This window comes from Odocoileus virginianus, chromosome 13 (genome assembly GCF_023699985.2).
Source record: "Odocoileus virginianus isolate 20LAN1187 ecotype Illinois chromosome 13, Ovbor_1.2, whole genome shotgun sequence".
NCBI classification, from domain to species: Eukaryota; Metazoa; Chordata; class Mammalia; order Artiodactyla; family Cervidae; genus Odocoileus; species Odocoileus virginianus.
Genome location: NC_069686.1, coordinates 22436793 through 22580971, shown reverse-complemented (window position 1 = coordinate 22580971; position 144179 = coordinate 22436793). Strand labels below are relative to the sequence as shown.

The 144179-nt window shown below is 37.4% G+C and overlaps 1 protein-coding gene across 2 annotated transcripts; it reads left to right on the top strand.

Annotated features, from left to right (window-relative positions):
• Positions 1-34846: 34846 nt before the first annotated feature.
• XIRP2 (xin actin binding repeat containing 2) lies at positions 34847-108907 on the top strand. 2 transcript variants are annotated; one of them, XM_070476104.1, is made up of 9 exons: positions 34847-34999; positions 61435-61595; positions 67047-67184; positions 88523-88633; positions 89013-89085; positions 90023-90153; positions 90815-100133; positions 102239-102372; positions 106997-107085. In XM_070476104.1, exons 2-8 carry the CDS (start codon positions 61539-61541, stop codon positions 102331-102333), a joined length of 9924 nt encoding a protein of 3307 aa, XP_070332205.1. In that variant the 5' UTR covers positions 34847-34999; positions 61435-61538; the 3' UTR covers positions 102334-102372; positions 106997-107085. The 2 variants fall into 2 exon arrangements, with proteins under 2 accessions (XP_070332205.1, XP_020750542.2); XM_020894883.2 differs by lacking the exons at positions 34847-34999; positions 90815-100133 and having other exon boundaries at positions 61439-61595; positions 106997-108907.
• Positions 108908-144179: the final 35272 nt, after the last annotated feature.

The window sequence follows — 144179 nt, the reverse complement described above, 5'->3', positions numbered from 1 at the left end:
TCCCTCCCGGGTGGTGGTTAATTGCCCTCACCACCCCTGCTTAGGTTTGCTAAGATTTCCTCACGGATGTATTGGTGTCAAATAGCACATAGTGCTGTGTGTACATGTTAATGCATAATGTTCATATTTTCTGTGCAATGTACTCTAGTAGTTAGTTGTTCCAATGCTTCTAGGAAAACTTGGCTCATTTGAAATTAAATGTCAAGCATGACAAATCCATAATTTGACAAATTTGGGTGATATGATAAGTGTGAGAAAAAACAAATTCATATAAATGGTTTTTGATTGAAGTGTGGTAGTGTTATTAAAAATCTGATTTACGGAATTTCCTTCAGAAATTTAAAAACCACTAAGTTGGAAAGTAAACAATGAGGGTCTTAGATACTGATTACATGGTTTGATTTACTTCAGTTTGATCCACATATACATAGTGTACTTTTTCTGCTGAAAATTTCTGGACCAAGAGATGCTTAAGATATCCAGGTGATTGGGTAACGTTCATAAATTTTAAATTAATTGGGATTTTTTTTATACAACAGTTGCCTGCTTTTCACTTTTATTCTCTAAACCATCATTTTAACATTGATTTTTTAAATCATCAACATGTAAAATGCTAACAGATAAAATATATGTTTGAAGTTACTCTTTCAAGGCTTTTGTGATAAGCCTTGATATTACCTGGTATCTTTTTATTATGCCAAATTAAAGCTAAATTTATTTTTATTCTCATAATGGCCATTGGTCTTCCCTGATAGAGTTTACAAACAAACTGAGGGTTGTTTGTTCCAATCTTCTACTACTCTGTAAGTGGTGGGATCCTTTCAGCTATTAATGTTTCTACAATATTGATACATGTGCACTGCATATACTTGTGTGTGATTATTACGCATATCTCATTTGTTCTTTAGAATTAGATGTTTTAATATTTTTTAATTTATTTTAATTGTAGGCTAATTACTTTGCAATATTGTGGTGGTTTTTGCCATATATTGACATGAATCAGCAACAGGTATACATGTGTGTCCCTCCCCCGTCCTGAACCCCCCTCCCACACCCCTCCCCATCCCATCCCTCTGGGTTGTCCCAGCGTACTGGCTTTGAATACCCTGTTTCAAGCGTCAAACTTGGACTGGTCATCTATTTCACATATGGTAATATACATGTTTCAATACTATTCTCTCAAATTATCCCACCCTCGCCTTCTCCCACAGAGTCCAAAAGTCTGTTCTTTATATCTGCATCTCTTTTTTGCTGTTTTACAGATAGGGTTGTCACTGCCATCTTTCTAAATTCTGTATATATGTGTTAATATACTATATTGGTGTTTTTCTTTCTGACTTACTTCACTCTGTATAATAGGCTCTAGTTTCATCCACTTCATTAGAACTGATTCAAATGTGTTCTTCTTTATAGCTGAGTAATATTCCATTGTGTATATGAAACACAACTTTCTTATCCGTTCATCTGCCAATGGACATCTAGGTTGCTTCCATGTCCTAACTATTGTAAACAGTGGTGCAATGAACATTTGGGTACATGTATCTCTTATAAGTGTTCCACATATGTATGCTTCAATGTGGTAACACCAGTAGCAAATAACCACTGATAACAATTAAGCACTTCAAAAGAACCTGCTGATATTGAGCAACTTGTGAATTTTACTGAATTTTAATTAATTTAAATGCAAATAGTTACTGTTTTGGACATTACAGTTTTAGTAGATGTCATTTCTTCAAGAAACTCCTCATCCACCTTTCTCATAGGAAGGGATCCAGATGATAGTTATTTACTTTAACTTACCCTTTCTCTGAAAATTTATCCTTCTTAAAATATAGGTAGATAAGTATAAAGAAAGTCTATTTCAGCAAAATAAACAAGTAAGTAGCAACAGCCCACATAATAAAAAGATTGTTTACAAGGTTTAGTAACTGTCTCTCTGTGCAGTATTTCCTGGTGACAAAATTAAGAGAAACATATTTTCACCTGTGTCCCCTTCTCAATGCACTATAAAACAATGGTATTATTATAGGAACAGACATTTCTGCTGTGAGGCTCTGCGATTTTCCTATAATATCTTTTTTAGAGCTTAATTGTCTTAGGAATGTGAATCCGCTCAGGTCAGGAAGCAAACCGTTCTCTAAATACCTAAGGTCAACAAAGTTAAATGAAATACAGTAACAGGATGCCTTAAAACTAACAGAACCATTCCTTTAATAAAAAAGGGCTTCATTTGGAAGCTCATAAATAAATTAGATATTTAGTCACAGAGCAGTTCCAGTGACAGCCATCAGCACCATTTGTTCTGCTCTGACTGATGTGTTCTCTCTAATGAAACTCAAAACACAGGCTTTTAGACCTAGTCTCTGGGCACACCATGGTGAACCCAAGAATCTCAACACCAGCTTCTACTCCCAGACCTGCTTCCTTACCTGCCTGTACCTTCTTTCATGCCCCCAGATAATCTCCTGTAAAATAGCCATGTTATTTTAATTCACACAGGAGACATGTCATCAGTAAAAATATTGTCAGTGAATCACCATTTAAAATAATCTCACGGTGACGTCCTTTACAAAGTGAAGACTCCTTTTGTCATATCAAAAGGATTTGCTATGTTTGATCTCTTTACTCAGTCTGAGGTTGGTCTTTTTCTTTCTTAAAGCGGGTTTCACCTGCAGTTTTTCAGTGACTCCCATATGTTCCTTTTAGTCCCTTTTATAGTCAGTGAGTCAAAACAAAGTTAAGTTAAATCATGGACTCTGCTGGAAAGGGAAGCTGGGGGGTTGCTATTCTGAAGAAATTGTAGTGAAGGGTCTATTCATGAGGTCTTTCACATGGTAGCTATAAATCAGCACCTTGGAATGCTGGAAAATTTTCCATTGATTAATAATCAAAATCCCAGGAAATCATTTTGAGCTGGGACATGGTCATACTTAATTTTAAAACATGATGCCATCAAAGAAAGAGAACAACAAATATAAATATCCCACTTGAGAACCATTCATTCATCTTGTGTATTGGAAGAACTAAATATTATTTTTTTAGCATTGTGATTGTAGAATAAGAAATGTATATCTATTCCTGGAGGATATTTTTGATGCACTGTTTTCATTTGTCCATTCATTCATTCATTCATCAAATTTTTTTGATTATTTATTTGTGCCAGGTACTAGTCTACGTGCTTAGGAACATCCATGAATAAAACAGACTAAGATGAGGGAAAAGAAAAAAAAATCTGCCTTTGTGCAGCTTGTATTCTAACAGGAAGAAACATACAATGCACAATAAAAATAGTTAAGTAAATTATATATCAGAAGGCAATAAGTACTATAGAAGATATAGATCAAGATAAAATGGATAGTGTACTGTGAAGGTTTGCAGTTTTAATTAGGATTGTCAGGATGAGGCATAACAAAAAGATGACATTTAAGCAAAGACTCAAATAAAAGATTCTTTCTCTTTTTTCATCCCTGCTGCTGCTGCTGAGTCGCTTCAGACGTGTCCAACTCTGTGCGACCCCATAGACGGCAGCCCACCAGGCTCCCCCGTCCCTGGGATTCTCCAGGCAAGAACACTGGAGTGGGTTGCCATTTCCTTCTCCATTCTTCATCCCTAGGAGTATACAAAGTTATAGTTTCTAATGTGGTTAAAACAGATATATCCAGGAAGGTTTGAAGCAGAATCGTCCTTGAGAGATGACAGGCCCCATGATCTGAGTTGACTGTATTGTTGGTATTTAAGCACCTACTTGAAGCAAAGTAACACGGCAGTAAAACCCTCATGGGGTTTCACAAATGGAGCTAGTGGTAAAGAATCCGCCTGCCAATGCCCAAGATGCAAAAGACATGGGTTTGATCCCTGGGTCAGGAAGATCCCCTGGAGAAGGGAATGGCAACCTACTCCAGTATTCTTGCCTGGAAAATTCCATGGACAGAGGAGCCTGGTGGGCTACAGTTCCTGGGACCACAGAGTCAGACTTTACTGAGCAATTAGGCACACAGAAGCCTTTCACCTTACCACTGTCCCCAACCAGAGTGTGGGACTATTCCTCCCTTCGTTCCTCAGGACACATCTCATACATCTGGCATATCTGTTGCTCACTTTTGGTCTCCAGAAGACAGGCTAAGATAAGAGGCAAATGATTCAGGTAGAATCACAGGACTGGTTACAGGCTTGGAGCTCACACGTGGGACCTGAACCAAGAAGTGGTTATTCTAGGGAAAGGGACATGAGAATTGTGTTACCTAATAGGTTTGGAATTAGAATGTCAGTACAAAGGTGAAACTCAAGAACCCCACATCTTAACCTGACTTCATGTTCTCTCCAGGTTGGCACAGCTCATATGGCTGTCAGTGTTTCAAAATAAAGGCAACGTAGAGGTTCACGAATGTGGTAGGTCCATACTGGACAAGTTGGATGACAGATGTTGAAACTGCAATCATAGCTGGGTTTAAGCACAAAGCTAGTCACAAAGGATTAATGCATGACTAAGGAAACACATTACTTTGAGGCAGTGATTTTTGAGGGAAAAGAAGGAGAGAACGAAGAAAAGAGGAGAGAGAGAGAAAGTGACAGAAACAGAAGTAGGAATAGAGGGGGAAAGGCAGGAAAAGGCATGGTGGAAAAACAGTTCTAAAACAGTTTTTGAGACATATCTAGAATCCAGTTACTAAATAACTGATGTCAGAGACAAACACAGAAGGAGAGCAATAGCAGCATCCATAAATTCAGCAAATGTTTACTGAACATGTACTATGGACTTGCTCCTGTATTTGGTATCGGGGAGTCGGGTATATGAAGACATATTCTGTCCCTGAGCCACTTTTAAGAAAGGAAGTATGTCCACAAACAAAAATTGTCTTTAAAGGATGAATAGTTGTATAATAGAAGGACATACAGAAAGTCATGTGTCCCTGGACCCAAGATGCTTTGTAGAAGTGCTGATTTTCTTTTTCTCTAAGTCTTTTTGCAGAGAGGAATGGTGTTGATTGTGAAATATGATTGCGATTTGTAAAGAAGATATTTTTTTCAAAGCTGTTTGAAAGGGGAGAATATGAGGAAGGGGGAAAATTCCAGGTAGATCAATTGAAAGTAAGGAATTTGGGGGGAATAGGAAATCTTTCATCTATTTTATACTTAGTAGTTCATGTCTATGAATGTCTTTATACGCAGTGAGGTGGTGCCAGAGTAAGATCTCAATTCCAAAATGAAACAATTTAGGTTGAGGTTAATATGACTCAGTTGCCAGGTTAAGAAAGTCACTTTGAATGAAAAAGGAAGACACTTTTTATGTATTCAGGGTTGATTAAAATGTTGATTGACATGTTTTAACAATAGTTACAAAATTTAAGGAGTGGAGTATTTATCCATTTTTTACCACAATAAAAAACTAACTTTCTAGGGACAATCCTAAGCTCTAGAATCCTAGATATGAGGAATGGGGAAAAAAGCTGCCAAGTACATTAGCTAATTAGCAGTTCTTTAAAAATTCAGTTTTCAAAGTACATAAGCTTTTTATGTATTTGTATTTTCAGATTTTGAGCCAAATATTTTTGTTACAAATGTGTATTTTTTCTATACAATCTAACATAAGAAATATCTCATTTATTTGAAATCAAAATTAATTAGAAACATTTTTGCTTTTAAAGATAATATCTTATTATTTCTGCTTAATGCAGCTTTATATGCTCTTTAAAAATATTTAGTGTCCATGGTGAATTAGAAGAATAATAACTTATCAATAAGGAATATGAAAATAAGTAATACTAGCACATGAATATGAAGTTACATTTATGAAGAGTTGCATGTTTCTATATTTGGCTTTTTTTGCACATCTATAAATATGAGGATTGAGCTAAAATAATGTTCTATGAATAAATTTTGCACGTCATGGTTATGATTCTTTATTTACAACTTCCAAAGTGATGAAATACTATATGGGGCCTCAGTTAGAAGAGTACAAAAAGTCCCAGCCAGAGGGTCTCAGGAATTCTTGAAGAATAACACATAACTTTGTATTGCCTAATATGAAAGGCCCGTTGTTTTTTGAAGATCATCTATTTAAAAAAAATAATCAGTTCTTGCCAAACACAATAGGAAGCATCCTGTTTAATAGTTTACTAGGTCTACTATTTCAGCATGTAACATTCTAGGTAGCTCCAGATTTATTAGGGGATGTGTAATCATTCTCTAGTGACTTGTTAAGATCATTGCCTTTCAAAAACATCAGGGAAGAATTAGATAACCAGCTCCAAACCTGTTTTATATCATCATGTAACAATACCTTTGACTCATTGCTTAAGTATCTTCAATCTCTATCCCTAGTGATGATGAACTGCTCTGTGGGATGATGATGTCAGAGCATGGAGCCCATTACTTTTAGTTATATTATGGATAGGAAACTATTAAGGAATTTTAATATCAATTTTTAATGGATCCAGGTTAGTAAACAGCTGGTAGAACAAAATATAAATCCTCTCTGGCAGAATGTACTTAGTTGACTAAGGCCTCAATAAAGTCCAGGGTTAGAGTTCCAATGAACATGAGCTCACAATCAAAAATCACAATATAGGCAAGAAACAACACTATGTAAGAGTCAACATGTATAACAAAATAGAACTATACCTACACAGACATCAGATGTGAATTAGAGGTTTTAGAAAGGGAGCTCTGTATAAAATTATATTAATATAAGTACATATTTATGACTTGAGAGGGGAAAATATGAAACCCAATATCATAAAAATATTTAAACTTCTGTTGACTGAAAACAATGCACCACCTAAGAGGTGAGAATTATGTTTTAGTTGGGGCATTATTGAAGACTTATCCGGAATACACAATACTAAGCCGAGAATATAGCCTCTTAGATATCTCTGAGAGTCTAAAGAGGTAAGGGAAGAACTAGGACATTGGAATTTTTGCAAAACAAAAAACAAACAAACAAAAAAGAGTTGAACATGAAAAGGTTACTGCTAAATAAAGTAAAAGCAAGCATCCTAAGTTAATGAATTTAGCACTTTTCTCTGTATTAGAAGATGCGGGTCTGGGTTTTTTTTTGTTGTTGGGGGGTCGAGTGTCATGCTGCTAGGCCTGAGGGATCTTAGTTCCCCAACCAAGAATCAAACCTGTATCCCTGCTTTGGAAGTGCAGAGTCTTAACCACAGGACCATCAGGGAAGTCTCCTCTTTTTTTTTAATCTGAGCTTAATGAAATTATTCCTTTGATATGCTTCTTAACTAAATAGGGCCAGTGTCCTGTTTTTCTCCATCCTGAATCCCCCTAGAGTGTATCATCATCGAGGGTGGCCTCAGTGGCTGATAGCTTGATAGCCCCAATGTCCTTTGGTTACTGATATGGCAGGTGACATTTTTTGTCTATGGTTCTGAAAACAATATATTAACTAAATAAGAGAATAGAAAAATAGCAAATATTACAGCACATATAACCAACAAAACATTAATATCGAGAATATATTGGAGGCATCTATCAAAGAGACAACCAAATTTAAAATTGGGCGAAGTATCAGTTTCAGTTCAATTCAGTCACTCAGTTGTGTCCGACTCTTTGCGACCCCATGGACTGCAGCATGCCAGGCCTCCCTGTTCATCACCAACTCCCAGAGTCCACCCAAACCCATGTCCATTGAGTCAGTAATGCCATCCAACCATCTCATCCTCTGTTGTCTCTTCTCCTCCTGCCCTCAATCTTTCCCAGCTTCAGGGTCTTTTCAAATGAGTCAGCTCTTCGCATCAGGTGGCCAAAGTATTGGAGTTTCAGCTTCAGCATCAGTCCTTCCAATGAACACTCAGGACTGATTTCCTTTAGGATGGACTGGTTGGATCTCCTTGCAGTCCAAGGGACTCTCAAGAGTCTTCTCCAACACCACAGTTCAAAAGCATCAATTCTTCGGTGCTCAGCTTTCTTTATAGTCCAACTCTCACATCCATACTTGACTACTGGAAAAACCATAGCCTTGACTAGATAGACCTTTGCTGGCAATGTAATGTCTCTGCTTTTTAATATGCTATCTATATTGGTCATAACTTTCCTTCCAAGGAGTAAGCATAGGAACCAAAATAAAGCTATAATTTATAATAATCATATGAAAATGTGAACTGCACTATTAATTATTGATAAAATTGACATAATAATTAGGCATAATATTTTCCATCAGACCATCAGAATGTAAAAACTTTGTGTGACAACTTTCCTTTGTGAAAAAGTGAAAGTTAGTCGCACAGTTGTGTCCAACTCTTTGCAATTCCATGGACTGCAGCCTGTCCCACTCCTTTGTCCATGGAATTTTCCAGGCAAGAGTACTGGAGTGGGTTGCCACTTTCTTCTCCAGGGGATCTTCCCCACCAGGGATAGAACCCAGGTCTCCTGCATTGCAGGCAGATTCTTTACCAGCTGAGCCACAAGGGAAGCCCCTCCATTTGTAGGATGTATTAAGTAATGAAAGTGTGTTAGCTACTCAGTCATGTCCAGCTCTTTGTGACCAGGGACTGTAGCCAGGCTCCTCTATTCATGGAATTCTCCAGGCAAGAATACTGAAGTGGGTTGCCATTTCATTTTCCAGGGGATCTTCCTGACCCAGGAAATGAACTTGGGTCTCCTGCTTTGCAGGCAGATCCTTTACTGTCTAAGCCACCAGGGAAGCTATATAAAGAAATAGACCCTCTCATATGTTGTGGTGGTGAAAAAAAAAAGTATGATCTCTTGAAGAGACAACTTAACAATGTTAATTAAATTCAAGATTTCAATCAAAAAAATCATTACCAACTTTTATCTATTTTTCTAAAAGAAACACTAGAAGTAAGTACATTCATCAATGTTCGAGGATATATATTGCAGTATTGATTTTACTAGAGAAAAATTTTTGATTAAGATACTAAAATCTTTATAATGTTGAATTTTTTAATTTTGTTAAAATATTGTTAAAATCTTTACAGTATTGTATCATAAGTTTCTCTTAACAAAATTCAGGCTTAAACAAAGAAAGTGGGGAAAACCACTAGGCCAGCCAGGTACAACTTAAATAAATCCCCTATGAATGTACAGTGGAGATGATGAATAGATTCAGGGGATTAGCTCTAGTAAACAGAGTGCCTGAAGAACTATGGACAGAGGTCTATAATATCAGGAGACAGCAAACAAAGTCATCCCAAAGGAAATGAAAAGCAAGAAGGCAAAGGGGTTGTCTGAGGAGGCTTTACAAATAACTGAAGTGAAGTGAAAGGCAAGGGAGAAAGGAAAAGATACACCCAAATAAATGCAGAATTCCAGAGAATACCAAGGAGAGACAAGAAGGCCTTCTTCAATGAACAATGCAAAAATAAATAAATAAAGGAAGGAAGACAACAGAAGGGGAAAGACTAGAGATTTCTTCCAGAAAATTGAAAATATCAAAGATGGAAAATTGGAAATACCAAAGGTGAGCACAATAAAGGACAGAAATGGTAAAGACGTAACAGAAGAGGTCAGAAGAGATGGAAAGAATACACAGAAGAACTGTACAAAAAGGGATCTTAATCACCTGGATGACCACAATGGTGTGGTCACTTACCCAGAACCAGACCTTCTGAAGTGTGAAGTCTACTAGGTCTTAGGAAGCACTGCTGTCAGTAAAGCTAGTGGAGGTGATGGAATTCCGGCAGAGCTATTTTAAAATCCTGAAAGGTGACACTATCAAAGTGCTGCACTCAATATGTCAGCAAATGTGGAAAACCCAGCAGTGGCCACAGGACTGAAAAAGGTCAATCCTCATCCCAGTTCCCAAGAAGAGCCGTACTAAAGAATGTTCATACCACTGGACAATTGCACTCCTCTCCCATGCTAGTAAGGTTAGGCTCAAGATCCTCCATGCTAGGCTTCAGCATCATGTGAGCCAAGAATTTACAGATGTCTATGCTGGGTTTAGAAAAGGCAGAGAAACCAGAGATCAACCAGAAAAACATCTACCTCTGTTTCATTGACTACACTAAAGCCTTTGTCTGTGTAGATCATAACAAGCTGTGGAAAACTCTTGAAGACATAGGAATACCAGACCATCGTAACAGTCTCTTGAGAAATCTGTATACTGGTCAAGAAGCAACATTTAGAACCTTGTATGGAATAACTGACTGGTTCACAATTGAGAAAGGAGTATGACAAGGCTGTTTATTGTCACAATGTTTATTTAACTTACATGTACATCATGGTAAAATGCTGGGCTGGATGAGTTATAAGCTGGAATCAAGATTGTCAGGAGAAATACCAAGAACCTCAGAAATGCAGACGATACCATTCTAAGAGCAGAAAGAGAAGAGGAACTAAAGAACCTCTTGATGAGGGTAAAGGAGGAGAGTGAAAAGGTTAGCTTTAAACTAAATATTAAAAAAATTAAGATCATGACATCTGGTCCCATCACTTCATGACAAATAGAAGGGGAAAAGGTGGAAGCAAAGACAGATTTCCTTTTCTTGGGCTCTAAAATCACTGTGGATGTTGATTGCATTCATGAAATTAGAAGACAATTACTTCTTGGCAAGAAAGTTATGACAAACCTATATAGTATGTTAAAAAGCAAAGACATAACTTTGTGGACAAAGTTCTGTATAATCAAGACTATGGTCTTTCCAGTAGTCATCTACAGTTGTGAGAGCTGGACCATAAAGAAGGCAGAGCACCAAAGAATTGATGCTTTCAAACTGTGGTGCTGGAGAAGACTCTTGAGAGTCCCTTGGACTGCAAGGAGATCAAAATAGTCCATCCTAAAGGAGATCAGTCCTGAATGTTCACTGGAAGGACTGATGCTGAAGCTCCAATACTTTGGCCACCTCATGCAAAGAGTCAGCTCATTGCAAAAGACCTCGACTGGGCAAGATTGAGGGCAGGGAAAGAAGGGGGTGACAGAGGATGAGATGGTTGGAAGACATCACCGAGGCAATGGGCATGAACTTGGGCAAACTCCAGAAGATGGTGGGGGACAGGGAGGCCTGGTGTACTGCAGTCCATGGGGTCACAAAGCGTCAATGCAACAGGATGACTGAACAACAATAACACTGGTTGATCCCAAGGATACATACCACATTGTTATGTATATCCCTGCTGCATCACGGCACTGTTTCCCGACAATCTTTCCTTTGTTTCTGCATTCCCTCATTCTTCTAATTAGCAACAGTTTGAATCTGCCCTTTAGAACTCTGGGAATGTCTAGAAGGTTGAAATCTTTTTCCTACAAACAAGAAACAGTGGACATGGAAATCTTTTGTATCTGGGAGGGCCCCATAGGGTCCTGCTTGTTTCAGTACCATGAGTGGCATGTCTATATGCTTAGGAGTTGTAAAAAGCTGAGGGGCCATAGCAGCAGGCCCACCCCCCCAGAGTGTTACAGCCGTCCCCCCCCCCGCAACTGGCAGCAGCAAAAAGAATTGTAAAAAGCTGTAAAGAGTTAGGTTTAAGTTTTATAATAGCAATGTAAATAAAAAACTATTATATTAAAATATGGCTGTTTAGACAATGGAACTGGCCTTTTGTTGTTATTTGATTCCACATTTTGTAAAAGACTACTGTTATTTCAATTTCTACTTTGGTGGAAGTTTTTTAGAGATTTGCAAGTTTAACACATATTAGTGAATAAAGTATTTTAGAAGAGGTTAATGTAGAATCCTGTAACTTTAAATAAAATCCTTTTTTAGGACACAACTCAGTCTATGACAGAGCATTGTGTGAAGTACAAGGTCTAGATTTCTTCTACAGGTTTACAGAAGAATGAATTCAGTGTTCATCATTTATCACCAAGCAATCTGGATTGGGTCCCAGTGGCTATGGGATGTTGTTTGCATTTCAACTTGCTCTTAGTAAACAACTCAGTTATCTTAAGTGATATTGGAAATTGTTAATGGCATAGAGAAGGTTCTCATTAAATATAAACCAATAGGCTAAATTCCTATTGAGACTAGGCCATAACATAGGATAAGAAGTGATAGGAAATGAATTCTGGGGCAGAAAAAAGGTTAACAAAAGAAGACAGATCATGAATAAAACAGATTGTCTAGGAAGCATAGGCATCTACATTTTGAGGAAGGATGTTAATACCAATTATGTGTCAGACACAGGCACTGACGAAGAAAGGATGCATAAAACATCCTCTCTAAACTCTCATCTTAAAATTTAAGTTTCTCAAATCACCCTGCTAGCGTGATTATTAAAATGCCGATTTCTCAGTGCAACCTACAGCTTACAGTAAAATGTAGCTTACCTCTTTGATTTAAACTCTGAATATCCATGCATTTTAATAAACTTCCCAAGTGATTTCTTTGCACTCTGATCTAGTTTGGTAAACAGTATTATCTTGGATTTTTGTTTGCTAAGGGAAATAGCACTGAATTCTAGCAGCTCATCAGTACTAAGATTGATCCTGTATTTGGAGAGAGGCAGGAGTTGGGCTGGAGTGGGATCAAAGTTTGAGTTTTGGGTACAGGCCAATCAATGTGGAAATAACTAACTATAAAGCACAAGAATGAAAATTAAAAGTTCCATAAATTTTAGATTAGCAAAAATTCTCTTTAGACAGAAGGAAACAGGGAAATAAATTCTCAAACAGATCCTGGGATCTTACCTCTCTCCCCATTATAGTCATTCAAGGAAATATGTTGTAGTTGTTTGTGTGAGCGGAACAGTTTTGCAACATCTGGGTTGAGTTAATTTATTTAGCAAATTATGGTTGAGCATCTCTTATAGACTAGGCTCAGAAGACACAAATATGAATTAAGACTATAATCTTGCTCTCAAGGAGCTCAGAATTTAGAGAAGATGGATATAGATACAAATGCAACCCCTTTTGGGACTAGCCCACCAGGCTTCTCTGCCCATGGAATATTCCAGGCAAGAATATTAAAGTGAGTAGCCATCCCCTTCTCCAGGGGATCTTCCCAACCCAGGTCTCCCACACTGCAGGCAGATTCTTTACCATCTGAGCTACCAGGGAAGCCCAGTAGAGCTATAGAAGTCATTATTAATTTATTCAAGCAACACATTAATAAAATGACTACTGAATACCAGGCACCAGATATACCATGATGAACAAAAAAATGTGGTTCCTGCCCATATGGATCTTTTCTGCTGGTGAATAAAGTAGACAATAAGTATATAAAGTGATAACAAAATAAATAAAGACAAATTGAGAGTAAAGGAAGAAAATTGGGGGGTATGAGGTGGCTGTAGAATTACTGGGGACAAAGGAACCATTTACACATAATCTTTAAAGTTGAATTTCTCTCTAGATTTCAGAAGAATTAGCCAAGTCTGACAAGTTACTTTCTATTTATGTGTCAGTAGGCTGTCAAATGATTGTATTAATAGAGGTGATATCAACTCTTTTTTCCTGTTGTATTTTTAAATTAACTTAGTCCTAAAGTAAGCACCGGAGGCTGACCGTTCTGTGAGAGAAATGTTTTGACCATGTACTTTCATTTCATTTAGGTTAAGCTTACTTTTTTTTAGACCAGCTGGTTATTATTGCTTATGTTGTTAGTCTTATACATAATCATTTATGTTCTCATAGCAATGAATTTGATATGTCTTCATGCCCAACACAACCTGGGCCTGAAAAGCAAGAGGACAAGTGAAATCATACTTAATTAAAGCTAGAAAAGCAAGATAACAGAAATCTCAGCTCTAGATAAGGTGAATAGCTATTTAATTAAGAATGAATGGGCCGGGGCTTCCCTGGTGGCTCAGTTGTAAAGAATCTGCTTGTCAGTGCCAGAGATGCAGGTTCAATCCCTGATCTGGGAAGTTCCCACATGCCACAGAGAAACTAAACCCACATGCCACAGCTATTGAGCCTGTGTTCTCGAGCCCAGGTGCAGCAGCTACCGAAGCCTACACACCCTGCAACCAGAAGCCCTTGGGCCACAAATAGAGAGCATCCCCTGCTTGCCGCAACTGGAGAAAAGTCCAAGCAACAACAAAGACTTAGCACAGCCAAAAATAAATAAAATTATTTTTAAAATAAATGGGTCCATAGAGAATTGTTTGCCACGTTGATGCCCCTCCCCCATGTAATCACTTTGAGAAGTACGACATTCTACAAAATAGAAAGTACCTAGACAGCCTAGAGAGAAGTTGGTATTCTGAGCCACTGGCATCAGAATAACAGATAAAATGATCCCAGGATGTTTTCTTCAGAGGATCCCTCAGATGCAACCCCTTCCTAATTGCACACAACCTTTACGAGTATCTATATGATGATTCTACACTGTGTTATGATTTATTTGTCTGTGTTATTCACAAGTACATGGCAATATATGCCCAGTATGGACTATATGCTCAAAATACTTGTTGAATGAATAAATTAATTTTTAAATACCAAGAATCATTGAACATAGTTATAACTGTGAGCATATGAGAATATGCTGTTTCATATATGGACTCATGATAAAGTAGTTGAACATGCTGATTTGGTGATGGGTAAGTTTGGGTTAAATCCTATTTGGGTCACTTACAAATTGTGCATCCTTGCAAAAGTTACTTAACTGCTCTAAGCTCTAGTTTCCTACTCTTTAAAATAGTAAAGTTAGTAATATGTATCTCTTAGGCATGCTGTTGGTATTGCCTAAAATATTACAGGAAAATAATCTATTACTCTGCATAGCACTCAAAATGGCACAGAAATAGTTTGCCAGCTAGGGAAAGTGCAGTCCATAAAACTTCTATAAGATATATTTATAATTAGAGTGAATTATTTTAAAACATCTCTCTAAGATGTTTCCAAGTTCTTTGCATCAATAAACAATTAGAAGTTCATCAATGCAAGACAAGTTGTATTCGCATACTCAGTGCTTCATAGATGTTCAGGGAATGTTGTTTGTATGAATATGATTTTCCAGTTTTTGACAAGGTGGCTGGCTATGGATTGCACATCTAAGGCATAAATTTAACTGATATGTTTTGAAAAAAATTTTGTATCAAATAAAGTCTGCTATATTCATGTTTTATGACATGTCAATAGGAAAAAAGATTTTTTTAATAACAAAGTCTTGAAGAGTAAGAGAAACCGACCTATCAACCTGAAATGACATCTGAAGCAAAGCATAAATGGCTTTTTGGTTAGTCAATAAAAATAGATGAATGTCTAAAACTTCAAAGAATGAAAGTGACTGTTCATGATTTTCCTCTTCCAAGCTCCACTGAATATTCTTTTAGATTTTTATTTTCATCTTGCTTATTTTTTTTTCAATTCACAGTCTAAAAATGCACATGCTAAATCATCTTTACACATTCTCCCAATTCCCAATATAAACAAATCAAATGTTGCTTAGAAATGTTTACTATGCTTTGTTATTTACAACAACAACAAAGTGCATCGAGGGCAATAAAGACACGGAGACAAGCATTCTCAACAGACACACAAAGCAGTCTATGACACCCAAATGGCATGCATGAAAAAAATGTTAGATTCACGAGAAAGCCCAGCGATCCTAGTTTTTATTGCTAAATTCTTCCATCAAATATTCTCAGCTTTGATTCATTAATTCATTCCTTTACTTATCTATTTATTCTGTGTGTCATAAAACAAGCAGATGTTTTCAGTGTACTTTAGACTTAATTCATTATCTTTGGGGGGCGTCCCAAGTGATACAGTGGTGAGGAATCCACCTGCCAATGCGGGAGAAATAAGAGAAGCAGGTTTGATCCCTGGGTCAGGAAGATCCCCTGGAGTAGGAAATGGCAACCTACTCCAGTATTCATGCCTGGAAAATTCCAGGGACAGAGGAGACTGGCTGACTACAGTCCATTGGGTCACAAAGAGTCGTACGTGGCTGAGCACACATACACGTATTTGGGATAACGTGTGATCCTACTGTGTTCAGTGGGATGTTCCTATGCGAAAAAGTCAGTATCTACTTTATATGGACATTGCTCTTCATTTATTTACTGGAAGCAAAGGAAAGAAGCTTACACATATGCTGTATACAGTATACATGTATATGTATATTAACTCAGTAACTATCCTTTGTCTTCATTTTTTTTTTGAAACACCAAACACACAGAGAAGGAAGTCCACCAAAAAATAAGTGATTTTCATTACTTTAACAAAAAATTTTGAGAATCCAGAATTTTTACCTGTCTTTCCCCATCCACCCCTGTGATAAAAGCAGCTTGTGAAGTGTTACTAATTCTATACTCTTAGAAAAAAAAGCGACAAACTTCCTTGACAAGGCAGCTGAAGATCATTATGAAAAGTGTTGCAATAGGAAGAACAAACAGCATACGTGTATACAAGCCCATTGATGGATGTAAGAAGAAAAAAATCATAGAGCTTCATCTTGGCCATAGTGACATATTTTAACTCGGTATATGTCTAGTCTTTTGGGTGCAAATATTGCAGGAGAGACTATTGAAGAGTGGGAAAAAAATCTATGAAAGCTGTTTCTTTTCTCCCTGAAAATAAAGGGCATCAAGTGTGAAGTTATTTATCCACATAATAAATGCCTTAAAACAGTGTTCCAGTTGTGCTGGAACATAAACAGTTTGGCATCAGGACCTGTAATTTGCTTAAAGATAAGAAAAGAAGACTCATAGACAGTTATATGTTTTCAGTCAGTTCAGTCTCTAAGTCGTGTCTGACTCTTTTAATCCGTGGACTTCAGCATACCGGGCTTCCCTGTCCTTCACTATCTCCCACAGTTTGCTCAAATTCATGTTCATTGAGTCGGTGATGCCATCCAGCCATCTCATCCTCTGTCATCCCCTTCTCCTCCTGCCCTCAATCTTTCCCAGCCTCAGGGTCTTTCCAAATGAGTCAGCTCTTCGCATCAGGTGGCCAAAGCAGATTACAAACACTAACTGTTCTTACAAAATACACCTGAAAACCATTAATTAAACAATACATCACAGTTTTATCTCTGGGGCTATATAGGTTTTTTTCCCATATTTTCTATCTCTTTTATAACTACAAATATGTTTGAGGCAAGAGTCGAGAAGATTTTGAGATGCTGTTGAAGGACGCAAAGTAAATTTTTATTGTATAATATTTACCTTTTGCTCGATGTCTTTATCTGACATTTTTAAAATTCAGCTCAAATGGACTTAAATGTGAAATGGAGTGATGGAGATGTGTTCATGCATCTGTTCACTAAACCAGCATTTATGGAGCACCCACAGTATACCAGGCCCTGTGAAAGGCACTGGGTATCCTGTAACAGCAGGGCAGAATGGGCCTGTCCTCATAGTGTTTACCATGTAGTAATATAACTTACATTTCTATTGTGCTTTCACAATATCTAAGGCATTTTTACATTTTTTTTATCTACTTTTTATCCTTTGAGATAAGTGTTATCATTCCCAACATGTAAACGAGATAATTGAAACTGGAACACTTTAAGGCTGGGAGGTTCAGAGATAACTACATACATGTACAGAGGATATTCAATCTCAAAAAATAGACATTTATATATTTTTTAAAATTTTTTATTGGCATATGATTGCCTTACAATATTGTATTAATTTCTACTGCAAAGCAAAGTGAATAAGCTGTACATACCCATGTATCCCCTCTGTTTTAAATTTCCTCCCCATTGAGTTCACCACACAGCGTTGAGTAGAGTTCCCTGTGCGATACAGCAGTTCTCAGTGGTATCAATGGTGTTCATACGTCAATCCCAATCTTCCAATTCATCCCAGCCCCCCTTCTCCCTTGGTATCCATGTTTATTGTGCATAATGCTGCAGTGAACATTGGAGGGCATGTTTCTTTTTAAATTGTGGTTTTACCCAGGTATATGTCCAGTAGTGGGATTGCTAGGTCACATGGTAGTTCTGTTTTTAGTTTTCTTAAGGAACCTCCAGGCTATTCTACCTTGTGTCTGGACGGCCACATGTAAAAGAATGAAATTAGGACATTCCCTAATATCATGCACAAACATAAAATCAGAATGGATTAAAGACCTAAATGTAGGGCTAGATACTATAATACTCTTAGAGGAAAACACAGGTAGGACACTCTTCACATAAAGCACAGCAAGATCTTTTTGGACACCCCTCCTGGAATAGTGAAAATAAAAACAAAAATAAACAAATGGGACCTGATTAAACTTAAAACTTTTGAATAGCAGAGGAAACCATAAACAAGACAGAGAAAGCAACCCTCAGAATGGGAGAAAATATTTGCAAATGAAGCATCTGACAAGGGACTAATCTACAAAATGTACAAGCAGCTCATGCATCTCAATATCAAAAAAAGAAACAACCCAATAAAAAAAATGAGTAGAAGACCTGAATAGTCGTTACTCCAAAGAAGACATACAGATGGCCAACAAATGCTTGAAAAGATGCTCAACACCACTTATTACTATAGACATGCAAATCAAAACTACAATGAGGTATCCCCTTACACTTGTCAGAATGGCCATCATCACAAAATCTACAAACAATAAATGCTGGAAAGGATGTAGAGAAAAGGGAATCCTCTCACACTGTTGAGAATGTAAATTGATACATCCACTTAATGGTTTTTCCAGTCAGATTTCAATTGGGAGATAAGAAACATACAGTAATTTTAATAGGGAAAGTTTAAAATAGGGGATCATTAACTATAACAGGAGATAGGAGCAAAAGAGAATTGTACTAGAGGTAACACAGATCACCCAAGAAACTAACAATATAGAGAGGGTCCTCTGCTCTGTAAGGCTGGGACCCAGACCTCCCTGGAGAGCGCACTTCTGAGGCCCACTGGATGGCAGAGAAGTTCAAAGAGGGGCTGCATTGGGAAACTGGGAAATCACCTTCTGGGCCTCTGAGGGAGGTACCATGGAGAGGTACCATATGCCCTGGCCACAGAGCATTATAGGAACCTGCCACGAGAAAGGATGCACAGAAACCAGCAGCTGTTTCTCTTCCAGGATCCCTCCAGGGTTCTCTACTGATGAAGCTTACCTCCTTGCCAACTGGCAAGAGAAAAATGTTCCAGCATTGCAAGCAGAGCCACTGAGGGTAAATTTGGAGCTTGGAGGAATAAAATGATAAATGACACATTGGTATATCAAGAACATTTAGATGAATTACATAATATCATTTATTTGTCACAGTTCACTAAAGGGATACATATTTTATTCTTCTCTGATGGATTAAATCATTTTTAAAATATATTTCATATATTTATTTCTAAAAGATAAAAAATTTGGTAATTACTTTGCCCATTATTATAAACAATAAGACTTACAACCTGGTAATCAAAAGCATTGAATTGGGCACCAGACTGTTTGGATCCAATTTCTGACTGCTAGACTTTGAGCAAAATATGTTGGGAAAAGTATTTAACCTCTCTCTGTATTTTGGTTTGTTTGCTTTAAAAAAAGCAGAACTTACTACATATATTTCTTATGAAGATATGTTAGATGATGTTTGCAATATAGAATGCAACTGGTACATACATGCTCACTTGCTGTTACTGTAATTAGTATTATTGTTATTATTTGCTGCTATTATTTTCACATATTATTGTTTCTTCCATTACAAAGCTTAAATATATGGGATAAAAGATAAAAAGTCTTAAAAGCATCCTGAGAAGAAAACCAGTCATATACAAAGTAACACTGTCAAGCTGCACTGAATTCTTCTCCAACCTATGCTCTGCTAGAAAACAGTAGAATGATATATGCAGGTTTGAGGGGAAGAGATTATTAATAAATAATTCAATAAACAATCTAGTTGTTTCTAACATCTTGACTATATAGGCAATAGAATCCTAGTGGTCCAGTGGTTAAGACTCCATGTTCCCAAAGCAGGGGGCACAGGTTGAGTCCCTTGTCAGGGAAGATCCCACGTGCCAAATGATGCATCACACACACACACACAGAAAAAAAACAAAAAATTCCAGCTACAAAAGTTCTTCCACTTCTATATTTTCAATGGCAAATGACAGCATGTTTATTTGAACAACATTAATGGGGCTTATTGTTTTGTTTTCATTATAAATATAATATGTGATTTCCCATTGTGAGATAAAGCTAAAAAAAATAAAAATTACTGATATTCCTACCATGGAGAATCTGATGTATTTCCTCTTAGTTTTTTCTCAATGGATGTACATGTGAAATAACATGTAGAAATATACATTTTTAAAAATTCGTGTTCTACTAGCTGTGTAGTGGTATTCCATGTTCTACTAGATGTGTGGTGGTATTTGGGTTTGCTTTTATTAGTTATAGTAATTTTTGAAGACTTTTAAGTATATAGTAATGCTATTTGAATAGTGATTGGTTTACTTCTTCCTAATCACTTGTCTCATATTTATTTTTCCTACCTTATTACACTGGCAAACACTCCAGCATGATGCCAAGTGAAAAGGACAAGAGCAGACATCCTCATCACAATCTTAATAAAGACAAAACATTCACTTTCCATCATTAAGTGTGATGTAGACTATAGAATTTTATGTACATGCTGTTTATGAACTTTAAAAAATTTTTTTATTCTTAGTTTATCAAAAGTTTTTAATTATGAATAGGTATTGAATGTTGTCAAATATGGTTCTTTGGTTACTGGAATAATAAATTACTTAAAATATTTTTAATCTACAATTATGGTGACTGACTTTATTTACTTTGGAGACAGAAATGGATTTGCCTCATTTTTCACAAAAAAATAAGGCAAATATAAACCACTGGGTATAAAATTATCCCATGTTTTATAAAAAGGAGGATATGGAGATATATAAATATACACATATAGATATGTGTTTGTGCATGTATTATCAGTCACATAATGTGTCTTTTTACGTACAAAAAACATTTCAGGATACACGAAAAACTTGACAACAATGTGTTGCCCACATAAAAACGGTCTGGGTGTCTAGGCTGCAGAAAGATTTAATTTTATTCTTACTCTCTTGCGTGAAATGTTGACTATATATGACTTTGAAAAAATACTTGTCTCTATTTCTTATGGTTGTTTGTTGCATTTAGGCTTAAGTATTTTATTAGCTTAGAATATATATTTGAAATATAAGGTGTAACTTTGAAATGTTCTTTTTTTTCTTTTTTCCAGTTATTTAGTTGAGTTCCTATGCTCTGGAAAACTAATTTCATTTTGTATGCTTGATTCAGAATAATTATTTTTATTTCACTAAAAGGATATTGATTTCAATGCCAATTTCACTATATTTGAGTTAATGTAGCTTTGTAAATTGTAATTTTTGTTGGGGCTAGTGTGTCATATTGGTTTGTCATGTTTTTTAACTCACTCTTTTTCTTTAATTTTTGTATTTATTTTCCGGATAATATTTGAAATTTGGTCACTACCTTAAGGTGTGTTCCTTGACCACTCAACCCAAAGTGTTTTCTTCCTCAAACCGCTGATTTCTTCTCCTTCATCAACTTATCCCACTATATAGTATATCTATTTGTGTATTTACTAGGGCCCATGGATGTTTTGCTCAACCCCTAAACACTTTATCTATCACAGTGCTTGATATAGCTGCTCTATAAATATTTGATGACTGACCTACTCAGTGAATGAATGTATGAGTGAGTGATTTGAATAAATTCATCAAATTCCAAAAAAATACACACTCGACTTTATTTCCCCTGCTTTCTCTCCACTCTTGACATTTAATGTCACATAATTTATTTTCATCTGTGATTAGAACCCTGAATTATTATATTTTAAAATAAGATGTTATGAATACTAAAATGTTGTTTTCCATATATGCTTTCTCAAGGATTTGGGGGAAGTTTACATTCAATTTTTTTTTTTTTTTTTTTTTTTTGGCTGCACTGTGTGACATGTGGGATTTTAGTTTCCAGACCACGGGTCAAACCTGCCTTCTCCCCTACGGTGGAACAGATGAATCTTAAGTACTGGAGTACCAGGGAAGTCCTTACATTCAGTTTTATAACTGTGTTTACAATATTTGTCTGCTTTTAACTCAAATAATAAGGCTTTTATACAATAAATTTCTCATTCTTTAATTCTTGATTTGAATCATCTTTTGTAGGCTTACACATATATTTTAGCAGCTTCCCTACTGAAGATTTATTAACCACTTGCTTTGAGAAATTTTTTATTTATTGAAAAATATGTCTCTATGTGCCTAATACATAAATAATAGGTACTTATCTATAAAGAGAATTGTCCATTCAATCTATGTCCATCATAAAAACAAACAAGAGCAAAACCGCTCATACACAATATTCCACTCTATCATGGTACAAAATGTCTCAGTGAGAACTCTGAGACTAACTTGTCTTTTTCCTTAATCATTATTTTTTATCTTTAAAATTCAAAAAATTTTAAGGTATCCAGGTATCTTGATGAGCCTTTGGTTTTGTCTTCTCAGATCTTTCTTCAGCTTGAAACTTTTTCTTTTCTTTTAAATTTAATTATTTATGTCCTTGTTATTTTTTCTTTCTCCCCCAAAACAGTTATCTTTCTTTGATCATATCTCTGTCCTTCTTATCCATCATTATCTAGGCCATCATTTTCATCTTGTTGATTTCGCTCCTGCATTACAAAAAATTTATCAAATCTTTTCCCATTTCATTGATTGGATTCATTTTTTTCTTACATACTCTTTGCTATCTCAACTGTTACTTTAATTTTCTATTGAATTTTGCATTTTCTTGCAACCTGTTATAGCCTTCACTTTTCCCATTTTTTTATTTCATCCTATTCTCTCCTTAATAACACATATTATAGTTTTGTAGAGGCTTTTCTTCATGAATCTTCTTGAGCACATCAAGAATGTAAATGTTAAAGAATATAACTGTAAACTTTTCAGCTATTTTAAAAATAAACTAATTCTCAGAACTATGTTCTCAACCAGCCCCATCAAGTCAGCACATGTTTGCCTTCCTCCAGCAGTGCCTCTTTATGACATCCTGACTTATTTACTTTACTTGCACTGTGTTGAGATTGATTCAGGCTTGCCATTTCCTTCATATAGGGTAAGTGAATTTTTTCTTGTTTTTTCCATCATGGAACACTTGGATCTTCATTCTTACCATAATTTTCCCATTTTCTCTCTGAACTACATCTAAATTCTTTAATTTTTGTTCCTATCCAAATTTGCTGACTAGCGGTTGAAGCTTCTACCTTCTACCTTGCAGAATTAAACTGAGATTATCAGATACAATGTATAAACTTGCTTTTGCATGGTGCAAAGCATGACAGATTGTACAAAGTTCCTCCATCTACTGTCTAAAGTGCCCCTTTAGAACCTTAACAACCCACCCCACTTCTCCATTCTGTTCTGAGAGATGTAGTGTATGTACTGATGTATGGTAAGAGGGGTAGGAGTGGAGATGAGTTCAGGTTATAGTGCGGCTTGGTCCAGAAGGTATTCACATGATGTTGACAGAAGACCTCCTAGTTTTGGCCAGCGCGACATGAAGCTGCAGAGTGAGTCAGTCGTTCTCTCTTATTTGAGAGAATTATGTGTCGCCTTCTGATTCAGAGAGTTCTCTATGCAGGGTGTCATCCAAAACTGTGATTCATGCCTGTCACTCTGAGTGAAAACCGCTGTTGGAAATTCTATACAAACGTCAGCATATTTTCTCCTCTTCTTTCTTCTTTTCTCTCATTTTCTTCTTTGTCTTCATCTTCTCTCTTACACAAACGTAGCATCACTCTAGTATTCTAGCTCTCTCATTATTAGCAATCCATGATATTTTGGACTGCTTTATTCTTTTTTACTATTTTAATTGACAGTTAATAAGAGGCTTATTAGGAATACCTAGTAATCTGTCATTTTTTAACCAAATTGTACTATAATTTTAACTTTATCTGAATCAAATCTCAGAATCCCTATTTTTTAATTCATCTCCATCTTTGTTGTAGGGGACATGTTTTATCCAAATTATGTTTAAAGAGTAGAGATGATTCACATTCTGAAGTACCTAGTAAAGGACTTTTTTATATTGGGAGCCAGGTCACCACTCTCTTGCATGCAGACCCTCATGGTGAGTCAAGAGGGTCCACATTAGGCTTATTAGTCATGTCATTCCAGCATCCTGTTTGCCCTCGACTGTTACAGATTGTGCTTTTGTGTTATCATAATTATTTATAGTGTTCTGTTCACTCTCTAAAGCATTCTGGTTTGCATGATAAATTTCATGATCATCCTATATAACACTATGAGATACAATTTAAATGTCAGTCATATATCCTTGAAGGACTTATTCATGCTTCCTTAATATTGTGATGTAACTTTAATGGAATTAAACTTGAGCAGGTGAAAATTGCTCTTAATTAAATTCAGCTACAATTTTAGTTACTAATATCCTAATCCTGCTTGCATGAAACCTGAATGGGTCATGTCATCAACAATGTTCAGAGCAGATTGTTAAATGCTAATTGGTAGACTAGTACTTCATGTATGCTAGATAATAACATAGAATTTGGGCCTTTATATATTCAAGTTCTTTAATTCTACAGATTCTAGACATTTAGTTCTTTAATTCTATAACTCTTAGATTGGCCCCTTTGGTCCAGGGATTATCTATCAGGTGACTGAAGTGCAGATGTCCCAGCTGTAAAGTTCTCACTCATCCACTCTTTTTGTCTTTAGAGTGTCCACTGTTAGTTAACTTTGCTGCAATGCACAAAAAGGGCTTTCCAGGGTCTACCTATTTTGCAGGCAGTGATCAAGACCATCTCCAAGAAAAAGAAATGCAAAAAGGCAAAATGGTGGTCTGAGGAGGCCTTACAAATAGCTGAGAAAAGAAGAGAATCTAAAGGAAAAGGAGAAAAGGAAACATATACCCATTTGAATGCAGAGTTCCAAAGAATAGCAAGGAGAGATAAGAAAGCCTTCCTCAGTGATCAGTGCAAAGATAGAAAGGAAAACAACAGAATGGGAAAGACTAGAGATCTCTTCAAGAAAATTAGAGATACCAAGGGAACATTTCATGCAAAGATGGGCTCAATAAAGGGCAGAAATGGTAGGAACCTAAGAGAAGCAGAAGATATTAAGAAGAGGTGGCAAGAATACACAGAAGAACTGTACAAAAAAGATTTTCCTGACCCAGATAACCACAATGGTGTGGTCACTCACTTAGAGTCAGACATCCTGGAATGTGAAGTCAAGTGGGCCTTAGGAAGCATCACTATGAACAAAGCTAGTGGAGGTGGTGGAATTCCAGTTGAGCTATTTCAAATCCTAAAAGATGATGCTGTGAAAGTGCTGCACTCAAAATAACAGAAAATTTGCAAACTCAGCAGTAGCCACAGGACTGGAAAAGGTCAGTTTCCATTCCAATCCCAAAAAAAAAAGGCAATGCCAAAGGATGTTGAAACTACTACACAATTGCATTCATCTCACATGCTAGTAAAGTAATGCTCAAAATTCTCCAAGCCAGACTTCAGCAATACGTGAACCGTGAACTTCCAGATGTTTAAGCTGGTTTTAGAAAAAGAAGAGGAACCAGAGATCAAATTACCAACATCCACTGGATCATTGAAAAAGCCAGAGAGTTCCAGAAAAACATCTACTTCTACTTTATTGACTATGCCAAAGCCTTTGACTGTGTGGATCATAACAAATTCCCATCAAGAGATGGGAATACCAGACCACTTTACCTGCCTCCTGAGAAATCTGTATGCAGGTCAAGAAGCAACAGTTAGAACTGGACATGGAACAGCAGACGGGTTCCAAATCGGGAAAAGAATATGTCATGGCTCTATATTGTCACCTTGCTTACTTAAATTAGATGCAGAGTATATCATGCAAAATGATGGGCTGGATGAAGCGCAAGCTAGAATAAAGATTGCCAGGAGAAATAAAGATTGCCTCAGATATGCAGATGACACCACCCTTATGGCAGAAAGCAAAGAGGAACTGAGAAGCCACTTGATGAAAGGGAAAGAGGAGTGAAAAACTTGGCTTAAAACTCAGCATTCAGAAAACTAAGATCATGGCATCTGGTCCCATCACTTGATGGGAAATAGATCGGGAAACAGTGACAGACTTTATTTTCTTCAGTTCCAAAATCACAGCAGATGTTGACTGAAGCCATGAAATTAAAAGTCTCTTGCTTTTGGAAGAAAAGCTATGACCAACCTAGATAGCATATTAAAAAGCAGAGGTGTTACTTTACCAACAAAGGTCTTTCTAGTCAAAGCTAGTCATGTATGGATGTGAGAGTTGGACTATAAAGAAAGCTGAGTGCCAAAGAATTGATGCTTTTCAACTGTGGTGTTGGAGAAGACTCTTGAGAGTCCCTTGGGCTGCAAGGAGATCCAACCAGTCCATCCTAAAGGAGATCAGTCCTGGGTGTTCATTGGAAGGACTGATATTGAAGCTGAAACTCCAATACTTTGGCCACCTGATGTGAAGAACTGACTCATTGGAGAAGACCCTGAGGCTGGGAAAGGTTGAAGGTGGGGAGAGAAGGGAGTGACAGAGGATGAGATGGTTGGATGGCATCACCAACTCGATGGACATGAGTTTGAGTAATTCTGGGAGTTGGTGAAGGACAGGGAAGCCTGGTGTGCTGCAGTCCATGGGGTCCCAAAGAGTCGGACACAACTGCTGAGTGGCTGAACTGAACTGAACAAGGTGATCCCTCTCAAAGCATATCATCCAGCATACATAACAGTGATTAGATAGAATGTGTAGATTAAGGTCAGGATAAATAACATATCCCAAATGATCCAAACATATGAAATCAACAAAATTGAATCTAATTTCCAATACTGCTAATAATTAACTTTTGTCTTTGAAGGAGTTCCTTAACTTCACTGGCCCTCAGTTTCCTATAATGAAGTTGTGATAATATCAAAAATCTTGGTGTTGTTGTGACAATAAAAGAAAATATATGTAAATCACTCTGATACAATTCTTTTTCATAAAGTCTGTATTTATTAAGGGAAAATTAAAGAAAAAAAGATTCACTGCTTTTCTGGGAAATTTGTGCTACTAGCGAACAAGAAAAGAAAGTGAGCCAAATGAATTCCCAGAGAGTGTCTATACTTTTTGTCAAGGATGATAGTCTTCAACCAACAAATGGTGCCAGGAAAAGTAGAATAAGGGAATAAATTCAAGATAACTGATGACCTAGTAAAGAAGCACATAGCATTTTGAAATCTCCTAATTGATACATTTTATATCAAGTCACCAAGAACAAGACAATTGTGTATACATAAGTGAACCTAAGCTCATACATCAATCTCCCCTCAGAAGGAGGTCTTTAGCAGGAGTATGACTTTAAATATGTCAGTGGTTCTTTTCTGTTAAATATTCTTTATCACTCACTTAGATGAAACACATATTGCAGTTTGTGAAGAGAAAGCTATGGTAAATGGCAGAAGCATGCGGGACTAATGGGATGACGCCATTACCATTCACTTAGGCATAAATTTTAAAAAAATAAGAGAATGTGATGTGGCTTTTCAGTAACAAATGCAAAAAAAAAAAAGGCTTAAATTTTAATGAAAGGTAGTTATATGATTCAACAATAACATATGTCTACAGAAAATCTCATGAACACTTTTTGATGTTCAATATAAAATATCCAAACCAAACCTTTCTATTTTTTATTCACCTGTCTTCCAGATTATTAATCTTGTGTTTCACTGTCTCCCATCTGGTGTTAAACTATCCCTCAAGTTCTTAATTTCTGATATTGTATTTTCAACACTGGAATGTCCATTTCATTATTATTTTGCAATTTTAATTGTATTGTGATATTCTCCATATTTTTGTATACATCCTATGATATTTCCTATATTTTCTTAAATATATAAATGATGATTGTTTTAAAGTCCTTATCGTCTAATTAACCACCTATTAATATCTGCTTTTTTCCCCTCTGTATGTAGAGACAATGTTCTGTTAGTTGAAAGTCAAGCATTGTGTTTTCAAAAAACAAAGGTATACAAACCTCCAGATGATATACTTTCATCAGAGAGGTCAGCCTCTCCTCTGCTAGGCAGACAGAGCTGAGGAATTTGAGAGGCTGACTACTTCAAGTTTTTATTGAGAATCTGTCAGATCCTATCTCTGCTCTACTTTTCAGAGGTCTTCAGCTTAGATATGTAGTGACACACCCTGTGAAGCTTCTGAGTTTGGTAAACTGAGGAAGAGAGACTGGCTATTGTTGTCTATTCAAGTCATTAATTTTATCACCCTATGCCTAAACAGGTCCCTCCTTTGCTGTTTCATCTGTCTTCCATCTTCTAGGGGCTGAGACAGGATCCTCACTCAGCTCCAGTTCAGTCTGCACTATCAAGCACCCCCAGAGACAAAGCAGTTATTGAAGATCATTTAAAAGTCAATTCCCCTTTCCTCTGAAGACTTTGAGCTGTCTCCTGTCCTCCTGGTAGATCATGAAAATGTAGGCTATTCCACTTTTCTGTGTTTGTGCTTATGCCTAGAGCCTGCTGTCCTGTGAAATTTTGAAACTTAGCCAATATCTTGAGGTGCAAAATAAATCTGATGTCCTGCTCCTCTCCAGTTTTGCTATCCCAGTCCCATGCAACTGCCAAAACTCTTGTTCTTTTGAGCCCCAGCCTCAGTGCTCTTCCTGAGTTGAGCCTGAATTGTCAGCTTCATCTGCATCCAGAAATGAAAAATAACCTCCAAGGACAGCCTCAGATTCTTAGCTCACATTTGAAAAATCATATTTCTTGAAAGGTACTCCCTCTAGTCCTTATTGTTTGGCTGATCCTTGATGCCTTTAATATACATTTTTTGTAATTGATTCAACTTTTCTAATTGTTCTCAATGGGAACATTGCATGCTATCACTCAGTCATGTCGAACTCTTTGTGACCCTTACAGACTATAGCCCGCCAGGCTTCTCTGTCCATTGGATTTTGCAGGCATGAATACAGGAGTGGGTGGCCATTTCCATCTCCAGGGGATCTTCGCAACCTCCACTCAGCTATCACACAATCCCACAAAAGTGCTTTGCAAAAGAGCAGAGAAAAGAGATGAGATTCCATATATAGAAGTATTTATGCTATTGCATCAGGAGGAAAAGGAGTCAGAGGACTACCATATTATGGTATGGAGGTCGAAGAGAAAACCCAAAAGGGTACATAGACAAAGGAGCTTAAAAAAATTCAGGAGACAAAACAAAATCCAACTGAAGATCCATCAGAGTTTCTAGAAAGAATTTATCAAGCTTTTAGGTTCAGCTCAGCTTCAGTTCAGTTCAGTCGCTCAGTCATATCCAACTCTTTGTGACCCCATGCACTGCAGCATGCCAGTCTTCCCTGTCCATCACCAAATCCCAGAGCTTACTCAAACTCGTGTCCATTGAGTCGGTGATGCCATCCAACAATCTCATCCTCTGTCATCCCCTTCTCCTCCCACCTTCAATCTTTCCCACCATCGGGTTCTTTTCCAATGGGTCAGCTCTTCATATCAGGTAGCCAAAGTATTGGAGCTTCAGCTTCAGCATCAGTCCTTCCAATGAATGTTCAGGAATGAATTCCTTTAGGATGAATTGGTTGGATCTCCTTGCAGCCCAAGGGACTCTCAAGAGTCTTCTCCAGCACCACAGTTCAAAAGCATCAATTCTTCAGCCCTCAGCTTTGTTTATGGTCCTATTCTCACAACCATATGGAAGAACCATAGCCTTCACTAGACGGACATTTGTTGGCAAAGTAATGTCTCTGCTTTTTAATATGTTATCTAGGTTGATCATAACTTTTCTTCCAAGGGGTAAACATCTTTTAATTTCATGGCTACAGTCACCATCTGTAGTGATTTTGAAACCCAAGAAAATAAAGTCTGTCACTGTTTCCACTGCTTCCCCATCTATTTCCCATGAAGTGATGGGACCAGATGTCATGATCTTAGTCTTTTGAATGTTGAGTTTTAAGCCAACTTTTTCAATCTCCTCTTTCACTTTCATCAAGAGGCTCCTCAGTTCCTCTTTGCTTTCTGCCATAAGGGTGGTGTCATCTGCATATCTGAGGTTATTGGTATTTCTCCCAGCAATCTAGATTCTAACTTGTGATTCATCCAGCCTGGCATTTCACATGATATACTCTGCATATAAGTTAAATAAACAAGGTGACAATATACAATCTTGATGTTCTCCTTTCCCAACTTGGAACCAGTCCATTGTTCCATGTCCAGTTCTAACTGTTGCTTCTTGACTTGCATACAGATTTCTCAGGAGGCAGGTAAGGTGTTCTGGTATTTCCAACTCTTGAATAATTTTCCACAGTTCATTGTGATCCACAGCATGTTTATAGGTGCTACATGCAAACAGACCTGGATGTCCCTGAGAATGTAATGATGATAAATATGACTCTCATCAGGCAAAGTGCCCCAGAGATTTAAAAATTGTAGAAATCAGATTGTGTTGAAACAAATCCTCCTCAACTAGTAAGTGTTATTTCAAAAGTATTCAATAACAGGCAACAATGACAGAAGCAAGGAGATGCAAAACCAAATTCAGCTTTTCTGGTAGCCACATTGAAAGCAAGTAACCTAAAGGAAGGCTTCCCAGGTGAATCAGTGATGAAGAACCCACCTGCTAATGCAGATGATGCAGGTTTGATCTCTAAGTCAGGAAGATCCCCTAGAGAAGGCATATGGCAACCCACTCCAGCATTCTTGCCTGGAGAATCCCATGGACAGAGGAGCCTAGAGGGCCACAGTCCTTTGGATTGCAAAACTGTTGGGCATGACTTAGCAATTAAACAACAACAACAAACACTAGAAAATATGAAAAAAAAAATTTATTTGTGTATTTAAATCAAATATATTTCTTTCCTGGAAGGGCCAAAAGCTGGAAGTTTGAAGAAATATTATCTTGAATGAAACTTACAGAAACGAGTGAAGAAACCTATCACTACAATGGAATGAGAAAGCAGGCAGTTCTGAGTAAGAAGAGAAAATACAAAGCTACAAGTCCTGTCTTGGAGTAACTGACAATATTTTGAAAGACTAAAACCATGATAAGCATCATTAGCTTCTATATTCAAATTCCAAAGTAAAGATTACTACACTTACCTTGTAGGTCAAACTCCTCATGACTTAAATAAACTGTTGTGATTATAGATCTAGTGGCATTTTCTTAGCCATATAGGAAGATAAAGTCATAAGAATAATAATAATTTTTAAATAAATATTTTTCCTAGATTTAGACTTTCATGCGTCTTGTATATTGTTGTCATGTAGTTGCTAAGTTGTGTGCAACTGTTTTGCGACCCCGTGAACTGTAGCCCACCAGGCTCCTCTATCCATGGGATTTTCTATAAAAGAATACTGGATGGGTTGCCATTTCCTATTCCAGGGGATCTTCACAACCTAGGGGCTGGATCCGCATGTCCTGCATTGGTAGGCAAATTCTTTATCACTGAGCCATTAAGGAAGCTCCTGAGTATTATACACACACACACACACACACACACACACACAGTCGTTTCATCTTCACAACCACCATTTAAAGTAGGTAAACTGAGTTCCATTTAGTTATAGAGAAGTAAAGAGAAATTATTTGCCAAAGTCAGACTTATTGCAAAAATTCAGACTTAAACTGGAGAAAGTAGGGAAAACCTCTAGACCATTCAGGTATGACCTAAATCAAATCCCTTATGACTGACTATACAGTGGAAGTGAGAAATAGATTTAAGGGATTAGATCTGATAGACAGCCTGATGAACTATGGACGGAGGTTCGTGACATTGTACAGGAGACAGGGACCAAGACCATTCCCGTGGAAAAAAATGCAAGAAGGCAAAATGGTTGTCTGAGGAGGCCTTACAAATAGCTGAGAAAACAGAAGTGAAAAGCAAAGGAGAAAAGGAAAAATATTCCCATTTGAATACAGAGTTCCAAAGAATAGCCAGGAGAGATAAGAAAGCCTTCCTCAGTGATCAATGCAAAGAAATAGAGGAAAACAACAGAATGGAAAAGACTAGAGAGCTCTTCAAGAAAATTAGACGGGAACATTTCACGCAGAGATGGGCTCAATAAAGGACAGAAATGGTACGGACCTAACAGAAGCAGAAGATATTAAGAAGAGCTGGCAAGAATACACAGAAGAACTGTACAAAAAAGATCTTCATGACCCAGATAATCACAATGTTGTGATCACTCACCTAGAGCCAGATATCCTGGAATGTGAAGTCAAGGGGGCCTTGGAAAGCATCACTATGAACAAAGCTAGTGGAGGTGATGGAATTCCAGTTGAGCTATTTCAAATCCTGAAAGATGATGCTGTGAAAGTGCTGCACTCAATATGCCAGCAAATTTGGAAAACTCAGCAGTGGCCACAGGACTGGAAAAGATCAGTTTTCATTCCAATCCCTAAGAAAGGCAATCCCAAAGAATGCTCAAACTACCACACAATTGCATTCGTCTCACATACTAGTAAAGTAATCCTCAAAATTCTCCAATCCAGGTTTCAGCAATAAGTGAACCATGTACTTCCATATGTTCAAGCTGGTTTTAGAAAAGTCAGAGGAACCAGAGATCAAATTGCCAACATCTGCTAGATCATCGAAAAAGCAAGAGAGTTCCAGAAAAACATCTATTTCTGCTTTATTGACTATGCCAAAGCCTTTCACTGTGTGGATGACAATAAACTGTGGAAAACTCTGAAAGAGATGGGAATACCAGACCACCTCACTTGCCTCTTGAGAAATCTGTATGCAGGTCAGGAAGCAACAGTTAGAACTGGACATGGACCAACAGACTGGTTCCAAATAGGAAAAGGAGTACATCAAGGCTGTATATTGTCACCCTGCTTATTTAATTTATATGCAGAGTACATCATGAGAAATGCTGGGCTGGAATAAGCACAAGTTGGAACCAAGAATGCCGGGAGAAATATCAATAACCTCAGATATGCAGATGACACCACCCTTATGGCAGAAAGTGAAGAGGAACTGAAAAGTCTCTTGATGAAAGTGAAAGAGGATAGTGAAAAAGTTGACTTAAAGTTTAACACTCAGAAAACTAAGATCATGGCATCTGGTCCCATCATTTCATGGCAAATAGATGGGGAAACAGTGGAAACAGTGTCAGACTTTATTTTTGGGGGGCTCCAAAATCACTCTAGATGGTGATTGCAGCCATGAAATTAAAAGACGCTTACTCCTTGGAAGGAAAGTTATGACCAACCTAGATAGCATATTAAAAAGCAGAGACATTACTTTGCCAACAAAGGCCCATGTGATCAAGGCTATGGTTTCTCCAGTGGTCATGTATGGATGTGAGAGTTGGACTGTGAAGAAAGCTGAGGGCCGAAAAATTGATGCTTTTGAACTGTGGTGTTGGAGAAGACTCTTGAGAGTCCCTTGGACTGCAAGGAGATCCAACCAGTCCATCCTAAAGGAGATCAATCCTGTGTGTTCATTGGAAGGACTGATGCTGAAGCTGAAACTCTAGTACTTTGGCCACCTCGTGTGAAGAGTTGACTCATTGGAAAAGACCCTGATGCTGGGAGGGATTGGGGGCAGGAGGAGAAGGGGATGACAAAGGATGAGATGGTTGGATGGCATCACTGACTCGATGGACATGGGTTTGAGTAGACTCCGGGAGTTGGTGATGGACAGGGAGGCCTGGCGTGCTGCAGTCCATGGGGTCACAAGGAGTCTGACATGTCTGAGCGACTGAACTGAAACTGAAACTTTGAATGATCAACGTATGTCTAGGAGCTCCCACACTGCGCAGCACAACTCTAAAATAATTAGGTTGTAATTAGCCTCCAACTAATAAAAATAAATGAAAAAAAAAATTTTTTTAATAAAATAATTAGGTTGTATTGGCTCCTGGCCCTGAAAAATCTGTGGGGTGTACAAGAACACTGTCTCAAAAGCTTTTTCTTAATCAGTCGGAATATCACTCCTTGACCTATTTTTAATAGAAAGTACATGTTTGTGGAATGTTGTATATGGGAAAATGTAAAGTGTATACTAGTCTTTATTAGTAAATAATATGAATAGCTTACTTGTAAGCATTTGTATGAAATAAACAATATGTAAGTCAAATGATTTCTTTAAGTCAAAGGGTGATTTTTCTCTTTATTTGGGCTTCCTGTGAGGCCATTAGTGTACACAGTAAATCTATCAGAGGCAAATAATAGAGGAAAGATAGAAGATGCTGCTTGTTTTATGTTTATTTAGAAGGTATTAGATGTTTGCATTATGGAGCTAAATTGCAATTCTAGGCAAGTTCTCCTGCTTCCTTCCGGGTCAGGTCTCCAGGTTGTGCTGAGTAAGGAGAGTGGCAGCAAAGGACACTTAATATGATTCTTTCAGGAGTATGTGAGGTGACTCCTTTCCCTGGCCTGCTGTTCCTTCTGCCAAGTGCCCTTTATTCTCTCTAGAATGCCTTATCACTCCTTTCTCTCTCGCTTATTTAAACAAGAGAGCACTTCCTTACTTACAAATATACCACAGCAGTGTTTTGCTTTGCATGTGAATCCTCAAAGAGCAAACCAATATTTTCAATACCTAAGAGCTGTTTGTAAATAAAAACAGTGTCTCTGCTTCCTGAGAACCCAAATTCCATCATCATAAATTAGAACATTTCCTCTATGCTTTATTTTCAGATTCTTCACTCTTAAAACGTTGAAATTATTAAAATAAATGAAACTAATTCAAGGACTTTCAGTCCTTTTCCTCATTGGTGCTGGTTATTTTTTAGGCTTTGTTCGGAAGTGGAGAGTTGGCTTGATGGTCCTGGCTGCAGAAGGAGGTTTGATTGACTGCACATGTGTTAATACCATGCATACATTACTGAGGAACTACGAGGCAGAGTGCCCTCAGAGACACACTTCTGAAAAGAGTAGTTGACTCAGGCCCCACCTAGACAGAGCTCAGTTCCTAAAAATAGGTGCTAAGTTACATCCTTTAGACGCAGGGCTAAAATAAATTCAGCCGTCCCATCTACTTGCTTGATAGACCCTTCAGTGGAGCTGGCCTCCACTCCACGACTGCTTTCAGGGGACTGGGAAATTTGCTGTACAAAGGAGGAAACTAGTCTGTGAAGAACTGTAAAGATATATGATATTTCCACGAACTTGGGGTTAAGTCTAAATATTACAGAAGGTATGTGCTACGTCGTCATTGATAAACGTCTACTTCCACAGCTGTAATATGTTCTTAGTGATTGCTTAAGATTAATGAAGACCACAGGTCAGAGTGTACTTGTTAGCAGAGGAAATATTCAGTCAGATTTTGTTTTTATGACAATATTTAGCGTTACTTCAGATTATTACATTTAGGGCTTCATCTATTAATCTCTTTACAAATTAATAGTAAGCCCTTTTTTATGTTTAGTATTAAAGAATAATGAGTCAAATTTGATAAACAGACATGAGTGGAAGTTATACTTCAATTTATAGCTAAAAGGGAAAACTGAAAAAATTAGTTCATCTTTTATGAGCATAAATTGATAATCTATACAATGAATATGTTTAAAACTCTAAACTATATTTCTTAAAATTTGCTGAGGGAAAAAGAGAACTTAAAATATTCTCAACTGTTGCAGCTTACTCAGAGAGATGTATGAAAGGTATCCTTTATCCAGCATTAGTTTGATTTTGTACGTCTTGTCCCAGCCACAGTCTCTTCTCCTCTGGGAGTATTACTGGAGTAAGGATTAAAGAATCAGGTTCTTACATGTTTTCCAGAATTAAGAAAAGCACGGCCAGTCGGATCTGCCAGCCCTAATTATAGTAACTACAAACTTAAAGAGAGAAGACAGATTTTACTTTAAAAGTAGCATGCCCGATATACTGTTTCAAATGAATTTTTTCTGTCTTCAGTTGCCTGTGAACACCTTAATTTGGTCCTGTTGTGCCTTAAATGTTTAGAATGTTAGAGACTAAAGTGATTTGGAAGAGACATTATAACAGATTCTCTTAAATTAAGACACCAACTCAAAGCAAGGACACTTTAAGATTACATAATACAGAGTTTAAATTTAGCCAGCTGGTGCTGAACTGAAAGATATTTTATTTTTATCAGAGCTCTATTTGGTCACTGACAAGTTGGTGGTTGTTTGAATTATTTTAAAATTTTATGTACAGAGTGCCAAAGGACGAGTAAAATATTTACCTCAGCTACCGTCAGAGCCATGGATTTTAATATGAAAAAGCACCTGTTTTGAGTTTTAGACGCTATTACCACTGAGTCTTAGAAGCAAAAATACTAGATCAAAAATGGGAAAGTCTTGAACTCTATGCTTAAGTATTTCTCTAATTTCTCTGCCTAATCTTGGACTCTTTTACCTTTTTTACTGTTAATATATAAACAAACAACTAGACCTTTTTTTTTAAGTCAGTCAGCATTTCAAATGTCTACAATATGGCAAAGTACCAGCTGTGTGCGGAAAATGTAGTCTGGAGTTTGGCATGAATGTTTCTGCATGAAGTACTGGGCATCTTTGATAAAACTTCCTGCAACCACCTGAAAAATAAAAAGAGGCACTGTTTAATGATCACAGAGAGCATCACTTTAGAAAATGTCAGGCAGGCCTCAAGTCTTCAGTGATTACAGAGGGAGAGAGGGTTGGTTCTCTTTCTTCTAAGTTGACTTTTGGGTAAAAAGACCACAAAGTTCATATATAATTTACTGTTGTTTACCATGGATAGCTGTCTGCTAGTCAAACATTTTGCCTCTCACATTTACCACAATTGAAAAGCTTCTGCACATCAGTATTCTTTTTTATTTGTCTGGTAAAATATTATTTATGATGAGACAATTTGGAGTTGGACTCCTATGATAACCTTGGAACAGGGAATTGATACTTGGTTCTTCTCTCACTTTCTCTCCATCTCTCTACTCTCTTTCTTCCTCAGACACATACACAACTCTGGGCTAAGAGACCATTTTGTAACACTTATTTGTTAGCTCAAAGTCATGTCTAGATTCAGTAATTTATAGACCAGGGCAGCAACTTAATAAGTGCCTGGAAGTATAATTTCAAGACTTTTGATTGAACAATCTGTGGGGAACAGTACTTAATTGACAATACGTTGTCCTTTTTGTTTGTTTTCCACCTCCTCTTTTAAAAACATTCAAGTTACACTTTGAAATTTAATTAAATTGTAATTTGCTTTTTCCTGTTTCTGAAACCACTTGCTCATTCAAATTACAGTTTCATCCTTTGCACAGTGTGGTTAACTTCAGACTTTTCTGATTCAGGAATAACTATTTTAGAACATTGATTTATGCAATCTTTTTTTAAGATTTTTTTTTTAATGTGGGCCATTTTCTAAAGTCTTATTGAATTTGTTATAATATTGCTTCTGTTTTACGTTTTGTGTTTTTTGGCTGTGAGACATGTAGGATCTTACCTCCCGACCAGGGATCAAACCCACACCCCCTGCACTGGACCACCAGGGAATTCCCCTAGGTAAATGGTCTTTAGGTGACTGTGTAAGATATGATATTGTTGGTTTTCTTCCCTGCTACCAAATGACTGGTGTTTTCTAACACCAACCAGTTCTCCAATTCTCTGATAGTAACTGGGTGTACAACAATTCATTTCCATACTCATACTAACTTCCAGAGTTAGAGCAGAACCCATGGGCTACCCCCACTTTAGCCTCTAACTTGGGTTACAACTCAAGAACAGTCAAATGGAAGAGATTCATAGAGTAATGTGTGTGTGTGGAGATGGTGCACAGAACTCCCATGCCCTCTCTGGGCTCACCATCCATCAACACGTCCACCAGCCTGGAAGCGCACTAAATGCTGTTGTTTAGACTTGAGATTTCATTATGTGGGAGAAATTGGCTGAATCATGGCCATTGGTGATAGAATTCAGCATCTAATCCCTCTCCCCCTTTCTTAAAGCGGTAAGTACAGCTGAATATTCCAGCTCTCTTAATTACTCAGTTGGTTTTTCTGATGACAAACCCTGTCCTGACCCACAACCAACATGAAGCCAGGAGTTACCTCATTAGCTGACATACCAAAGACACCATCAAATTCCAAGAGTGTTAGGAGCTCTATGCCAGGAATCAGGGAAACTGGCCAAATTTTTTTTTTTTTAATTTCACATATGTCCCACAATATTACTCCTCTGTGAAATGCTACCTATGAATTCCAGAGTGAAATATTCATAGTATTTATTTTCCTAATCAGTGATATCTTTCTTTTGCAAATTTAACTATAACCTGAGTATTTTTCTATTTGTACAATATAGTCAAGAAAAGCACAAAGAACAGTGACAATCAGACAGTCAATGTAAAGAACAAAGATTTTGCTTTCTTTAAAGAGTTGAGAGTCAGCAAATTCAATGAGTTATTTGTGTCAGTTGGATACAACAAATGACAGCATAGCTATATTTAATGACTCCTGGGACTCCTTGGGCCTAAACGATGGCGTAAAAATAATCTGGCGGTGAGCAGTGCAATAGGTAATCCAAATTCCTGGTAGAGTGGCTGTACTTCTTAAAATGTCACAAAGGATAAAAGGAATTTGTCACATAGATAACACAAAGAATGCCACTGACTTATTTGACTTAACACTTTTAAGTTCTAGATAAGAAAACTGAGGCACAGAACATTAATTAGTAACTTACAAGATGTAGGCCAAGAGAACTAGAAACGCACTCTCTTGACTGTATTTTATTCAGCAAAGCTTCGTGCAATCATCACTCCAACCCCACTCCACCCCCATGACTTGGAATACATTTCAAAGTACAACTTGATGAAGTCTTTTTTCCCCAGGTTATTATTTTTATTTTTCATTTCATATTTCTCTCAAATTTAGGGTAACTTATGGAAAAGGAGACTTGATCCACATATTTATTGACAACTTAATAAATGGTGCTTGGTTTATTTTTTAACTTTACTAAGCATCTAAATTTGCTTGTCATCTGTGCTAGTTGAACCCTTACCCTCTTCCCCAGCACTTCTGCCCCATGGCCCCTGCCCTCCACCATCACCTCATCATTGGACATATCATTTTTCTCTGTTCTTTTTGGCAGACCTTTAAGTAGGTTTGTGTCTTCTGCATTTTTCTAATTGTATGCAGGACACATCCTGTTGCCTGGTGAGCTGAACACTTTAGATATGTCTGGCTGTTCAAAAGTAAATAATTTGCCAAATTGCTCCAGGCATACATATGACTTAGAATGAATATAATACTAAAATAATTTATTTTAGGAAATTTTTGTTTGTCAAAGACCCAATTCTCCCCAAATCTGAATATATCAGCATATGTGTTTCTAAATGCATTTACTTGGTAGTCAGCAACATAGAAAAGCTAAAAGAAGAAAAAATCATATCACTATTAATTTTAAAAGCTAAGTCCAGTGTTATAAATCATTTCAAAACATGTCAATGCTTTTCATGTAAACTTTCACAAACAGGAACTATAAATATAAAATAATGTTCAGATAATAATTACTTTATTTTCTTACTTAATTCATAAGAAGTTAATTGCACTGAAGTAAGATGTAGGCAGATCTCACTTTATAAAGTGGTGGGGTTTTTTTTAAAGCTATATATATGAAAGTTTGATGAGTAGAGTCACATTTCCACACTGAATTGCATTAAAATCCACAGGTGCTTTATCACTATTTCTGTTGTTGTTGACTGTTTTCACTCCACACAGTCATAACAACAATTCAGCTTTATCTTGTCTAACCACTAAGTTTTTTGTCAAGTAATTAGACTTCAAAAGTAACTACAGTAAATAAGTATTCCAGAGAAACAGGGAGAAATCTTTTTGTAAAGCTAAGGATCAGCTTATTTATTTGTCGTATCAGTTAGAGTTTTTGATTGTTGACACAAACGTCTTATTGTCAAGTTGGAAAATTCTGGAAAGAGACAAAAATAAAATGAGTTCATTCACAGTATTTAAGGGTGCTCAATTCCAGCTACAGACTTTGCTTAGATTCACTGCCTCTGCTTCCGTTGGATCCTGACCTAGGCTCCTGAGTATTGTACAGGATAAAAGTCTGCGGTGGCAACTAGGGTGAAGGCCAGCCCAGTTTCCAGTTGGAACACAGCGGCTAAAGCTAGAGGTGCCAGAGGAAGAGCTGTGAGTGGCGGTCAGACGCTTGGTCACTCCGTCTGTCCTCTCTGCCACCCCAGACCCTCAGAGTAAGAGCAGAACCCTGTTTTACAGCCCTGACTTCTTCAGCGGAAACTGTACTAGCCCTCTGGACCTCAGAGGACTTCAAAGTATTTATTTTGAGGAATATAACTGTATTATGCATGTGCACTTCAGTCACTGACTCATTCTGGAATGGGAATAATTTCAGGATTCATCATCCTTTCGTCATTCAGAGTTGGGCAACAACCACAAGTTTAACTCTAGAAAGTATCAGAGGAATGAAATTTGAAAGGAAGCCATGTGTTTGTATTTAAGTTGCAATCTTTTTTTTTTTTTTTCCTGTAAAGATCTATTTCAGTTATTTCAATTGTTGGCTCAAAACTACAATTTATAGTTTCTATAATAGTCCAAAAATAGTCCACCCTTTAACTAGAAGCAACAAATTACCTCAAATTTCAATTTTCACTGCTTTTCTTTTAAGTCATCATTTCAACCCAACTGGTCCCAGCTTCTCTACTATGTCATTTTGTCATGTCATGCTGTTACCATCTCTTTTAATTTGTGTTCCACTATGATCATGTATACATACATATACTCGTATGTGTATACATATGTATGTGTATGTATCTGTATGGGCCTCCCCAGTGCCGTAGTGGTCAAGAACTGGCCTGCTGGTGCAGGAGATGTGAGTTTGATCCCGGAGTCGCGAATATCCCCTGGATGAGGAAATGACAACCCACTCCAGAATTCTTGCCTGGAAAGTCCCATGGACAGAGAAGTCTGGTGGGCTACAGTCCATGAGGTTGCCAAGAGTCAGACATGACTGAGCAGCTGAGGACATGTATATGTATACATTATTATATACGAGGCACAGGGTTACCTACATCTCCATATTGTTTTCCCTTTATGTTCTCAAAGTCCATTTAGATGTTCTAAAAAACAAGAGTAGTCTTCGAACAATAACCAATAACCACAATATCATGTATAGTGACACTTGACCTTTTGTGTAACATTGCTTAAAAAACTTAACTGTTTTGTAAACATTTGTACGGATAAAGTACGAAGCTATATTTTTATAAAAACTATAACAATAATAAACATTTTCTATAAGATTATTCTCCCATAGATAGCTATATAAAAGGAGTTCTAGGAGTTGATATATAAAATTTCATTATTGATAATCATCTTTATACTTTGAAATTAGAAAGTTTTTTGAAAAGTTTTCAAAATTAGATTTCACAAATGATATGCATTGTTCTCTCTCTCTCTCCCTTTCTCCTTTCTTCTATTTCATTTCTCTTAAAGGCCTGTGGAATATATTACTTAACCCTAGCACTATCACTATCCTTAAGATTTATGGAGTGTCCTCAGTTTACCAAAATCACAAGAACATCACCTTCTAGAGCCAGGAGAGATCTCAAAGGAAACCCACATAACACTTTACTAGGAAACCAGAAAATGCTGTGTCACATAAACTCTAACTAGTTGAGTACAGACTTTGAAACAAGACAGTATGGGTTTGAATTCTGGCTCTTAAACCTAACCAGTTGGTTGATCCTGGGCCAATTACTTAATCCATCTCTGTGCCTATTTCCTCATCTGAAATGGAGATACTAATAGAATCTATCTCATAGATTACTGTTTTGAGGATTAAATAAATTCATATTTGTAAAATGACTAAAACAGTAGTGCCTGGTATACAGTGTTACATAAGTTTTTGGTATTATTATCATCATTATTACTGTCTAATATGTGGGGTTAATATAATAACATTTATATCTTTCCCAGAGAACAACTTAAGAATTTGATGTACCAAGTTATCCTAGATGCTGCAAATTCAAAATAACACCATACTAAATAAAAACTTTTTAAGAGAGAAAATTATCTACCTGATTTAATCGGTTGTTCTCTTGTTAAAGGCACCCTTCCTTTTCAAAGGTGCACTCTTGAGCTCAAATTAAATTTCTGTCCTCTTTGGAGTTGTAAAAAGCTATTAATTATCATTTTTCTATTATAATCATTCCAACACTTGAAACTAATAACTTTTGGTTATCTTCAGTGATGTCAATATCACATTACTTCAAGAAACTGAACTCTTCAACCACTTCAACCATAATGAGTCTGTGTCCTTTCTGATGGAGCTGCTCATAGCCACACATTGGACACCCTCATTACTTTGACTTAGTTCTTAACTCTCAAATACTCTTTTAGATCACAGTCTTTTTTCTTTCTAACCTTGACCCACAGCATAGTGTTCCCATCCTCAATACATCCTGCCCATCAGCCCCTCTGCTCTTTTGCCTCATCTCTCTGTATTTTGAATCCACTCACAGTGATGAGTGAAGATGGAGGGAGAACTCTTAGTTGGGAGGAAGGCACTGAAAGATGCAGCTGTGGGCACCTGTTCATTAGGAGAATCTAAAGCAGAAGAGACTGAGAGGAATCCAATAACGGAAGAGAAAGCAAAAGTTTATGAGCCAGTGAAGTGGTACAATGTATCAGGTTTGATGGATGAAGCTAAGCTATAAACAGAAAAATAAATACTAGGTCAGAAATAAGGAAAACTAAGAACAAGACAGGATGGAGCCTAGGATGGATTAGGGCACACATTTCAACTGAGGCCAAGAGCAGTTCAGGAGTGCTGGTGGCCTGGTGTTAAGCGCTCCTGATTCCAGGCTTCAGGCGTGGGTCTAAAGCTTAAAGGACCCGTGCCAGACCCAATGCCCACTCAGCCTGGGCCCACTGTCAGCTGCAAGATTAGAGGTTCCATTGATCTCCTATTTCATTTGTCCCCACATTCTTGAGCTAAATATACTTTATCAAAAGCCAACATTATCAAAAGTTCAACATTTTCCTCATCATCTGTTTGCCCCCATTCCCAGGTTGTGTGTGTGTATACATGTGTATATATATATATATATATATATTTAAAGGTTTGTGGTTTTGCATATATGCTAGTACCCAACAATCATTTTATTCCCTTTTAATTGACTGCATGTCACATTCACCATTTTTCCCGACAATCCCAGATGTTCTCCATTGTAATATACAACTGAGAAATTTGAAAATGAAAAGAAATTTGTGAGTAATATTTTTTTAAATTATATATATATATCTCATTTATTGAAATATAAAGATCTTCATTTACATGCTTTAAAACAAAAACAGTGAAACAGGGGCATTTGTAATACAATTGTATTGGTAGACCCTTCCTACCGAGTTAGTTCTTGAACATTCACCACACCACTGTTTTGGGAACATTTAGGTATTTTTCTCTTTATTATTTCTAAAATATAAATTTTGGACATTCAAAAGTGCAACAGTTAATGTGCCTGTGGGGAATATCACAGTTAAAAAAATATAAACAAAGGCAGTGATACAGCTTGTCATAAATGTTTTGGCAGTATTCTCCAATCTATATAGAAATACATATATACATATTGATGTATAACATCACTTTATCTCACATCCCTCTTCACAAAAATAGGACCATTTTGTACAGACTGGCAGACCACATTTTAAGGACATCATCAATCATTTTTTTAAAAAATCACAAATTGTGTTTCTCAGGCCAACTTTGATTGTCTTCATAAAAATAGAAAGCAGGAAGGATTCTTTTTAAAAGTCGCATTGAATTTTCAAAAGTATGGCAAGATTAAGATGAAGTCTTAAATAGTTACTGGAGATATACATTGATATAATATGGATGAAACTAAGAGCTAATAGAATGTGTGTGGTCAGACAAAAACAGAAGACTGGGGATGGAACCCTGAAAAATGGACATGACTGGATGTCAAGAATTGTGTGTGTGTGTGTGTGTGTGTGTGTGTGTGTGTGTGTTTCAGGAGACTGATCATGATAGATGAGTATTACGTCTGTCTGGTCTAAGCTACCCACCAACTCCACACTCAGTTTTAAGATTTGATAAAGCACAATGCAGAGAGTGGTGCAAAGCATCAACATTTTAAATTCCTTCTTCTGAGATACTTCCTGTAGTGGCAAGTGTTAGGCTCAGAGAGTTTCATGACGTTTTCCTCAGGTCTTACAGGGCTGGTGAATGGGGCCTGGGGATTTCTGCCCCATATGTTTTCCTTGGCAGGCTTCCAACTCAGCTGCACTGGGACAGTCTGAAAACCTCCTGAGGTCTTCCTCCATGATCTCTTAAAGCAAACAGGATACCACTTGTGATTAAATAGTCCCCCAAGGAAAAGTGTGTGTGTGTGTGTGTGTGTGTGTGTGTGTGTGTTCGTATTTTTATGTTCTATCTGCGGTACTTGCCCACTGGAATGAGGAAGCTAGTTATTTTCTTCTGGACCAAACTGTGATGGAGATATGAATATATCTGAAACTTTTTAGCTATAACACTTTTCTAATTTCCTTCTGCAGATATGTAATAACAAGACAGTTTCTGACAGAAATGAAACTGGGCAGAAAGCCCATAGTTGACTTGTTTCATTTTCCAAACACATGATTTTATGCAGTTTTAATTTTCACCTGCTCATGTGGTGTCTTGCTGAGCATTTTGGGAGATGAGCTGGATTTCATTGTGGGAGGCTCACAGGTTCACAGGCAAGAAGTTTATTTCTCCTCCCTTCTGGAAGCTCTAATCCCAAATTTCACATCACTGCTCTGGTTAAATAACTTCTGTTACAGAATTTGGAACTTATTTTCTACTCTTTAAAAAGAACTACAAAAGAGAAATTAAAATCTGTCAACAGGAACTCTAAAAAGATGTGCACTGAATTTTGCAGTATTGTTGCAAGGCAATTTCAATAAAGGCTTACTGGGCAAGTTATAATGTTATATGTTAAATACCTGTGAAGCTGGCCATATTCATCTCAACTGTCAATTTGCTTCTTGGCAATCTAGGAATTTTAGTTCCTGGTAATAATAAAAATTGCATATGACAGGTTCTTCCAAAAACAAAAAAATTTTAGGAGAGGCTCTGGCACTCATTGTTAGGAAAAGCACAAGATATCATTCTTACAAATGGATTGTATTTCTCCTATCCCCATATAAAGGACTATGAGCAGCATTTCTGGCCACTGTTTGATGACCAGACATTCACATTCACAGTGTGGGTATGACCATTTTGTAAACTGATGAGACTAAGAGATTCTTTGACTGAAATAATGGTAAGCGTGGTGATGTATGCTACTAGAAGACTTAAGAGATGAAGGCTGATGCTGAGTCCCTGGCTACTGATTGATAGTTCCCATCTGTAGTAGTTAAGTGTCTAGATTTTTAAATAATCTTTACAAATAAACAAGGAGATACTTAACTTTATAGTCCGAATTCCTTTTCAGGTAAGTTGTCTTCAAACAGTAGAAGGTTGCACTAAGTTGAAGTGATTTGTCCAGCTGCCTAAGATTTCTGGTGCCTAAAGGGAATAGTCTCAGAAAGTGATTCTGTTTGAAAGCCGTGAAAGCCTAGCTTCATGTGGAATCTTACCAAGAAGCACAGTATATAATTTTTAATTCCTTTTTAATTTTCCTTCCCGCCGCCCCCGCCACCAACTTTCCTCCCCTTACCTACCACCACACCTGAGTTTAAATATAATTGGTCTACCAAAACTTTTGTTTGCAAGTTTTAATTAAATTCATTGTTCACAGATGTTACTGTCTTATTGTACATAGAAAAGAGCAAGTTTCAATCCGAATAACATTTAGAGACTGATTTTTACGCTTCGCCCTTTAAAAACAGGAGTGAAATAAGCATGAAATAAGCAGAATAAACGGAACGCCACCACTTGTGGGGCCTGATAGGATTAGATTTTAAATCTGAGAGAAAAGATACCAATGCCAATGCCAAATTTTTAAAGATAGTAGCTATAAATAAATTAAGGGATGATGAGACTGACGGACTATGTGTCCCATGTGTATCTTAAGCAGGGAAGACTATTAAATTACTTCCACTCTTTGGACTGTTCTAGGCCAGGATATCATTAGGAAACTGACATCATCTCTTTCTTTTGAAATTACAGGCTGCGTTGATATGCAAAGGGTATTTAGGGCATGTTAATGGTGACAGGGAGAGTAATCCAGCACAGGGCTGATTCAAAGTTTTGACGTAATTAAAATTATTATAGTTTTACTTTATAAACATCTTGTCCTAAATTAAAAGACTGTTCAAAATGTATACAGTATTATCAAGTGTCCCTTGCAATTATGGGGGACAATAATCAGAAAGGAGTCATGCCACTGCAAAGATTTGACAAGTGCTGGTTACCTTTCATTTTATAGCATATTAGGAGAACCTAGAACTTTGGTAAGAAAAATGGCATCTTATATGCTGTGCTTAGTCGCTTAGTCCTGTCCGACTCTTTGCAACCCCACAGACAGGATGGATTCTTATTATTTCTGCTTAACATTCACAATTTTATTTTCCTACCCAGGAAACATTTAAATGATTAAAGATCATATTGTTTGGAATGTGTTTGTTTCTTTAGGTAGAATTTTTCTAGTATATCACTACTCTGAAAGAGTGAATTTACTTTTAGAGGAGTCTGTTATTTAGCAAGCAAAATGTTGCATTACTTAAGCATTTTCACTTTTCTCCTTGATTGCTTAGCCTTTCCAAATAATGTTCAGTAAGGAAACTGTGTGGAATTAGTGAGGTTTCCTTTCTTTGATGAAGTCTATTAGCCATTTAGTTCAAAAGAAAACCATATCAAAATATGCTGTTATTTGTGGACTTAGGCAGAGACAGCATTTTAAGCAAAGACTTACTTAAGTTCATTGAAAAGAGTTTGTGTAAATTCAAAGACTGAATTTCTCTAAGACAAAAGCAGACTGAATTAAATGCATTTTGTTTTTCAAAGGAAAAGTTTGGTTAGTAGGAGAGAAGCGGCCACAGCATCAATTATCTAAGTCAGTTGAGAATCAGAATTGAATGATTCAGGCTTTCTTTTAATGCCCTCTGTCAGAATAAATCTCAGATGCTAATCTTAATGGAGAGGGGAAAGTTAGAAAGAGGGTAAAGAATTGAGGAATTCCTAAAAATGGATCTGGAAATGTCTGGCTTTTCCAGATTGCAGCTAACATAGAACTGATTTTAGTAGTAAATAACTTTCTTACTCTGCCCAAGCTTGTTTTAAAGGTAGGCATACTGGGAAGATGTTTTTCAAAGCTGCAGATGATTAAAGGTTCATCTGCATTTTATTACTGTTGCTTATTTTTGATCTGTTGAGTGACAACAGCACACTTGGAACTAAATAAAGTAGTTCAGTACACACGAACTAGCTTTGCATGAAATTTTTCCAAGCCTGAGAAATAAAAATGGATTGTTTTAGGGAAGGAACAAATTCTAAGCTAGTATGCAGTAGGAATATAAAAGGAATATGTTAGGAAATAATGGGTGAGGAAAAGTTAAGTTACATCAAAGAGGAAATAAGTTAGGGAGAGGTGAATTATGCAGAAACATCAACTTTGGAGAGTTTCTAGAGCAAGACCTTAGGGGAAAAAGGGGGTGGAAATCAATTTAAGTAGATGGAATATACAGATGAAATGGAAAGAATACCTATATTCCAACTAACCAAATGTAAAAACCCCTCTTCCTTTAGCAGTTATCAAACATCTCAGTAAGGTACTTAGAAGAGATACTTAGCAGAGGTACCTAGAAATGTAGAGATACTTAGCAAAGATACCTAGCAATATAGAGGTACTTACCAGAGCAGCAATGGAATGGACCATTAAACATGGAATCCAGGATCCTTCTCTTTCTTTGCCTTTGGAAGGCAGCAACAAGGATGGCAGAGTCTTAAGGAGCAGCCCAGTCATCACTACCTAACTGGTCCAGGCCAGGGTTCATTGTACCAAGCCCACTGCTCAGAGACACCACAGGGAAATAAAACATGTGAATAACTTTGAGTGATGATTTCATGATTTTACCTGAAAAATAGAGGGCAGGGGGAAATGTGAGGAACCATTTGCAGGGGGAAAAGGAGTAGATCCATCCCCACAGTGTGATACACTAGAGTGATTTTCACACATTTCACATTTTTCTAGGGCACTGCCCTCTTGTTTCCTGGTGAAAAATTGATGGTTCATTGGCTAATGACAAAAACACAGACAGACTAATACTTTGGATATCACATACATTGACATTCTTCTCTTTTAAATACTTTCTCCATTCCTGTGGCCACGTGAACATGACTGTACACCTTCTTTGCCCCAATCTCTCCCAGTAATTATTTACTCTTTCATGATCTATTGTATTCTCCTTGTTTCAAGTAACATGACAGATACTTGGATTTAGAGAGGAATGGAATAGCCTTGAGATTCATATGGACCAGTCAAGTGCTATCCTTTCTACTTACTAGCTTTGAGATTTGGAGAACTTTGTAACTTTTATTATTCTCAGACTTGTATCATCTCAAATTATCTGGATAATAATACCTAGGATATATAACACCACCTAAGGAAACTGGAAGCTAGTGAACATACATTATTTATATGTGCAAGATACTATGTAAAACTCATCACTTTCATCAGATATTCCTCAGTCCTCACAGGCATTGAGGTTCTGATGTCATTCTCATGTTATAGGTAAGACGAAGGAGGCTTCCAGGGATTAAGAAATTTGCTTAAAGTCCAAAGTGTCAGAGACAGAATAAATATCAGGCTTTCTGGGTCCAGAGTAGATGGTTAGTCTCCCTTGGGTTTGCTTCATGCAGGATGAAACCCAGGCAGAAAGGGGTGTAAAATGGGTTTCAAAATGAGCTTAACCCAGCCCTGTGCTGGAGGAACTTGCGTATAGGTGGAAGGGGAGAGAAGTAGGGATGACAGAGAGATTCAACAATACAATAAAAAGTAACACATAATACAAACGGAAGTGTAATTTTCAAACATTGGGAGAGCACAGTAGAGAGAGCTACTCATTGCTTGGGTTAAGTGGGAAAAATCTGAAGAGAAATTAAGCCATTATGAGGATACATGTGAGGAACTTTTCAACCCCATCAATATGATTCGTCTTGATCTATTTTAATTCCGTTTCATCTCAGTATAAATGAATGTGGTTTAGGGGATAGGGATGTGGTGTGTTTGTCACCAAGTTCCTTTAGGATTCCCCACCTCAGGAGGACTCCATCTGCTGCATATTCACAAAAGCTGACTTCCTTGTCAGGGCCAGCCAGATGGGAACTTTTTATTCCTAAGTCAGCATGTGGAAATGATGCAAGCTGTTGTAGTTCTGTTTTTAGACACAAGGCCAGATCAACACTTAGAACACTGTGTTTCTTGAGGATCACCCTGGGGGTTTTCTTTTCTTCTCTTTTCAAGTAGAGCAGGACTAAATACAATGGTGATTAATGTGTGCCCTGCCCTGAGCACTATGCTTGATCAAACAGTTGTTGTTCAGTTGCTAAGTCATGTCTGACTCTCTGTGACCCCATGGACTGCAGCACACCAGGCTTCCCTGCCCTTCACTATCTCCTGGAGTTTGCTCAAATTCATGTCCATTCAGTTGGCGATGCCATCCAACCATCTCATCCTCTGTTGCCCGCTTCTCCTCTGCCCTCAATCTTTTCCAGCATCAGTTCTTTTCCAGTGAGTCAGCTCTTAGCATCAGATGGCCAAAATATTGGAGCTTCAGCTTCAGCATCAGTCCTTCCAATAAATATTCGGGACTGATTTCCTTTAGGATTGACTTGATCTCCTTACTGTCCAAGGGACTCTCAAGAGTCTTCCCCAGCACCGCAATTCAAAAGCATCAGTTCTTCGAGGCTCAGCATTCTTTATGGTTAACAGTAGATGAGTAATAAATGTTTACTAAATGTATGCTGAAAATCTTAAGGGGAGAGTTTATCAAATACCCTTATTGTATACCTGGGATACAGATTTAAACAAGAAGAAACTTTGATGGAATCATGCCACCACCTCCCATGCCCTGAGGCAAAACAAATCAATAGCAATGAGAGCAGTCCTGGCTTTGCATTTCCTTCCCCTACAGAAAAGCTTGACTCTGTCCCTGCTGGCTTGGATCAATACCTAACCCCATCTCAAATTTGAGCTCTACGGTGACCAAAGAAATATAGATGAAATATTTGCTTGATTTCCAGTTCTAAACTCAAGCTTATAAGGACAAAAAAGAACTCACTTGGAGGCACAGAAATTCAACTTCTTGGTTTCCCTTTGATTTATCCCTAGATACTCTGAAATAAAGGATTTGCGTGTAGATGTTTAGGAAGCAGAAAGGGAGATTCATACCCTCCATTAAAAGTTTACTTTATAATGTTATATGTTAATGAAAAATACTTACATAAAAGACTGTGCAGAGTTGAATAGCCTTGTACTCAGAAATACCTGAACTTTTTCAAGCTCAGCCACTTACTGTATGATTTTATCTTTTTAAATGTTACTTTTGCCATTAGTAAACTGGAAATAATACCATCCATCAGGTAGAGTTGTTATAAAAATTAGACATAAAATGACTTGTAAGAATATACATGTAAAATGGCTAACACATAATTGATATGGAGATCAGTCCTGGGTGTTCATTTGGAAGGACTGATGCTGCAGCTGAAACTCCAATATTTTGGCTACCTTATGCGAAGAGTTGACTCATTGGAAAAGACCCTGATGCTGGGAGGGACTGGGGGCAGGAGGAGAAGGGGACAACAGAGGATGAGATTGCTGGATGGCATCACCGACTCGATGGACATGAGTTTGAATAAACTCTGGGAGTTGGTGATGGACAGGGAGGCCTGGCGTGCGGCAATTCATGGGGTCTCAAAGAGTCGGACACGACTGAGTGACTGAACTGAACTGAACTGAACAAGTAGTTATTGTTGTAATGCAATATAAGTCTTATTGTGTTAGGGAAATATCTAACGAGATGTATTTTGTAAAAGTATGCATCATCTATAGGCATTTAATAGTTTCAATTTATTTGACCATTTCAAAGAAATTAAAATAATTTAATTCAATTATTGATTTTTTAACTGGCCAATACTTTAAGCAATCAACTGAAAATACTTAATAGCAATATGATTGAATTTTCAAATATGTCCAAACTAGCAATATTAAGCACTAATGATTATTTAATTTCTGTCTAAATTCTGTACATTTATAACTGCTCTTGTACCAGAAGAACTTCTTATGAGATGATAGGGGCTACAGAAAAGAGAAGACAAGTCTATACAAGAAGTTGTTATTACAGTAAGAAATGGCAGTTCTGTTACTCAGAGAGATTAGAATCTAAGTGGACTTTTATACTGAGTCTTATCTATAAGTAGGTGGACATTTATTCTTTGAGGCATGAAGAAATTCAAAGATGTTTCCATGAGAGCATGATTTGTGTATATAAATCTATGAAACTTGGGGCAGCTAGAACTGAAATATGCCATAAAAAGAGTTTACTGTGTAGTGATTTCCGACTTGGTGAGGTGGATGTATATGTATAGTGGATGCCTTAGTAGTTTTCTATTGCTGCTGTAACAAATCATTGCAGTTATTAATACATACAGTTGTGCTTACAATAGCACAAATCCATTCTATTACAGTTCTGGAGGTCCAAAACAAGTTTCACTGGATCAACATCACAGTGTTCTCCTCCTAGAAGTTCTATGGGGGAGCTTACCTTTTTAAGCTTTTAGGATCTACCTGCATTCCTTGACTCATGGAATCTTTCCTCTGCTTTCAAAGCCAGTAGCTTAGATTTTGTATTACATCTCTCTCTCCCTCCCCCCACCCCACTCTCCTCCTCCTCCCCTCCCTCTCCTCCTTCCTCCTCCCCTTCTTCCTCCTCCTTTTCTTCTCCTTCTTCACCTTCTTCCCCCTCCACCTCTGTCATTACCTCTCCGTTTTGACTCTGACTCTCCTGCCTCTCTTTCCTTCATGTGAAACCTTGTGACTACATTCAACCCACCTGGACAATCCCAGATAATCTTCCCACCTTAAAATTCTTAATCACATCTGCAAAGTCCCCTTTGTCATGTATTGGGTTGACCAGAAAGTACATTCAAGTTTTTCTGTAAGATCTTGCAGGAAAATTTGAACGAACTTTTGGTCAACCCAATAAAATATCATATTCTCAGATTCTGGGGCTTCTCAGTGGTGCAGTGGTGAAGAACCCGCCTGCCAATGAAAGAAAAGCAAGAGACACAGGTTCGAGCCCCAGATCAGGAAGATCCCCTGAAGAAGGAAATGGCAACCCACTCCAGTATTCATGCCTAGAGAACCCCATGGACAGAGGAGCCTGGCAGGCTACAGTCCACGGGGTCGCAAAGAGTCAGACATAAATGCGCGCGCGCACACACACACACACACACACACTCTGACAGATTTGGGGGATAAGGATGTACGCATCTTTTGAGAACCTATACTTTGTTTACTGCATTGCTAAACCTTGTCTTTCTCCTCTGTAAGGCAACTGGATGTGTAGGATCTCTTCCAGTACATGAATTAGGAGAATAGTGGTTAGAGAAGATTTACTAAGGAGGCAAGAACTAATCCTTTTTATCATCCTGAGAGATGATCTGTTCTTGTTAATGTATAAATCGTGCAAATCACATGAATGAATGGATTTTGGAGAGGTGGCTAGAGTACACACAACACAATGCTTCTGGGGGGAATGGGGCCAAAGGGAGTTAGCTTAAAAGGTGGAATCTGATTTACTGGGTTCCTATGTCACAGCATGCCTTTTGTGCCATCATGTCAAACACTTTTACTCAGCTAACTCTCTGCCCTTCTCCATGTTTTTTTCCAACACTGTAAATTAATGCAAGATTTGCTATACACTTGCTCTTTCATTTTATTCTCCACCTATTTCTTGGTTTTATAATATTCAAATGAGGGTAAAATATATAAAACTCAAATTGAGTACAAATTTGACTTGGCAGCAGCATTCTGAATGTTTAAAAGAGATGAATTTTATTATTAGCTGAGGGATATGCAAATATTAAGAATTATAGAAAATTTATTCATGCTAATGGCTCTGAGTCCATAGATTTGATCTAGTGTACACAAATTTGAGCTGGGTTATAAATCATATATTTAGATTTTATGGAATTTAGTTCATCATTCTCCCAATTTAGTTCTGAGTCAATTTTCTGAGTACTAAGTAGTTCGCTTCTTTAGAATCCATCCAGAATATAATAGCGAGGCTATTGATACATCTCCAAAAGTACACTTGCCTTCTTGACGCTGACATCTGTATTTGCATCAGTTTTGTGGACTTTCATGTGACACTCCAGCTCATTCTCTGCCTGGCTTTTAGTCTGAACTAAATAAAGGCTTCTTAAATTGATTTTAGAAAATTTCTAATAAAAAAATTCTTTAAATTCTTATTTTTCTGCCTGAGAGTTCATATTACTATTAAACCTTAGACTTTCTTTTGAGTCATAATTATACATCAGATCAGTTTTCTAGTGCTACTTGTTTATTTTATATGTTTTTATTGCATATGCAGTGAGTCAGTTAGAAAAAAATAGACATCATTTTGTTGTTTGAATTTTACTTCATCTCTTTCCTTGGGAAGGTAATTATTTGGGTTTATCTTTTGGTTTTGGACACTTATACTTCTTGAGATATAGCACAGAATTGTACTTAAGTCGCAGAACCCAGAGCCAGGTTGTCTAGCTTCCCTTCCAGCTCCGAAGCTTACTAGCCACCTGACCTTGAGCAAGTTTGACAGTCTTTCTGTGTCTCTGTTTCCTTATCTGTAAAATGGAGATTAAAAATAAATATAGACTCTACCTCATAAGGCAGTGGAGAGCATTAAAAAGACTAATGTCTGACACGTAGAAAGCACTTGATACATATTCACTATTGTTTTTTTGCTTGTGAATCATTCTTTTGAGTCATTTATTTGTCTTTTCAATAATGTTAGCTTTTTATCTCGACCAGTGTTCTTTACAGAAAATTAGAAAATTAACACTTCAGCCTATTTATTATGCTTGTCCCTCCTCCAGTTTTCTTCTGTCTCACACATATTTTGAAAGATTTTGTCACTTTGAATTTTTATGCTGAGAAAGTCCAACTGAATTCATTTTATGAATTAGCTATATCTCTCTAATGAATTTTCGTCATTTTAAAAATCAGTTAAGTCTTGCTTTAGAAATAAGATCATGACAAAGCATTCGGTGGTGTGAATCTAGTCACATTAGGTATTTTCTAAATATTTTCCTGACTTTGACATGTGGTGAGAAACTCTTAATGTTTTCCTCCAAAGCATTGCCTAATTTTCCCAACAAGATTTGTTGGTAATGCTGCTGTTTCCTTCCTTTTCTGCATCTTCTTCTCTTCCACATAGTCACATGCCAACTCTTTCTTGTTTCAGTGCAGAAGTTCCACTTCTCAGGATGCCTTCCTGACACCTAACCAATGACACACCCAGGTAGATTAGGTTCTCCCCACCCCAAGCTCTCCCAACTCAACCTGATGGAAAACCATAAACTCTCTGGGCTAAAATTGCCTGTCTCTCTTACCAATTAGACTGGAGGCTCTGGAGCTTAGTGAATATGCCATGTTTATTATAATCAGCATTTGTTTAATAATAAAGAATACATAAATGACATTAAAATAAACCTTATTAAAGTATAATTCAGCTAGTTTATTTTTGAAGTTTCATATGGCAAAGATGGGAAAAGATTAAAGTCATCCACAGCAATTATATTCACAAAAATTATATAAAAATTCTTTTTGTTACAGATGACCTTTCTGTTCTATGCAGAAGCCCATTGTTGCTATGGCTTCATAGTGGGGTGGCATCTTCTATTTATAGAATAGCTCTCTATTTCATTGAACATATTTTTGTTTTTAATGCTACTGCATGAAAGGAATATAGCCATGATAACTCCTCTTCATTGATTTTTGCCTGGCAATTTTTTGCCCAGTATTTTCTTTATAAATTTTGTCTTGCAGGTGGCATATGATTGGACTTGTTTGTCTTTGTCTTTTAGGTGAAGTTTGGCACATGTTTATTTACATTTGGTTTTACACTATTCCATTTGATTTTGTTAAGACTCTTTGTTTTCTTTTTGCCTGACTTGTTAAAAGGATTGTGCTTTGATTTTTATTGACTTTTCACATGAGTACCAACTTGAATTCACATAGACTCTAGTTCTCAAAAGTAAAATTTCAGTCATAAGTTCTCTAACTGTTTTTAGTGTTCAGTGTTAAAAAGAACACATCCTGAATTTTGCCTCATCATCACAGAAACCCTTCAATCTGTCTGGGTAACTTCTTTTCCTTGATTCTGAAATGTTTTACCAGGATTTACTATTGGTGTTTTAAAATTACTTTTTATCCTGGATTATGGTAGATACTTTAAATCTACCAATGCCCAACTTTTATTTTCAGCAAATATTTCTTCTATTTTCAGCAAAAATTCTATTTTTCATTTGTTCTGCTCATTCCTCCACCTTCCCACTGAAATGCTACTATCTTGTAGTAGCATTTTGAATTTTGCTGTCTTTTCTCTATCTTTGTCATCTTCTTTCACATTGTTGTTAGTATGCTATTGGTTTTTCTCTTCTGCAGCATATGAAAAAGAAAGTGTTAGCCTCTCAGTCGTGTCCAACTCTTTGCGGCACCATGTACTATAGCTCGCCAGGCTTCTCTGTCCATGGAATTCTCCAGGCAAGAACACAAGTGGGAAGCCATTCCCTTCTCCAGGGGATCTTCTGGACCCAGGGATCGAACCCAGGTCTCTTGCATTGCAGGCAGATTTTTTAGCATCTGAGCTACCCGGGGAGCCCTCTGCAGCATACAGTGACTGTATTAACTGCCTTCAATGTGTGCTTTTTAATTCTTCTGAAAAACTTTTATACCTTTAGTTCTTTTCCCACCTTTGATAATTTTGCTTCTGATTTCACCACAGCTAGGAAATCAGACACACCTCTGCTTATACCTGTGCTCTAAACCAGAGAGACCAAATATCAGCTTCACAACTCAGACTCTAGCAAACAGTCTCTTAGTGAAACAGAAGTCAAAGTATTTTTTAACTTTATTTCACATAGCTCGTGTTGTGCAGGCAAAAGAGAGAAGTAAAGAGGTGACTCACAAAAATTTACACCATCCTTGTGTAAGCCAGTTTTAAAGCTCCTTGTGTTCAATATCAGTCTTTCATCCAATAACATCCATTGACATAATCATCTTTTCCATAAAACTTAACCCACAAGTATGATTTGGGAATGGGCCTCTCATACTTTAAAAATAAGAAGACATATTTAAATTTAGAAAATGTGCTGAGATTGAATCTTGGTTTAGAAATAAGATCATGACAAAGCACTTGGCCGTGTGAATCCTGCCACATTAGGTGTTTTCTAAATAAACACTTTTATGACTTTGACAGTATTTTGAAGCAATACACTGAGCCTACCACTATGTATCTAGACATTAACCTTTATTTCCAAGTCATTACTCTAAAAAGACCTTAGAATTATATTTATAACTTGTTATTTCAGCTTTTAGACATTTGTTTAATGAGAAATAAGGATAGATTGGTCATTTTTTAATGCTCTAGGAACATATCATTTATAAAATAAAAACACTGAATTGCATCTTTGAAAATTCCTGAACAGCTAATTAGAAGACTAGTTCATAGCAAATATCTCAATGACCCTTTTGAAATGCCTCTTGATATTAGTCTCTGCATATTTCTAAGAATTCTTTCACTGATAACAGAAATTGTGAAATTAGGAGAAAATTTCAAATTGTATTCAATACATTGACTATTCTTCATCATTTTCTATATCTGATATCTTAAAACTATTATCACCTCCAAGAAAACACAGAAGGCTGACTATGCAAACCCTTCTGTGACTGATTACATGCAGATGAATAATTGCTCAACAAAGTCAGGGCATTCTGCCTTACCTTGTACTACTTTGCTTTTTAAAAAATTCCTTAAACAAGGACTTTTCACAAGAAGTAAAATTCAAGGAAGCATAATAAATTTTGCAATCTAGGTAAATTTCCTTGATTGATCAATTGGTTTAGTCAATTTCTTCATTTTTAAAAACTGCAGAAGAAAAGCACATGTTTGGGACTTATGGAAAATAGAGACATGAAAAATAGTCATACACTCTGTCACGATTTAAGAAAATAGGAAGTGGACATAAATTGGGTCTAACTGGAATATATAACTTCTTATATTACAAAAGGTAATAATGAAATCTTTTCCCTAAGAACCTCAGAATTCTTTGAAAAGGCATTTTTACCCTTGGTTTCTAATAGTCTCATGATAACAGCTTAGATATTTTCGTGATATATATTCTCTCCAAGTGCTTCCTATATGCTCTTTCTGCTTTACAGGATATATTCTGTTACACAAAGAATTAATTTTTGGGTGGATTTGCAATTATTTTCTTCTCAGCAAATAAAAACATTCTATATATAGGATTACAATAGATTCTAGGCTGGGATGGAGAACTCATTAACTGGATATTTGAGAGAAGTCATTGAACTTTTAAAAAAGTTTATTTACTCATCTGCACAGTGAATTACCTCTAAACCCCAGAGACAAATAACTTCTAGTACAATGGTTTTGTGATGTAAGTATTTATAATGCTTTCTATCAGAAATAGTCATCTAAAATTTTATTTTCCCTTCCTCTTTTTCACAGACCACTGTAGCCTTACAGCATGTTCCTCCACACTCTGTTTTCCATTAGAATACTTACAGGTTCTATTATTCCTTATTTTCTACAAGTATTTTATGACAATAGCATCTTTAGTTTTCAGTCAAAATTATTTAATTTTTAAAGGTTATCTTCCACTTACAGTTATTACAAAATATTGGCTATATTCCCTGTGTTGTACAGGATGTTTGTGAGTCTGTCTTACACCCACTTTGCTCTATGTTACCTTTCTCTTTAAAGTTACCCTAAACTCATTAAAACTGTTTCTATTCTCAGTTGTATTATGAAAGAGCATATCATGAGGCCAGGCAACCAATGTTCCTATCTTCTTTGCCACACATCACTAAGAAAGGGACTGTCCTTACAGATGGCTAACAAATACATGAAAAGATGCTCAACATTGCTTATTATTAGAGAAATGCAAATCAAAACTACAATGAGATCTCACCTCACACCGGTCAGAATGGCCCTCATCAAAAAGTCTACAAACAATAAATGCTGGAGAGGGTGTGGAGAAAAGGGAACCCTCTTGCACTGTTGATGGGAATGTAAATTGATACAGCCACTATGGAAGACGGTATGGAGATTCCTTAAAAAACCACCATATGACCCAGCAATCCCACTCCTAGGCATATACCCTGAGGAAACCAAAATTGAAAAAGACACACATATCCCATTGTTCATTGCAGCACTATTTATAATAGCTAGAACATGGAAGCAACCTAGATGTCCATCAACAGATGAATGGATAAAGAAGCTGTGGTACATACACACAATGGAATATTACTTGACCATAAAAAAGAATGCATTTGAGTCATTTCTGATGAGGTGGATGAACCTAGAACCTGTTATACAGAGGGAAGTGAGTCAGAAAGAGAGAGAGATAAATATTGTATTCTAACACATATATACAGAATCTAGAAAAATGGTACTGAAGAATTTATTTACAGGGCAGCAGTAGAGAAACAAACAGAGAATAGACAAATGGACATGGGAGAGGGGAGGAGAGGGTGAGATGTATGGACAGAGTAACATGGAAATTTACATTACCATATGTAAAACAGATGCTGCTGCTGCTGCTAAATCGCTGCAGTTGTGCCCAACTCTGTGCGACCCCACAGACGGAAGCCCACCTGGCTCCTCCGTCCATGGGATTCTCCAGGAAAGAGTACTAGAGTGGGGTGCATAAAATAGATAGCCAACAGGAATTTGCTGTGTGGCTCAGGAAACTCAAACAGGGGCTCCGTGTCAACCTAGAGGGGTGGGATGGGGAGGGAGATGCGAGGGACGTTCAGAAGGGAGGGGATGCATGTGTACCTATGGCTGATTCAGGTTGAGGTTTGACAGAAAACAGCGAAACTCTGTAAAGCAATTATCTTTTAATAAATAAATTAATTAAAAGAAAAAAAAGACTGCTTTGTGAACCTTACAAGTTTACATCAAGTGTCATCAACATCAGGATAGGAACAGGTAGGTACGCTGCCTCACAGTACATTTGACAGGAAGCATCAGCTTGTTTTTCAGATGAGGAAATTAAAAGACATTGACTTAGGATGTTAAAAAACAACATGGACACAAGTTATTTGCTCCGGGTAGGTTTTCTGCTCCACTACCCTGCCTGTGTAGGTAAAGTCACTGATGGGGAAAAGAGAGGGAGAGAGACGGAGAAAAACAGAGATATTAAAATGTAATGTCTTTTCTGTGATCAGAATAAAGAGCCACAGGCAATGGAAGCCAAACCTCTTTAATACTCAGGCAACTGATTTCCTGACCATTAATAATCTTAGGCATTTTCCAGTAAGTAGAATAAAAATTGATAAAAATCAAAATATTTGGAAAGTAAATACTCTGTAAATTTTTGCAAAAATAAACTACTGACTTTCTGTTAAGATTGATAAAAGAATGACATATTTTATGAATAATTGGCAAAATGAAATTTATATCATAATGTGGAAAAACTTTAGTGGTTCATGTTCAATAATATTTGTATAGTGATCATTTACAATAGGAGGAGTATGGCTGAACATAATCAGAATTCATCTGTGCAAATAGACAATGCACAGAGAAAAATAAAGACATATTTTCTTCAGCATATGAAAGACTTTCAGTAGTTTGTGGGAATCTCTTTTTGTCAGGATTATCTGGAGGAGTTATACTTCTGTGTGGATATATAGAGGTTTCGGAAGACAGATGAATTTTAAAAAATAATTCACATTTATTGTGAATATATCAGGTTATATAATCACAGCATGCATATGATACAATGTCTTATTGCCTTATATTTTGTTTCTTTTTGATATGTATGAAATAAAACATAAAAAATATTAAAACTTTAAAATATATTTATAATGTAATATAATAAGAAGTCCCCAAGGAAAGCCAAATACTCACAGAGTCAAACTACAAATGATTTTTAATCTCTCCTGGGTCACACATATTATTCTCAAATTGCTATGTGTACATAAACTTTGAAGTAGCTGATAGAAAAAACACAATGCAATTAGATGGTTCAGTGTGGGCACAAGGTGGGAAGATAGGGGAGCAGGGCAGGGAGGAAACCGCTTGGTGGTCTGTTAACCGGGGTTGTCTGGGGCTTTGAGTCAGTGTTAGTAAAGCAATTCAAATAACAAAGTACACCAAAGACCACTACCCTGTGAGTCCAGAAAACAACAAGCCCTAAGGAGAAAGGCGGGGGTGTATGAATGAGTGATAAACATATCAAAACACACACACACACCATTCACTGGTTGGTCCTAGAAGGAGCCCTTGAAATGATTTTGGAATTACAATTTTTTAAAGAGTGAATAGTAAACCAACAAGCAGAGTGGTAGCAGCAAAGAACACCAAATTAAATAACAAAAACTAGTTTTGAAACCAACTCTGGCACCTATATTTAAATAGACATGGAGAATCACACTAACCAGGGAGGGTCCTTATATTCCTTTCACATTAGGAAACATCTAGATGTGTTTCCTTACGCCTAAAAGGAACTGATTAGACCAGATGAGACTACAGCATCTCTAAGACTGTTCTGCTTCTAACATCTGTTACTCTGTGGTCATGCAATCAGCCTTTTGCTCTGTTTGCAAATATGTAATATCTAATGCCCTATATTTTTGTCAGGTAGGTGGCTTTGGTGGGAAAATATCTGGAATGATATTTTCTGAAATGATCTGGAATGACTGGTGAAACTTTTTTTAAAGGGAACTATTAATTCTGTCTTATGTAACACATGCCTCAATGAAATAAAAGGAAAAAATCCAGTCTGTAATTCTCATAGCATTCACATATTTTAGATCTATCTAAATAGATCTTCCTAGATCTATCTCCTTGAGGGTTGAAGGGTAAGGTGAAAGGCAAAGCGCAAGTTTTAGACTTGCTAAAGATTTAGTCAAACCACCAAATATGACACTAATTGTGTGATCATGGGAAAGTTTTTTAACTACTCTGATTCTCCGTTTTCTTTATCTATAAATTTTAGAAAATAATGGAACATACTTCATGAGGTTGTTAGAGAAGTAAATGAGATTATGCTTTTATAGCATTTAGCATAAATCCAACACATAGTGCTTCAGGAGTTTCATTAACATTATGTATCTCTTAATAAATACTTACTGTTTATCGAAATAATGGCAGGAGGAGTGAGGCAGTCAGTACTTTCATTTGCTGTTTGCATAAGCAGATGCTTCTCTATTGGCATTTTGTAGCTTTGCTTGAAAGTTAAAAAAAAAAAAAAAGAAGAAGGTGACTGTGAAACATGGGAAATACTGTGGAATATTACAGTCTGCTTTCCATAACCAGATGTTTCAAGTGCCTTCACTGTTCCTAAGATGATGTTACTTTCTTTTCAAAACCTGAATCATATCTGAGCATGCTACCTTTGTTTTTAGAGACTGCTGGCCCTAATAAGCCTGCGAGTGGATTTGCAGAAGACACTGCTGCGCAGAGCAAGAGAGTGTCAGACCTCCAAGAGGTGGTGTCCTTGAAGGAGCGGATGGCGAGGTACCAGGCAGCTGTTTCCAGGGGCGACTGCCGCAGCTTCTCCGCCAATGTAAGCTGCTCCTGGGGCTTCTGCATTAGACCAGCTGATTGTCTGCCTTTCACATGCCCTCTTTACATGGCAATATAAGAATACTACTGGACAGTTGGATAAAGTAGAGAAAACAGAAATAATGTGTATCAAATTCAGGGTATCTGAAATTAAGCTTCAGCTCTGCCACTTCCTGGGACTTCCTAGCTTTGGCACAAATGGTAAAGAATCTGCTTGCCAATGCAGGAGACATAAGAGACTAAGGTTTAATCCCTGGGTCAGGGAGATCCCCTGGAAGAGGGCATGGCAATCCACTCCAGTATTCTTGCCTGAAGAATCTCATGGTCAGAGGAGCCTGCCAGGCTACAGCCCATAGGGTCACAAAAAGTCAGACACGACTAAAGCCACTTAGCATGCACGCTGCCACTTACCAGTTGTATAAACTTGGGCTACTATCTTAACCCCTCCCTGAACTTCAGTCCTTAACTGAAAAATGGGAAAACCCACCTACTGCAGAGGGTCTCTGTGAAGAGTCAAAGAGATAATTTACATATAAGCCATAAGGCACTGTATAAATGTGTTATTATTGCCACAATTATCATTTAACCTATAGCTATTCTCCTCAGGAAGGCTGGGAATTAATTTCAAAATCTTAATAATGTGGGTCTGCCTCCCACCCTCCTTGTTCACATGTATAGTTAATTTAAATTCACTGGCAATATAATTTCTTCTGCTTTTTTCATTTCTCTGTATGCACTAAATCCATTACAAGTAGCTTAATCAACATAGAAATGAGGGAGATTAGCAATGTAGGCACTCTGCTAAACCAATTATGATTATAGGAAACAGCAGGATCCAGTAAGACCACCGATTCTTAGAGCCAACGCATAATAAAGTCATATTCAAAAGAGTTTGTTGGGCTCCATGTTCTGTGGCCTTCAATCCACAGGGTTTGAGAAGTCATTTTATTAGTAGAAGCTTTACAGTTTAATGGGATGTAAGGATATTCTTTTATAATTGTAATCTCCAAATTAGCAAAGATGTTCATTTATCCGAAAGAGAGAGAGAATAGCCAAGAAGGGTGGTATTCTAAAATAGCTACTGTGAAGCCGCGTTTTTCTTTACAAATTATTCAGAGACAAGAATGACTGTGCCAAACTCATTAACAATATTGCAATTCTAGATGACATATAAGATTTCACATCGTAATTAAAATACATTTTAGACACAGCATAAATGTTGAAATGAATGTAGAGAAATAAGTGTCTAAATACTTCCTAAACAAATAGTATCCGTCCAGCGCCTCCTGCCGGTCTTCTTACATAGCACCCCCTGCTGGATCGTTAAGCAACTTCACCACGAGTTAGATTATAAATTGGAAAAATGTTTCTTGGGGAAACAAGCTGAGTTTGAAAATACCTAGATAAAGACTAGTTATTTACTAAACTATCTTTTATCTAGGAAGACTTTTATCTTGCTAGGCACGAGGATAATATGCCATAAAACAAATGTGTACAAGGCATGATTTGTGTTTATAGTATGTTAAAAGGAAAACATTTAAATCGGGCACATGGGAAACTAAATTTCTCACTATTTAACATAAAAAATTTAATTTCAGTGCTATTCTGAAGAAAATCTATGTAAAATGAATTTAATAGTCCCTGTCTTTCCTGCCCATGTATAGATAAGACAAACTGAGGGACAGCGATTTATGGGAGGTCATGTAATTAGATAGCAACACAGCCAGACTAGATTCAAAGTCTCTTGACTCTAGTACTCTTTTAACTATATTAAACTGCCTCTTCTTATACAGGAAAGCATCTTTGGTCCAAAAAATGCCCTATTGTTTGGTTTGCCCCTAAGCTAATATTTTGAGAAAAATGAGCACATATATTCTCTCAGAGAAATCCTGATTAATATCTAAGATACAGCAAAATAACTGCCTCATTTGGTCAATTGCATCAAATGATTATTTAATCAAAAAAGCGTGGAAACTACTTATAGCCAAGTTTTGTCTACGCAAATAAACCAAATATTTTATGTTTTGGAAGTCATTGATTTGACCCCAAACTGAATCCATTATATTTGAATCACACTGAGATAGTTTCTTTGTCCTAGATCAGTTTCTCTTTGTCCTAGAATCAGCCAGATGGTATTTTGTTGAACATGAAAGGCTGGGGCTTCCCTCGGAGCTCAGTTGGTAAAGGATCTGCCTTCAATGCAGAAGACGGGGGTTCAATCCCTGGGTCAGGAAGATCCCCTGGAGAAGGAAATGGCAACCCACTGCAGTATTCTTGCCTGGAGAATCCCATGGGCAGAGGAGCCTGGCAGGCTGAAGTCCGTGGTGTCGCAAGAGTCCGACACGACTTAGGGACCAGGCCACCACCACGAAGGAAAGGCCTGCCTGTGAAAAAGCATCAGCCCACAGAAGCCCCACTTTGTACTGTGCAATTTTATTTCCTTTATCTTCTTTTTTAACACTTGCAAGAAGTCTGTGAGAAATATCTTGCTATTCCCCCTAGTTTATAAGAAAGAAAACTGAGGTTAAGGAACTCTAGCCCAAGGTTTTAAGGCTCACACATGGGATTAGAATCACTGTCCTACTCCCCAAATTATGTTATTTCTATTATGCTCTAGAAACCAAGAACAGTTCTTTGTAAACAAAATTGCTGATTCTCTATGTAATATACTTGCCTAGGTTTAAGTGTTATGTATTTAAATTAACTTACTATTAAAATAACATTAGGTAGATTTTGTGTTAAGTATTTAAATTGACTTGTTAAGTAGAATAATTATTATTGGTGTACCCATTAAATTCCAAATCTTATTGCTGTGTCCAAGAATAGGAAACATAGAATAAGGATAAACATTTTTTTAAGGTTCAACGCAAAGCAATCTAAGTTATGTGATCACTGACAATTACATGGAGTAGTTGGGATGTCAGTACATGGTGCTAACCAAGGCAAAATGATTTCAGTCTAAGCAAAGAAACATCACTCCAGCTCATAGCCACAGGCTGCTTCTTGAGTAAGTCCTGCCATCTTACATAGGTAAACTTGCACTTACAAGCTGAACTAAACAAGAAAACCTTTTCACTCCCACTAACTAAACTATAGCTCAAAGGGCTTTCTCCCTTAGGCCAGCAAGTGGCATCAGAAGTACTGGGTCATGATTGTATTACTAGAAAATATGAACAAACTGTATGCATTGTTCATATGTAACACGGTCTAATTCCAAAGCACGATGCTAAAAGAAATGAATGGATATATTCGTTTTTTCTAATTAGTAGATAAGAGGCAATCTATTCAGTGTAAGAACTGATATTTTTGTGCAAACACACATACTAGGAAAGTATACATTCATTAGCATAATTAATCAGACCTACCAGATTAACTTGCACATCATTTGGACATTGTTTATAGTTGTTGGAAAAAGTAACTTTCTTCTTAACAAAATTTAGCTTGATTTCTGTAATTTGATATTTATTTATTATCTATACATGATCAATTGAAGAAGGTCATTTATGTAAATTAAATGATGGAGGGGAATAAGAGAAATACTGTAGCCTTAATTTACCCTTCCCTTTCTTTATCTTAAATTTCAAAAGAGATGCCATAATTCCTTATGATTTTAACATGTGTCAAGTGATAGTAATTGACCAGGATTTATGTGTGAAGTTTGTTACAGTTTGACAGAATGTATCCCTTCTTTCCATTGAGCTAATGTGCTATTCTTAAATATTTGGCAGGCCCTGTAACTGGGGAAAGGTTATAAACTTGATAAAGCAACCACTTGAGTGTCTGCCAGTAATTCAGATAATCCTGAATATTAATTTCATCTCCAGTATTTTAGAGTATTGCATGCTTGTGTACATGCACGCATGGTCAGTCCTGTCCAACTCTTTGTGACCCCACGGACTGTAATCCACCAGGCTACTCTGTCCATGGGATATCCCAAGCAAGAATACTAGAGTGGGTTGCCATTTACTCCACCAGGGGATTTTCCCGACCCAGGTATCAAACCCACATCTCGTGTCTCCTACGTGGGCAGGTGGATTCTTTACCACTGTGCCACCTCTGGAAACCCATTTTAGCATATGGAAAACCTCAATATAGTGTTGTACTTTTAGTATTTGTTTGAGAAACTACTTATTTCAGTCAAGATTTCAGGATCGTTAAGAGTCCACAGTCCAGGGAACCTCAGCTCACAGGTATCCAGTTACTCCCAGGTCTCAAGTCTTCCAGGGTTATGCCAGGACTCGGCCAGACCTCAGGAGACCTTCTGTGCATGAAGTGTCACTGACTCTCCTCCCAGTCTCACACTGGGACACATCCTGGAGGAGAGTGAGTTGGCCTGGGGCCTGTTTGCTTAACAGTTGTCATCCCACCTGGGCTTGAGTGCCTGCTGGGCTGGGGAATGTGCTGAATCGTCAAAACCAAAGCCTTCGAGTTAGTGTGCTTCCCACAAGGGCAGAATATCTGACACAACTTCTCAAAGCTGTTCAGGTTGTTCCAGGTGACTGCTACTGAATAAGCTTTCTCATCTGTAAACTGCCAGTGATAGACCAGGATCTTTCTAAACTTAGACCCTCCCCCGCAACCCAGAGTCTCATATACCAATGCTAAGAGCTGAGTCCTAGGGTACATCCATCCTGGAGTATCTGTTTTTTGCCTATTTTTTAAAGGCTAGTGTTAAGACAGACAGCTGTGATTAAGACACACAGATATGGATTCAAACTCCAGCTGCCACACTCACACCCTAGTTGTGAGAATTTAACAAGATGTCTTACTTCCCCAAACCTCAATTTCTTCATTTTAAAGTGAGGATGATAAATGTTCATATCTCACAGAATATGGAGAAGCATCAAATGAAAAAATATATGTAAATATATAGAAGAAAATCACTCAGCACTATGTATTAAATAATGGTTGTTTTTATAAACTTTAGTATTTTTGCATATGATTAAAAATATGCTCCCCTAAAATAACTCCAAAGCTATTTTGTTCATCCTTAATGATTTAAGTACATTTTGGAATAAGTCAAATGTTTTTTAATATTCTTAATAATGTGTTACCTATCTAGACACTTGAAATTTTAATGACAACTTTATTATGGATTAAAATTTAATCCATTATTCTAATTTCTGGCTAGTTTGTATAGTATGAGAGAAATACATTCTAATGAGTATAATCTCCAGCTATCAAAATCTATCTGAGATAAAGAAAATTAACTCAATACTTTGAAGATTCTTCTAACTTTATATCAGAAGACTGATACATGAAAAACCAATATGGATAGATTATTTTTATGAAGGTTTTCTGTAATAAAGGCCTTCTGAAATAATTGTTTGTGTTACTATCTTTCTATTATACCGCCCATTAATAACTGCCAATGATTGTTTTTAAAATAGCTTGAGAATCCCGCCCTAAGATGATATAAAGTTGAATTTTCCTTTTTCTTAACTTGTCTTAGATGCTGGAAGAATCAGAAATGTGCACAGTGCCTGGTGGTTTGGCCAGAGTGAAGAAACAATTTGAGAAGGACAAAACTGCTTCTTCCTCTAACACCTTCACTCAGTACCAATACCAACGCCAGAACAGATCTGAGCAGGTAATACTACTATCAGTAAAGGATAAATCCTGTCTGGCTGAAATGCTCTTATTTCAGTGCTAATATAAAACACACACCCCCGCGCCCGCTTTGGTGGTATATTTGTTTTCATTATTCAAGAATGGTAATTTTTAAATGTCTTGAAAATCATCCTGAAAGCATATCAGTGTATTTATTGACTTATTGGAGCATTTTGACATGTTTCTAGAAAATCACACTTATATATTTTTTTCTCAGCTTGTAATGTCTCAAAAATGAAAATTAAATAGTCTAAGTTAGTCAACAGGTAAACAGAAATGTTGAGAATGATATTTACATTGAACCTCTGCCTTTGCATTATAACTCATGATAAACTACCTGTTATTTGTTTGCATAGACTAAATTTGAAGCATTATTCAGCTGTTAGTTTTCTGTTTTCTTAAAATCATCAAAAATTGAGTAGTGGAACCCAGATGTTATACAAAAGTTAATAATGCAACCTCTAAATGCAATCTTACATAAAGTTTTTTTTCCCATTTCATTACTCCATTGTCTTATATCACCGAATATTGTCACGGGTTATAATGATTTTTGAATGTGAAAATATTAGTAATAAAACTCATTAGATTGAGCCTGGCACTGTGAAAAATAGTAATTGCACTGTAACTAGCCTTTCTACAAGGAAGAAAATAACTGGGATATTTCTGAAATGTTGTCATAGGAGATAAAAGTATTTTTTTTTGTTTGTTTTTGTTTTTTCAGAAAAATCCCTAGGATATTTAAAGTTGTCTAAGTTTTGAATATTAAGGTAGTTGAGTGTGTATGGTGGTAGGGTGGCAGGGAAAGTATATCAGATAGATTAATTAAGTCTGATATGTGAAATAGTATTTGTTTTCTTTTTCTGGCTTTGTTTGAAAAAAATTTTTAAGGTGCAATATAAGTAGCTCAAGTTTAGGGCAAGATTTCTTTTAATTTTGCCTAAAAGAAATGTAAATAAATTAAGATTGGATATTGTTGCTGTTTGGTCGCTCCGACATGTCCAACTCCTTTGTGACCTCATGGACTGCCATGGAGTTTTTCAGACAAGATTATTGGAGTGGGTTGACATTTCCTTCTCCAGGAGTATCTTCCCAACCTAGGGATCAAACTTGCAGGTGGATTCTTTACCACTGAGCCACCAAGGAAACCTGGGATTGGATATACTTGTGATCTAAAATAAAGCTTTTGCAACATAGGAATCTAAGTGAATCAAGTATGTGTTTACTTGAAATTGATCCACTACATGACATATAGTCATCATTAATAATTTAAATAAATCCTATGTAGAAGTATAGGTTTTTACAGAGCCTATAATTTACAGGAAAGCGGTGTAACAGAGTAAGAACTATGAGACCTGTAGATATGGGTTCACGCACCACCTCTGACGTTTATCAGCTGAGTCACGTAGGCCCAGGGCCACCTTCACAGAGAGCAGTTACACAGGACCCCTTGGGTGGAAGGACCCTACACTTAGTTTCATACTCTGCTATTATCTTGAAATTCTTAGAGGTTTTTGAACAAGGAACATTACATTTTCACTGCACACTGAGTATGGCAAATTATGTTGCCAGTACTGCGTAGTCCAAATTCCTAACCCCTCAGGTCTTAGTTTCTGTTAAGATGGAGAAACCGATGAGTGATTGTGCTGGGCAAAGGTGACAAAGGGCACTTCCATGAAAGCATTTCATCGTCTGTAAAATTCGGTATCAATTAGGATGCTTTATTTTGCAAAAGACCAAAAACCCAACCACAAACGTCTTAAACTAAAAAGGATATTACAGATCATAAAAATGCAGTCTTGTAGAAGGGAGATTTGATGTAATCTCCAGAGGTATACTAGAGCAGTTGGCCTGTGCCAACCCTTTCATTATTAAATGTTTGTTTTGAAAACCATATAATATCATGTTAATAGCTTGAAATCAGCCATATTATGAATATTAATACCAGAGGAATTGGCAACAAATCAGGAATATTTTTCCTCCCTTCCTTCCTTCTTTCCTTCCATTCTATTCTTCCTCTTTCTGTGTCTTCTTTGAGAACCCATTGTTAAGCGTGTATTACATGACCATTGACTTAACTAAGGATTCGCAGTATGTCTCCAGCACAGTAGCTAGGAGCACTTGGATGGAGCAGGATCACTTGGGTCCATACCCCTGCGCCTTAACTCTTTGTTGTCGTTAGTCACTTAGTCGTGTCCAACTCTTTGGGACCCCATGGACCGTAGCCCACCAGGCTCCTCTGTCCATGGCATTGCCAGGCAAGAATACTGGAGTGGGTTGCCATTTCCTTCTCCAGGGGACCTTCCTGACCCTGGGATCAAACCCACATTTCCTGCTTTGGCAAGCAGATTCTTTACTGCTGAGCCACCAAGGAAGCCCTCTTTAATTTATTAGCTGGTGACATTAGGCAAGTTTCTTAATTTCTCTGTGCCTCAATTTCCTCAATTATAAAGCCAAGATTAGAACAGCACCCACCTCATAGGTTTGTTAAGAGCATTAAAAAAAGCTGTTTTTGTAAAGTACTTAAGATTGTGCTTGGACCTTATAAGCACTTTCCAAGTGTTTGCTTTAAAAACTGAATATCTCCTTGATCATATTTCTTTTCTTTTTTTAACCTCTCAGCCTTACTTCCTCTGAGTTGGCCCCATTTTCACTCAAATTTTCCCCAGAAAAGACTAAAAATGATGGAGAAAAAGGAGAATCCTTTTCCCAGAAGCCCCAGGAAAAAGCCTTATAACATCTAATTGGCTCTAAATAGAATACACGCGCTTCCTCTAGAGCTAAAGTGCTACAGCCAGAGGATGCTGATTGACTGAGCAGCCTCTGTGCATGTCCTCAGCATCCCCTTAGGAACAAACAATAAATAGAGGCTGGGTAAAAACCATCAAACCAAAACAATCAACTGAGCAAAAACAAATCAAACCTGGGTAAAAAAAATCAAATCAAAAAAAAATCAAAAAATCAAAGCAATCAAACAATATATGTGTGTGTGTGTATTGCAGATGCATTTTTCTCCTTGCAAGTATAGTGTACTGTTATAAGCTGTAATCCCTGCTCTGTGAACATGAAATACTAAAGTATGTAAGAGTAAAAAAAAAAACATGCACTAAAAATCTGAATAGCTGCATGATTCTAGACCTGCAATGACCTCTCTGAACTTCAGTTTCATTATCTGCCTTTAGACATACTAATAATACCCTGTAATTCCATGAGGAATTACTAAATCTAAGTCATAATGCAATGCAAAATAAATAAATTATAAAGGAAACGTGGGAGAATAAACAAGTAAATACCATTTATTGAACCTTACACAGAAATCTGTAGGGAAATAAAAGAAACAAGTCATCTGTCCTTAAAAAATCAAATTACTGACTTATAATCCTTAATGGAAATTTGAGATATCTATCAAATTTGGTTATATAGCAGAAAATGTAGAAAAATCATGTCTAGATATTCACTTAAATGTTTAAAGCATTCTGAATGCATTCTAAAAATGTCCTCTTTTATCAGCAAGGATTGAGGACAAAAGATTTATTGGTCGACAAACAGTTAATTCTGTTTTATCCAAATTGTTGTCATGCCTGAGAGTATTTTCTGTCTCTTTGTTTAAAGTACTTGAAATTTATCTCTCTGCTAAGTTCTGCCCATGGCCAGAAAAATATCTAGTTTGCTAACATATATAAATTAACTTGGAAATAAAGTTTAATTAGAGTTAAAAGAAAGAACATTTGTTTTGGATTTCTGACAATATCTAACATCACAATTAGTAATAATTTCATAGTGAAGTGAAAATGTTAGTCGCTCAGTCATGTCCAACTCTTTGCGACCCCATGGAGTTGTAGCCTGCCAGGCTCCTCTGTCCATGGAATTCTCCAGGATAGAATACTGGAGTGGGTTGCCATTTCCTCCTCCAATAATTTCATAAGATGTAATATGAATTCCAATCAGCCTCTTTTCTTCCTAATGTATTGAAGTCAGATGTTTCAAGGTAATTAGCTATTTGGAAGCAGTTTGTCTAGAAGACAGGCAATAGGACTAAACAGGTTTTGAAAATTAAGCTATCTCTGAGGGTAAAGTTCCCTCTTTTTTTTTTTAATTGATAATACCTATTGAAAAAGAGGTTCTAAATAGTGGGGGGAAAGCAGGTACAAGGTACAGGAACACTCACTATGCCAAACATTTTACACTTGGAATAATGTCCTATTTATGTATTCTAGACTTCGACTTTATGGTTCTGCCTGTCTAACAGTCAGCAACAGCACTGCTAGCCTGTGGGAGTATTCTTATGTAAATTAGAAAAAGAAGCCCCTCTGGACAGTCATGGTCTCTGGGTAACAGAGGTATGCAGTTCAGCTTCTTAGAAGAATGTGTTGGGGAAAGCGTTATTATTATTGGTGGTTCTGGTAGTTAGTACTGTTTTTAATATCACCCATTTAGAGTCGGTTTTTCAAAGCATCCATTACTGATTCCTGTAGATAAGAATGAAATCCAACCTTCTTTAAGGGATTATGAGCCATTCAGCATGTGTCCTGTTGATATTTAGGTTAGAAATATCACATTAGCATTGTTTCTCATTTTGTCTTAGGACTGAATTCTCAGAATTCTAAGCCAGTGAAAAGCAGTGGGTTCTTAATACTAGAGTGGAAAGGACCACTTAAGAGGGATATTTTTAATCCACTCACTACAACAGGCTCCATTTGGGAAAACATTCTGAGTAACCCATCCCCTTTTCTTTAAAAAGAGATCTTGAAGTACATGGAGCAGATATTAGGATAAATGTGTTGTTGGTAGAAAAATGCCATTCTTGTCAGAGTTTATTTTCACTCACCCTTTGTATGAGTTCTGGGTTGTTGTTCTTTTTAAAGACTTTCATCCTCTCTTTCTTCATCTTCAACAACTTTAATGAGATAATTTGCATACCATAAAATTCACCCATTTTAATTGTACAGTCCAATGGCTGTTTAATATATTTACAAAGTTGTGCAGTGTCGCCAAAATCTAATTTTAGAACTTTCCCATTCCTCCAAAAACCAAACCTTGGACCCATTAGCAATCTTAGGACCTTCCTTCTTTGTGCCGTATTCTCACATTCAGGGTTTGATCTTCATCCTCTCATGCTTATTTCCTCTTCATTTTCTTTCTCTCGTATTTACACAGTACTGATTAGCTCTTTGCATATTAATTGTGAAGTCCTAGCAGCTCTTTTCTGGAGTTTCTTCTTTTTTCCCCATTTTGAGTGGTTTACATAGGGAGGAACAGATGGAGCTCCAAAAATCTGGTAAGTAATCAGTGTGATGCTGTGCTTAGGTCATTGCTTTCACATGAGAACGGCTGCACTGAATCTATGTCAAGAGTCTAAAGCATGCCTGACCTCCACTCCCTGCTGCCAAGTCTGATGTGGACCAGTAGGGAGCTGCAAGACAGGGTGTATCTTTCCACACACATCTGCTGTTGCAAAACCCTCACATAAACAGTCGCACTCTATTAAGATTATGTGGATTTAAAACAATCTCTAGACAATTTTAGGTTGATAGAAAACATTTTTGACAGCTTGTGACATATCTGACATCTGTGTGTTTTAGATTCTTTAAAGGTGACCCATAATTCTTTTCTAGCAAGCTAAACATATTTTTATTAATTGTATGTCCACATTTCAAAGCATTTCTCATAAAAAGTGTTTTAAGCCACATACATACATGTTTTAAGCCACATACATAATTTGGCAGCTTTCTGCCACATACATAATTTTTCAAGGGCCTGGATTGCTATTAACAACCCCAACCTAACCTATATCTCTATCAGTACACAGGATTGTGACCAAAAGTATGTCTTGAAATGTTTATTTTTTTTTTAAGTTGTGTGCATGGTTTTTAAATGAATATTGTAACTAAAGTAACCCAATCAAACTGAGGCAGTTTAGAGGAATGGTTAACCCTATCAATTCCAGAATCAGACAGCCCAGGTTATAGTCTGCTGAGTTAACCACAGAACCTCCTCTATAAAGTGAGGATTAAGTAACATGTGTGTTAGGAATGAAATGAGATGGTTCATGTAAAATTCTTACCAGAATTGACCAGCAGATATGACCAGTTCAGTAAACACCAGCTACTATCAATAGTAGTATTGCCACTACTTTGCCATTCAAAGTAGAATATGATTCATAAACTTATTTTATTTATAAGTAAAATTACAAAGAAGGATGGCATTGTTCTATGCCTCACACCTTACCTTTCTTTTTGCCTTTTTGGCCTGGGGCGACAGAATCATTTCCTAGAAGCTCATAAGGCAATTAAAGATTAGTTTAAAATTAATATCCCTGAATATGCTTTGCAACTGGTAACCTCCTGCAACCCAGTCTCCTTCTGTCTCCTCTCTTCCTATTCATGTCCACCTTCCTATAGCTCTGTACATCTTGGTGAAACCATGTCCAGTTCTAACTGTTGCTTTTTGACCTGCACACAGGTTTCTCAGAAGACAGGTAGGGTGGTCTGGTATTCCCATCTCTTTAAGAATTATTCAGTTTGTTGTGATCCACACAGTCAAAGCTTTGGTGTAGTGAGTAAAACAGAAGTAGATGTCTTTCTGGAATTCTCTTGCTTTTTCTATGATCCAGTGAATGTTGGCAATTTGATCTCTGGTTCCTCTGCCTTTTCCAAACCCAGCTTGTACATCTGAAGTTTCTTGGTTCACGTACTGTTGAAGCCTAGCTTGAAGGATTTTGAGCATTACCTTGCTAGCATGTGAAATGAGGGTAATTGTGTGGTAGTCTGAACATTGTTTGGCATTGCCCTTCTTTGGGATCAGAATGAAAACTGACTTTTTCTAGTCCTGTGGCTACTACTGAGTTTTCCAAATTTGCTGGCATGTTGCATGCAGCACTTTAACAGCATCATTTTGGATTTGAAATAACTCATCTAGAATTCTATCACCTCCAATAGCTTTATTCATAATAATGCTTCCTAAGGCCCACTTGACTTCACACTCCAGAATGTCTGGCTCTAGGTAAGTGACCACATCATGTGGCTATCCAGGTCATTAAGGCCTTTTTTTGATCATTCTGTGTATCCTTACTACCTCTTCTTAATCTCTTTTGCTTCTGTTAGGTCCTTGCCACTTCTGTGCTTTATTGTGCCCATCTTTGCATGAAATGTTCCCTTTGTATCTCCAATTTTCTTGAAGAGATCTGGTCTTTCCCATTCTGTTGTTTTCCTCTATTTCTTTGCATTGTTCACTTAAGAAGTCTATCTTATCTCTCCTTGCTGTTCTCTTGAACTCTGCATTCAGTTGGGTATGACTTTCCCTTTTGCCTTCTGCCTCTCTTCTTTCTCAGCTCTTTGTGAAGCCTCCTCAGACAACCACTCTGACTTCTTACATTTATTTTTCTTTAGGATGGTTTTGATTAGCTTCCCTGGTGGCTCAGATGGTAAAGCGTGTTACGAACCTCCGTCCATAGTTCTTCAGGCACTGTCTACCAGATCTTTTCCCTTGAATCTATTCCTGACTTTGATTTAGGTCACACCTCAATGGTCTAGTAGTTTTCTCTACTTTCTTCAATTTAAGTTTGAATTATGCAATAAGGAGTTCATGATCTAAGCCACAGTCAGCTCCTGGTCTTATTTTTGCTGACTGTATAGAGCTTCTCCATCTTCAGCTGCAAACAATATAATCAATCTGGTTTCAGTATTGACCATCAGATGATGTCCATGTGTAGAGTCATCTCTAGTTTGTTGGAAGAGGGTGTGTGTTATGATCAGTGTGTTCTCTTGACAAATCTCTGTTAACCTTTACTCTGCTGAAAATGAGCAAAGAAACTAATCTGCCTGGTGGCTTAGAGGGATTTAGAAGTATTACCATATGAAGCTCCACCCCTACCCCCTTTTTCTCAGGCAGTCAGGACCTCAGGGGGTAGTACAAATACTCATAAATCAGACTAAGTTACAAGCATAGATCCAACACTTTCAAAATATCTTAAATTGGCTGCTTTTGTTTCTATGATCATCTCACTGATTCTCCAAAACAAAATTTGTAGGAACAAGATTTATCCCAGTTATTGCAGTATTATGACCATAGTTCCTCTTCTTGTGAATGGTACTGTGAATTTTCCGTTTCTGTAACTTATTTGTTCTTATAGAACCCATTTTCAATTTCTTTTACAGAAGACAAGTGCGCTTACAGATATACCCTTCACTTCTTTCAAGTAAAAGGAGTTAGGATTGCTCAGGAGGAAAGGAGTGGCACTGTGCTTATCACAGGGCTTGTGGTTGTTGAGGGAGTGTCACCTGGACCCTTTCCACAAAGACACAAAATCACAGCAGAAATTCATATTCTCAGTGCTTCAACACATGATCTCAAAAAGCTTTTGATGTTGATAAAGATGTACAGATTATTTAGACATAATCAAGTTGTGTATCTTCTATGGGAGAGACTAGACATTTAGGGAAAGTTGGAATAGGGAAAAAAATATGTATTCGTATAGACCCTTCTTCAATCTGAAGTGTCCTATTAGTTTAGAATTATAACTGTGCTCTTTGTATAATTACACCTAAAAAGCTTCTCAAGTATGTAGATAATATACTATAATATATTTACTAAATACACTTTCTTTTTAAATGTAATAATAGAATGGCAAGATACAGAATTTTAAGTTCTGAGATTTTGCTAGTTTGTGAAGAGCAAGGAAAATTATAACAATAGAAATCATTAACATTATACAATCATTATGTTTTCAGAACTTAGTAAAATCTGCAAAAATTTTTTTTTCCCTATAATTACTTTTATGAAAATGGGTGTTTTCTATAAGCACTTGACATCAGAGGATATATTATTAGCTCTTTCTGCTGCTTCTGGACCTGATATTTATCAAAATAAACCTGTCCTCTTGGGTATCTGAAAATGATTGGATTGAGTCAAGCCTGTCTGTTCTTTTGAATGGTCATTTATTTATTAGTTTGCATGATTACAAATGAATTATCATGCTAAAAAAAAACAAAACTGGAAGAACACAAGGCATGAGCAAAGAAGAAGAAGCCTAAAGAGATTCTGTGCTTAGAGGAAATGCTTCTGCAGAGATATGTTTAGGAAATTCTTCATTTTTTTCCAGTTTCTTTGCAAATCTCAACATCACAGAACCCAAAAGTAAGATTACATCTCCTTCCAACAGCCTTTTCTTGTGCTTCTTCTTTATCCCTCTCTGTCCTGAGTGATCTACTCAGCATGTCCAATAAACAGTTCTTTCAGTTCAGTTCAGTTCAGTTCAGTTCAGTTGCTCAGTTGTGTCCGACTCTTTGTGATCCCATGGACTGCAGCACACCAGGCTTCCCTGTCCATCACCAACTCCCGAAGAGCCTTCATTTTCAACCCCTTCAGGAGGACAGAGCACTTCAGGTACCAGCCACTAGATGGACACCAAAAGGGGGAGGAGCCAAGTACTCAATTCATCTTCCTTATCCTTGGGTATACGCCATGGTCTTCTAGAGGCATCATTCTGCTTTGGTATTTGAAATTCCTCCATTGGATTCTGCAATTCATCATATTGCACAGTGTATAGAAATATGTTTGGGGAAGATTTATGAGGCTTCAGTGAAGTCAAGACTTTAGGCTGGGGTCCAGTTTGTGAACCTATTATCATAAGCATTTTTGTCATTATTCTGAAAGTATCAACAACAAATTCCCCCAATCATATTTTCATTGATTTATTTTGTTTTTCTTCAGTTCAATTCAGTCGCTCAGTCTGTCTGACTCTTTGCGACCCCATAAATCGCAGCATGCCAGGCCTCCCTGTCCATCACCAGCTCCCGGAGTTTACTCAAACTCATGCCCTTTCTTAGAGGATCTAAAAAAGGAGTATTCCTTTCTTCCCCTCAATTTCTTTTGTTTCCTGTCTTTATTGTTTCCAGCCCTTTCATTACTAAAGAGGGGATTATGGCAATGACAAAGTGTACCATCAAGTCTGGGTACAGAAAATAGAAAAAGAAAAAGCAGTAATTTATGGGGATGAGGGTATGTAAAGAAATATGGGTGAGAGAATTAGAGATACTTAGATACACAACTACTTTTTCTATATCAGAATCAGCTGCAAATGTGTTGATTTCCTCCTGTAAAAATAGTGGTGAAACAAACAATATCATTTCAGACAAAATACACGTTAACATATTTAAATATAATGATCATTGTCTCTGTGTTTAGCACTTATGCTCAGTATAATTTCTCTCATAATTCTGAGATATGTAATCAAGTATTTATCTTTTACTGTTTCCTAGACCACTATACTTGAAGTTTTAAAGACCCCTTCTTAGCAAAGTCTATTTGAATCTCATCTGCTCTGACCCCTCCTTACAGAACTAATTTGATCTTCAGTCATGAATCTCCAGGAAGTGGGTGGGTGTTCTACCCTTTACATTGCTCTGGAATTGATAAGTATAGAATTGATAAGTATAACTGGAAGAAAATCCAATACAGATCAAAGGCTATGTCCTTAAATTTCATTTCATCTGATTTGTTTATGTATAGGTGTTAAATGGCTCAATTTTTAAAAGCTATAGATGTATACTTTTAGGCAAAATGAAACTATTTAAACATCTACATAAAGCAAATAGTTCTTTGTCCTTTTTTCATAAGAGTCTCTTCAATTTTGAGATCCCTCTAGCCCTTTAGCCCCTTTAACCCAAATTTGAGACCCCTTTTGTAGTTTTTAAATCTTTCCATGTGATTACCAGTATTATATTGATAGAAAAGGTGTTTCACTGAATAACCAACCTTAAAAGAAATAAAGAAAATTGTGCAGTTACCTGATAAACTAGTGAAAACCATATTAGGGGAAAAGACTCAGTGAAATCAATATGCAATAAAAATCACAGCACATGACTGTTAATTTTTTAATTCTTTGAAGGTGTTTCAGTGCAGTTCTTCAGCATATTTAGCTACTTGAGGATGATGCCTCTCCTTTCTTGTTCTTAGTTTAAACACACTTCAGGTACATCACAAGTGCATGTTGAGCACATAACTTACTGCTTTTAGGTGTTAAAAGCATTGATTCTATACTGATGGAATTCTTGTGAACCTCTGTACCATGCTATATACTTGTAATTTTCAAATCTTGTGCAGCATTTTCCCTTCAACTTCTTTTACTGATTAAGTCCATGGGTAATCAACATGTAGAATTTAAAAATGGTAAAATTCTTAACAAATCAGATGTTATAAAGTGTGAAGGGCCTTGTGTATTTCCTGACATATACAACACTCAATCAGTGGTAGGTCTTTCTTTCTGCTTCCTTCAACGCTTCCCTACACTCTACCCCAGCAGATTACAAATCAGGATTCTAACTGTGACTGAAATTAGCTGTCATTTACTTACCTGATTTCTCACTTGAATTGATGACAAACTCCAGCTCATAATCCACCATTCCTATTTCCACTTCATTATCTTTCCATTTCTGATGTTACTAGAAGACACATTCACCAATGCAACTGCAACTAATTACCCTTTTATTTTTCAGAAGTTTCCCTCATTTTGAAGAAAACCCAAGTGATCAGAGTAATTAATTTGTAATCATAATTAATAATTACCCTGAAAGGCTTTGTTTGCACAGATTATCTTGGAGTGCTTACATCAGAGCTAAATATGTTTTATTGCACTTCCTTCTGCTTGGATTTTTATATAAGGAATTAAAATGTATCCCTCCAGTGAGTAAGACTGATGACCATAAAGACTCAGAGGGATGGTGAAAGGTGGAGGCAGGTTCGTATAACAGGAACTCTTCATGATCCTTTTAGCAGAGAAATTTTACTATCTCAGTCTTCCCAAAGGAATGTGTAAAGTCAAATGGAACATATATTGTCAAGAAATAAGCCCAAATGAATTTCATCATAAGACATGAATAGTGTTTTCTACACTGCGTGGCATCCCTTTTCTTGCATTTTTAACTGGTTTCTGTTTGATTAATAAGACTGCAGTGTTGATAAATAACTCTTTCTTAGGAGAGATAATGTCCTATTTTCATTCTTTTGGACATCTGCACCTCCGTCTACCCCTGGGGACTTCACCATCCCATGAGGCAGAACCAGTCTCCACTAGTAGAAACTGCAAATACCATACACTCAGTCACCTGGCCTTCCCGGTATCTAGGACTCAAGCTTGTCAACTAGACTGCACCAATCAGACACCTCCAGTTCAAGCTTTGCATAAGGAAGTAATGCAATGACATGAGAAGCAAGAACTATGCAGAAACAGTTTTGGTGATGGCTGGTAACAGGAGATTAGCTACATCAAGTCTCAAGAAATAGTCGTGGTAAAAACAGTGTTCATGATATAATATCAGTGGCTTTGGCAGTGGGTGTGTCCACTGTCAACCACAAGGGTGGATTCACCAGAAGGTTCTGCAGCATTATTCAGCATGATTTCTCACTATAAAACCTCCAAGTCTCATTCTCTGAGAATATTTCGGGAATCTTATTCCTGGAGAGTCTGTGAAATACACTTCTACTGTGAATTGTTTCTTTAACAAAGTACCTTTCCTATTTATATCAGTTAGACTCTGATGCTTGACACTGGGAGCTGTGACTGATAATATACATACATATATGGTGGTTTAATCACTGAGTTGTGTCTGACTCTTGCGACCCCATGGACTGCAGCCTGCCAGGTTCCTCTGTCCATGGGATTCTCCAGGCAAGAATACTGGAGTGGGTTGCCATTTCCTTCTCTTTCTGACCCAGGAATCGAACCCGGGTATCCTTCATTGCAGGCAGATTCTTTACCAACTGAGCTATGAGGGAAAATTACAAATCTTAACATTCAATTTATTATTTACATGAGAGGCACAAAACAGGACCTTTTAATGAAGAGTTAAGTGTGAAAAGAACTGTATAATAGTAGATTGAATCACTGTGAACTGACTCTTCATTGGATATCAGTTCATGAAAGATGAATCAGAGAAAAACTAAATCAGTGATCTGAAAGCTACTCTCTGGCCATGCGTCTATAGAAATTTCCATGTCCTAGGGGCCAGAATGATTTAGAATGGTTATAATATGCATAGGCACCTTTTTGCTTCTCTTTCAATAAACCCCACAAATCCACTTCTTCTCTGGTGGGGAAAAGAATATACATATTGAAACTTTTTTTTTCTTTTGTTTCTGGACTTATTTCTATTTTGAAAAAATTCATGGCAAAATATATTGACATAACCAGAGACAATCTATTTTCATTCAATCTTCTTTTTTTCTTTTGCCTTATTCACTGTGTATCTTGAATTACTGGGGAAATAGCTGATTCAGAGTAAGTGTACAATGAATATTTGTTAAGCAAAGATAGCAAATATTAATGTAGCACTTATAAGCCAGGTTTTCACATCTGTTACTCAGATTCTTCTTTCAGTAACCTTCCAAGATAGGCACTATTTCATCTGCCCCCCTACACACATACACACACACACACACACTTTTTTTGGACGAGAAATGAACTCATGGAAGAGCTAAGTAACTTGCCCAAAGAAAGTGAGCAAATGTGATCCAAACTCAAGAAGGCTAATTCCAGAGTCTCTGCTTTGTCGTTTTTTTATTCTGCTGATAGTCAATAAGCATGCACCATATATCAAGCACAAAAGATTCAGTGATGAGTGTGATATTACTTTGCCCTCAAGAAGCTCTCTCTATCAGAGAGACAGACATATAACAAATGATTACAAGTGCAATATGGTAGATTCTATGATAGAAAATATAAATGAGGTTTGTTAGGACACAAAGGTTGTAATAAACTACTCTGGATGAGGGATGATTGAGGAGGGGAATCTGAGAGTGGAGAATGCTTCAGCTGAGACTTAAAATATTTTTTTTTAATGTAGAATTACACTGTGGGTGAAAGAAACAGCTTATGCCACAGGTAAAATAGTATATTTATGAATATAGTGAAACATAATTGAGCCATGGGGCTGGAAGTATAGCCAAAGCCTGCATAAGAGAAAAAAATTATAATTTTTATTTTATTCTAGGGCAATCAAAAACCATTGAAGAAACAAACAAGGGAGTAAGATGAATAGATATGCATTTAAGTAACGTTTTTCCTAGCTATATAGGATTGATGTAAAGGGTGTCAAATTTAGATTGAAGAAGGTAAGTTAAGAGACTACTGATATAGCAGATTAAATATATGAGGGCTTAAATGGGTCAGAAATTCTAGAATAAAGGGGACATTGACTCAAAAGATAATTAAAGGTAGAATTGGCAGAGCTTTTACTGACAAATCAACTGAATATTGGTGAAGATGAGTTGTATAATGAAAAGGTAGAATTCTTCTGTTTCTCTATTTTGGTTTGTATTAATATACATGTTACCCCTGTTTTTCTTTTTCTCTAAGTTATTTTCATTCTTTTTGCAAGCCTTTTACTTGCAATTTCACTACTCCTTGAGACTTCATGATTTAACCTCTTTTATTGTACTTTTATGTTTATTTTTACCCAAATGCCCTTTTCGTTTTAAGATGCCTTACTTCTGTGTTAGACTGAAATGTTGTATATATGTATTTATATGTGTGTGTGTGTATTAATACATAATATACATATTATATGTCTACATAAAACTTCTAGGTGTCTTTTACTGAAAATCAAATGTTTTATGTATCCTGGTTTTTTTTTAGTTTGTCAAATAAGTATTGCTATTTATATAACTAATATGTTTGATGGCTCAGTTGAGAGTACATCTTTTTACAAGTTCTTTTTATGAATCTTTAGCATTTAGATTCTGAGATTTGACCTTATAAACAACACTTTGGGGAAAGAAGAGGACAGAATTTTAGCAGTGAAAGATGGCATTACTTATTCAGAAACCTCTCTTTGAAGTCAAATATTTCTACTTTTAAATTAAGTATTTTTATTAAAAATGATGTTTTACTCTTTATAGCTAGATGTGACCAAAGCATAATTGTTTTGAGTCAGGAAATAGTTGATATTAATTGAATGATAGCATTCAATTAAAGTATGAATTAGTATGAATTCAATAAAGTATGAATTCAATTGTCTCAGAGACTTATACAACAAACCTATATAATTTGTGCATGTCTATATATTACAGATATTGTCTTAAGAGAATATCAAGTTAAGTGAGCCATTTTTATTCCATTAGATATATATGTACATATTTTTATATATTGCACAGATATAGAGATAGACAGATTATTGATATTTAGATAGGTTGGTAGATAAAACTTATATTAAAACAATACTTTTACAATGCCTAGCAAAATGCTCTAGAGATAGATGGTGCTCAGTAGCTGTTGGTAGAATAAATAAATATATAGGTGAAGTGATATGAGGTCACTCACATTTAGAGATGCAGTAATTTCAAAGGAAAAAGTTGCTACCTTAGTTTTTTTTTACAAATGTTTTGCATCATCAGTCTCTTAGGATCCAGTAGTCCAACCAGCTTCAGGGAGCAATCATAGCTTCAGGCAGCACTATTACTAAATGAAGTAAAACTGGAGTTTTCACTTCCAAGTATATACAGTTATGCAAAGGATCATGACTTACATTTGCCTTGACTCTTCTTTCCCCTTTATAGTGCAAATAAGGATAAAATATTATCTTTTACTGTCATCACAAATATCTCAGCCTGATTTGTTGATGTCATAGTAATTCTGCCCAATGCATTCTACTGTTGTTTCTTCATAATGCTTGACAATGCATTGATCTACCAACTCAATGAATAATAACAATTTACAAAAAAAAAGAAGATACAAATTAGTTTATCACCAATAAGATCTTTTATAAAAAGAACATTTGAAGATAAATTTTCCTATTTTGAAAGGTTCTTTACTTTTTGTATGTGTTTGCTGCCTTTGTGTATCTTTTGGTTTCTTGATACAGGCTTTCTTCCCTCTAATGATTTCAATTGCTCTTTATAGCATAACAGCACTGCTTATGTTCTTCCACAAATGTTCCAACCATTTGTAGTGTTACCAGGAGAACTCTGCTAAGTATACTTTGTCAGTGATTGACATATTATTGCTATATGCATCAGCTTCAGTAACCCAGCCTACCAATTATGAAATGTTCAGTATCAAAGATTATCAACTGAAATATCAAAAATAAAATCATAGGATTTCATAGAACTTTAATTTTTAAACTAGATTCTCATAAAATCATAAAGTTTTCACATTCCTAAGAAAAAAGTGATTTTTATCCATGCATTCACTTCTTGACATTTAGAAGGGAGGATCTACTCTCTACCAGGAAGATAAACATCAAGATTTGAAGATGCATGAGTTCAGTTAAAGGAGAATGTCATATTATCAACTAATGACTGTAAAATGTGATAGGCAGGTAGTACAGATATGTACTGACCATATAGGAATATGATAATAAAAGCAGGAACAGGTAACTCTGTGTAGAAAAGTCATGAAAGGTTTCAAGGAAAAAGCAATTTTTGAGCCAAGACTCAAAAGTGTGTAGTGAATGAGGAAAAACCCTAACCTGAAGCTCAAACTATAGGGAGATCAAATTTTATGCTGTAAAATTTTAAAGTAAATTTTTTTAAAAGTGAAGAGAGAAAACTCAGGGCAAAAAGAAGACATGTTTGAATTCAAATATATCCAAATCTAGACAAACACAATATATTCACCACAAATTTTTACATTCATCACTTAAAGAACTGATTATTCTTTCAAGTCTTGAATCAACTGACATTTTTGTTAACATAAACAGCACATTTTTGGTATTATTTCTGCCTGTTTGACAATGGTACAAACCCTTCCTGGTTTTATTATGAATGAGGTTAGTGATGGGTAAAATTGCTGAATTACTAGCACTGAGAAGGAGCTATTTTTTCCACTTTAGTGAGGCAGTTATCATCTACTCTTCTGCCAGTCTTATATCACACTTTGTTTTAATGGATGTACTTCTAAGAGCCACAATAATAGTGAGTCATCATAAAAAGACTGTCTTTTTTCTTCCCTTACTCGTTATGGTAGCATGAGTTTGCATTTTTATCAGTGGAAATGTACAATGCTTTTTCTTACAGTGATAAGAACAATGGCAAATTAAGTAGGCAAAGTGTGGAATCTTTCCTGTGCTGGAGAAATCCCCTTTGGAGAAACATACATCCATGGAAACTGTAATATACTTGACTAATCTATGAGCTGATATCAGATTGTCATGAGTTATGCAAACATTATAACATGATTTTGCCCGATGTTCTCTAGGTTCCAAAATTAGAGCACATATATCATATGTTTCTTTTCAGGGATGAATGAGATTATTTTTTTAAAGTTAAGTGTGATTTAGTAACTTACCCAAACTTACGACTTATAAAGGAGGGCGTGAATACTGATTTTGGTTAATCCATCTATGAACCCAAAATTGTATTTTTCTTCTTGCTGCTGCTGCTGCTGCAACCAATCTATATTTGAATTTAATTTTTAAGTGTTAATACCAATTTAATTAATTGTTTCATGTGAATTTATGTATGGTGTTCTGGCCAGAATTCTTTATTGCATTTATTTGTGTAATTTGATTTCTTCCTGATCATTATGATGATCCATCCTTTTATCTAACCCCTTCAGTCTATAGACACCAACACTTGGGAAGGGAGAAAGTCAGATTTAAAATCTAACTACACTAGTTACAAAATATGAAACACAGTAAATAATGGAAACAAAATCTTGGAATATTTTAAGACAGGCTTTATGTAAATTACAGAAAACAGGGGGCAGTAAAATTGATGCATTGACACTAACATACCAAAGTAGTGTAACAATTAGTTCTGTTTCATAATAGCACATAAGTGCTGAAATGGAAACTTATAACTCTAAACTAAATTTATGCATCCTTGTACTGTTTATGGGTTTATGTTGTGTCATCTCCCGAAGAAAATATATTTAGAGATGATAGGCCTGGATTGTTTTCAACCAAGTAGGTACACATTAAGTAAAAAGTGTTTGCCCCAGAAAATGATAATTTTTTTTAAAATGTGTCAAAATATATTTATTTGCTGTTTCTCTACTCCCAACATTTTGCATTTATCTTTCTCAACACACCCAGTTAACTTACTGACTTTATTCTTTCAGCCTGACAATTAGCAGCAAGTATCAGAAACTCAGATTTCTATGGTTCCAGGCAGGTTTGGTATTAAACATGAGTGAGCGATAGGAACAGTGACCAACTGGAAAGTATGCATCCCAACTAAGACAGGTGGCCACTACTTTGTCCAGAAAGTCACTGCCATGTTGGAATGTGAATCCAGTGTTGCCAGATCTTCAAAATTTCAAACATAAGCAGGAATCTTGATTTTTTTGTAGGTGTTAACTAGTTCAAAACCTTAAAATCATAGAGTGAGTCAAATAAATGTGTCTCTGGGTCACAGCTTGTCATATGCGCCTCTAGGCAGAGATGTGATTCGGTAGTGATGATCAGAGTGCCCTTCAGTAAGGATCTTGCCACTGATCAAGTTCCCATGCCCTCTGCTCTTTCACTGTTTAATCAGTACTTCCTATTTTTGAGTGTGTCAAAAGAAACCCATAGAATATCCCCATTATATGTTGATAGATGGAAAGATCTCCATAGTTGCAAACGGTTTTTACACAGAGAAATGTCACTTGTACCCATGCATTGCTCTCCCTCTGTGGTCTTCAGTGACAGTTATTATTCTCTCCGTGCATGCTGAGTCGCTTCCGTCGTGTCTGACTCTTTGCAACCCCATGGACTGCAGCCTGCCAGGCTCCTCTCTCCATGGGCTTGTTCTCCAGGCAATACTGGAGTGGGTTGCCATGACCCCTCCAGGGGATCTTCCTGACCCAGGGATTGAACCCGAGGTTCTGATGTCTCCTGAATTGGGTAGGCAGGTTTCTTACCACTAGCACCACCTGGGAAACCTAGGTGATGACAATAAAAGATAATACTTTTATGATTTCTTCTAGCCTAATGTTATTAATAACCTTAAATAAAACTTGATTATGCACTTCTTATTATATAGAATTATGATTCTTTAAACTTAAAGGAAAGAATATGGATTATTTATTTTTTATACTCCCTCTTGAGAAAGTAAAGTACATATTTGTTCATTGTTCTAACCCCAGGTCCTAGGACATTCTCAGGCAAATAGGAGGTTGAATGAAATTAATTTATTAATGGAAGTTTTATTTTGTTTTATTCATTCATTCATCAAGTAAGCCTTTCCTTAGCATAAACTATGCACCAAGCATGTTAATAAATATCATTTGATAAATGACTAGAGCTGGAAGCACATTCTGCTTAGGAAAATATTACACTGGTCTTTAATTTAATGAGCTATAATTTAAATTTTTTCAGATACCTTTTCAAATGCCTTTTTCAGATATTCAGTTATACCTTTATTGAAGTATAATTGAAAAAATTATAAGATATTTAAAGCATACACAGTGATAATTGGTATACTTATACACTGTGAAAGGATTCCTCCCATCTAGTTAATTAACACACCTAATGGAATATAATCTACATTTTAAATTGCAAACCTAGATTTTGGCTTCAATTCTCTGTAGGACTTTTGAGAGGTGATCAATTTTTTTGTCTTAATTCTCCTTCCCAGAGAAGTGTAATAAGATCAAGTCATGTATATATATATATATATATATACATATATATATATATATATATATATATATATATATACATATACAACTTCCCTGGTGGTTCAGTTGGTAAAGAATCTGCCTGCAATGCAGGAGACCACCTGCAATGCAAGAGACCAGAGTTTGATGCCCAGGTCAGGAAGATTCTCTGGAGAAGGAAATGGCAACCCACTCCAGTATTCTGGCCTGGAAATATCCATGGAGAGAGGATCCTTTCAGGCTGCAGTCCAAAGGGTCACAAGAGTTGGACACAACTTAGCAACTAAACCACCTATATATATATATATATATATATATGCAAATATATGACTGCCACTTTATTAACTTTGACCCTATATACCAAAATAGACTTGGGGGAAAAAAGCCAAACACTGCAAGTATACTAGCAAGAAAAAAAAAAATCACAAGTTAAGATCTCATGAATTAACTTTAATATAAACTTATTCTTGCTTTAAAGGTTTAGAACTTAATCACTTAAAACTATAACTCCATGTTTAAAAAGAAAAACTTTAGTGCTTCTATTTGATTAATAATAATAATAATTCACCTTTGCTCACTTGACTACTCTTTAGTAAGACAAAAATTTTATTAATAAAATCCCACATCAAAAACAGTACTTGCTAGTCATGTAGATTATCAAAAGTAAAGTGAAATCCCAACTTCAAAGGTGTTCAAATAGATGTGTTCTTGGGGAGTCATCTGTCTACATTCTATTTTTTGATGGTAAGATTTTTAGCAGTATGCCAAATGCTTCATATCAATCAATCAATCAAATATTTGTGTCAGATCCCATCCCATAGTAACAGCAGGGATGGATCACCAAAGTTAGTAGCAGTTTCAACCATCCAATTCAGTCAGGATCACCTATGCAAACTAGAATCAAAAGTAGCCTGATGTGTGATGATGGAGATATGCTAGCATAATATGGCCTGTTTATATTGGCTTTATGTAATGGTTATACTCTTAAATTAGACTCTAGATCTGCCACCAAACCAGAAGTTCAACTTGAACACAGGAATGCCTTTCTGTAACATGAAAATCTGGCTTATAAACAACAATATTAATATATTTCTTTTTCATCAAGGATTTTCATTTTCTTTTTGATATTCCTCTTTGTCATATGGGGTATGAGTTGCCTCATTAACATTTGTTGCTTTCTGGGGGTGGTAAACAGAATATTGGCTCCTGAAGATACCTGTATCTTAATCCTCAGAATTTGTGAATATGTTATGTGACAAAGAAGAATTAAGGTTGAAGCTGGAACTACAGCTGCTAAGTAGCTGACCTTTTGACAGGGAGATATCCTGGATTCTGTGGATTAGTCCAGTGTAATCACAAGGGTCCATAAAAGTGAAAGGGGCATCAGAAGAGAAAATCAGCAAGATGGCAGAGTGAGTAAAAGTTTAACTAGAGGAAGCTGGCCATGAGCCAGTGAAAGTGGGCAGCCTCTAGAACTGCTGGAGGCAAGAGAATGGATCCTCCCCTAGAGCCTGGAGAAAGGAATGACACCTGCCAACACCCAGCAAGATCCATTCAGCGTTTCTGACCTAAACAACTGTAAGATACTAAGCTTGTGGTCATTTGTTACAACAGTCAAGCAAAGCAATATACTGAGGAAACAATTTTTTTCAGAAGTCTCTTTCACTGAAATTGCACTAATAAAATAACAGTTAAAAATTTCAGAATTTTCTTAAGGCATTGTCTATTCATTCATTCATTTTCAGGAGGTAATCCGTAGCAGCCAGGTCGACATTTCAAGAAGCAGCCAGGAAATGGAAAGAAATGAACCAGAAATTTCCGAAGCACACAAAATTGATGTTCTTGGAACAGAAATGGTAACTACTTAGAAAAAAAACACTTTCCACACAGTTTCCAGAACTGTGTGGACATTCTGATCTTGTTATAAACAATTGTTTTTATTATCCTTTATGCATTTAATACCAATACACATCAGTGTCTCTTTCCCCACTTTGAAGTCTGAAATATAAAGTGAGAACCATAAAAATACAAGGGTACTTTAGGTGTCCATTCGTATATGTTCTGTTACAGCATGAGCTCATGCATTAAAATAAATGGTCAGTGTTTAATTCACATCTCTCTATGTGTACTGAAGTCTTGAATGAAAATCACTCGGCAATGTAGAATACATGTGCAATCCTGAAATAACTGATTTCTTAAAAACAATTATTTATTTAAAATTATCTTTAAACACAGGTCTCTCATCTTGAAAAGCACACTGAGGAAATAAACCAAGCTTCTCAGCTCCATCAATATGTTCAAGAAACAGGTAAGAATCTGATATTATTTGATTTGAATATACCTTTTTACTGTTGATGCTTCTATGTTTGAATAGAGGACTTCCAAAGCACAAGCCTTCCCATTAAATAAAGTTAGTAACTATTATTCACGATCCTAACGGAGACAGGGCAGTATTTCTATATATAATTAGGTTCTGTCTATGCTAAGAGATGCAACAAGCTTCTAAAATAGTTCATTGCCCTTCAACCTTATGATGTATCCAAAAAGCCTAGAAGGTGATAAGCCAGTCACCTCTGAACTGTTTTTGCCTTAAGGATCTAGAATAAACTTGATGTTCATTAAGCTCCTTGGGAACAGAAAAGTTATCTAGATTGTATTACTTTTAATGATAAGTCTAATTCTCCAACCTACAGAAATGAGATTAGATTCCAGGTAAACTTGTGCAGATCTGCATAAAATGGGTACAGAGTGTCTTGCCTGTAAAAGGGGAATGAGTTTTGCTGTTCCTAAGTGCTAAAAGGGAAGATTTAAGACAATTGTGACCCAAATGTTACTTAACTATATCTGAATTTGGTTTTATTGTAGTTTTGCTTAAGGAAGTAGATCCTTTTCTGTTCTTCTGCTGTTCTTTTCTTACTGTTCTTGCTGTTCTTTTATAACTTTTATTATTATGTGAGCACAACAGTAAAACATGCTTGTAGAAAATTTGGAAAATATATACAATTAAAATAAGTAACAGCTTCATAACTTATGACTTTCCATCCAGTAACCACCATCATTTTTCTTCCTATATTTCTTGACATTTACTAACTTACCTAGTGAAGTAGTGCCATATGTATACACTTATATCCTGAATACTTTTATTTAACTTACATTATAAGAAGTTTTCCATAGTATTATAATGACTTCTCAAACATCATGTTTATTAGTTACATAATATCCATGGTGTTCTTTTCTGTTTATAGTCATAGATACACCTGAAGATGAAGAGATTCCAAAGGTTTCAACTAAGTTTTTAAAAGAACAATTTGAAAAGTCTGTCCAGGAAAAGGTCCTTTATTCTGACAAAGAATTGACCCCAGCCAAGCAGACTAAGGTAAGATAATTTCTCTGCACAGAGACATGTTAAGTATAAAACCACATGTAAACACATAACATTTTCAAATTATTGAATGAAGAGGTTTTTCAATAGCAAAAAATATCCTGAACCAGTACTTATTCTGTTCCATAAGAAGAATATTATTCTACATGAGAAAAGCAGTAGAGAGAATTAAAACTCTTCTCACTAAAGCAAATTAGGGGAGAAAAAATTATATATGCACTTAAGTTTAATAATTAACATTAGATAAAGTAATAAAGCCAGTTTTTAAATGTCATCTGCTTACTCTGTTGTGTTTAAAATTCCAAGGAACACAAAACAACCCTCAAAAGTACTTTAAGGTTTTAATTGTCTCCCTCTAGATTACTCTGCATAGCACATTAAGTAAAGAAGGAAAGACAGTCAAGATTATGGGTAAATGTTAAAATACTGAGTTCCTGATGTATTGAATAGGGAATATAATTCTAAAAAGTGCAAATGGATTATAGGAAAGATAATAACATATACTGAATGTTACTTTGAAGTCGGTCTCTAGATGGAGTCTATCACCTGTTGTTCCCAATGGAGATATCATAGCATGGGTAGGTAAAAGACAGTGCCCAGAAAGTCTCCACCACTATACTCATCTTTATAAGATTTGATTTTCTCTCCCTTAAAGATTGAAAGTGAATCTGAAGAGACTTTAAAGCCATCATCAATTGTGGGTACCTCTTCTACTTCTTACACTTCAACCAGCCAGAAGAAGGAAACATCAGCCACCAGATACCGTGACCACAGTACCACTTCCTCAACTCTGGCACAAATCAATGCCACTCCTTCAGAAAAGACAGAAGAATTTCCTCCTCCCCCACCCGACATGCTTCAACCTCCAGTAGATGTGACAGCATTTTCCCAGTCCCCTGAACTCCGCAGCCCTCCTAGAATACCACCCGTCCCCAAAGAATTATACTCCAAACAAAGAAATTTGTATGAATTAAACCGTTTATATAAACATATCCATCCCGAGTTAAGGAAAAACTTAGAAAAAGATTATATCAGTGAGGTTTCTGAGATTGTTTCTCGTCAAGTGAATGCGGGGAGCTCAGTTTCAGCAGATGTGCAACAAGCCCGGTATGTTTTTGAAAATACGAATGACAGTTCTCAAAAAGGTCTGAACACAGAAAGAGAACACTTGGAATGGGATGAAATTCTGAAGGGGGAGGTGCAGTCCATGAGATGGATCTTCGAGAATCAGCCATTAGATTCTATCAACAATGGCTCTCCAGATGAAGACAACAGCTCCAAGGGCATTGCTGATCAAGAGATCATCGCTGGTGGTGATGTGAAATATACCACATGGATGTTTGAAACCCAACCCATCGATACTCTGGGGGATCATTCTTCTGGCACTGAGGAACATGCTGAGAAAATTCCTGAGTTGGCCAGAGGAGATGTCCACACAGCCCGGTGGATGTTTGAAACAAAGCCGTTAGACTCAATGAATAAATTGCATCAAAGTCAAGAAGAGTCAATAGCAACTGCCATAAAGGACATAACCGGGGGGGATGTCAAGACTGTGAGATACATGTTTGAAACTCAACATCTGGATCAACTTGGACAACTTCACTCAGTAGATGAGATGCACCTATTGCAACTCAGATCTGAGCTCAAAGAAATTAAGGGGAATGTTAAGAGAAGTATAAAATGTTTTGAAACGCAACCGTTATGTGTTATTAGAGATGGCTCAGGTCAAATGCTAGAAATTAAAACTGTTCACAGAGAAGATGTTGAAAAGGGGGATGTGAGAACAGCACGTTGGATGTTTGAAACACAGCCCCTAGACACAATTAACAAAGATATAACAGAAATTAAAGTCATCAGAGGAATATCCATGGAAGAAAATGTCAAAGGTGGGGTGAGTAGGGCCAAGTGGTTGTTTGAAACTCAACCTTTGGAGAAAATCAAAGAAGAGACAGAAAAGGTCATCGTTGAAAAGGAAACAGTAATAGGTACAGATGTCTCTAAAAAGTGTTGGATGTTTGAAACACAGCCATTAGATATTCTGAAAGAAGTTCCTGATGCAGACCATCTAAAGTCTGAAGAGATAATAGGGGGTGATGTACAAACTACTAAGCAACTATTTGAAACACTTCCAATAGAGGCTTTAAAAGATAGCCCTGATGTAGGAAAACTTCAAAAAATTATTGCTTCTGAAGAAGAAAAGGGGGATGTCAGGCACCAAAAATGGATTTTTGAAACCCAACCTCTGGAAGAGATTAGAGAAGATAAAAAAGAGTACATACGAACAGTGAAACTTGAAGAAGTTGACAGAGGCGATGTAAGGAATTATACACATATCTTTGAATCAAACAACTTGATTAAATTTGATGCCTCACATAAAATAGAGGTGGAAGGAGTCACAAGAGGTGCTGTAGAATTAAATAAATCACTCTTTGAAACAACACCATTATATGCCATTCAAGATCACCTTGGAAAATACCATCAAGTAAAGACAGTCCAGCAAGAAGAAATCCTAAGAGGTGATGTAAGAAGCTGTAGGTGGCTTTTTGAAACAAGGCCCATTGATCAGTTTGATGAAAGCATTCATAAATATCAGATAATTAGAGGAATATCTGCTCAAGAAATACAGACTGGGAATGTAAAATCTGCTAAGTGGCTATTTGAAACCCAACCACTTGATTCGATTAAACATTTTAGCAATACGGAAGAAGTAGAAAGTAAAACTGAACAAGTCACTGATATTGTTAAAGGGGATGTCAAAACCTGCAGATGGCTTTTTGAAACCCAGCCAATGGAATCTCTCTATGAAAAAGTTTCATTAATGACTGGCAGTGAAGAAATTCACAAGGGAGATGTCAAAGCCTGTACCTGGCTCTTTGAAACTCAGCCACTAGATACCATAAAAGATGACTCTGAAGCAACAGTCAAATTGCAAACTGTGAAACAAGAGGAAATCCATGGTGGGGATGTTCGTACAACATGTTTCCTTTTTGAGACAGAAAATCTGGACAGCATACAAGGAGAAGAAGGAAAGGAGATCAAAGCCATGGAAATGGATATCCAAGCTGGGGATGTCTCCAGCATGCGGCATAAATTTGAAAGTCAGTCCTTAGATTCTATAAGTTCCGGTTCAGAGGAGGTTTTGAGAAAGATCAAAACCCTAAAGACTGAAGATATTCAGAAAGGCAATGTTTTAAATTGTAGGTGGCTCTTTGAAAACCAACCAATTGACATGATAAAAGAAAGTCAAGAATGTAATGAATTAGTTAAGACAGTGACAGACATACAAGGTGGAAATGTAAGAAAGGGGTGCTTTATTTTTGAGACGTTTTCTTTAGATGAGATTAAAGAAGAATCGGACTATATTAGCACCAAGAAAACAATTACTGAAGAAGTAATAAAGGGCGATGTAAAAAGCTATAGAATGCTCTTTGAAACCCAGCCACTTTATGCAATTCAAGATCGAGAAGGGTTTTATCATGAAGTGACTACAGTTAAAAAGGAAGAGGTAATTCATGGAGATGTACGAGGGACAAGGTGGCTTTTTGAAACAAAACCATTAGACTCAATTAATGAATCTGAGACTGTGTATGTGATTAAATCTGTCACACAAGAAGACATTCAGAAGGGAGCTGTTAGTTCTGTTAGATACAGATTTGAAACCCAGCCACTGGATCAGATTGCAAAAGAATCATGTGACATTGTGCCCACTGTGGACTGTATTCAAGGTGGGGATGTAAGGACAAGTAAACAATTCTTTGAGTCTGAAAATTTGGATAAGAATACTTATGTAAGAACAGTAAGTGTCAATGAAATACAGAAGGGCAATGTTAAAACATCCACTTGGCTATTTGAGACCCATACTCTAGATGAACTGAGAGGAGAAGGGTCAGAATATGAAAATATCAGAACAGTCACCCAGGAAGACATGCAGAAAGGTGATGTGAAGCAGGCAGTGTGGCTCTTTGAAAATCAAACTTTGGATTCTATTAAGGAAGCAGATGAAAGCATCACAAAAATCACCAAGGAAGAAATCCCTCCTGCTGATGTCAAGACAACTACATGGCTCTTTGAAACCACACCCCTTTACAAATTTACTGAAAGTAGGGTAGAAAAGGTGGAAATTATTGGCAAGAGCATTAAAGAAACCTTAGGAGAGCTATACTCTCAAAAAGTTATCGAGGCTCCTGGAATTATCATTGAAGCTGATGAGGTTGGGGATGTTCGAATGGCAAAATACAAGCTAATGAACCAAGCATCACCTGAGATACAGAAAGAAGAAATTGTCAAGGTTGACCTCAGAAATATAATGGTGAACCTTCTTTCCAAAAGAGACTCTAAGAAAAGAGAGATTTTGGTCAGTGAAGAAGAGAAGGGAAATGTTAATCTGACCAAAACTCAGTTATTAAACAGATCAACAGAATTTCATGCTGAAAAAGAAGAGATAGTGAGTGGTGATGTCCAACAAGCAATAAAAAACCTGTTCTCTGAGGAAAGATCTGTAAAGAAAGGGATTTTGATTCAGGAAGATGAAAGAGGCGATATTAACATGACTATCTACTGTCTTCTTCATGAAAACGCTGGTGACACAATTAAGCGGGAAGAAGTAGTAGGGGGTGATGTAAAACGTACAATTCATAATTTGCTATCTTCCATATCAAACAATAAAATATCTGAAAGGGCTAAAATTGATGCCTCTGAGAGAGGAAACGTTCAGTTTTTTACAACATGCATAGAAACTGGAGCTTTGGATTATCTCAGGCAACTTCAGACAGATTCAAATGAAATACTAACAGGTAGGAAACAAGAAAAAGAGGAAGAAATAATTGGTGGTGATGTAGAAGGCACAAAACTGTTATTAAAGAAAAGGCGATCTCAGGTTGAACGTACTGTTAATGAAACTGACATCATCCCAGGAGATGTGCATAATACAGTTAAGGTTTTTCTGACAGAGCCTCAGAATACATCTTGTAAGTTACCCAAAGAAGAAATTATTAAAGGTGATGTGAAGTCAACCCTAAACTCCCTCAGCCAGGCCGTAAGTCAGAAAACAGTGGCTAAAACAGAAGAAATTATAAAAGGTGACATGCTGACCACCCTCAAGTCACTTAAGGAATCAAGTCAAAAATGGAAGAACTCTAAACAGCCTGATGTCATCCCTGGGGATATTGAGAAAGCTATTGAATGCCTTGAAAAGACTGCACATACCAGAACAGAAATACTTAAAAAGGAGCTTATCCTAGATGACCTTGAGGAATCGTTAAGGAATCTAAAAGAAACACAAAGAGCTTTCAAAGAGGTAAATAAAAGTGCAGTCAAAGACGATGTGCAGACTGTGATGGCAGGATCCAAAGAAGAGCAGAAAGCAGGGATTCATCAGGTGACTGTCCAGAGGGACAAAAAAAGCATTCTTCAGCCAAGACCAGGACCCTTTGAGCCAGCAGCCAGGTGGCAGGAGGGAACAGACGTTCTCAATCAAGCTACAGACAAATCTTGTCATGGAGATTTAATGGAAGAAAGAACTGAGGTTAATCTTCCAAAAGCCCCCAAAGGCACTGTAAAGATTGTCATAGATCGTGAACAAAACAATGATGCTCTTGAGAAAAACCTTAGAAAACTATCTAATTCACACCAAGTGGGTATCTGGACTGATAACACGACAGAGCAACATCTTAGGGATGAACACGCAAGCGGACAGTTGACTTCAACCCTGTCAGTTAGGGAACACCGAAAAACCAAGGGATCAGAGACGGCGAGAGAACAGAAGGAGGCTGTCTTTTGGCAATCTACTGATAAAACATTTGGAAAGCAACAGACTGACACTTGCGAACTGAGGAATGACCACCGGAAGATTGAGATTTTCCCTGTCAAGAGTCCTAAAAATACCAAAAACACTAAAACATCGATGGTTACACAAAGCCCTAGGCCTGGTGTAACCCAGGGTCCAGTCTACAAGATGGCTGGAGAAACATGTGAGGTTTCAGAGGACTTTCAAAAGCAGACTCTGTTAAAGCAAGAAAAGCAATATTCTAATAAAGATATAATGAAAAAGAATGTGACCCCTCAACCAGGGTGGCAGACTTTGCCTGTGAATCAAGACATGTCAAATGTAACAGAAATGAAAGTCTCCCAAAAAAGCCACAATCAACTTAAGGCAACTGACAAAAAGCAGACTGATAGTCATCTGAAGAACCAGGACTTTCTAATGAAGACAAATACCTCCAAAGACTTAAAAATGGCAATGGAAATGTCCTTTAATCCAGTCAAATTTAACCCTGAAAATAATGCAAAGGAAAACGAGTTCCCTCTTCCACCTCCATCTCCACCTCCTCCTCTACCTTCCAATGCATCATCTGAAATTGAATTTCCTCTTCCTCCTCCACCTCCTTTAACGATGTTGCCTGAAAAAAATGTGTTTCCTCCTTCACTGTCCACTGAGAAGATACAGGCTGAATTTGAAAATTTTCCAGGCCTCCCTCTTCCTCCACCACCAGAAGATGAGAAATTTGAAAGAGAATGCCTATCCATGTTTCCACCTCCACCCCCTCCTCCTCCAGCTCCAACTCTAAAACCAGCACATCTCCTTTCTTCTTCTGTTCAAGAAAAGCGTAATGGAACATTTATACAACACTCTCAAGAGGAAGCCTCAAGCTCTCAGGCTAAAGTCATAACAGGAAAATCTGGAGGACGTTTGCCACCTCCCACACTCCCCAAACCCAAGTTTCCCAAGAAGATAGAAGATATAAAGAATCATAGTTCCCCAAAAGTTGATTTGGAAAATTCTCTCCCAGATACAGAATGTAAAATGAGTCCCTCAAAGGATCAGAAAAGAGTAATAATGGCAACTAGCAGTGAACACATAGAGACAAAGCAGAACGTATCTAGCAAAAGTCTTGACAAAAGAAAACAACTATCTATGGACTCTACAAGGTCTTTCTCACAGGCAGTTCCAGAAAGTTCACCACCCAACAGAAAACCTATAGCACCTCTCATAAAATCTCATTCATTTCCAGCAGGCTCAGGACAGCAAAGTCCAAAACCTTATATGAGAAAATTTAAAACACCTTTAATGATTGCTGAAGAAAAATACAGACAACAAAGAGAGGAGCTTGAAAAACAGAGACAGGGGAGTTCAGGCTACAACATAGTTAGAACAGAAAGCCAAAATCAAAATGTATCAGAGTTGAAAAAGGAAATGCTGTTACAAAAATCAAAGGAGGAGGTCCCCCTAACTGGAATGGATTCAGAGGTCATTGTGGCCCAAACCAACACAGTCTCTCAAAGTCTTTCTCAAGAACTAGGGGTCTGTACTGATAACCAGCTTTCCACAACACCAGCAGCGACATTGTCTGTCAAGGGGTTCCAACATGTTCCAGCAACCTTGGGAGGCAAAGATACCATGAAAAAGGAAGTTTTGCAGAGCTCAAAGGATATGATCCAATCTAAATCAGCTTGTGAAATTAAACAGAGTAAGCAAGAATGTAGGACACAGCAAACACAACAGAAGCATCTGGAGCAGTTGCACTTGCCCCAAAGCAAACCAGTTTCCCCCAGTTTCAAAGTTAAAACCATCAAGGTTCCAATTCTAGACCATAAGTTAAATGAAACAAACCACAGCTATGAAAGTCATAACAAGCAATCTGAAGTTGATATTCAAACCGTTACCAAACAACAGTACCAGGAAACTGAGAAAACAGAAGCAAGGATTGAAGGCAGTAGCAATAAGCAATCGGTGACTGAAAAATATTATCATTTACCTGCAAAGGAGAAGAGAGTAACAATACAATTGCCTACAGAAACCACAGGGAAAAGCCACGAAAGCAAGCTCAATATAGCTCATGAGAAGCAAAGAGAATTTAGAGAATCTGAGAGTGGGAAGCTGTTAAGAAGTGAAGAAACAATTCAGGGACCACCAATGATTGGTCCAAAGAAAGAAAGTCTAATAGTTGAAACACAACAAGAACATTTGAATAAATCAGCTCAGAAGGTAGTTGAACAAAAGGTTGCTGAGGCACGTCTTGATTCTCAGACTCAGAATTTTCAGCAAACACATACACAGTCTTTTGAAAGTCAAGCTGAACATAAAAAATTGCCCCAGCCAAATAATAATCTGCAGGAAGAAAAATATCTTGGCGTCAAGGGCATACAACAGAAACAAGTCTTTTCTAATACTAAAGAGTCAAAGCAAGAGATTACACAGAACAAATCTTTATTTTCCTCTGCGAAAGAATCCCAGCAGGATGATGGAAAACGTGCTGTAAATGTGTTGGAATTCTTGAGAAAACGTGAAGAACTACAACAGATTCTGTCTAGGGTAAAAGAGTTTGAAGCAGAGCCAGATAAAAATGGCCTTAAGACATTTCAGACGCTGTTAAATATTATTCCAGTATGGCTATTAAGTGAAGAAAAAAGAGAATATGGAGTTCGCATTGCTATGGAGAATAACATAGAAAAAATCAAAGAAGAAATAACATACATTAAGACTCAGGCAGAGGATATGCTTGTGTCCTGTGAAAATACAATTCAAACGGCCATGATATCGTCTAAAGCAGGAAAGCAGAGAAATAAAGCTACCAGTCTTAATGAAACATTATCTAAAGTGTCCAATGCTAATGTCAGTTACAATAAAAATATCCAGCAGAAAGAAAATACAATTGTGGAAAAAGCAGAGCTCCACCAGGTAGCAACGCATCAAGAAACTACTGCTCATCAAGTGAAAACCCATCAGGAAATTAAACTAGACGATGCCAAGGTTCCTCCTCCGTCTTTAAAAACACGCCCACCGTCACCAACTTTCATAACAATCGAGTCTACCGCCCGGCGAACAGAAACCTCTCCTAAGGATGAGCTTTCCCAGTCCCCTAAAAAGGACAGTTCTGCTGAACCATCACCAAGACCATCACAGCCAACTAGAATCCTCGGAGCAAATACCTCCCCTTCGCCACCCAAGAGTCGCTCCGAACAACTTGTGAAGCTCAAAGACACCACTGCGAAGTTATCCAGAGGGATCATCCCTCCTTGTTCGTCGATAACCCCGGTTCCCATCGTGGAGAAGAGGTCTGAGATCATCACGTCTCCTGCAACACTTCGCCGTCAAATTAAGATAGAGGCTCGTGGTAGGGACTCTCCACCTACAATCACAATACCTATAACTGTAAATCATGCTGATAGTGGTTCTTTCAAAGAATCCATGGAAGCTCAAGAGGAAGTAAGGAAAGTAGAGAAAAGGTCGACTTACGTTCACAAAGATGGAGTAAATTCCGCTAAAGACGTGGTGCCAGATACTGAGAGTTTTGACGCAGTGGAAATCATCCGCAAAGTCGAAGGACCTTGCCTGTCAGAGCACACGCAGAGATACGAAGCCGCCAACAGGACTGTTGAAACGGCTGAAAATTTCATGAGTGACCATGAAAATGAAATAAACAGGTGGTTCAGGGGATTTGAGGATGGCCTAAGTTTTGACACACAGTCAAATAGAAGAGTTTATGTAAATGGAGAAGCAAATCATAATATAAAACAAGAAAGCCGTTCATTTTGTAAGGAGGAATTTGGATTAACATCTTCAGAAAGCACTAGCTTTACAGGTTTTTCTCACAGTCGTCCTGGAGAGCTGCAGGAAATGATGCCCATTAAGCTGCCCAGCATACGCTCTGAAACAAGGTCTCGCAGTGAACATTTCTCAGGTGTGGATGCATTTGAGAGTCAGGTTGTTGGGTCGAAGACGACAGTCTCTTCGTCACATGGCTCGGAAGCTGGCAGATCTCGCTTTGACTTCAAGCATGCCCCACCCACCTATGAGGATGTCATCGCTGGCCACATTTTAGATGTTTCTGATTCACCTAAAGAACTCAGGAGGAATTTTCAACAGACGTGGCAGGAGAGTGAAAGAGTTTTTGAAAACCTGGGATATGCAACCTCAGATGCTTCTGCAACTGAGATGGAAACCAGCTTCCAAGAGGAATCTGCATTTATACGTGGTAAATGACCTAGCAAAGAGTGAAGTAAGATTAACCCTTTAAAGGCACAGAACTAAGACGACTTGCAATTAAAAGAGTACATGGAAAGAACTAAACAACATAACTTAAAACTAACAACTTTCCCTGGTTGTTGCTATCCTTCCCTTTACCATGCTTGCTTTTACTACTTTCTCTTTACAAAAGCATTTAATATGATTCACCAGCCCTGTGTGAGACTAACAAACACTACTATATAGGTTATTGAGACCTGTGTTTGTCAAGGTAAAGAAGGCTTTGGATAAAGCAGCAGGTATAATAATAATTGTTATTGTGATAGCATTAATTATTTATATGGAATTATATATGTATTAATTATTGTATACCATTAGTACATTATGAGTGTTTCTTATTAAAATATTATTTTATACACTTGTTAAAGGCAATATGAGATAATATTTCTTGACCTATAATTGATAGATTTTTAACTGCCAGACTTAAGTGGTATTTGAGTTTGCATTCAATACAACCTGGTAATAATCCAAGAAACAATTTACACTCGGCATATGTGCTTTAAGGATATTCATTGATTGGGATCTCTGACAAAAGTGTAGGTACGAAATTAGACCTTTTGTATATGTAATTATTGCTGCTGAGTTGGGTGGAATTGGCTCTCTAATGCCACTGCTATTTTCCCTCTATAATTGATTTTCTTTTGCCTTTTTTAAACCCCAAATTATAGCTCAGTTGGCCTCGTTCACAGATAAACATGGACAATAATTTTAAAATATAATCATATTTGGAAGAAGAGAGATTTAAAACACATGAACTTAGTACAGATTTTTTAACATCAGAGAACAGCTCATTTCTTTATATTTTCCTCCTTTTTACAATTAATGAGGCTTCACAATAAAAAGATTTAACATAATTAATGTAGCCCATTATTATGGATAGATTAAAAGAAATAGCAAGCCTAAAAATAAAAACTTCTGAAACTAATAATTCTGCCCTTATCATATTTGCAACATATGTGTCTACTTTATCAGGTTAATATGATTTCTTAATGTACTGGCTTCTGGCATAATTAAGCAAAGCTGTCTAATTTCAAATTTCAATTTTAGTTTCTGTTAACTAAAGACATAAAAAATACCAGGAAACTGGTGTTAAATATAGAAGTGTGTCTCCTATTAGAACAAAATAAACAAAGGAGATTTCTTAGTAGCCCAAATTGAGCATCAAAACATTAAAGTGTGTGTATATAATATTTATTTATATAAAGAACAGTGCACATATATGCTCATATATAAAACTACTACAAAAGCTTATTCTTACAGAATAGTTGTGAGAATCAAAACAATACTATGGCAAAAGTTGTGTCAGTTTTGAACCACTATGCAAACACTGCTAATATAACTATGCAAACACTTGGTAATTTAACTACGATTACTCATAGGAACTGGCATTCGCATGTGACTTTGGTAGAGGTAGGGAAATCGTTAAGAGGCAGATACAAGAATCCCCAAAGCCCTGAAATCTTAAGCTATTTAGACTGAGGACAAATGGCCCTGAATAGTTCAGTGTATTTAGGAGTCTCCTCTTATTGTTAAGAATTGGTGTCACAGAGTCAACAGTAAGTCATCAAGAAAATACCTAAACAAATAAAATATCAACTGAAAAAATATATGTATATATTTTAGAAAATTTCTACAGAATACTTTAAAGACTAAAACTTTAGACCAAGTTAGGTATAAACTTTTATATATATGGAAAGTTCAGTCACTTAGAGTGATAAGTGGTCTCAGGAGGTCTCCTCATGGCCGATTTTCCTATATATTCTTTTCGGTGTATTAAAGTTAATGAACACATTTTACTCATGTATATTTTGAAAATAATAAAAATTAACTTGTACCATGTATAAATAGTAGAGAAACCAGAATAAGGTTGATTGTACCAGAACCATAAGCCTAATAGCAGATGCCCTACATCCAGAGAAGGAACATCGAGACCAGTTGTGTTAGAGCTTTCGACACTAACTGCATGGCCAGTTAATATGCTATTACTGTTTGTTTTGTTTTTACAATGTGACTGAAAACAGTATTACATAAGCTCTTATACATTTTTATTTTTAGAAACTGCAACTCCAAGACAAGGAAGTATGCATACTTTGTCAAAAGACGGTTTATCCAATGGAGTGCCTAGTAGCAGACAGGCAGAGTTTTCATAAATCCTGTTTCCGCTGCCACCACTGCAACAGTAAACTGAGGTAAAACTGTTTTGTGGCCTGGGGCACAAATATTCAAAGAGCTTGCAGTATAATTATAACATCATGTCTCTACAAAGACGTCAGTTTTTCCAAATCCTGTTGCCATCAGTTAAAACAACAAATGGAAATGTGGTCATTTTCTATGTTGCTCAGGATGGCTGTTACCTTTTTCTTTTGATGTTTTGCTTTCTTAAAATTCAGAAGGGTCCCTTTAGTCCAAGCATGAAGATCACATAGATAAGAGAAATAACTCACCACCACCAACCTCTCCCAATGCCATGCTCCATTGCGTGAGCAGAATGATCTTTCTAAAAATGCAAATCTGGGATCACTTCCTAGTTTTAAACATATAATGGCTTCTTCTATTCCCCAAATTAACATATAAATATGAATTAGAAAGCAATTCAGTATCTCGTCCCTTCTCATCTCCCAACACCCATCCCTCCTGTTGTATGTTGCTTTTCATGAAGACTGAATTTCAGTTCCTCAAAGTTATTTTTTTCTCTCAGATCTAGCTGATTCCAAATGTTGTTGCTGCTCCTTGGAGGAGTTTTCCCATGCCTCACCCCCAGATCATTCCTCAGACCTCAACTGAGACTTCATGTCTTTGAAGTGACCTGCTTTTACCCCTGTATATGGATCGCAGCATCTGCTGTGCTCATCCCATTCTAACACAGTCTAGTGTAATTGTCCCTGGCTGTAGGAAATGTGTCAATGTTTGTTTTGTCAATACCAAGTAAACCCAAACATACAATAAGGACTCAAAAATATTTATTCAATGACTGTTATGTTTTAAAAGCACTATGTAAAACCCAGGCTTCCCTGCTGGCTCAGATGGTAAAGAATCTGTCTGCAATGCGGGAGACCTGGGTTCGATCCCTGGGTCAGGAAGATCTCCTGGAGAAGGGCATGGCATCCCACTCCACTATTCTTGCCTGGGGAATCCCCATGGAGTAGGGTAACTAGTAGGCTACCCCTAGTTCTTGGGGTCAGAAAGAATCAGGCACAACTGAGCAATTAAACATAGTACAGCACATATAAAACCCACAGATACAGAAAACCAAGCAAAGTAAATATGTGGCTCACTGAATTATAAAGTGAACACTTCAGAAACACTATCAAGATCAAGAAATACAACATTGCTAGCCATTCCTTTGCCCTGTGCAAACATAACCAGTCTCTTGCGTGTAAGTAAATATCATCCTTTGTAGTGATTGTTTCCTTGCAATTTACAGTTTTATTTACCCAAATGTGCTTTCATAAATTCTGTACTCTGGTTTTATTCTTTTTTAAAAATATCTTTCAAGTCTTTTTTTTTTTTTAAACAATCTATAGGCTCTCCATCCATTCCTTTCATTCCTTATTGTTCACTTGTGAAAGACCCAGGACATTTGAACTGTGGAGTTTTGCACAGTCTGGAGCTGCTGATTGCACACTCATACTGCAGTTCATATGCTCCATTATCCTCTGTATTTTCAAAAACTGTCAGCTGAATCCAGGTTCTGGATTAATTCTAGTTTAAAACAAGATTTGATTCCTTTTGGAAGAACATAGGGAGTATTGACAAGAATATACTTAACACAGTATGTCAGCTTTTCTCTCCTTTTGTGACATAGCAGATGTTGAAGGTTATAATACCTATATCCATTCAATGATGTCTGCAAAATGCCAATACTCAAATTCTGTTCTTTATTTTTTATTATTAGAATACTTTCACGGAAGCTGCTTCCCTGTATTTGGTATTTGGTTACATGGTGATACAGTTAACTTTTTAAAAGGCAGAATAAGTCCGTAATTCTTTTCCTTTATTCATCAGTTTTGTCAATGTTTCAATTATTTATTTAACAATTTAATAAGTTTCTTATCTCCTAGAGATAACCATAAACTCACAGATTTACACGTGTTTACACAAACAATTATCATTACTGAAACAGTTATTCTATACCTGGCCAGTGGAAGTCACTTCAAGTTGTCTCCTGAGTCCTTTTGACAGAACCCAAGTCATTTGTGATGACTTCCTCTTTATCTGATAGGACTAGATGTTCCATGCTCATCTTATACATTTACTGGCCCAGGTGCAGAATCAGTCATTTCTCTGAGCCCTGGTTTCTTCTAGTGAGAAATGTAAAATATTTCAAGACTATAATTTTGATGCCCTTTCTACTAGTTGATCACTATTTCTAAGCTTTTCAGTGTTAAGATCTAGTAAATATTTACATATACAGAAAAAAATAGGAATTCATAGTGATGTTTTCAAACTGAATTCAAAATTTCATGGCTTTTGCTTAGCCTCTTCTCTGTGACAGCTGTATCTTCTTCTACTTCAGGGCTTCTGGTTCTCAAAGACAAAGCAGATAACAGAGTTAGACTATCCCATATTCATTTGAACAACAGTTTTAGAAAAACAAAACTATCAGCACCACTAATTTGATTATCAAAGCATTAAAAAATGTATTTGCTCCACTGATCACTCACACCCCATTTTTTAAAATAGTTGTACTGGGTCTTTGGTGTCATCGTACATGTTACATGTTACATGTTATAGTACTTCCCCGTGTGCCCTCTTTCATCTGTTTTTATAGAACAATGTATTTAATCTAACCCACAATCCTTATGTTGACATTTCCTTAGTCCTTATGGTTGCTCAAGCTTATTTTCAAGTAGATTCCTTAGAAAAGGCTCATAGGAAGTTTATTCCTTTAGTTCTTACATACTGATAACAATTTGTGATCTTTCAGGATGTAATTTCATTCTTATTTATATTGGGAAATGCTCTTTAAATGATAGCTTTTTAGTATTTAACTTGTTTCATAATTTTATTTTCTTATTCAGGAACTCCTACTATATATTTTTCATTTATGGTTATTATACATTTTTTATCTTTTAATTTTCCTATTTTTCTTTAGTGAAAGTGTTAGTTGCTCAGTCATGTCCAAAGCTGAGACCGCATGAGCTGTAGCCCACCTGGCTCCTCTGTCCATGGAATTCTCCAGGCAAGAATACTTGGAGTGGGTTTCCATTCCCTTCTCCAGGGGATCTTCCCAACCCAAGGACTGAAACCAGGTCTCCCACATTGAAGGCAGATTATTTGCCATCTGAGCCACCAGGAAAGTCATATTTTTCTTAAGATGTTTCCTATTGATTTGCTCTTGTTTTTCTTTTAGTTTGGTTTTTATTGCTGACATGTTTGACTTTTTCCTTTTATTTCTGTTTTCTTCTTGATACCTGACACCTTCTTTATTACTTTTTCTAATTATTACTATTTCTAATTCTTGCTGTTCTTTTGGGTCTTTTATCATTTTCTTAATGTCTTTTAGCTCATTTTGAAATAGTAGGTTAAAAGTTTGATGTTTCAAGAACATGTTTTTCTATCATGTTTTCATTGCCTACAATGATGATGCTCCTTATTCTTTCACTTCTTATAATAACTTTATATACTGTTTGGTCTTGATACTTTGCTGTTGCTTATTTTTATATGAAGTTAATTTATGCAAATCTTGGAAGGAAGCAAAATTCAGGATGGTCTTCCCAACTTCACAACCTTTTCTAATTTTCTTATACTCTTCAAGAAACTATGGTGCCTTGATTCCTGGGATTTCCTGTCTTGAATTCTCTCGCTCATGTTGACTGGGACCTTTTGATTTCTGTCATCGTTGTTCACCTCACTTTTGATTCAATTCCCATGTTTGCTTTTCACAGTGTAGGATCTAAAGGATCCCAGTGGGTCAGTTTTGAGTTTAATTTCTCCAGACTCTTCAGACTTTCCTGCCACAGGGCTTTTGCACTCTCACTGGCTATTGAAATGCCAAAACTTCTCCCAACTTGAGCTGCTGTTGTCCGATTGGCATGTGATACTTTCCAGAAAATAGTGATTGACTCTTTTGTAGTCTCATATCTTCAGGTCCATCAGACACCTGCCTTTCTCCCTCTGTTGTCATCCATACGCATGCGACTATTATGCTAGTCTTGTAGCCGATGTCGGTTTGTCCTCACCTCCTTGTATTTTGAGGTTGATGAGGATACCTTGTCACTTAGTTTTGTTGTAATTTTATCCTTGGGTTTTTAGTTTTTCTCTCCATTTTTATGTAGCGATTCAGAAATATTAAAAAACGATGCTTCTGCCTTTGACTAAATGTGATGTTAATTTTAACAGGCATTTCTATTTGTTAATATTTCCAAAGAGACAAGATAAAAAATTGCATGGACAAGCTTTCCAATTCATTCATTCAAAATTCAGTTAACTAGGAAGTTCAAATAGTTAATTTTTGTATGCTATTCAGGATTTGTTGAAAACTGCAGCCCCTCACAATTCTCTGAGTTAGCAAAGATTTAGTCCTACCATTTTACATCATCCTTAACTACATATGCATTACACTATAGCACCTGTTGTACCAGTACCTGACATACAGCATGAAATTCTGACTACTGCGAGACAAGTATTATAGAGGGCATTAGTGGTGAATATTATCTAACAGGAATGTTCAATTAATAGGCACGTTCCTATTGCCAGTAAGTTAATTGTACTCAATCTCTGATTCATTGCTCGAAATAATCAATTCCCTAACTCTGTATGAATTTGCAGTGTATATATAAAATGTTAAAAAATGTTTTTTCTTTTTGACAGTTTGGGAAATTATGCCTCACTTCATGGACAAATATATTGTAAACCTCACTTTAAACAACTTTTCAAATCAAAAGGAAATTATGATGAAGGTTTTGGACACAAACAACATAAAGATCGATGGAACTGCAAAAATCAAGGCAGCTCAGTTGACTTTAGTCCTAATGAAGAACCAAATATGTGTGAAAACAATGTGGAAAATATCCCCATGCTTGGAGAACTTAATAAACATTTAGATGCTGGTAACAGTGAAGGGCAAAGGGATGATTTGAAAAAATGTAGAAAGAGGGGAAAATTAAAAATCATTTGGCCTCCTTCCAGGGAGATACCTAAGAAAACCTTCCCCCTTGAGGAAGAGTTCAAAATAAGTAAACCTAAATGGCCACCGGAAATGACATCCCCTACATCTGCTGAATTTAAAAGTGGATCACTGATAGAACACATGAAAACTGTGGAAAATAAAGGACAAGAACGAGATAACATTTCTTTCCTGCAGCCATGCCTGCAATCCATCCACATGTGTCAGAAAGAAGATATTACAAGAATCAAAGAAATGGAAACATACAAAACAAGAAAAGAGAAGAAGGAAGGAAATAAGGATGTACAAGATAAGGTGAATGAGGCCGAAGATACAAAGAATAAGAGGAAAAGTGAAATGGATCTTAATGACAACAATAATGCGGTTGTGCAGAGTGCTGAGAAAGAGAAAAATGAAAAAGCTAATGAAGCTGATGGTGCAGAAGTTTTACAGGTTACTAACACTGATGATGAGGTGGTACCAGAAAATCGTAAAGAGAATTTGAATAAGAATAATAATAACAATTATGTAGCAGCATCATATCTGAATAATTGCAGGCAGAAGACATCTATTTTAGAATTCCCTAATCTATTGCCACTGTCAACTGAAGCATACTACACTGCAAATGAATATCAAATTGAAAACTTAGAAAATGCTTCTAAACTCTCGGAGTTACTTGGTATATTTGAATCTGAAAAGACTTACTCAGGAAATGTGCTGGCTGTGACTCTCGATAGGCAGACTGACAGAGCTACTGCTGGCAGGCCTGTGCAGTCTGTCCCCAGGTCAGGCCTCAATGATGGGAAAAGTTCAATGCCCTCTTCCGAGACAAATATTTTCAACATCAAAGGAAACCACTCAAATAATAAAAACCTACATTTCTTCTTTTCGAACACTGTGAAAATTGCTGCTTTTTCCAAAAGGAATGAGAACATTTTTAAGCATAATTTAATAGATTCTGTAGATCATATTAAAAATATGCCATGTTCGTACCTAAGAGCATTGGGGAAGGACATCAAACACCACTGGCATGGGCAAACAATAGGAGCAGCACAAGTCAAAGGAGACACGGATTTTGATGCTCCGAGCTGTGAATTTACAGGCAAGCCTCCATTGCCCAGAGTGGAAGTCCAGTCTGAACAACTCACAGTGGAAGAGCAAATTAAAAGGAATAGACACTACAGTGACACTGAGTAGAATGTCCCTGGCCACTTGCAGTCACACTCAGGCACTGAGAAATATCAATGTTCTGAAAGAAGACTTTGGGGGTTTTGATAACCTTTTGTCGAATTTGTAAACATTCAGAAATCTCATATCTATCACAATGGATATAATATATCCATTGGATCCACAGTGGATATAATAATTCCTTGTATTACACTAGATGATGTTTTTCATAATTGGTTTGAATCTACTTTTAGTCTGAATGGAATCAAGAGATGAAACATTCTTGAATGTTTTCTTGTCAAATGGTACTTAAGTGTGTGCTCTGTTTTTTCAACATGCCAGATTACATCATGGTGACATTCTGTACTCTGATATTTATCACCAATTCTTACACTTCCTCTATAATTTCTGCTGAAATAAAATTGAATCACCTGGGGTGCAAACCAAAACATTTGTGTCTCTTTTCTCCATGTATATTTTCATTCAGCATGTATGTTTTCATGATTTAGGAAATATCTATTTTGCAGCAAGTTTTTAATACACAAACACACACTCCTGGAAAAATTAAATACTAAGCCAGAGCCACAGTATTATTAGAAAATATAAAATATTCTTTCTCTTTTTTGCTCTTTTTATAAAGATACAAGAACTATTATGGTTGTTTATTTACCTTTGTTAAACTATCATGGAACATGCCTATAAACATTTAAGAAAAACATATCACTTTTCATCAAAATAATGTGAAGTTCATACTCAGAAATCAACTGAACGTGAAAAGTTTTAGAAGTTACTTTAAAAAATTATGGCACACATTTTTAATGTTTACTATATATGCAATTGGTGAACATATAAATGATATCACTACATTTTGTCAGATTTTTTTCTTACCCTATTTAATGGATATCAATTTTTGTTACAAAACACTGTCTTTTGAAAATTTCACTTCCGAATTTTCCTTTCCTCAAATACATGTGATAATTCTGAGAAGAAAAATAATGTTAATGTAAGTGAGCCACTGCATGTTGACTTCAGTTCAGTTCAGTCGCTCAGTCGTGTCTGACTCTTTGAGACCCCATGAACTGCAGCACGCCAGGCTTCCCTGTCCATCACTAACTCCAGGAGCTTACTCAAACTCATGTCCATTGAGTGTGACACCATCCAACCATCTCATCCTCTGTCATCCCCTTCTCCTCCTGCCTTCAATCTTTCCCAGCCATCGAGGTCTTTTCCAATAAGTCAATTCTTCGTATTAGGCAGCCAAAGTATTGGAGTTTCAGCTTCGGCATCAGTCCTTCCAATGAATATTCAGGACTGATCTCCTTTAGGATGGACTGGTTGGATCTCCTTGCAGTCCAAGGGACTCTCAAGAATCTTCTCCAATACCACAGTTCAAAAGCATCAATTCTTTGGCACTTAGCTTTCTTTATAGTCCAACTCTCACGTCCATACACGACTGCTGGAAAAACCATAGCTTTGACTAGACAGACCTCTGTTGGCAAAGGTCTTTTGTCGTCAAGAATATGAAAAGGCATGTTGACATAAAATGTACATATATGAAATAGGACTTATCCTGTATTTTTCTACATGAGCAGAAACCGTTGCCTTTCTATCAAGTGTGAAACCAAAATGTAATGTTAAAACTCATTCTTTTTCGAAATTATAACAATTCCCTCTTAGTATGTTCTCAACAGGTTCCTAAGACATTATTTATTTGCCTGGGTTGCCAGATAAAGTACCACATACTAGATGGCTTAGACAACAGAAATTTACTTTCTCACAGTTCTGAAGGCTGGATGTTCAAGATCAAGGTGTCTGCAGGATTGGTTTCTCCTAAGGCCTCTCCTTGACTTGCAGACAGCTGCCCTCTCTGCGCCCTCACATGGCCTCTTCTCTATGCAGGTGTACTGCTGATGTCTCTTCCTCTTCCTGTAAAGATATTAGGCCTATTGGATTGGGGCCCCACTCCAGTAACTTCATTTAACCTTAATCACCTCTAATACAAACCCTACCTCCATATATAGTCACATTGGGAATAAGGCTTCAACATATACATTTTTGGGGAGTATATTTACCCAGTTTAATGGAGTACTGTGGAAATCTGCAAAGAAAACAGTTAACTGTGGTACTACAATAACAAAATTATTGTTTAAATTGAATTATTCCACTTTTTATCTACTCTTGGAATATTTATTATTTATTTATTGGCTTCCTGTTGGCTCAGTGGTAAAAATCTGCCTGGCAAAACAGGAGACACAGGAGATGCAAGTTTAATCCCTGAGTTGAGAAGATCCACTAGAGATGGAATGACAACCCACTCCACTATTCTTGCCTGAGAGATCCCATGGACAGAGGAACCTGGTGAGCTACAGTCCATGGGGTCATAAAGAGTTGGACATGACTGAGCCACTGAGCATACACACACATTATTCATTTGGCTGCACTGGGTCTTAGTGGTGGCATGTGGGATCTTCCATCTTTGTTGCATCATGCAGCATCTTTAGTTGTGGCATCTGGGATTCTAGTTGTGGCACACATAACCTTTAATTACATCTTGTGAGATAATATATGCTAAGATTACACAAAAATTTCCGTAGAGAGAAAATAATTTATAAATGATGATGGCAATATCTTGAGATTTAGTTTCTTAATGTCAGTTGCACTTATACAAAAGTGGTTTGCTTTACAAAATTTCTACCTTGGGATTCTACTCATTTAATTTTGGTACCCCAGTCCACATAACTGTCAGTTATGTTAAAACTTGGGATTAAAATTAGCTAATGTAGATAGATATCAGGGAAGACAATAGAAAAATATGAATTGTTCTTTTGTTTAACCTTCATTCAACAACAACATATTGTTTTAAAACCTTCTTTATCAGAAATAATTATGACTGCCTCACCTTCCTTGGGTAACATGTAAGATTTTTTAAAAATTCAGATATATTTGGGGAGAGAACAAGATGGCAGAGGAGTAGGTGGACGTAGAGTATGTCTCTCTCCATGGATAAATCAGGAAGACACCTTCAGACACAGAAGTACATGCCGAACACCAGCTGGGAGTGGACAGGAGTACCTGACCAGTGGAAAAGAATATATAGAACCACCCAAAACACAGTAGGAGAAAGGAACTAAGGGGGAAAATAGGAGTGTTAGTAGGACTGGACCTGCCCTCGGCCAGTGGAGGAACTGAAACAGAGATCCAATCCCCACATCAGAGCAATTGTCTGAGTCAGAGGAGAAACATTTAAGGCCAAGAGTGAAACAGCTGATCTGTGGCAGCCTAAATGAAATGAGAATCAGACAGTCCTTGCTAAAGCCATACATACCCCAGACAGGCTCACAGGTCTGCTGGAAGGCGCAGCAGCTGGGAGCTGGAGTTTAGGGATTGTGGAGCAATCCCAGGGCGAGGGCCGCTGTTGACTGTGGAGAGACAGATCAGTGGGATGTGAGGGAGGAGACTGTGGTGGGAAATACCTGTGGAGGAAAGTCTGGCAGCCACAGAAGCAAAGTGACACTGCTGAGTCATGCATAGGGGGTGAGGCCATCACCATAGCCTCTCTCTCCCCACACGCCAGCATCGGCAGCTGAACAGTAGAGAGGCTGGCCCATCAAAGGCCTGATGCACTGATCTACAGAGTAGGACCCCACCCAGGGTGCCCCTTTAAGTGCCTGGTGTGCTGATCTACAGAGTAGGACCCCAGCCGGGGGGGCCCCTCCGTATGCCTGACGTGCAGAACAACAGAGAAGGACCCCAGGCAAGGGAGCCCTCTATGTGCCTGAATGGGCAGAGCTAGGAGAAAGACTGGCCAAAGGGGCCTTCTGATCGCCAGCTACAAGAGGCTGGAAAACAGACTCTGATAGGGCCATAGCTTCTGTGGCTGAGGCAGTCTGTGTCCCCGCACACTTGGCACTGCCAGGGTCCCCACAAGCCAAGAAGCTGCGCCACCTTCACGCTCAACTCCCACTGGGGCGGAGCTGCCACAGGCAAAAAAGGTCTTGCATCTATGCAGACAGGGTCACGTTGGTCGTGTTCGACTCTTTGTGACCCTGTAGACTGTGGCCTGCCAGGCTTCTCTGTCAGGGAGGGGGCTCTCCAGGCAAGAATACTGGAGCATATTGGCCAATACTGGTTCCCATACCCTTCTAAAGCACTATATTTCCTGCTTCCCTATCCACAAACTCCCCTGAGTATTTGATGCTTCCAGAACCCCTGCGACCCAAGCAGCTGCACCGCCTCCACACCTGGCCCTCACAGGGGCAAACCCAAGTCCTCCAGGGCAGCCTCAGGAGCAAACCCCAGTGGACGACCCACATGCAGAGGTGGAAATAAAACCACAGTTGAAACCCAGGGGCAGTGTGGCTAAGGAAGAAGACCCGAAACCTTCCCACCAGCTGTACAAGCTGAGGATTAAATCCACACGATCAACTAGGCAGACTCTGTGTCTATGGAATATAAAAAAGGACACTGAGAGCTCCCACAAAAGAAAACACACTAGTTCTGACAGCTGTGGACATTGGAGGCAAGAACACAGAGGAGTAGGACCAGATTAGAGTCTGAGCTGCCCCCACAGCAGGTCCAGAGACCAGCACAGGGTTTGCGGGCATCCTAGGGAGGTGAGGTGGACTGTGACTATCACCAAGAGAAAGGACTCTGAAGCAGCAACTCAAGAAAAACTATTTTTCTTATGTTTTGGCTTGTTCTGTAGATTCTTATGGATTTTTTCATTCCCCCCACCCCATTGTAGTAGTTGATTTTATTGGCACTATGAAATCTAATTAAACTTTTGAACTTTTTTTCCCCCTCAGTCACATTTGTTATTGTTGTTATGAACCTCTGCCTCTACATTGAGCATCTGCAGTTCTGTAGAGTTTTCCTTTTTTTGTTGTTCTTTTCTCTTTTTCTAATTTTAATTTTTAATTTTTTAACCTATTATTATTTTCTCTACATTTATTCATTTGTTTGCTTTTCCTACTGTTATTTTCCCCTTGCAGTTAATCTTTAATGTATATAAATCTTCTTCATCTACCTCTATTTAACTTTGCATATCTATTCTTTCTTTCCTTTCCTCTCAACATATTTGTTAGTTTTGTTTTCATTGCTTTATTCCCCAATTGGCACCTTGCTTTAGTTTTGTTTTCCAGTTTGTGCTTTAGTTCGCTTTGTTCCGGTAGATATAATTTTTGGTCTCCTTTGTTTGCCAGGTCAATCTATTGTATTATTTCTGTTGGACTGTTTTGATTTTGCTTATGGGTGTATAGATGTATGTGTATACTCAGTCACACTTTTTACTGTTGTTATAAACTTCTGCCTCTACATTGGGCTTTGGCAGTTCTGTCAAGTTTTCCTTTTTTCCCCTTTTTTTCTTTCTTCTTCTGTTTTTTCTTTTCTTTTCTCTTTTGTAATTTTAATTTTTTAAAACCTATTATATTTTTTCTACATTTATTCCTTTGCTTGCCTTTCCTACTGTTCTTTTCCCCTTGTAGTTAATCTTTAATGCATATAAATCTTCTTCATCTACCTTTAACTTTGCATATCATTCTTTCTTTCTTTTCTTTCTTTACTTTCCTCTCAACATATTTGTTGGGTTTGTTTTCATTGCTTTATTCCCCACTTGGCACCTTGCATTAGCTTTGTTTTCTAGTTTGTGCCTTAGTTAGTTTTGTTCTTAACTGGTAAATATAATTTCTGATTTCCTCTATTCACCAGGCCAATCTACTGTACTTTATTTTTGTTGGACTGTTTTGACTTTGCTCATGGATGTATATGTATATGTGTATATTCCATTACTTTAATTATTATTTGCTGATTTTGTAACTGCAATTTGTCTGGAGTTCATCTTTGGTTTCTCATTTTTGGATATTTGTTTTAATCTCACTTAATGCCATAAAAAACACCACTTATGGAATCTTTGTTCTTGACCAGAGATGAAGCCCCGAGCCTTTGGAGTGGAAGCACTAACTCCAAGGCCCTAGACTACCAGAGAATTAATCCTAGGGAGTATCAAACATTGAGAACACAAACAAATGAACCCATTTGAATACAAGACTCAGCATCATCCAACGACCAGTAGTAGTCTATGCAGGACCCCTCATCTAAACAACAAACCAAAAGTACAAACTCAATCATCAGAAGACAAGATTACCACCTCACTCAGTCTTTCCATCAGAGGAAAAACAGACAAACAAACAAAAACTCAGCACAAATCTCACCCTATACAAAGCTTACGCAAACCACTGAGCCAAACTTAGGAGGGCAGAAGCCAAAAGGAAGAAAGAATTCAACCTTGAAGACTGGGAAAAGGAGACCTCAAACACACTAAGTTTAAAAAAAAAAAAGATAGTGAAAAGGAAGAGAAATACTTCGCAAATGAAGGAGCAAGCTAGAAACACAGAAGTCCAAATAAATGAAGAGGAAATAGGCAAACTACCTGAAAAACAATTCAGAATAATGATAGTAAAGATGATCAAAAGCCTTGAAAGCAAAATGGAGAAAATGCAGGAATCAATTAACAAAGACCTAGAAGAATTAAAGAAAAAAACACACCAAGACAAACAACACAATTACTGAAATTAAAAATACTCTAGATAGAATCAATAGCAGAATATCTGAATGAGAAGAATGAATCAGTGAGCTGAAAGATAAAATGGTGGAAATAACTTCTGAAGAGCAGAATAAATAAAAGGCAGGAAAAGAACTGAGGATAGTCTCAGAGACCTCTGGGACAATGTCAGTGCACCAACATTCGAATTATAGGGATCCCAGAAGAAGAGAAGGAGACAGGGTATGAGAAAATTTTTGAAGAGATTATAGTTGAAAATTTTGTCAACCTGGAAAAGGAAATAGTCGGTCAAGTCCAAGAGGCACAGAGTCCCATACAGGATAAACCCAAGGAGAAACATGCCAAAATACATACTAATTAAACTAACAAAGACTAAACACAAAGAAAAAATATTAAAGCAATCTCCAGCAAGGGAGAAGCAACAAGTAACATACAAGGGAAACCCCATACGCTTAACAGCTGATCTTTCAGCAGAAACTCTGCAGGCCAGAAGGGATTGGCAGGATATACTTGAAGTACTGAAAAGGAAAAAATCTAAACCAAGATTACTGTACCCAGCAAGGATCTCATCCAAAATTGATGGAGAAATAAAAACCTTTTCAGACAAGCAAAAGTTGAATTCAGAGCCTTCAAACCAGCTTTACAAAAGATGTTAAAGGGACGTATAGTCAACAATACAAGAGAAGAAAAAAGATCTACAAAATCAACCCCAAACAGTGCTCACTTTGGCAGCACATATACTAAAATTGGAACAACCTCAAATAATTAAGAAAACTGGCAATAGAAATATATATATCAATAATTGCTTTAAATGTAAATGGATTAAATGCTCCAACCAAAAGACACAGACTGGCTGAATAAATACAGAAACAAGACCCATATATATGCTGTCTACAAGAAACCCACTTCAGACCTAAACACACATATAGACTAACAGTGAGAGGATGGAAAAATATATTCCGTGCAAATGGGAAGCAAAAGAGAGCTGGAGTAGCAACCCTCATATCAGACAAAATAGACCTTAAAATAAATATTACAAGAGATAAGGAAGGAGACTACATAATGATCAAGGGATCAATCCAAGAGGATGATATAACAACTGTAAATATCTATGCACTCAACATAGGAGCACCTCAATACATAAGACAAACACAACAGACATAAAAGGAGAAATTGACAGCAACACAATAATAGTAGGAGACTTTAACACCCCAATCACACCAATGGATGATCATCAAAACAAAAAATTAATAAGGAAACACGTCTTTAAGACGGATCTCATTGATATCTTCAGGACATGCCATGCACCTGTGGGTACCTTATTTTTGACAAAGGTGGCAAGAATATAAAATGGGGCAAAGACAGCCTCTTCAATAAATGGAGCTGGGAAAACTGGATAGCTACATGTAAAAGAATGAAATTAGAACACTTCCTAACACCATACACAAAGATAAACTCAGAATGGTTTAAAGACCTAAATGTAAGACCAGAAACTATAAAACTCTTAGAGGAAAACTTAGGCAGAACATTTGATGACATAAATCAAAGCAAGATCCTCTATGATCCACCTCCTAGAGTAACAGAAATAAAAACAAAAGTTAAAAAAGTGGGACCTGATTAAACTTAAAAGATTTTGCACAGCAAAGGAAACTATAAGCAAGCTGAAAAGAAAACCCTCAGAATGGGAGTAAATAATAGCAAATGAAACAACTGACAAAGGATTAATTTCCAAAGTATACAAGAAGCTCATACAACTCAATGCCAGAAAAACAAACAATGCAATCAAAAAGTGGGAAAAAGACCTAAACAGACATTTTTCCAAAGAAGACGTACAGATGGCTAGCAAACACATGGAAAGATGCTCAACATTGCTCATTATTCGATTCAGTTCAGGTCAGTTGCTTAGTCATGTCGGACTCTTTGTGACCCCATGAATCACAGCACACCAGGCCTCCCTGTCCATCACCAACTGCCGGAGTTTACTCATTATTAGAGAAATGTAAATTAAAACTACCATGAGATATCACCTCACAACGGTCAAAATGGCCATCATGAAAAAGTCTAGAAACAATAAATACTGGAGAGGGTGAGGAGAAAAGGAAATGCTCTTGCACTGTTGGTGGGAATGTAAATTGATACAGCCCCTATGAAAGAGTATGGCGATTCCTTTAAACACTGGAAATAAAACCACCATATGACCCAGCAATCCCACTCCTAGGCATACACCCTGAGGAAACCAAAAGTGAAAAAGACACATATATCCCATTGTTCATTGCAGCACTATTAACAATAGCTAGAACATGGAAGCAACCTCAGTGTCCATCGATAGATGAATGGATAAAGAAGTTGTGGTACATATACATGCGGGAATATTACTCAGCCATAAAAAGGAGTGCATTTGAGTCAGTTTTGATGAGGTGGATGAACCTAGAACCTGTTGTACAGAGTGAAGTGAGTCAGAAAGACAAAGATAATTATCGTATTCTAATGCACATATACGAAATCTAGAAGAATGGTACTGAAGAACTTACTTACAGGGCAGAAATGGAGAAACAGACAGAGAATAGACTTATGAACATGGAGAGACGGGAGGAGAGGTTGAGATGTATGGAAAGAGTAACATGGAAACTTACATTACCACATGTAAAATAGATAGCCAACAGAAATTTGCTGTATGTCTCAGGAAACCCAAACAGGGTCTATGTATCAACCTAGAAGGGTGGGATGGGGTGGGAGATGGGAGGAAATTTCAAAAGTGGGGGGGCGGGGGGATATATGTATACCTGTGGTTGATTCATGTTGAGGTTTGACAGAAAACAACAAAATTCTGTAAAGCAATTATCCTTCAATAAAAAAGAAAAGACACATATGCAAAAAAGATTTTTTTTAATTCAGATATATTTAGGAAGTCCAAATATTGCTTTATTTAGTAATGAGTATTGATTCACTCATTGATTGAATGAGTGAATTGATTCATTCACTCATTTAGCTGAAAAATTTTTTCAGCTAAATAAATAGCAAGCTTTAGGACCTAAAGTACAGATAAACACACAAATCCAAATTCAACAAATTTTCTTGTTTTTGCAACAGGGTATTAGTTTGCTTGGGCTGCCATAACTAAGTACCACAGACTGGAGTCATTTAAATAACAGAAATCTCACAATTCTGGAGGGTGAAGTCCAAGATAAAGTTGGAAACAATTTTTTTTTTGAGGCCTCTCTATTTAGCTTTAAATGGTTATCTTCTGTCTGTCATGGTCTTTGTTTTGTATAGATCTCCGTCCAGATTTCTTCCTCTTTTAATGACACTATTTATACAGAATTAGGGTCCATCTTAATGACCTATTTCACATTAATTACCACTTCAAAGATCCAACATCCAAATATAGTCACTTTTCCAGATAATGAGTGTGAGGACTTCAACATATTGTTTTAGGGGCACACACCTCAGCCCATAACAGCAGTAATTATATTTTACCTTGATTCTTTTTTTTAATATGTCTATGAATATTATGAATTCCCAGTAATTTTTTCATTCAATTTTCACTCAAAATGCCCAATAATTTTTCTAATTTATATCACAGAATTATGTCACATATATATTTATGCTATAAGTTCAGTTAAGTTCAGTCACTCAGTCGTGTCACAATTCTTTGCAACACCATGGACTATAGCACAGCATGACTCCCTGACCATCACCAACTCCTGGAGTTTACCCAAACTCATGTCCATTGAGTCTGTGATGCCATCTAAGCATCTCATCCTCTGTCATCCCCTTCTCCTCCTGCCTTCAATCCTTCCCAGCATCAGGGTATTTTCAAATGAGTCAGCTCTTCCCATCAGGTGGCCAAAATATTGGAGTTTCAGCTTCAACATCAGTCCTTCCAATGAACACCCAGGACTGATTCCTTTAGGATGGACTGGTTGGATCTCCTTGCAGTCCAAGGGACTCTCAAGAGTCTTCTCCAGCACCACAGTTCAAAAGTATCAATTCTTTGGCGTTCAGCTTTCTTTACAGTCCAACTCTCATATCCATACTTGACTACTGGAAAAACCATAGGCCTGACCAGACAGACCTTTGTTGGCAAAATAATATCTCTGCTTTTTAATATGCTATCTAGGTTGGTCATAACTTTCCTTCTAAGGAGTAAGCGTCTTTTAATTTCATGGCTGCAGTCACCATCTGCAGTGATTTTGGAGACCAAAAAAATAAAGTCAGCCACTGTTTACAATGTTTCCCCATCTATTTGCCATGAAATGATGGGACCAGATGCCATGATCTTAGTTCTCTGAATGCTGAACTTTAAGCCAACTTTTTCACTCTCCTCTTTCATTTTCATCAAGAGGCTCTTTAGTTCTTCTTCACTTTCTGCCATAAGGGTGGTGTCATCTGCATATCTGAGGTTATTGATATTTCTCCCAGCAATCTTGATTCCAGCTTGTGCTTCACGCAGTCCAGCGTTTCTCATGATGTACTCTGCATATAAGTTAAATAAGCAGGATGACAATATACAGCCTTGACGTACTCCTTTTCCTATTTGGAACTAGTCTGTTGTTCCATGTACAGTTCTAACTGTTGCTTCCTGACCTGCACACAGATTTCTTAAGAGGCTGGTCAGGTGGTTTGGTATTCCCATCTCTTTCAGAATTTTCCACAGTTTATTGTCATCCACACAGTCAAAGGCTTTGGCGTAGTCAATAAAGCAGAAATAGATGTTTTTCTGGAACTCTCTTGCTTTTTCGATGATCCAAACAGATGTTGGCACTTTGATCTCTGGTTCCTCTGCCTTTTCTAAAATCAGTTTGACCGTCTGGAAGTTCATGCTTCCCCTATTGCTGAATCCTGGCTTGGAGAATTTTGAGCATTAATTTGCTACAGTATGGGATGAGTGCAATTGTGCGGTAGTTTGAGCATTCTCTGGCATTGCCTTTCTTTGGGACTGGAATGAAAACTGAACTTTTCCAGTCCTGAGGGCACTGTTGAGTTTTTCAAATTTGCTGACATATTAAGTGCAGCTCTTTCACAGCATCATCTTTGAGGATTTTGAAATAGTTCAACTGGAATTCCATCACCTACACTAGCTTTGTTAATAGTGATGCTTCCTAAGGCCCATTTGACTTCACATTCCAGGATGTCTGGCTCTAGGTGAGTGATCACACCATTGTGATTATCCAGGTCATGAAGATCTATTTTGTACAGCTCTTCTGTGTATTTTTGCCACCTCTTCTTAATATCTTCTGCTTCTGTTAGGTCCCTACCATTTCTGTCCTTTATTGAGCCCATCTTTGCATGAAATGTTCCCTTGGTATCTCTAATTTTCTTGAGGAGATCTTTAGTCTTTCCCATTCTATTATTTTCCTCTACTTCTTTGCACTGATCACTGAGGAAAGCTTTCTTATCTCTCCTTGCTATTCTTTGGGACTCTGCATTCAAATGGGTATATCTTTCCTTTTCTCCTTTGTTTTTCGCCTCTCTTCTTTTCACAGCTATTTGTAAGACCTCCTCAGACAGCCATTTGGCTTTTTTTGCATTTCTTTTTCTTGGGGATGGTCTTGATACCTGTCTCAGGTACAATGTCATGAATCTATATCCATAGTTCATCAGGCACTCTGTCTATCAGATCTAGTCCCTTAGATCTATTTTTCACTTCCACTGTATAATAATAAGGGATTTGGTTTCGATCATACCTGAATGATCTAGTGGTTTTCCCCACTGTCTTCAATTTAAGTCTGAATTTGGCAATAAGGAGTTCATGATCTGAGCCACAGTCAGCTTCTGGTCTTGTTTTTTGCTGACTGTATAGAGCTTCTCTATCTTTGGCTGCAAAGAATATAATCAATCTGATTCCAGTGTTGGCCATCTGGTGATGTCCATGTGTAGAGTCTTCTCTTGTGTTGTTGGAAGAGGGTGTTTGCTATGACCAGTGAGTTTTCTTGGCAAAACTCTGTTAACCTTTGCTCTGCTTCATTCTGTACTCCAAGGCCAAATTTGCCTGTTCCCCAGGTGTTTCTTGACTTCCTACTTTAGCATTCCAGTCCCCTAAAACGAAAAGGACATTTTTTGGGGGGTGTTAGTTTTAAAATGTCTTGTAGGTCTTCATAGAACTGTTCATAGATTTATGCTATAAAAATTAATATTTCAAGGAACATAATTCTCTTTCAAAGGAATCAAAATGGGTTTATGATAGATGAGCGTTTTACCAAAGGAGTTTGTATGATAGCAGAGCTTAGCATATAAGGGGTTTTGGATTATTTTTTCAAGACTGGACCTCCCAATGAATCTTATAAAATTGTAATGCTACCCAGAAAACTGTGCCAAACTATCTTTTGCAACTCTCACTCAATCAATCCTTGTGACATATTTGGAATTCTGGGCAGCACATTCTTTGGTTTGGAGACAATGATTTTCCCACAGTGGGATGAAACTTCAGAATGTACATCCACTACCCCATCTCTGATGTGCAACAAGCATGTGCATCCACCATACTTTCCCCTAGATTAACAGTTTTCTATAAACATCTCTAGAGTGATTTCTAAAGGGATATTAATTTTTTTAGGAACTTGAGGATAGAAAAAGTATACCTTCTCTGCTATGTTTTAATAACTATTAGTTATAAGCCAATGAAGGAGGAGAAAATTTCCCCATATCTAAGAAAATGAACTTATAGAAAGATAATCACAGATGTTGCAGTGAAAGAAAAGTACAATGCATTTTTTTCTCTCTGGAAATGCTATTGAGAACCAAGAGTTATTGCCACATCTGGTAAAATTTTTAAGTCTGCATATATTAACAGTAATATAAAATCTTACTTTAGAAAAATCAAATTTACATAGAGATCACAAATAGACCATGAATGTAATACTCAGATTCAAAACAAGAGCCATGAGAGTATATGAGAGTGCTGAAGAGTTCAGTCTCAATGCCCTGCAAATTATCAAGAAATATTTTTGGATAAATGTAATCTAAAAGTAATTTCATCTCAACTTTGACAGAGTACTTTGTGTTTGTGTTAGTCACTCAGTCGTGTCCAACTCTGCAACCCTGTGGGCTGTAGCCCTCCAGGCTCCTCTGTTCATGGGATTTTCCAGGCAAGAATACTGGAGTGGGTTGCCATGCCCTCCTCCAGGGGATCTTCCTGACCCAGAGATCGAACCTGGATCCGTACATTGGTAGGCGGACTCTTTCCCATCTGAGCCACAGGTAATTTAATCTCAGCTTTGACAGAGTACTTTGGAAAGGCTAATTTAAGCTCCCTAACAAGGTTCGTTTATCATGGGTGTTGCCTCCCTAAAATACTGTGAGAAATTTTAAAACTAAAACTCTAAGTATTTATATGCAAATGAAGTGACAGAGGGAAAGTAATAGTCATAGAATGTCTGCAATATGGTCATTACCTTTTCATATAGTACTTCTTTGTAAACGAAAACTGATGGATAGAAAGCCTGACAAGTACATAGTGTGGCAGGACCCAGTTAACAGCCACTCTGCAAATATTATAGAACCCTCAGTATATGTTGGGGCTTCCCTGGTAGCTCAGCTGGTAAAGAATCTGCCTGCAGTGTAGGAGACCTGGGTTCCATCCCTGGGTTGAGAAGATCCCCAGAAGAGGGCATGGCAACACACTCCAGTATTCTCCCCTGAAGAATCCCCATGGACAGAGGAGCCTGGCAGACGGTCAGACATGACTGAGCGACTAAGCACACTCAGTATATGGTGGCAGAGTGACTCTTTAAAGAATAACTCATGGTATCTTCCATATAACGTCTCAGACTTGAATTAAAAAACAAAAAACACTAATTAGAGCTGATGTTTATAGATATAGAGGGAACCAACCCAGGAAAATGTATAACCACAAAGAGCCTCTTAAATCAGAGTACTTCAAAATAATAGTAAATAAACATGTGAGAAATTTGGGACTTTGAAAGGTAAACTATCTTCCTATTGCCATAATCACAATTTATTTTGATGGAATTATATGGTTGTGGACTCTACAATGCACAGCCAAGATTCCCCCTACAGGAAGAGGGACTTACTGTCCCCAAAGCTGGAAATACTGCCCACAGCGAGTCTTCCACTTTTAGTCCCATGCCAGGATTGCTTTAGCTAAAGAAAGTCGCTTCCCTCAACACAGACTGTGTTCAATAAGTGGTGAATTCAAGGACAACTTGGCACAACTCTGAAGGGTCACTCCAGTGTGAATCTCCCTGTAGGGCTGGCTGAGCTCTCCACTGAGCCTGCATCACAACTCAACTTCTGTCCAATCTCCATTCTTCCCCATCCCTTCCCTTCCCTTGGTACCAAGAGCACACCCTGATAAACCATCACCACATCAACTTCTGTCTCAGAATCGATGTCTCTGAGAACCCACTTGGACCAGCTGGTACCAGGAATGACCCCAGAACACAGACACTGGCATGATATTTTGGAGCCAAAATATTTGCTGCCTGACACTGGGCACAAGATGGCAGTGCAATTGTTAAAAATCCCAGCATTGCTTATCTAGAACGGCTGTACTAATTGAAGTAGGTGCTTAACTGGTACCATATGTCAGATATTTGAGATGTGTAGGAAAAATAGCAACTACTACCATGAAAATGGAATTGAGTGGTCATTATTAAACACTGTCACTCTGTGGGGGGGATTAGCAAAAACTTGAAATTATCATTCAACAATGAAAGGCTAAATGTAGATAATTCTAAGAGTAGCCGGGCCTTATGGAAGGTTAAAGTTTTGCCAAGGTCAGGGACTTGTTTGGAAAGAAATGGAATCCAGAACATGGTTGGAGATAAGTTGGCTGATGTAACCAAAATGTTGCAAGATTTCTCTGAATATGTGTTTAATAGTTAATATCCAAATTTCAAAAACATCAATATCAACACTTTTCTATGCTCTTCAGTCTGTTTTTAGCAAGCCAGAACATTCAATCTTAATGCTGTCAAAATCACCAACTCTGAATACGTCATTGTTAGAAGTTAATAACAACATTATTTGGGTAAATATTTATCACTTGGATGACATTTATGTTACCAATTGTAACTTTCAGACTATGCATTTTGCTTTTCTCTTCTCTGCTAATACCTTTATTGGTTTGTTGTTAATGTAGATATAGGACTTGTAAGCAAGTGTGTGTCTATTAACATAATTCTTATAACCGTGCTAGAGCTACTCAAAATGTTTTACTAATTCATTTATTTCTTCGCCCATGATTCCTAGCAATTTTGTACATGCCCAAGGCTTCGATTATCTTCTCAGTATCAGTGACTCTCACATTCATATTACCTTACCGGAGTTTTCCTCTGAATCCTGGAACCACAGACAACTGCCAGTTTGACGGTTTCTCTTGGGTATTTCAACGGCACATTAAATCCAGCCTGTCTGAATTAGGGCATTACCCACTCCGTACCCCCAGCCTTAAACTTGGGTGTCTTTTGCTATTTCCTATCTCAGACTCTGTTATAACATCCAGTTACTAAAAAAAAAAACAAACAAACTAGGCCTCATAGTTTACATTCTTATTTTTTCATCCATTCACAATTAAAATCTTTTACCAAATCCAACGGGTTTTTACTGCTTAGGAAACTCGTCTATTCTTCCTAGCACAAATCATATTTGTATTGATCATTTTCCATGTTTTTAATAAATTATTTGATGAATGCAAGTGGCATTCTACTCATCCCTCCCACACTGACTGGAAGCTTTACAAAGACAGGACTAGGTCTAATTTTACTCTCCACATTTCCTCAAATTCCAGCAATAAGTTAGGCATATGGTAGGCATTTAATAAATTTTGAAAAAAAAAAAAAAACGTGAAGAGCCAATCTAAATCTAAAACTTGAGCCATTGTACGCACTGTTTTAGAATAACATATGGAAATGGATAAAGATATTTTCTGGGATCACTTTTGGATTAAACATAAACTATCAATCACAGACCATGTTGATAATATGTAAAAGCAACACCTGTGAGAGAGCTGCAGTTGTACTCCCAGACTGTGTATCCAAATGTTAGTGGCACCATTGGGCAGGTTACTAGAATAACAACTGAATGGGTAAACTTTATTATTGCAAATAAGGCTAGGCTGATTTTTTTTAACAGGAAAACATGTTTATTTTCTTTAAGACTGACAAAAGTAATCCAATACCTAAGGATAGACAAAATCATTCATATAAATACATACATATATTTAAAATCTGTATTAATATTTATTATGTTAGCTTTAAAGCATGAATTTTCCCACATATTACTAGTTAACTTTGTACAATAACTTGTATAGAACATACTGCTTGGATAGTTAAAGGCTGGAATGATGGTAAGTCCTTGATCTGGAGGTCACATTTCAAAAAAATATCCACATATAAATAAAATGCTGTTAAAGATGGAATTTTAAAAAACATTTAAAGTATAAGAATGCATATGGTAATATCTCTACTAATTTGACTGACTATAGAAGTTTATATAGTTCCTTGTAACTTGTAAATCATGTCAATATGATTTATCTCAATTTTCACAAAAATCCTACACTGTATGTAAATCTTTATTTCATTTGACATATAAAGAAACTGGGACTCAGAGAGGCTACATATTTATCCCCAAATAATTCAGGGCTTCCCATGTGGTTCAGTGGAAAATAATTCATCTGCAAATGCAAGAGATGCAGGAGACCCAGTTTCTATCCCTGGGTTGGGTAGATCCCCTGGAGTGGGGCATGGCAACTCACTCCAGTATTCAGTCCTAGAGAACCCTGTGGACAGAGGCGCCTGGGGGCTTACAGTCCATAGGCTCGGAAAGAGTTGGACATGACTGGAGTGACTTAGCACTCAACCCAGTAAATTAGAAGAGACAGAGATTTTACTATTCCTAATTTATATTTGAGGAAAAACAAGATGTAAAGATATTGAGTCACCTAAGATTACACGTTCAATACTGTAATGTAAGGACATGAAAGGGCTTCCCTGCTGGCTCAGCTGGTAAAGAATCCACCTGCAATGTGGGAAACCTGAGTTCGATCCCTGGTGTTGGGAGATCCCCTGGAGAAGAGAATGGCTACCCACTCCAGTATTCTGGCCTGAAGAATTCCATGGACTGTATAGTTCTTGGGGTCACAAAGAGTTAGACACAACTGAGCAACTTTTATTACATTACATTAAGGACATGAAAAAGGTTATTGTTTGAAGTTCCATACCCTTTCTTCCATTGAAACAGTCTGAAAGTCTGATGATTTTGCTACCCAACATTTAATTTTTATCCTCTGACTTTGTTTTTTGCCCTTTCATTTATCTTTGTATATAATTGGTGATGTATGTATATGTGTCTGTGTGTATGACTTGTGCATACATGAATACCTATGTGTGCATATACATGTGTATGCACACATACTAATGTTCTAGAACCAAATCTGAAGCATCTGTTTCTCAAACAAGGTCCTACACGTGATTTGTCTGAAAAGTATTAGCTTTTATAGAAACACTCATAATTTCAACATATTTAGAAATTTCATGTGCTGATCATTTTAATGAACTCAATCTGTGGAGTACATTTGTTTTGGAAGATTTTAACAAGAATTGAAAAGAAAAGTGTCTGGATTAACCATTATTTAACCAGAAATTACAGATAGGCAGAGAAGCAATTGCCATTAATTAGAAAATAAATGGCTATGCTTGTCCATACAAAAATAATATAAATTAGTCACAGATAGTATTCATCTTTTGCTGTGCTCCAACCTTGCAGCAAGGACAAGCACCGTGGTCCCTGATCTCATTTAATTCTCACAAGTGTTCCATGGGTATGACATGAAATAAGGTTTCATGATTATGACATGAAATAAGGGTCTGTGGCTTAAGGCGGTTCGGTTTCTGGACTGAGTTTTACCAAGTTATCCAACTTGTGAGTACAGAGGCACAGATTGAAATTAGTCCTAACTGACTAAAAAGTCCATTAACTGTGCTTGTCGCCTTCTTCTGGCCTTTCAGCCCTTCATTGTGTGTGTAAAACACATGCACCAATGTTCTCATACATATTTATGAGCACAACTAACTACTATGTTTATAACTATATTTAGATATTACAATGAATATACATGTGTTTACATATACTCATTGCATTTTTTTGTGTAAATGTTATCTATATGCTATTGTGAGTTTGTACACACACACGTGTATTATTACATGACTACTACCAGGTACTTATGCCCCTACATTCCAAAGACACATTTATAATGCAAAGTAAAGAAAAAAAGATTACTTACTGAAAATGTCATCAACCTCAGGGAATGAAAGTGGAGGAAAGACATCAATTCGCCCGCCTACCTTAAAGGCGAGCAGCACGCAGAACTGCTCTTGTTAAATCGATGAAATTAACAAAAGCAATTGCATGTGGCAGAGAGGAGATGTCAGGTAGGAATCAGCACATGTGGGACCTGAAGACTGTGAATAACTTAGAGAAAGACATCAAGGCCTCTGCTGCTGCTGATTACCTCACTCTCCGTGTGGCTGTAAAACACGGCAGTGTTTGCTCCTGTGCCAGGAAATGTCAGGATGCGAAAGGTTCCGCCTCGGCTATGTGAAATAGGACAGGAACTGTTCGCCCTAACGACCAAACCTTTTAATTTTCAGAGTTCTGAAATACTTAAGCTAGAAATATTTCCAACACAGGAGGATGTGTAAATGGCTACTTTATAAAGAAGAAAGGAAGAGCATGTGCCTATTTTTTAATTCATAAGAAAGTTATTAAATCACTAGCATTTCAAAGAGCCCGTTTTCAATTACCCATGAAGAGATTGCCTACAGAAAATGTTCAATTCCAGGCTGGCGTCTCCAACCTGCCCAGACCACTGGCTCCCTTCCACCTTCACATGTGTCCTCAGGGAATAAGAACGCACTTCAATATCAGCAGGAGTAAAACATAATGGCCACATTTACAGAATAATTTCCTCTGATATTTTTATTCCAAGGCAGAAGGAAGGGAATTGTGAGCATAAATGACACAGGCTGGATTTCTGTTGCTTCTGCTTTCAATGGCAATCTTACACAAGATCCTGCTAAAGACAGTCCCCATGGGCTTCCTTTCCCTCTTTCTCCTGCCTCCAGGGCATGCAGCCATTTACTCCCACACCACGTTTTCTGCCTTTTTTTATTAACCATGGCATCCTATCTCTGTCTCCCTTAATACTAACATAGAATGAATGCTCAGTGAATACTTGATAGAAGAATGAATGAATGAATGAATGAATGGCATATGTTCCTGTGGACAGCAAATGGTAGCACGTTGCAAAAGCACCTTCAGATCTTTGTTCCCCAATATAGCTAATAATGGAGAGTGAAGGCAGCCGGAAGAAGAAAAGGAGGGAAGAAGCTCAGGTGGATGCCTACATTTTGCCAAAGTTCAGTTTTTCCAAAGTAAGTATCTGTCAGTATCCATGTGATACATATGTTAAAATGTCTGGCATATATTTTAGTATCATGTTTTTATAATTGAGGTAACCACTTGAGGTTCATTTAGCTTTAACAACATACTTCTGAGATGAAATTATTATCTCTATGTAAAGAACTTACCTCTTGAAGAAAATTAAACTATTTTCTCAAGGTCACCCATCTAGAAAGTGGCAGATCACAGTAAATGATGAAAGACTATGGGAACACTGGCCAAAAATTAGTATTCCTAAACCTAATTTGGGAGAGCTGAGAAGTAGAGGGATGTAGTAAAAGAGAAACTTATCCAGGGGAATAGCTTAAAAAATATGTTTTTTAGTTTCCTCAGGGTATGTAAGATGTATGGAATGAGTAACATGGAAACTTACATTACCAAATGTAAAATAGACAGCCAACGGGAATTTGGGCCATGAAACTCAAACAGCGGTTCTGTATCAACCTGGATTGGGTGAGATGGGGAGGGAGATGAGAGGGAGTTTCAAAAGGGAGGGGATGTATGTATATCTATGGCTGATTCATGTTGAGGTTTGACAGAAGACAACAAAATTCTGTAAAGCAATTATCCTTCAATAAACAAATAAATTTAAAAATTTATGTTTTTATTTGTTTTGCACTTAAATGTGAGTGATCATGAGCAGATGACAGAAAAATAACGGGTTTAGCAGCAAAACTGGGGTTCAGTCAGTAAAAACAGATTGGTTCAGATTCTAGGACTCAAGCCCCAGAAGCTGGGAAGGCAGTTGGAAGAACATATTGGTTACTGTCAGTGACTCCAGGTGTAACAGATAGACCCTGAAATCTCAGTGGTGTAAGGTAAGAACGGTTTAATTCTTGCTGCTATCACAATCCACTGTGAGTTGGTGAGGAGGAAACTCTGCTCTAAACAGGCCTTCAGGAACCTCGTGTCCTGGCTCTGCCCTCCTGCACAGTCCTGGAGCGTCGTGAACTGGAAGACGGAGGTAAGGGGGAGTGCAGTTCGGTGGTGGGAGGCTTCTATGAGCCATGCCTGGAAGTGGGCCGCATCACCTTTGCCTGCGTTTCATTGTCCAGAACTCCACGCTGTAGCCACACCTGCCAGTAAGGGAGCCTGGGAAATGTACTCAACTTTGGGCCCAGGAAGAAAATAAAAACATGCTTCTATCTGAACGTCTGCCCCAATGAGATAAAAGGAAGTCCAGACTTTCAGACACCCAGCCACATCTATTTTTCAGAACCTTTGTTCTAAATGTTATTCTTTAAAATTTGTACCTGTATGGGTTATAGCCTTTCATTTAGAAATCCACCATAAATATTTTGGGGGTTTTTTTGGTTTTGTTTTGTTTTTTTAATTTATTTATTTTAATTGGAGGCTAATTACTTTACAATACTGTGGTAGTTTTGCCAAACATTGACATGAATCAGCCACGGGTGTACATGTATTCCCCATCCTGAACCCCCCTCCCACTTCCCTCCCCATCCCATCCCTCTGGGTCATCCCAGTGCACCAGCCCCGAGCACTTGTCTCATGCATCCAACCTGGACTGGCGATCTGTTGCACATATGATAATATACAGGTTTCAATGCTATTCTCTCAAATCATCCCACCCTTGCCTTCTCCCACAGAGTCCAAAAGACTGTTCTATACATCTGTGTCTCTTTTGCTGTCTCACATCATTACCATCTTTCTAAATTCTATATATATGCATTATGTATGCTGTATTATGCATTAGTATACTGTATTGATGTTTTCTTTCTGACTTACTTCACTCTGTATAGTAGGCTCCAGTTTCATCCACCTCATTAGAACTGATTCAAATGTATTCTTTTTTTTTTTCACTATTCATTGCATTTTTTTAATGGCTGAGTAATGATATGGACGGATGAATCTAAGTCAAAACAGACAAGAAGACCACCTTTGGGAGGTCGAGTACTGCGCTCGGGGCCATCTCCAAAGGCTTGCAGCACACAGGTTCAGGAGTTAAAAGCAGGCAAAGTGGAGACCAGGCAGGCAGGAAAGTTACAGCACAGAACTTCAAGCAGGAATGCAGGCTGGGGCCATTTCAAACAACCATGGGTCTTTGGAAGACCTGAGGGTTCAAAGCACCCCCAAGTATAGAAAAGTTAAGAAGCTGCACAGGCGGGAGGCACGTGGCAGATGCTACAATAACGACTCAGTTCTGAGGGCCGAGATACAAAGCAGAATATCGCTCACTTAGAACAACCTGAGAGCCCAGGAGTGAGCCCTGGGAAAGGACTGGCTACTGCTCTCAGCCCTGCTTGCAAGCATTTTTCAAGATGCCCTGCCAGAGACTGGAGGCTTGCTGCTAAACCTACAAGAATGGAAGAGGCAAAAAAATGATGAGACTAAAGATTATAGATGGGTTGGCAAGGATACAGCACCAGCTCCAATCTCTGAGGAAAAAAGGGAGAGTTTCCAAAGTCAATCATTAGTGTTTTTAGATAGATGTGCTAGGGAGAAGGCATTCTAAATCCCAAAATGGCATTATCTACTACTTTGCATTTTCTTGACCTCTGCATTTTTGCTGGAGTAGATGACAGGTAATTCCACACTTTTGGAACATGGTCAATGGCAAATGACAGGCCCCTGGATCACAGACCAGGTTACTGCTGTTTCCTCCTCCTTCTGCCTGGGTACCTCTTGGTATCTGGCCATCTGAGGCAGTTTAGTTTAGTCCTACATTGTAGTTCTCCCTCTGTGTTTTGCCTGTTTCTTCATAATGTTTTTTTCTGGCAGTTATTCAAATCAGTGCCTAGTTAAGCTTCATGGATGCAAAAACCTGGGAATACTTTAGCAGGGGTAGTCTTTTCTTTCCATCCGGGTCCTCATGTGTGTCAAATAAAGATTCATACTCTTCATATATATATATATATGGGTATGTATGTGTGTGTGCACAGGTATATGGATATATTATCTTTCCTTTCAAGTATTAAATGCAGTTATGTTTATAGAGATCCTTGGCTTTCATATCTAGTAGGCCACAGGTGTTTTCTAAAGTTTATTTGAATTCTCATTGCTAAAATACACTTCAAACATGTTAACTAACAAGTTCAGTTCAGTTCAGTCACTCAGTAGTGTCCAACTCTTTGCAACCCCATGAACCACAGCACGCCAGGCCTCCCTGTCCGTCACCAACTCCTGGAGTTTACTCAAACTCATGTCCATTCAGTTCTATTGTTTATGAAATTACTTGCACCCACTGTGAGTAATAGGCTGAAAGGATCTAGGAAGAACAAAGGGCTAAATTCACCTATGAAAGAAGAGTTGTTTATTTTTCCCCATAAAATAAATAAGTGACAGGATGCATGAAATCGAATATAATTAATAGATTTGGGTGTCAATTTATTAGAGAGCTGACGTTGTGCTGATTTTAAAACTGTTGATCTATCAAACAGAATGAGCTTAGATTTTTGAAAAACGTGCTGTACTGTATCTACAGATATAAATGTATTGTGCATAAACTTCTCTAAGGGTTGTGACAAGGCTCTCACACTATGCTTTTATATTTTCCTTAATTTCAACATTGTTCTGGAAAAATGGGGGAAATGAAGCTTTTCTCTTTTGCCCCATATCAAAAATCTCAAAAGCTAACTTATGGTTAAACTTTCCTTCTCTCTTCTGGTTTTCATCCTCCTGCCTCTTCAGGGATCTTGTTCTATCAATAGTACTTCCTGTTGCCCAGAACTTCTACCTGATCTTCGTCCTGTTCTGATCAAGCTCACTCAATCATGTCTGACTCTTTGCAACCCTCTGGACTGTAGCCTACCAGGCCCCTCTGTCCATGGGGTTTTCCAGGCAAGAATACAGCTCCCTCCTTGAAACCACCATCTACTTTAGCTCCCCTAACACACATCTCTCCTGGTTCTGTTCCCAATCTCTTGGTGTTCATCCTTTGCCTTTTCCCCAGCTCTTCCTCTATGTCTCACTTGAATGTGTATTCTCCAGACTTGACTTTTCAGCTTTCTCCATTATACATCCTGCCCAGACCAGTCTATCCACATCCAGATTCACCTTGCATGAGTAAATCTACAGCTGTATCTCCAGCTCTCGAGACCGGACCTTCCTCTTGAGCTCTGGCTCCTTGTTTCTAATTGGTTGGTCTTCCACAAAGACCTTCAACACAGTAGGTTGGTATGTTCTGCCCAGACATTGACCTCTAGTGTATGTGATTATGTGTCTGTGTTCCATGGTGTGTTAACTAAGGGAGATGACCATGGCTAGCAGTCAACAGAACAAGCTGGTGATCATCCTTTCTTTCCTCCTCTCTTTGTCTCTCTGTCTCATTGGTCTGTCTGTCTGCCTCCCTCTCGCTGTCTTCCTCATGCTATCCTTTCCCCCTGGAGGCCCTTTCTCTGCCTTTCGCTAGGTTAACTCATATCTCATACATGTCTCTCAAGATTAATTCAAGCTTCACTTCATTTTGAAAACACCCTTTCCACCCTAGACTGACTTAGGTGCCTATCCTCTGTACCCTGTTGTTTTTGTGTGTGGAATTAAAACAAACTGTCAAACATCTTGAGGTTGGAGAAATGTGTCTTTATCCTGTCTGTATTCTCAGTGATAGGAATAAAGTAAGTCAGGGCTTGAAAACTAGAGGCATCAAATTGGGATTCATCCACACAAAATGGATATGGGTATGGATGAAATTGCCTCAGCAGACTGATGAATTGAAAACATTAGAATTGTGCATGAGCATGACAATATGTTTTGTGTGCAAAAATAAATGATTGAGCTTTATGTGTAGTACCTATGAGCTCAAGATTTAAGTCAAACAACACTGGATGTTGACAGACTAATAAACCACAACCAAATAAAACAGGAGTGTGAAAATACACATGCTCAATGAGTAACATAAGTCATAAAGAATGAGAGTCACCCAAAGTCTTGTAGAGATTACTACTCTGGTTTCACTCTGATAAAATATGAAGCAAGGTTTGAGGAAATAGTTGGATAGACCAAGAAGAGGAGACTTGGATAAGATACTTGAGTGGGGAATGCCAACAATAGGATCTGATTATGAAAATCAGAGTAGGATAATCAGATAAAGAATAAGTGTATTGAAATAAGTGTGTCTAAAACATGTGGGACTAGGATTAAAACAACAGTCATCAAATTTCCAAATACTACAATAAGGTGTATAATGTTTGTGGGATGATTCCTTTTCACTTTTTAAGCTTTGACTTTGAATGAGTGAGGATGTATTAGTTTCTTATCACTGCTATAATAAATAATTGCAGACTTAGTGGCTTAAAACAATACCAATTTATAATCTTTTCTTTCGGGAAGACACAAGTCCCCAAATCAAGATATGATCAGGACTATGTTCCTTCTAGTGACTTTGGGAGGCAGTTTCCTTGCCCCTCCCAGCCTCTGGAGCCCTCTGGCACTCATTGGCTCATGTATGCCAGCAAAGAAGCAATCCAGGATAAGCACACCATCTCAGTATCTTTAATTTCATCTCATCTGCAAATGTAAATGTAAATAGTATTTAGTCATGTAAATAACATATTCATAGGGTCTGACGATGAAGATGTGTATATCTTTGGGGGGACATTATTCTGTCTAACATAGATAGTAGAAAGACCATAAAAATTAGGCAAATACCTGAATTTCATTCCTTTATTAACATTTGAGAGTCTATTTTCCATTTAAAACCAATCCCTTACATTAACAGTTTCATGCTCTTTATAGCATTTTCTCATGATCATACTTGAGCCTTAAAATAGCCTTGTGAAAGAGATAGGAGAGATATTATGTCCATTTTATAGATGAGTTTATGCATGTGTTCGTAAGCATTTAGTGGCTTGCTGCAAGACACACAGCTAGTGAATTCGAGATTTAAAATACAATACCATGATTTCTAACTATAAATCTTTCTCTCCACTATTCCGTAAGTTTTCCTTGAGAGTTTTCTAAAAATACATTCACATACCAAAAAATTGACAGAATCACCAAAAAAGATTTTAGTCTTAAAGATGTGATGAACAATTCTGGAGCCAAAGAACTCTCAGTAATAGTGGGAGTGTATTCTCTCATTCCAACCCAAAAAGCTCTGTCATTTTTAAGAGGTAAGAGTGAAACAGAAAAAGTCAAGAAAATTCTATACACTTTGAGTAAAGAGGACATGTTGAATGAAGTGAGGACTTCCTGCCCGAAGCAGCAGGGCAGTCAGGACGGATCGGAATAGGGAGCAGTCCAGCAGCTCAGGCACCAGGGAAAGCAAGGATGACCTTGCAACTGCTGTTTGCTGCCAGGCAGCAGAAGCGATCTGGCAGCCTAGACAGAACTTACTCGGGGACAATGGCCCTGGGTGGTGAGAGCTGGCAACATTGAGGGGGAGGACCTTTTCCTGTTTTGCTGTTTTTGAAGATGTGGACAGAAATGAGTGCAGTGGCTCTAACTGTGGAAACTCACTTGGAGCATGTTGTTCTTGGTGAGGAAGGTATAAAATGTGTTACACTAGCCTAAGGATGGGGGGCTGGGGAAGGCTCCTCAAGTCTGCATTCTGAGTGGTGGAAGTTGTGTAAGCCAAGGAATGCCTCAAGCAAGATTTGGAAATTTTATAATGGTGTCCATTCCTCCCATTTGGTATAATTAAAATAACTTTAAAAGTCAACGTCGAGATAACCATAGCTATTTCTAGGTAAATATTTAAATGCCTTTCCTGGGATCTGCAACCCCCAAAGTAATTTTTTTTTTTCTAATTTAGTATATTCACTCTTTCTGCTACAAAGTTCTATGAGTTTTGAGAAATGCATCATGTCATATATCCATCATTATAAAATCATACAGAATAGTTTCACCATCCCCCAAATTCCCCTGTATCTCAACTATTCAGCACCCTCCACCTTGAACCCCAGGCAACCACTCATCTGTCTACTATCTCTACAGTTTTACCTTTTCTAGAAAGTCACATAAGTGGAATAACACAGTGTGTAACCTTTGCAGACTGGGGGTTTTTTTACTTAGCATTATTCATTTGTCTTTGTGTATCTTCATCATTCATCGTTTTTACTTTTCCCCTCTGAATAATATTCCATTTATGGATTACTACAGTTTGTTTATCCACTTGCCTATTGCAGGACATCTTGGTTGCTTTCAGTGTTTGTGATTATGAATAAAGTCACCAACAACATCTGCACAGTATGTAAGCATAAACATTTTATGGGGGTTTACCATACCATCAAACAAAGCACAGCTATGTTGGGTTTGGTAAGAGACTGCCAAACTGTCTTCCAAAGTGGCTGCACTATTTTACATTCCCAGCAGCAATGAATGAGACTTCCTGTTGCTCCGCATCTTCACCAGCAGTTGGTTTCTGGATTTTAGTCACTTGTAACATGCGTGTACTGGCATCTCCTTATCATTTTAATTTACAATTCCTTAGTTACAAATGATTTGAGGATATTTCCAAATGTTTATTTGCTATTTGTATATCTTCTGTGAGGTATCTGTTCAGAACTTTTGTCCATTTAAAAATGGGGGTATCAATTTATTGCTGAGGTTTAAGAGTTCTTTGTATATTTTGCATACAAAAGTCTTTTATCAGATATGTGTTTGACAAATGTTTTCTCCCAGTGTATGGCTTGTCTTTTCATTCTTTTTCCTGGGTGTTGCACAGAGCAGAGTTTTTAATTTTAATGCAGTCCAACATCAATTTTTCTCTTTCATGGATCAAGCTTGTTTTTGACCTGCTGTTTCCACTTAACAATACATTTTGAGCATATTCCTTGCTAATAAATATACTCTTATAGTTTGAAAATCTAGAAAAAAAAGCAAAACACTTTCCAACAGAGAAAGGAGTGTTAAAGAAATGTTTTCTAAGATCATTAAACAGAAAATTAGTGCAAAAAATTATTTTTGGTTTTATGAATAAATGAGTGTGTCATCTGACACAACTCCCATTATAGTCTCTGTATTTTCCTGATTATCTCTTCTTAATTTAGTTTCCATTCCGCTGCTACCACTATGGCACTGACAAGCTGGATGCTTAAAGATTATCAGAATGTCAACATGTCTTTGGTTATGCTTCTAAAAGTATAGCCTAGTTCTTTGAGGTATAAAACAGAAGGCTTAAAAATCTAAGAATGGAACTTCAGAGAGAAAAAAAAAAAAAACTTGGGGATGAATTTGAATCATAGCATCACTGAATTATTTTTATCTTTAAAAGGTAAAATTTACAAGCAAGATCAAGGTTATGGGTCTTTTGAGTCCCTTAGATTACCCTTGATTGATAATAGTCAGGGCAAACATATACTGTAAACTAAAGGCTTACATTTATTATTCCATTTTAGATTGCATATGCAAACTACCTTTCAATTCTTATAATTTAATCAAGTAAATTAATATGTACTCTGTGCCTTCCCTGGCTGCTCAGACAGTAAAGAATCCACCTACAATGCAGGAGACTCAGGTTTGATCCCTGGGTTGGGAAGATCCCTGGAGAATGGACTGGCTACCCACTCCAGTATTCTTGCCTGGAGATTTCCAAGGACAGAGGAGCCTGGTGGGCTAGAGTCCATGGGGTCGCAAAGAGTTGGATGTGACTGAGAGACTAACCATTTCACTTTCACTTTCTGTACCTAGGGGAAAAATATACCTTATCTTTTGCCATTATATCCTTTAATCTTCCCAATTTCCTTACAAAGTAGCTATTATTATTCCCATTTTATAAATGAGAACTGATACTCTGGGAAGTTCAGTAACCCAATGGCACAGCTAATTTATGGTGTAGCTGGATTTTGAACACAGGACTAACTGATTCAGAAGCCTAAGCTTTCTCAACTATCAATACAGAAATAGGAACCAACTATATGGTTTATGTTTGTGTATAAACAGTTCTCACTGGGATGGAGATGAGGAAGAATTGACACACATATAGATCCTGGTGTGATGAAAACTCATCTCCTATGGTGTCACAGTGAGTGTAATAAAGAATCAGTAAGAACTGAAGTAAACTGGTGAGGAACTAGAAAGCTGTTCAGGAAACCCGTCTCCCTTTCCCCTGGGCAGATTGACCACATTTCTCAGACTGTGCTGTGCTTAGTCATACAGTTGTGTCCAACTCTTTGCAACCCCAAGGACTGTATGTAGCCTGCAGTCTCCTCTGTCCAGGGGGATTCTCCAGGCAAGAATACTGGAGTGGGTTGCCATGCCCTCCTCCAGGGAATCTTCCCAATCCAGGGATCGAACCCAGGTCTCCTGCCTTGGAGGTGGATTCTTCACCATCTGAGCCACCAGGGAAGTCTAAGAACACTGGAGTGGGTAGCCATCCCTTCTCCAGGGGATCTTCCCAGCTCAGGAATCAAACCAGGGTCTCCTGCCTTGCAGGTGGATTCCTTACCAGTTGAGCTACCAGGGAAGCTCTTTCTCAGCCTACCTTACAGTTAATAGGCCATGACTACATATACTTCCAGGCCTTGCTCATAAACATCAGCTATGTAATCTCCTTCCATTTTTTCCCCTGGGTTTCTAACAGTCTGAATTCTTGAAGAGATGCAGTATTGCCAACTTCGTTCCTTTCTGCAGGCTGGTGGCAGCACTCTCGGTCACCCTGGCCCTCTTTGCACAGGAGCTGGCTGGTTTCTTCTTAGGAGTTTCCATGTTCAACAGCACCCAGTGCCTCATCTATATCCTTTCTAATATACTCCTTTCCTTCTCAGCCCTTTTCCCACACCTAATTAACTTTACATGAGCAGGACATGCACATCCACTAATTTAAGCCAATGATATTTCTAGATTTTTCTGTCATAGCAACAGGTGTTACCTTGACTAACACAGAAACTGCTGTCAGAAATGTGATGCTATAAAGCAAAAACGTAAAATACGTGGCACTGGTTTAGCAGCTGGGCAGTTCAGTTCAGTTCAGTCACTCAGCCAACTCTTTAAAGAGCTGTGTTTGACTCTTTACAACTCCATGGACTGCAGCACACCAGGCTTCCCTGTCCATTACCATGTCCCAGAGTTTGCTCAAACTCATGTCCATTGAGTTGGTGATGCCATCACTATCTCTTCCTTTTTCATCCCCTTCTCCTCCTGCCTTCAATCTTTCCCAGAATCAGGGTCTTTTCCAATGAGTCAGTTTTTCACAGCAGGTGGCCATGTATTGGAACTTCAGTTTCTGTATCAGTCCTTCCAATGAATATTCAGGATTGATTTCTTTTAGGATTGACAGATTTGATCTCCTTGCAGTCCAAGAGACTCTCAAGAGTCTTTTCCAACACCACAGTTCAAAAACATCAGTTCTTTGGTGATCAGCTTTCTTAATTGTTCAACTCTTACACCCATACATGACTACTGGAAAAACCATAGCTTTGATTACCCAGACCTCTGCCAGTAAAGTAATGTTTCTGCTTTTTAATATGGTATCTAGGTTTGTCATAGCTTCTCTTCCAAGGGGCAAACATGTTTTAATTTCATGGCTGCAGTCACCATCTGAATAATTTTGGAGCCCAAGAAAATAAAGCCTGTCACTGTTTCCATTGTTTCCCCATCTATTTGCCATGAAGTGATGGGACTGGATACCATCATCTTAGTTTTCTGAACATTGAGTTTTAAGTCAGCTTTTTCACTTTCATCAAGAAGCTCTTTAGTTCTTCTTAGTTTTCTGCTCTAAGGGTGGTGTCATCTACATATCTGAGGTTGTTGATATTTCTCCCTGCCATCTTGATTCCAACTTAGATTCATCCAGTCCAGTATTTCGCATGACATACCCTGCATACAAGTTAAATAAGCAGGTGACAATATATAGCCTTGATGTACTCCTTTCCCAGCTTGGAACTAGTCCATTGATCCATGTCCGGTTCTAACTGTTGCTTCTTTACCTGCATACAGATTTCTCAGGAGGCAGGTAAGGCGATCTGGTATTCCCATCTCTTTCAGAATTTTACACAGTTTGTTGTGATCCACACAGTCAAAGGCTTCAGCACAGTTAGAGAAACAGAAGGCGATGTTTTTTCTGGAATTCTCTTGCTTCTTCTATGATCCAATGGATGATAGCAATTTGATCTTTGGTTCCTCTGTCTTTTCTAAATCCAGCTTGAACATCTGGAAGTTCTCAGTTCTTATACTGTTGAAGCCTCACTGGGAGAATTTTGAGCATTACTTTGCTAGCATGTGAGATGAGTACAATTGTTCAGTTTCAGCATTCTTTGGCACTGCTTTTCTTTGGGATTGGAATGAAAAGTGACTTTTTCCAGTCCTGTGGCCACTGCTGAGTTTTTCAAATTTGCTGGCATACTGAGTGCAGCACTCATCTTTTAGGATTTGAAATAGCTCAACTGGAATTCCATCACCTCCACTAGCTTTGTTTGTAGTGATACTTCCTAAGGCCCACTTGACTTTGTACTCCAGGATGTCTGGCTCTGGGTGACTGATCACACCACTGTGGTTATCTGGTTCATGAAGATCTTTTTTGTATAGTTCTCTGTATTCTTGCCACATCTCTTAATATCTTCTGCTCCTGTTAGGGCCATAATGTCTCTGTCCTTTATTGAGCCCATCTTTGCCTGAAATGTTCCCTTGGTATCTCTAATTTTCTTGAAGAGATCTCTAGTTTTTTCATTCTATTGTTTTCCTCTACTTCTTTGCACTGATAACTGAGGAAGCATTTCTTATCTCTCCTTACTATCCTTTGGAACTCTACATTCAAATTGGTATATCTTTCCTTTTCTCCTTTGCCTGTAGCTTCTCTTCTTTTCTCTATTTGTAAGGCCTCCTCAGACAAACATTCTGCCTTTTTGCATTTCTTCTTCTTAGGGATGGTTTTCATCACCGCCTCTTGTGCAATGTTATAAACCTCCATCCATAGTTCTTTAGGCACTCTATCAGATCTAATCCCTTGAATCTATTTGTCACTTCCACTGTGTAATCGTAAGGGATTTTATTTAGTTTCTTCAATTTAACTCTGAATTTTGCAATAAGGACTTCATGATCTGAGCTAGTCAGCTCCTGATATTGTTTTTGCTGACTGTAGAACTTCTACATCTTTTGCTTCAAAAATCAATCTAATTTCAGTATTGCCCATCTGGTGATGTCCATGTGTAGAGTCATCTCTTGGGTTGTTGGAAGAGGGTGTTTGCTATAACCAGTGCATTCTCTTGGCAAAACTATTAGCCTTTCCCTTGCTTCATTTTGCACTCCAAGGCCAAACTTGCCTGTTACTCCAGGTATTTCTTGACTTCTTACTTTTGCATTCAAGTCCCCTATGATGAAAAGGACATCTTTGTGTGTGTGTGTGTGGTTTTTGTTATTTGGGTTTTTTTTTTTTTGGTGTTAGTTCTAGAAAGTCTTATAGGTCTTCATAGAACCATCCAACTTCAGCTTCTTCAGCATTAGTGGTTGAGGCATAGACTTGGATTACTGTGATACTGAATGGTTTTCCTTGGAAACGAACAGAGATCATTCTGTTGTTTTTGAGATTGCTGCCAAGTACTGCATTTAGGATTCTTGTTGACTGTGAGAGCAACTCCATTTCTTCTAAGGGACTCTTACCTACAGTAGTAGATATAATGGTCATCTGAATTAAATTTGCCCATTCTGGTCCATTTTAGTTCACTGATTACTAAAATGTTGATGTTCACTCTTGCCAGGTCCTGTTTGACCTGAGGAGTTCATCTTTCAGTTTCAGATCATTTTGCCTTTTCACACTGTTCATGGGGTTCTCAAGGCAAGACTACTGAAGTGGTTTGCCATTCCCTTCTCCAGCAGACCACATTTTGTCAGTACTCTCTACCATGACCCATCTGTCTTGGGTGACCCTACACGGCATGGCTCATATTTTCACTGAGTTAGACAAGTCTCTGATCCAAGTGATCAGTTTGGTTGGTTTCCTGTAATTGTGGTTTCCACTCTGTCTGCCCTCTGATGGATAAGGATAAGAGACTGTGGAAGCTTCCTCATGGGAGGGACTGTCTGTGGGGGAATCTGGATCTTGTTCTGATGGGCTGGGCCATGCTCAGTAAATCTTTAATCCAGTTTTCTGTTGAGGAGTAGGGCTGTGTTCTTCCCTGTAGTTTGGCCTGAAACCAAACTATGGTAGGCGTAATGGTGGTAATGGTGACCTTCTTCCAAAGGACTTATGTCCAGACTCTTCTGGTCAGTGCCCCTGACCCCATGGCAGGCCACTGTCAACCCATGCCTCCGCCGGAGACTCCTGGACACTCACAGGGACATCTGGCTCAGTCTCCTGTGGGGTCACTGCTCCTTTCTCCTGGGTCCTGGTGTGTACAAGGTTTTGCTTGTGCCCTCCAAGAGTTGGGTGGTAGGCTACAAAAAAAGTAATACTATGAGTTTGAATATGTAGAATGATGCCATTTACAGACAAAATGTTTGGGAAAATTATTGTTGGTAAGTAATCAAGTAAACAATACCAAACATCCACTGAGGTTTTCTTTAGAACTAAGAGGATTTGGAAAATGCAGTTTTAATGGTGTATATTATTTGCTTATAGCTAAACTTAGCAAAGTACTAAAATTAGTTAAGAATTGACTGTTTTATAAGTAGAAATGAAAAGCAGAAGACTAAAAAATTGGTGACTTAAAGTTTTGACAAACTTGACTCTGGCCATTGCATATTAGGAAAGTCAATTTAAAAATAGATTGAGAAACCTGGTCAATTAAGTTGGTTTATGAGTATATACACCCCACCAGTTTTGTTGATTTATCTCAAAGATGCTTCCATTGAGTTGAAGGGCAAGAGACAAGGATAAAAACAAATACATTAGGCTTGAGAATTATGTCCAAGAAAGAACTTGTGAATATGTGATTATGAGCATACAGTACTATCTGGAAACAAAAAGGATGGAGCCTTTTAAATTTTTGATGAATTGTATTGTCAAAGACATCAGAAGTCCAGACTTTAAAAACAACAGCAGCAACAACAAAACTTGAACTCTCCAGGGTATAAAGCAACCATCATGTTTCCGAACTTGAACCAGCAAGAAGCAGACTGCAGAAGGAGGGTATGTGTCCCACCACCAGCTTCAAATGGAATCATGGAGAATAATTTACAAGAGAGAATTCTTCCTGCAGGTAAAAGCAGGGCCAGAGAGAAATATGCACAAGAGACTTCCTCCCAGAAACTAGAAACAGGGCCTCACTAAGAAACTTTTATCATGCAGACTGGGGGCTTTCAAGAAGCCCACAGTAATGTTTTCTTGCTCGCTGTGGACCAGAGTCTGCTTGACATTTCCCAGTACTCTCATTCCTAAGAAGATAGCTTTTAATTGCTACTATATTTACCATTGTTCATTGGGAAGAAGGTGTAGATAACTAGTCTTTTAGTTTATAGTTTATGAGGAAGCACGCCAGATGGCGAAGAGGGGTGAGCCAGATGTAGTGTCTGTCAGTAGCTGGCACTGTTTTATCTCTTTGACCGTAGTAGTGGTTAAGTGAAATTCTATTTTTTCTATTTTGTAATTGGAGGATGATTGCTTTAAAATGTTGTGTTGGTTTCTGCTGTACAACAATGCATATCAGCCATAATTATATGTGAGATATATATATGTATATAGGCTTTGCTGGTGACTCAGATGGTAAAGAATCTGCCTGCATTGGGAAGATCCCCTGGAGAAAGGGAGTGGCTACCCACTTCAGTATTCTTGCCTGGAGAATTCCATGGATAGAAGAGCCTGATGGGCTCAGACCGTGGGGTCACAAAGAGTGAGACACGACCAAGTGATGGACACACACACACACACACACATATATACACACACACATATATGTATATATATTTCCCTCTTGAGCCTTCCTCCTCACTCCCGTCCCACCCCTCTAGGTCTTCAGAGAACACCAGGGTGCTTTCCCTGTGTTATATAGCAGCTTCCCACTAGTTATCTATTTTACACACTATAGTGTATATATGTCAATGCTACTTTCTTAATTCATCTTACCTTCTCCTTCCCCCCAAAAGGTAGCCTGTGGTAGAAATGGAGGAGCTGTTCACTAAAAACTTGAGTCTCTTTACTACTGATGAACAGTTAGACTGGCATTCCCAGCCCCCCTTGAAGTTGATGTAGCCATTTCATTGAGTTTTGAACGGCAACATGTCAGCAGAAGTGACAAGTGGCACCTGAACAATCCTCTGGTCTCACATGTCATCTACTTCAGGGATGTTGATTCCCTGAATCATTCTGAAGACTATGTTGATGATGAAAGCATCTGAATGATCCTGTGGAGCAAAGCCCTTTGCTTGTCCTTCTCACTACACCAATAGAACAAGAATGAGTAAGAAGGAAAGGTCTACTGTGTTAAGCCATCGATATATTGGGGTTTATCCATTGCAAGGTAGTATCCCAACAATTGCTTTAGGAAAGGTTTCCCAGAAAAAAAGAAAAGTGAAATGGCCTCTGACATTTACTTGTAATGAAGACACATATCTCTTTAGTGGGAAAAGCATGAGTGAAAACTATAAGACTAGATTGATCTTTAAAAGAAGAGTTGAAAGTTGGGGCAAGTCATCCACCCCAAATTTGATTACTCCTACTCTAATATATTGATCAATAATAATGAAAATGATCTACATAGCTGCTACATATTAAGCAATTATCTTCCAGGTACTAACCTAAGCACGTAGAACATATTATCCCATTTAAATTTCAAAGTCCCCCCGAGAACTAGACATTATTATCTTTACATTATACAAGTGAGGAAACTGAGGCACTGAGTTATAAGTAACTGACTCATAAGAGGTAGACCTAGAATTTGAACTCAGACTGGTCCATCCCCACACTCCCC

Coding starts and splice junctions, on each gene's coding strand:
- XIRP2 (XM_070476104.1), top strand. CDS start 61,539: ATGGCGAGGTACCAGGCAGCTGTTTCCAGGGGCGACTGCCGCAGCTTC. Junction 88,634..89,012: donor ATGTTCTTGGAACAGAAATG/GTAACTACTTAG, acceptor CTTTAAACACAG/GTCTCTCATCTTGAAAAGCA. Junction 90,154..90,814: donor CCCCAGCCAAGCAGACTAAG/GTAAGATAATTT, acceptor TCTCCCTTAAAG/ATTGAAAGTGAATCTGAAGA.